The sequence below is a fragment of the Trachurus trachurus genome (genome assembly GCF_905171665.1).
Source record: "Trachurus trachurus genome assembly, chromosome: 11".
Taxonomy (NCBI): domain Eukaryota; kingdom Metazoa; phylum Chordata; class Actinopteri; order Carangiformes; family Carangidae; genus Trachurus; species Trachurus trachurus.
The window spans coordinates 8,692,705-8,836,883 of record NC_139904.1 but is presented as its reverse complement, the minus strand read 5'-3'; the positions used below and the strand labels follow the sequence as shown (position 1 = coordinate 8,836,883).

Genomic DNA, 144,179 nt, shown 5'->3' with positions numbered 1-144,179 from the left:
AGTTGCTTTACTGCTGCTGTTCTTCACAAGGAAGAGGAACAGGATGTTGGGTTCACGCTCAAAGGTGAACACAGATGACATTAAGATGGAGGTAACTTTCTTAAACATGTGATACGAGGCAAATCACTGGTTCATGTTGTATCAGCAAACATGATCTCAGCCACCTCTGTATTTCAGAAGTTACTTTTTCTAATGTGTTTCAAATATTATTTTCAGTTGTCTGACAGACATGAGGAGTTGAATCTGAACTACCAGCGCATCAATCCAGCCCACAGAGACCAGGACCACGTTTACTCCACAATCACACGCACTTAATCCAGGTTTAATGTGTGGAGTGTAGAGTTTAGTTACGTAGCAACAGTGGAGGAGACTGAGTTGTTTCTATGAAAAGCAATTAATGATGAAGCCAGAGATACAGTGTGGTTGACAGCTACAGCCAATCAGTAGATTTTCATTTGCTTATGTACTTTTTTTCAAATTGAGGGATACGTATGTGTTAATGTAGGTTTTCAATATATTCTGAGAGTTAACACTGTCCCATTTTCTGCTTTGTGTTTGCTTACTATTATTTTATATAATAATCTTGTTGGAGACACTTGTGTAACAGTGTGACTTCAATCTCTACATTTGATTGAAGTATGACAAAAGGACAACTGTGCTTTTGAACAGTAGGAGTAATTATTTAGTGTTTAGAGGATAAAACTGTATTGAAATGTAAAAAGTAAAAGATTTTAAAACGTACTGTCTTTATTGTAAAAAGTGACAGACTACACCTTCCCACCAAACCCTAGAAAGCAGTGAGTGAAAAAAATAGAAACTCTCTTTGTGAGTTTGTTTGGACTCAACTCTTATATCAGTATGTTAAAAAGGCCTGAACATGTTTGACATTGTGTTCAAAACAGCAATAACTGGCTGTAAATAAATGAGTTTTCCTTTCAGATTCATGTTTTGTTTTGCTTTCTTCCCTGCGGAGCCCCTAAAAAAAAAGAAAAGTGGGTGAAATTGCTGCTTAATTGAGTAAATAATAAAATGAGCAATGAAGAAAAGTAATTTCAAGTAAGTTTTCATTCTTTTTGTCATATTACTGGAGGTTTATGGGCCTACCTTACATTTAATGAGACGTTTCAGCCTGATTCAAAAAGAAAACAAAGCCCTTTACAGACACTTAAAGGTAAAATCAGGATTTTTACCAGGAGACTATTACCTTATATAAAAGGAGTATAGGGCCTTTTGCATGTCTGGCCCCCCGGGGCCCAGTGTCTCATAAACTGACTGTGGAGATGTTTATAAGTCAGTGAAGAAAGGACTTTATGTAATTTGTTTCAGTGTAATTACTATAGCCTACTGAAGCACAGACAATTTAAATGTGTTAATGACAGATTGTGATAAGTGTAAACTCCACTGTAACTTACAGGAATACAATGGGCCTCATTCACCAATATCTTCTTAAGAACCTTCTTAGATTCTTAAGTTGTTCTTAAGAGGTTCCTTAAGAAAACCCTACGTCAGATTCATCAACGCGTTCGTAAGCCTCAGAATTGTTCGCAGCTGTGTTCCTACTTGATGAATGCCATCTCCTCGTAAGTTGAGGGCGTGTGCCAGGTGAGTCTAATTAACATAGGATTAGCATAGGTAACCGCCCCCTCAATGCCCGTAAAAGGGCATGAGGCTGCAGGGCCGTGTGCACACAGAGACCACAGGCACTGAGCAGAGAAGGTGAAGTGAGAAAGAAAGTTGAAATGCGCAAATGAAAATCTGGGAGGGAGCACCAGACTCCAAACGTAAAAAGAACTTTAGTAGTGAAGTGAAGCTACTGCGGCAGGAATGAAACAAAGAAACAAACAAAGGCTTATATTTAGTTTATATTTTTGTATTTATATTTAGGCTATATTTAGTAGCGTCAGCAGTGGATGCAGCTCTTTGGGTTGTTATCAGAGAGACCACACTGTCACGTGTGCCATCATAAATTCATCATATTATAACATATTTAAAAAAAAACAGTTGTGTGTAGTGTGAACACTTACAGTAAGTGCACTGTTGCAGCCCGACAGCAGCCCCCCCCCCCCCCAAAAAAAAAGAGAAAAAAAAAAAGATATGAATTAAGTGTCTATAATGTTTTTTTTAAGAAACTGCAATGATTTGTCAATTATTATTATTATTATTAATATATGATTATTAAAAACATCATAAAAGATAAGAAAATAATTCTTATTCAAATCATATAATATCATACAACTGCAGAACAAAAGAAAACGCTATAATCGGTTATTTTTGCAGAAGTCTCAGCACTTAAAAGTGCGTAAGTATACTCCTGACTGTTCGTAGATTTTGTTCTTAGTTAAGAACAAATTCTGGATAAGAAAACATTCATGAATGCCACAATCTTAGTAAAAACTTCGTAAGTAGGACTTAAGAACAAATTGGTTCTTAAGAACGGTTCGTGAATGAGGCCCAATGTTCTTTCTTTGTGTCATCAAACTTCACCTGAGGGTAATATTGATATTGAAAATGAAATGTTATTTTAGAAAAATGTATTACTGTTAATCCTTTCCATTAAATATGTAGTGTTAAAAACTTCAAAGTGGATCATTGTTGACTGTTTTAGTTCAACTTGCTCAACATGCAAAAGGCCCTGTTGAGTCAGATCACCTCCACTGCAGCTGAGGGAGGTTTTTGTGCGACGCTTTTTCACAGTGTGAACAGTTCGCTGTGTCTCTGCTGACAGTAGTAAACTCCTGAGTCTTCAGCCTGAACTCCACTGATGGTCAGAGTGAAGTCAGACCCAGATCCACGTCCACTAAAACGACCTGAAACTCCAGACTGACGGGTTGTAGCAGCAGAAATCAGGACTTTAGGAGCTTCTCCAGGCATCTGAAGGTACCAACTGATGGAGTTACTGACATCTGAACTGGTTTGACATCTGATAGAAACAGTCTGACCTGGAACAACAGACTGAGATGCAGGAGTTTGAGTCACAGTGATTTGTCCTGATGAATGAAAAGCATGAAAACGAGGAGAAGAGTTAATGGGACAAATCCAAACAGAAGAGGATCATTTCTTCAACATGGAGAAAAGATGGAAGAAGGTCAATGCTGCTTGATTATCACAGGTAAGACACTCACTCAGAACTCGGAGCTTGATCTCTGCGGTCCTGGTGGTGCCGTCCTCTGTTATTATGTCGATGCTGTAATCCCCACTGTCCTCCAGCTTCACAGACATCAGGGTCAAGGCACCGGAGGTCGGGTCAACAGACGCTCTTCCTGCATGTTGCTCGCCCTCTTAGATTCCTTTGGGACCCAGGACGGCAACGTTCACCTGCTCGCCCTCGTGTATGAAATTCCAGACGATAAACACATACTCCGGCTTGTCGAGCAAGGTTTTTATTGTCACATTTCTCCCCACGATTGCGACCACGGGACCCTCCGGGAGAACGTCCTCCTGTCCCGCGCAGCATCCTGAGGGAAGACAGGTGAAGGACAGGTTAGACCTGAGGTGGAGGAGCTGGACACATCAACGACTACAGGGGGAAAAAATGAATGATAAAGATCCAAGAACCCCTTTCCATTTCCTCACTGTCTGCAGAGAAACTCTTGTTTGCTTTTATTATAATTATCACATTGGCAGGAAGTGAGATGGGCTACACCAAGCTTGATTGTCAGCAAGACAAGACCCCTAATAAATAAATGAGTAAGTAAATAGATAAATAAACAAAGAAATGAATAAAGGAACAGTGCAACAGTGATCTTACCGATTAGAGACAGAAGAAACAGAAGAAACTGAAAGGTGAGACGATCCATCTCGGGCGGTTGAAGTCTTCACAGACAGTGTAGAAAATGCTACAAGATGTGCTGCTTTATAAAGGGACACACACACACACACACACACACACACACACACACACATACACATACACACAAAGCCCAGCTTCCTCCACTCCACTGGTCTGCAGGGAGTCTCAGGGTGCTGGAGAAGGAAGGCCTCTATACAGCTGGAGCAGCTGGGCAGTTTCTCACTTCCCTTCCTCATCACAGTAACCATAGCAGCAGACATGCATCACTGCTGAACCGTGTCAAAAGACAAGTTTCAGTAGCTAGTACTGTTACGCTCCAGCTTTTGTTGGCCATAAGGGACATAACATCGGTAATGACCCACACGGAGACAATACTTAAAAATAGCAGCAAGTGAAATAATCAAGACACTAAACTAAAACAACATGACAAACTAGAAAATTTGGTTGCAGAAATATTGAGAGTGCCACTGGGACCGGGAATCAAACCCAACGACTTTAAGGTCAAGAAAAAGCTAATCGGACAGAGGATCATCTTTCTCTGAGAACTGACATTGAGGAGCTGTCAGAAGCTGTGATCACATAAAGTTACATGCATGTGCTAGTGTTGCGGTCAAGACCACTTAACACCAGACTGAGTCAAGACCAAGACCAAGACCAAACCAAACCAAACCAATGTGGAACCATCAAGATCTCCTGCAGTGGTTTCTCCCGCAAAAACACAAACTGTCTTTAAAAAGAAGAAAGAAAAAAGTTTCAGCTTGTTTAGGAATTAAACAAAAGTTATGAAGTAGTGTTTAATTAAGGAAAGCTTTTCTTTACTAGATGACCCTCACTCATGGTCCTCTTTCTAGCTTTTCTAACCACATTGTGTGTACTACTCAATGCTTTTTTTTTTTTTTTTTTCAAATTGATGGATAGGCTACACGTCGTGTGAATGTAAATGTTCAAATGTATTCTGAGTGTTGAGATAAAAGTGTGTGTCCAGTGCTTGTCACAAGAGGGCAGCACTGAACTGAGGAGAGAGGAGCTGAAATACTCAAGTTTCCGGCGGCGCTCAGGAAAAAAAAAAGAAGAGGAAAAAGCGCCGCCAACATTTGAACATTTGATTTGAATGAATGGATGAATGGATGACAGACAGAGTGACACTAGTTAGCGTTCATCGGCATAATGATCCAGCCTGGAGGGGAAATCTGCTTCAGTAGGCTACCTACAGGAAAATGCACAAAATCGCGCTGGAACTTTGATGTTATTGTGTAGCTAAAGACAGTTCGGTTCAGTTCGATAATCAATAATTGTCGCCTACTTTCCAACAGCAGCAGTTACAGTAAGAGGATGAAACAGCAATAAGAGGGAAATCTTCACGTAGCCTACCTCTTTAGTAGTGTGAGCCTCACTTTTCCTTTCAGACTCATAAGAAGAAAAATAATTTATAGTTATATAGTTTATCCTTTTTGTTAGATTAGTGGAGGTCAACCTACAATACCACATATTCTCAATCATTCACTTTTGTGCTGATCCTGTCTCTCATAAGAGCAGGTGTATGTTTTATGACTGCCTCAGATATCCACCAGGTGGCAGCAGCGTCTCACTGAAACTCAAGACGATTCAATGAGACGTCTCAGCCTCATTCAAAAGGAAAACAAAGCACCTAACAGAGTAAATTAATGTGAAAGATTCTGGGTTATTAAGTGAATATCATACATATAAAATGAGTAAATGCCTTTCATTATTCTGCTCTGTCTCATAATGTGACCATGCAGTTGTTGTTTCTTCTCGGGGGACTCAGTGCAGGATAAATAGGGGGGAAAAAGACTTGTAAATAGACTTTAAATGTTTGTAATTGTTTTACAGTGTATTTACTATAATGTAGTAAAATACAGACAATATTTACAACAGTTAAAATTTGTGAATGAGGGATTGCGTTGGTATGTAAAATCCACTATGACTTACAGGAACACAAATGATTCATCATGAGGGTGTGTGTGTGTGCGCGCGCGTGCGTGCATGCATGCTAAGAGATAGGGGGAGTGTGTGTGTGTGTGTGTGTCTTCACCTAGTCTGGGTGTGTCCCTCTAAAAAGCAGCAGGTACTGCCGGATTTTCGACACTGTCTCTGTCTCTGCTGTGAAGACTTGAACAATCCAGGATGGATCCTTTAACCTTTAAGTCTCTTCTGTTTCTTCTGTCTTTAATCGGTAAGAAAACATTCACACCATCACTGTTGCACACGAAGTTGGAATTTATATTTATTCTATTTATTTATTTATTTTCTTTCTTTTTTTTTCTTGCTGTCGCTCGTGCATGGATAATGTAGCCTATTTTACTTCCCTGGATGCAGCTTGTCTCAACACTAATAATTATAATAATACTGCAAAGAGTTTCTCTGTGGAAATGATCTGAGGCTGCTGAATCCCATTTCTTTAATTTATTTCCTTTAAGTCGTTGATGAGTCCAGCTCCTCCACCTCAGGTCTAACTTGTCCTTCACCTGTCTTCCCTCAGGATGCTGCGCGGGGCAGGACATTCTCCCGGAGGGTCCCGTGGATGTAGTCGTGGGGAAAAATGTGACAATAAAAACCTTGCTCGACAAGCCGCAGTATGTGTTTATCACCTGGAATTTCAACCACGAGGGCGAGCAGGTGAACGTCGCCACCCTGGGTCCCAAAGGAATCAAAGAGGGCGAGCACTCCGCGGGGAGAGTGGCGATTAACGCGACCACCGGCGCTTTGACCCTCACGTCCGTGAAGCCGGAGGACAGTGGGGATTACAGCATCAACATAATAGCGGAAGACGGCACCACCACGACCGCAGAGATCGAGCTCCGAGTTCTGGGTGAGTGTCTTACCTGTGTGTGACTCCGCAGGGCCACACCTGCTCTAAGTGCGCAACAATAGTTTTTGGGGGGGGGGGGTTCATAGACTTCTGCCGAATTCAAGAGTGTTTCATAATGACTCTTATGTAGAAGATAGTGTCGTTTTTAATTTTCATTCATTTATTTTTTTGAATTTTAATTCATGTTGTGTCTAATTACGCCTCCGTGAAGCTATTACACAAGGAGTTCGGTGTAGGTTGCACCGCGCGGAGGCCACACCTGTTTACCGGCGCAGAAGCGCACATAGGCCGCTACTGTATCCCTGCGCTAGTGAAAATCTTAAATAGGTTCCTGTGGCGCTTAGCAACCACACGTCGAGAGGACTATATTCCTTGGCGGAGGAAGGTTACAGTACTTGATTGCTCTGTGTTTACCAGTGTTGGCTAGTTAACGCCCCTGAGCTGCTCCTGTGTAGTAGTGCGGTAGTATCTCTTGTGGAAACTGTCACTCACCCAGGGACTTGTTTTAATGAATAGAAGTTCACTGTTAGAGAAGTTGTTGTGACCTTATTCAACTGGAAACACTACAAACAGCCGCAGGCCTTTTACACTAGGTGCAGCCTGAGGGCGTGGCTCTCCACAGTGTTTTTAGTGGAGTGTGTGTGTGTGTGTTGGCCTTTAGGATGTAATGTGTCGTTTTTAATGCCAGATTCACAAGCACTTTAACTTAAGACACGGTTTAATGCAGCTTTACATGTTTACAACACACTGTGATTGATAGTCTATTTATGGATTGACCTGTTGATTGAGTAATAACTGATTAATTGGCTAAGTGGTGCAGTTATTGATTGCCACTTATCTAAAAGGTTGCAGTCACCTCCATTAACATAAAATGTCTTCAAGTCCAACTTTGCCTTGTGTGGACCACATGATATCAGTTTGAGTCTTTGTTTATCCAAGGTTGGTTTTGCAGTGGGAGTGGACTCTTCCCACTCAGGGATCGATCAGTAAAACCACACATTTGGCGAATTACTCAGAACAAAACCACCAGTGTCTCCACATCTGATTTTTCTTTAAACTTGAAGGAGTGGATGCTTGATGTCCCCGAGGGTTCACTGTCAGGAGAAGACATGGATCTTAGAAAACATGTCTCCGAAGAGGTGTGAGCTGTCAGAACTGGTTGACACGCCTTCACATTGTTCCCACACACACACTCATTGTTGCCCAATCATCAATAAGGACACTGTTCATTTAGAATTCGAGCGCAGGGATTATTGAGAACAAGTCCGGCAGGTCCGCCTTCACTCACCCCCGTTCAAATGTTGATATCAGAGTACAGTTATGCATGTCTGCCACCCCCACAGTTAATCATGTCCGTATTTACATTGTTGTGAGATTTAATCACCCAAACTTCACTTGTTTCAGTTTCATTGGAAATAAGTCTAATGCAAAGACATTTGAAACTGCAGTTTACTTGGTGTTTTTTGTTGTTTGGTTTATTTTTTTGCTTTACAAACAATCAACAATAGACACAATGTCAACAAAATGGTGGGAGGTTGGACAAATAAGCTAAATACATGAACACTAACTGTATATGTTAGACTTTGGTGTTGGAAAATATCTTTTTTCTAGAGAGTAAGGAATTCAGGCTCACTACAAGTTCATTGTATGGCATGGGTTTTTGTATTGTTGCAAGAGGTGGGCAAAACTGACCCTGATTTCAAAGTGATTGAAGGTGCAAGTTATGTAACTAAATTGTGAAATTAAATGTAATGCAAACTCACAATTGGACATTTCTTACTGAAATCTATCTGAAAGTCTTAGTTGACCTCTCGTTCAACTTTAGTTAGTTAGTTAGTTAGTTAAATTTATTTGTCCCGTAGGAAATTTGTCTAGAACATGTATGCAAGCTGCTATATATACTGTATGTATACGTACAATGGTGCATGGTACATGAACAGGACATTAGTGCATGTACAGTTAAAGTACATACAATCACTGAAAGTGAGATGAAGGAGTTCCTGCATCTATTGGGGTAGCATTTTTTAAATTCTTAACTGGAAATCTATAGCGTCTGCCGGATGGGAGTAGTGCATATTCACTGTGTAGGACATGAGAGGTGTCGGTGGTGATATTCTTAGCCTGTCTGATAATGATTTTATCAAAAAAGCATCTGGAGGGAGGGGTATTCTTTCACCCCCATCACTTCCATTGCAAAATGAACCAGTCTGCTTATTTGAGATCTTAACTGAACTGATAAAGTACCAAACCAAGCAGAAATTCCATGACATAAAATGCTTTTACGTCGGCAAACTCTTGTATCTTTATCAAATAACCATGTCCATTAATGAACTCATCAAAAACCCTATTTGAGGAGAACATGAGTCTTGCTGCTTACAAAGCCCAACAACACTTGAATCTGCACAGAGTCACATTATTCTCCCAGAACAACTTTTTCCTACTTTGCTGTTTTTTAACCTGTAATAACATACTCCCAACAACACTCAACACTTTCTGCAGAAATCTTATGGAGGTTCACAATGAAGCTTTTAATGTGAAACATCACTACAGGACATGTTAGGTTTTGACTCACAGTGGCTTAATGGTGAAAATGGATACGGCACAATGTTCTTTTAAAATCCAGAAAAATTGCAAATAAAAGCCTCCACTGCTCTGATGAAGTTACAGTGGTCTCGTGGACATTTATATCTGCCTACCATCTTCTCTCTTCCTCTGGTTTCATTCCTGTTTGTCAAATCTCTATTCATCCAACGCTTCAGTCATACATCCATTTCAACAACCTCCCTGTGTCTCCGTACAGAGCCGGTGTCTCAGGTGGCCATCAAGTCCAACATGCCCGAGGCAATCGAACGCAACAGCACCGTGGTCCTGACCTGCTCTGCCAAAGGCTCCTTCCTCACCTTCACCTGGTTGAATGGCACCGCCCCTGTTGCGGTCGACGGCAAACGGATCTTAATTAAGCATGTCAGTCTATATGTTTGTTTGTTTTTTAATTGTTAAAACTATTGTTTGCTGAATCTTGAATGTCGACTGGTAAGTGAAGTATGCAGTAACTGACATGGTTCCTCCTTTGGTTCGTACCACAGGAGGAATCGTCCAGCACGCTGACGGTTGAAGACATCCTCAGGTCAGAGCTGAACGGTCCTATCATCTGCTCTGCCTATAACAAGATAGAGATGGAGAAGAGCGCCCCCTTCAACCTCACTGTCTACTGTAAGTACTGCACCCATGCTGCTCGTTTTTCTACGCCTACAACACAGGAAATGATGCGTTTGGACTCACTTTTTCTAGCTATGCCAGAACCTCCAGCATCACCCTCTAGACAAAAAATACATGTTAGTCAAATAACCTGTGGATGCAGTTCTTTCCATTTGATGTTACCTGACAGTGTCTGACTCCTAACTCCTCCTAGGTTATCCATAAATGGGCGTGTTGGCAACTCAGACTTTAGTTAATGCCAGTTTGTGGCAGGGACACAGTCATTCGTCTGTCACTCACCGGCAGCCGCGCCCTTAATTATTTTGAACAGCAAGGCTTACTAATATGTGTGCACAGATGACTTATATTTAAAATAAAACAAATCACCTCCTGCACAGTGATAATGAAGGAGGGCATTCGTAAACATGTTAACATATTAATTTCTGCATTTAAATTGGACATTTTAACATGAGAGTCAATGGGGATTGTCTCACTTTTAGAGCACAACTCTAGTGGTCATTTGAGGAACTGCAGTTTTTGAACTTGTTTTACGTTTTAACTCCTTTCTACTTAATTTATATATATAGACATGGACAAATAATACCTCCTCTTATATTTGATATGGCCGACACAAACTAATACAGATTTTGCAATGAGCTAATATCAACCGATACAGGAACCCGGCCTTTTCTTCTATTAGATAAATCTACCCCTATGGTAGTTTGACAGTTTGTCCATGTTTGCCCACATGATTTAATTAATATAAGGTTTTATTCTTGAATTATTTCAACTTCTGCACTTCTTTGAATGAGCGCCACACCCCATTTGGCAACAAAGACGGTCGCATATTAGTCAGCTGCTGTCTCTGTTTCACACCTCAGCAGGTCACTGGTCTTGATTCACACTGATTTCTGACCTTTCACTGTATTTCTTTGTCCACCAACAGTTGAGACTTGGATTCCTGAAACACTCTTGTAACCAGTGTGTGTGTGTGTGTTTGCAGGGCGCTCCCTCTCAGCCTTTACTCTCTGACTAAAACCACAGTGTGTACACAGTGGCTTGCACTTCCACTCCTTCCCCATGACTAACCTGAAAGGCAGTGAAACCGCACCGACCACTGGTTCACTCTGTCATTAATTAATCAAAGAGCTTGTGTCTGCATCTTAGGAGTGTTCATTCTGGTCAGGCTGTGTCTGGAAACCAAAGTTGTGTTTGAATCCAGGGAACACTGCAACATGAAGACCTGTATGAAACCAGATTGTAGATGTATTTTTACACCTGGTTGAATCTGTAGATGAATTTTAAAGTCTTCAGTTATAAGAAAAGGACAACATTTGTGAAACTTGTTTTAAATTTACATTCATAACATATACATAATATTAAAATGATACATCCAAATAAAGATTATGTTTAAGGAACTGAAATAATACAAGTATCACACAGAAATGACTACCGTTTTCTATTGAGTGTCTTTATAATGATGATTGTCATTATTCAGAGATGAATTATCTTTTAGTTGTCCATCATTCTTATTTGTATCTATCGATCACATAAATTCTGATGTTCTGGAAAGTTAAAATACAGAATACAGAATAAAAAAGGACCTTCAGATTGCAAAGATGTAATGGAAAAAAATAAAAGAGTTTTTGCAACTTAGAAATATGAAAACAAAATGCTGCAATATAGACACAACCACACTGGTATGAGATTGCTTTAACTGATTGGGACCACTCTGTACCTGACCTCATGAAAAGTACATGTGGTATTCAGATACTATGCTTTCTCAATGGAGACTTTGGAATAATATTACTTAACAGCTGATATCTGCCTGTTCTGTCTGGACTGGGATCAGGTCAGAATGAATTCTTGGGGAAGCTTTTGCGAAGGCAGAAACCATCCAATGTAAAAAAAAAAAAAAAAAAAAAAAAAACATGACCATGGTCAAACTCTCCTCTGTTTTTGTTATAACTCCACAGATGGACCAGATCCAGTCACCATCAGTCCTATGAAGCCCTCTGAGTTCGTCAAATCTGGCTCCGACTTCAACCTGACCTGCTCGGCGCCGTCCAGCCCGCCCGCCACCTTCACCTGGTATCATGACCAGAAGCCGATAGACGTGTCAGACGCCGTCCTCACTCTGAAAGTGATCGAGGCAAAAGGGCTTGGGAAGAAGAAGGGAGCGTACTCGTGCATAGCCCAGAACGCCAAGACCAAGCGCCTCTCCGCCTCTCCTGCAGTTTCCTTAGCGGTGATGGGTGAGTGTGGACTGTGGTCTGATGTTCTGAGTTGTTATGTGTGTGTGTGTGTGTGTGTGTGTGTGTGTGTGTGTGTGTGTGTGTGTGTGTGTGTGTGTGTGTGTGTGTGTGTGTGTGTGTGTGTGTGTGTGTGTTTGGTTTGTACGGGAAACAGCCTGGTGTCATTTGCATGTGATTTAATGGAGGGAAACACAACACAGCGACCAACTGTGTGTAATGTCACGACGAGCTTAGACGCAGCTCTCCGACCAATCAGAGGCTGCTGGGAGTTAATGAACTAAAGGAGCTCAGATGATTGACCACTGATGACTTAGACACATTACTGCTTTAAAAGCTCTAATGTTGATTTGAAAGTGAATGAATTTACAGTTTTAAACATTAATTCATTCACTCTTGTTGTTCATAGCAGCAGCGGAGGGACTCCTCGCAACATAGAGACACCTTTTACGCCGAAAATACCGACAGACAGTGCCAGTCTCGTACTTTCATTTGAATGTGTGTTCCTCTTTCCTCAAGGGTACACTCTGCACTAGACACCAAAATACCACAGTGAATTTCAAGGTCACAACAGGAAGATGTGGTGTTTCTGTGTCAGTTGCTAGCTGCTGTGTACAAATAGTAATCACCTGTCAGTTTTTAACAAGCTTTACTGTGCTGCTGAGCATTGCATTGTAATTACTTCTGCAATTAACCAGAGGAACAGAGACATTTAATTTCATGGCATCCTGCAGGGTTTAAACCGTTGACAGTGATGAAGGCAAGGAACAATAAAAAAAAATTCAAGAGGCTGACTGAAGCAGCCGTCAGATAATTATCTCATTATCCAAACTGGAATAAAATATCACTTTTAAGGGGCATTACATTTTATCAGCTTGACTGAAAGAGACAGACTACTGTACCAACAGTTCAGTTGAATGTGTGATCCTGTTTTCTCAGTGGTACACTCTGCACCAGGCACCAAAATACCACAGAGAGACAAAACAGTTTTGTTGTTCACACAGGCCGAAGTCGACTGAAACCCACCGAAAACAAAAAAACACAGAAACCTTTACAGCTTCTCAGTGTCGTACCTCCGAGGCACGAGACCGATGAATACTCGGGTTAGTCAGAGAAGCTGCCGGTGACGCGTCCTGTTCACAGTGCAGCACTGACCCACATCAGTTTTTTTCTTTTCTTTTTTTTTTTTTTTTTTACCTGGGAGGTGCTGAGAAGCTGTGAAACCGTGCCGTCTGTAATTACTGCCAAGGAATTTTCTCTTCTTGTTTTTTAGAGGACGTTGTGTTCGAGGCGACAAACCAACTTGAAAGTGCGCGCATGTGTGCGTGCGTTTGTGAGTGTGTGTGTGGTCCAGTGATTATTCAGGTTGTGGGGACCTAAGTCTATGGGAACAAAAAGCGAGTTCCCATAACATAAATCATCAAATTTTAAAGGTGATGACATTTTTTTTTAAGGTTCAGAGTAAGTCTCAAGGAAACTGTGTCGGTGTAAGTGTGTGTGTGTGTGTGTGAGAGAGAGAGAGAGAGAGAGAGAGAGAGAGGGAGAGAGAGAATAAAACCTGCTGGGTTGGAGGATGGTCTTACATTTTGCCCTGAAGAGTTTCTGTGTTTTCTCTCTGAATGATACGAGCGAGGGGGAGGGGGAGATGTTTTGCATTGTTGTGAAGCGCTTTGAGCCACGCCCCCTTAAAGAAAGGTGCTATATCAATATAGTATCTTCAGTGTAGCACCTGCAGAAGTATGGTGTATTATAATGTTGCTTTTGTCTGAAAACCTTGAGATTTCTCCACTTTTAACCACTGTCAGTGAAATAACACCTCCTCCTTTTCCCCTGGCTGTGTGCAGAGGCCATCACAGGCACCGCCATCACTGGTCCGACTGGGACCCTCATCGCCGGCAACGGCACGGCCAACATCAGCTGCCAGGCGAAGGCCGGCACCGTGGAGACCAGGAGCTGGATGAAAGATGGCAAAGCTCTGGTTGCCAGCTCCCGCGTGGTGTTCTCTGCCGACAAGAGCTTTGTGGTGATCAACCCTGTGCAGAAAGAGGACAACGGCGAATTCAAGTGTCAGTTCGAGAACGCCGTCAGCAAAGATGGAGCCTCCTACAAGATGCTGGTCAACTGTGAGTGTTGTTTTTTTATTATGAGGTGTTATGTTAGGTTAGTTTATTTAAGTTTATAATATGTTTTATTTGTCAGGGACATTGCACAATTGACAATTGCCCCAGAGATAGCTGACAGCTAATTTGCATCTGTAGCCCCTGGGCAGGCAAACAAAGAACAATGAAGACAGAACAAAAACATGATAATACATTACAAAACCAAACCAGAGTCACGGATACAATCCAATTCATTCAAAAACAGTACATAGAAGTAGCAATCTAACCCATAGCAATACAAAAATTATAAATAGAAACAGCAATCTGGCCTGTTCAGCATTAAAATATCACACAGCCTACAGTGGTGCCACACCTGGGCTGGTTCCAGCCAAAACCATGGGCTGTTCTCAATTACACCACATGAAAAGATCAAAGATATTCCCAAAACATTGGGAAAGATTGGGTGATTTATTCGTGGTTACACGTTTTTGCTGATTCTAGCCAAATTATCGCTCATGGAGCTGCATTAGTTTGTTTGGCTACATAAAGAAACTTCTTTTATTTCTAACTCGTGTCTAGATGGTCCTGAAACACCGATGGTGAAGGGTGAAACCGCTGTGGAGTTCGATGACCGTGTGGAGCTTACCTGCAGCGCGGTGTCCGTCCCAGCCGCCACCTACTCTTGGAAGTTTAACGGCACAGCTGTCGATATGAAAACGGCGCAGTACGTCATTGAGAAGGCTGTTTACAAAAACTCTGGAACATACACATGTGAGGCGCACAACGCTGTCACCGGCAAGACCACCATGCACACCCACACCCTGAGTGTCAAAGGTGAGATACACTGATGCCCGTATCACATGCACTGCAATGTCAGTACAGATCTAGTCTTTGGAGAGTAATATATTTTGGTGTATGTCTTCTTCTTCTTCTCAACTGACCCGAGTCAGGCAGCTCTGCTGACAGATGACTGAAATACTTATTTGCCTTATGTCATCTTATTGGTTAAAAGTGACTCAACCGGTTTGTGACTCAGCTGCAGCGTCCTGTGCTAGTTATCATGTGTTTATCACTTGATGTTATTTGCCATGGTAGCAAAGTATCGGGTGCCAAATCCAGGAAATTAACACTATGCTCATCAGTCTTTTATGTGTTGACATTAGCATGCTACCATGCTGAATAACATCAACATGCAGCCAATGGGATTTTTCCATCGTCTGCATTGTCTGACAGGTTTATGATGCTGACATTAGAAGCTTTTTGGTTTTCGTATGATGATGTTCAATGTCATTCTGTAGTCTCATTTAAAGACTTGGCAACCAGCCTTTTTTAAAAGACAGTAAAGCCCAAAGAAATTAGAGTAAGAATGGAAATGTCTTGAGCTTGCATAGTAGCTACCATTTAAAAAAGCGAACTAATTTCCAGGTTTTAGGTCTCATTCCTACAGAACTCTATTATACGTACATCTATGTTAGCATCCCATAGAGGTTAACTTACTCATGTTGAAAGGGCATAGGGCTAAAAATGTCTAAACATTGCTATGCGTCTTAGACTGTGGTTAGCGAAAGGCTAAACTATTACCAACATTTAACCACAAAAGCAAGTTCTCTCCACCTCTGAAATGCACACATTGGCAAGCATGCACATCTGCATTTGTTGGTTTACTTTCTGCCCCAGACGTAGTGTTGTCATGCTAACGTTAGCTAGCTACCACGGGCGTAAAGAGATTGAATCCTCCTGCTGAGGGGTAACTGTGTCTCTGTAACATTGCCCTTTAACACAGATATTCATCTTTATCACCACCATTAGTTTGTCCTCTGTTGAATCTTTACTGTGATGTCTCCTATAGGCTAGCCTGTCGTGTGGGTATGCACAGTATCAGCAGTTGATCTCTTACACAGAATTACTCACCAAGCCTCTTTCGCTTCAATCAGATTGAGTCATGTTTCATTTCCTCTCTGTGGTTTCTGTTCAGAGCTCAGTGAAACTAACCCCTAAAACCCTCCCACAGTGTTCTCAGGGTCCCATATAAGTATTTCAGTATCCAAACGGAATCTTTACTTTTTTTTATTTATGATTAAATTTGAATGCTTCTTCATACAATCACATTAAATTATGTTTGGTTTTGCTGTTTTTGCAGAGGAGGGATCATTGGAGGGTTTGTCAGACGGAGCCATCGCTGGAATCGTCATCGCCGTTATCGTCATTCTTGCCGCCGCCATCGGGCTGGTCATATACTGCCGACAGAAAGTACCGTAAGTACACTGCTATTTTGATATGTGTTTTTGATAGCTGGGCCTGATGAGGCAGACCGCAGACCACATCTCTCGACTGAGGCCGTCGTCTTGTTTCAGTGTCGTTTTTGGCTGAAATTCTACTTTAAGCCACAGGAAGGTGATCTTCCTGGTTTTTACTTTAAAGTTTCATTATTTTGTTGTTTAAAAAAAAAAAGAAAAACACACACACACAACCAGAACGTCCCCTCTCTGGCTCACAGCTCATCCCAAAGGTGTTGTCAGTAAGATTTCCACCAAATGAAACCCAAACCCAGACCTGATAACGTCCATATGTCTGAGAGAAAGTAGTTTTAGCCTCAGGGTGTGGGGGAGAAAGTTGGACCTTCTTGTTGTGAGTGAGGAATGCATGATTTACAAATTCTGAGTCGTTTCTCTACACCTGTTTAATTTGGTTTAATGCTTCAATGTTAAAATATTTATCCGTAGAGGACTGATACCGTGTGTGTGTGTGTGTGTAGCATATCTGTCATTTTCTGTCTGTTTGTATATCTGAGACATTTCTGCCCCATTATGACCAAGGAAATTCTCCTCATTCCTCTCGCGCCTCGGCGTCTTGCAACATGTTTAACTAATGTACACACACACACACACACACTGTAGTGCTGCCACACCCTCCAACACGGCTGCAGCAACTGTCAGGTTTGCGCCATAATTTCCCCTCTTCAGAAATTCTTTGTCCTGTAGAAAAAACCTCTCTGAACAGAAACCGGCTCTCGTCTCTACAGAGCGACTGCACTGCGAAGGCTTTTTCAACAAAATGCCAGCGCTAAAAGGAGGCAATCGCCGAGCGTCCCAACGGACGACCGTCAGACTTCCTCTATTGTAGTTCCACAAGATCGGGAGAGAGTCGTCTTTCTTTTTTATAACTCAAGTCATGAATACAATATCTCAGTGCACTCATTCATTTAGATTCAAAAGTCAAGGTGACTCATGTTTTTTGTCACATTTATTGAATTCAAACATTAATCAAGTCACAGTTAAAGGATAGAACGATGAGGTCAAAGGTCAACCTCACTGTGACACCTGTAAAACCCCTTCTGGTCATTATTTAATGCTGGACCTGAGATTGTGAGTACAAGTCCTTGTAACTTAATGGAGGCAAACGACTAGGAGGCTTTTTTTGTGTGTATAAAAACACACACACACATTTCCAAAGTTTTTCTAAATGAACGCACAAAATGCACTTGCTGGTGAAGACTTCAGCCTCCGCTCAGACTTCCCTCAACAGACATAAAAGCAGCATTAAGCAACGGAGCGTGACGAGCAGCGGCAGATTGCATCTCCTCACACCTGAACGCCACATTCTTCCTAAACGGCGGCGGCGATGTAATCCTTTCAGGCTATTTCGACACAATGTGCTGCCACAAACAGGAAGCTGCCTCTTGAAACAAAAGAGCAAACAGATGAAGCAGTGACACGCCTGGACCCTTCCTGACCCACTGAGGCAATCTGATACCACAAGTCCCAAAGCAGCTCTTGAAGCTCTGGTCACAGGACATTTGAGCCCCAAGAAGGTTTACCTGTTTACTTTTTCCTTCATCTTTGCTCTCATGTTACATCTACATCCTCCTCGTCTTCCTCTTTTACTGGGCCAGCAGTGAATATGAACATGGACCTGGTTTTCCAGGTGATGATGAAGATGAACTCAGCACATTTTTAGCATCATATCAGTATTAATTTATCTGCAGATATTGTTAATCATGCTGCATTCGATTGCACATAGAACGGTCCTTGAACTCGGGATTCCAACTCGGGAATTCGGGTAGGATCCAAGCAGCCCGAGTAGGTCGGAAATACGTGGAAAAACGTCAAAGCAAAATGGCGCCGCACACCGTGAGAGGTAAACAGTCACTTGTCTATGGCTTGCAGAAGTCATACTTACAGCATACAATGTTTCTCTTTCTCTCTCTCCCTTAAGTAGCTGATATACTTCCCCAGAATAATTTTTAAATGCTCGAAATACATCCAAACAAACATCAACTTGCTGTGGCCGGCAATGTTTTCCGAGGTTGTGCAATGAAACGCATTTACCTTGGAAGTCGAAATTTCGAGTGCTATCAAACACAGCATCATTTATCTTACTCTTAGAATCTCTCATAGAATGAAATGAAGCCTTCAAATGTCCAAAACCCAGATAAATGTAGTTTATGAAGCCGCAGCAGTGAATGGTCATCGGCGTTCATTTAGATGATAAGGTTATGATGATTCAGGGTTTTGTCTCTGTTTAAAAACGGCCCAGAAGAGTCTGTGTCTCTGAGGTTGTGACGGTTAAGAGGCCCCTCCCCCCTCCAGGTGTCAGGTAGAGCTGTAAAAGCCCCTTTCAAAGGGCCCCCGGGGGCCTCCAACTGTTAGACTCGTCCGCTCTCTGCGTCATTTTACCTTCATCGCCATCATCGTCACTGTCAGACGGTGTCAACACCGATGACAAGAGGCCTTTGTTCTGTGGTGGGCCTCCATGTTGGTGTTTGTTGGTGAGGGTCCAGACCCTGTGTGTGTGTGTGGCAGTGTGGCAGTGTGTGTGACGACTGACGTCAAACGTTTGGGTTCAGTTTTAGAGGTTTAGGTTGAATTGAGTGGATTTTTCTCTGACAGTGACGTGTCAAAGCGGGAAGTAGAGAGTATGAGGCTGAGATGGAAAGACAAAGAAAGCTCAACTTCCAATGTAATGTTAAGTACATTAAGATCTGTGTGTGCGATAACACATACACACACACACACACACACAGCCTGACAGGCATCCGGTTTTGCAGACGGGCACAAAGAAAAGCCGTCAGGACTGTTGACAGCAGAGATAAAGACACAGATACGAGCACAGAGAACCTGCACAGGTTGAGTTCTCGCTGCAGCCGTGGCTCAGGAGGTTCAGTGGGTTGTCAGAGGATCAGTGGTTCAATCCCCTGGAACCTCCAATCCACATTTCAACAAGACAATACTCTCTAAATTTCTCCCCACAGTGGATTTGATGCCTCGGCTTTATTGATTTGATGCCTTTTGTCTGTGACATTCACACACATCAGCAGCGTTTTGCTCACATACACAGAGGCATTTAGACACAAGAGTGACTGAATCTCCACCATTGAACGACTGCGTGGTTCATGTCTCACAACCGTGGCAAAGTAGTTAATCAAAGCAGATTATCTTGTTTACACCACGGTCACTTGGTGTATCTTGTTTATTCATGTTTGGAGGGAGTGAGTCCTGTGAGTCTAATCCAGGCCTATGTGTTGGTACTAAACAGGGGAACAGGGCACTGACATTAATCCTGTAACAAGCAGAGCAGAGTTCGACAGGTCCTAAATATCAGGACTTTCTCAGAAGAGTGAGCTCACTACACAACAATGTTCTTGTCCTGAAGGTTTCATGTGAAAACCGGTTTTCTTTAGGATACAGTAACGCACACATTCACACCTGTTGCAGTGCAGCATGGGAGAAAGGCACAGATATCTAAATAGAGATCTAGTCTGATAGTGAACCTATGGGTTTTAAATAAGGTGGAGGACTTAGCGGATCCTGCAGCAGCTGCAGCTGCAGATGGAAAAACTCAACATGCACAGGTGACTAAAACCACCTGACCCAGACGGATGAATCACGTCTGAGGGAACTCATCCAGTTCAAGTCAGGGGAGGATTTAACTGATAAAATCACAAGAACCTCATTTATCACAGATCCGGCAGTTACCCTGTGCTCTGAAGCACAGGTGCATTTACAGTGAAGGGTGGGAGTAACGTTACAAGCTGCTCAGAGTGAGGACAGGTTGTTTGGAAGGATGGATTTAAAGGTCCTAAATGGTATAAAGGTATATTTCTAAGTGTTTTTTTTTTTATCTTGGATCAGGTCTAGGTTGTTTATTAATACTGTGAAAGTATCAAAGCCTCCGTCTATAGAGAAAATCCACACAGCCTGCATTCAGCAACTGAGCCCCGGAGGTGAGCTGTCAGGATTTCTGCAACGTTGTGATGTCACTACACTACATTAAAGTCAGCAGGGTGAAACATCCAACCTGTTTTTTTTTTTAATCCCCCCTCCGAAGTAACAGGCTACTCTGAACCAATACACTCTGAAAACCAGAAAAATTATGGATAAATATATTTTATTCTCGTATGCAAGTGTGGAACCAGATGTAAGACAGATGTTCTCCTGGTTAAAGGAACAGTTTTAGATATTGTGGGAAATATTCCGGACTAAGGCGAGAAAATAGACACCATTCATGACTGGTACTGTGAATATGAGGCTATGGCTAGGAATCTGTTAGCTAAGATTAGCATAAAGACTGAGAAATGCGAAAGCAGTACATGTCATACAGTATGTTATTTGTTTAAAAAGGACAAGTTCAGTTTTAGAAGCAGTTGCAGAACTACTACAGTGAGATAACACACACACTTCCCCCCTCTTGTTGTTCATGGCCTTGTTACCCAAGATTAAGTCCAACTGTATGGCTCTTGGTATTTTGAAAACACAGTCTGACTGCATTCCTTCACTCTCTGAGCAAGGGAGGCTCCGCCCCCTCCTCATAGACAGGTTGGGGGTGGGGTCGGTAGCTGCCTTTAAGGTTTAATGTAGTCTTTCCATATGCTAATGCAATTTTGAATTACAAAACCATATTCAAAAATCATATAGCATGATCTTGTGGAAGTTTCGACACAGCTGCTGTTTTCAAAGGTTTCCCAGAGCTTTCAGCCACCTCTCATGGTCTTTATTCAGCAGACAGAGCAGCTCGGGTGTCATCGTGTGACCTCGGTAACAATGGACTTGACTCATATGATAACAGGTGGTTGTGTTCCTGATCGCTCTCTGACACCTGGTCTCATTTCAGTCTTATTCTAACATCTGAAATATGTCAGATTAAAAATAGAAAATAGATTTAGATTAACAGAGAATCCAGCTGTAACTATTTTGAGGATTGATATTTTGATGATTATCATCTTTTTCTAGGTCAAAATAACAGTTACTGGTTTGTGTCTCAAATGCTGACACATGGGATAGTTGGATATCTTTGGGTTTTAGGGAAGTTCGTTGAATAGATCAGACAATTAATCAACTGATTGATAAAATAATTGGGAGAATAGATAGAATTCAATTGTTCTTTTCAGCCGTGGGATGAATCCTGATTGTTACTTAACACAGTGGCTCCCAAGCCTTTTTTGTTGTTTCCTACTGTGCGTCATAGTTTCTGTCTTTATTATTTGAGGTTAAAGTTATTCACCCGTTGAAAAGAAAATAAACCCTCAGGTGGAGCATTACTGGCTGATTATACTTATCACACTGCTGCAATTATCTCAGCTGAACATCAGTAGAGAAACTGGTCGACCTACAGACTTGAGCTTCCTGTAGCTGCAGGGGAATCAGTCTGCAGCTCGGACAGACACTGTTGTGCATTGCATTGCTGTCTAAAAACACAATCTTAGTGTTTAATCTTGAAGAAAAAAAAACATGGCTTCTGGTTTTACCCTGTAATTTACACAATGTTTTCATTCTGTGGCTTTTATTTTGGTAATTTGACTTAGGAGATCATATACTGCTGAATGCATCATACTAATAAACGCTATTAGAAGTGTTGGAAAACAGTGAGCGGCAGTCAGACCTCCTCTGGTGAATTCATCCATTTGAACGTCTTTCTCTGTCTCCTGCTCTTCATGCTCCACCTGCCTTGTTGGAAATCCCGCTCACGTCACACCCCTCCGTGATAATTACAGGTTGGATATTGAGGAATTTTTGTTTGCAGGCTACATGTCCCCCACCGGCGTTATTAATCTCCAGAAAAACAGCCACTGAAAAGCTTTTATCCACACATCTGCTACTAGAAAAGCAACAAATTTCAAAAAGATAAAACATTTTAGTCCCCGTTAAAGTCATAAAGAATCACAGGCGCATCTTAACATGTGAGTTTTATTCCAACATCAACACAAAGCATCTTTTTTACCCTCCAAAACTCAAACTAAGCCAGAGCTTAAGGTGAGCTTAACATTAGCTTGGCGTAGCATCAGTATGGAGGTCGTTCTACTCTAGTGGGCGTATTTTTGTGTCCTAGAGTATGTTAGGTTTGGATTATGTCTGGGAAAAGGAACATAATCTGTGTTATGCAATAAAACGTGATGTAAAAAAAGTGACTTTTTATGTTTTAAATTGTGACTCAGAAGAAGCTGGATTAGTTTTTAGCTTGTCAACAGAGATGAGTGACTGTTTCAGTGCAGAGACCTTTCACCTGGTTCCTCCTGCTCAGTCTGGTTCACACTTCACAAACTGTTTTTGAATCAGACATCATTGGCCTTGACTTTTATGTTTTGCATCTGAGAACCAACGTCCTGTAATGGGAGGAGGAGTTTTTCTTTCGTTCTTTTTCCTAGAGCGGGCGAGGCCTGCGTTTCCCAGAATGGCAGGAATGTCACTGTCATGTCTGCACTCGTCTTCTTCAGCTCACGTCCGTGTCGCTGCTCGGCTCGACTGTAACCGTCTGCATTTTTTTTTTTTTTTTTATCTTCTCTGATTTTACCTTCACTTCTCACCTCAAACCACCTGCCACTCATTTTCACCTCTTTTCATACTTCTATGTTACATCAATGCTGCACCAAACAATAGGCAGTAATAATGCATTTGTGTATGTGTTTGTCAGGGCTCTGAAGTGGTTTCACAGACTAAAATGGGAACAATGAAGCACTTTAAGTTGTAAAATAAAAAGCTGAACAAGGCTTAAACTGTCAAATATTTCTATCCTTCAGTAATAAAAGAAATTAAAAGGCGACTGTGTTAGTTTGAGTGACGTTATGACTGAAACTTCCTGTTAAAGATAAAAGTCTTCTCAGTTTTGTTGCTTCAGGCTTCGGGAGCTGCCTGTGGTTAACGTTGGCAAACTTTACATACAGTAGACATTGCCGTGAGTTTCCCTTGATTCCAGGGTTTTGTCTTTACATGAAAAAATGCTAAATGATTAAAAGGACGGTAAAAATGCCTCAAGGGCGAAATATCGCTTTTTATGTTTTGCAGACGGACAATCATGTGTCTCCTCCCCCGCACTGTGTCAACTCCTTATGTTTTTGAGAACGTGTCGTAAAAGTGGACAAACGGCTGCAGGACAGTCTGTGAGGTCCAGACGTCTTTTGTAGCCGCCGCTGCCACCGTCTCCTCTCTCCGCACATGCGCTCTTGAAAAAAAAAAACATCCACTTCTCTGCCTCCTCTGACCTTTGACCTCTTACAGTGCTCTTTCCTTCCTTGCATCACCGGTGAACTTCTCCCTCCGGAGGGTCTGAAATCTGATGTTTTGTCTGCAGCTGCTCTTATCACTCACTCCTTAAAAAAAAAAAAAAAAAAAGGATCTCAGTTTCTGTGATAAGATTGAAGCGATTTAACAAAAAGCTATACAGCCGGTGTTGACTCAACTCAGTGCTGCTCTGAAGACACACAGGTGGTTTTGTGAAAAGCAAACGGAAAAACACGTCCGAGGAGCTCAAATATTTTTGCAATAGCTGAATCAGTCGGTGGCCGTGTGGATATGAGAATCTGTGGCTCTAAAAACCCTGTCATGGCTCCTTTAACCTCCTAGGGGTCCCTGTGGTCGGGCCCCTATATTCAGCCGCCACACTTGGAGCTGCCCTGTGATGGAGGAACACACACAACACATTAAAATCATTTGAGAAAACACGACGTTACAACTCAACAGACACTAGATCACAATAATAGGCTGTGAACGAGAGGCTGTTGGGGCCCCTGGATAGGTTCCTCAAATCCTTTAAAGCTCAGATGTGTTGCCTTTTTAACATTGTTGTGTGTTTGTAGCTGTTGGTCCAGTTGTGTGAGCGTGTGTCTCGCTGAACGTCAGTGTTTGGGTCGATTAGAGCAGTGGTTCTCAACGTGGGGTCCGGGGACCCCCACGGGTCCTCGAGAGATTTGAAGGGGGTCCCCGATTTTTTCTTGAAATTTTACCACTTTTTTCTAGAAGTTATTTTTTTTAATTTTACCACTTTTTCTAGTTTTTTTTTTTTTTTACTTTTTTTTGGAGAAATTTTACCACTTTTTTCAAGAAATGTTTTTGTTTTTTAATTTTTATTTTAAAAATGTTTTACGAGAAATTTTACCACTTTTTTCAAGAATTTTTTTTTTTTTTTTTACTTTTTTTTGAGAATTTTTACCACTTCTCTCTAGAAATGTTTAAATGTTTTTGGAGAAATTGGATCACTTTTTCCCAGAAATTTGGCCCTAACTTAAATGTATAAAAAAGTAATGTTCTTCAGTCTCAGAACAAATATTTGTGTATTTCTGGTGTTTACTTCTAAATTTGGTCCAATGGGGGTCCTTGATGCACAAAAGGTTGAGAATTAGAGCATCAGAGAGCTTTGTCTACTTCCTGTCTCCCCTTCTTCTGTGGCTTTAACTTCTATGTGTGTTTTGCGTGTACCGTATGTGTGTGTGTGCTGAGATGACATCATCCCATCCTGAAGTCGTATCAGGCCGTCACAGAGACAATTATCAAACCACAGAAGTTTGGATCCAAAATAAGACAATTTTTTTTTTTTAAACCAGTTTTCCACCAAACACGTGGAGGTCGTTTATAGTTTAAAGAAACGAAAAGCTCCACCTGCTCTTTGAGAATAACGTGTCATAGTGTTCATAAATTTATCAGCTTGAACGTAACCTATCTTGTTTGTTCTCAGCGTTTGTCACCGTCCTCACTGCTGATAAACACCAGAGCGGCGAGGTCACGTTGTGCTAATCACTGTTTTCTCTTTGTGCCTTTCAGGGTCGAGTCTCCGTACTAAAGACAACGTCTCTGCAAACCACTGGTGAGTCTCTTTATAATCTCACCTACAGTACATCATGGTTCTGTTTCTACTAACAATGTTGATAATGATACATTAGATTTAAAGTCTGTCCATGGAATTTAACATCAGAAGCAGCAAATAAAATACCGATTTGCAAAAAAAGCTGAAAAAGTGCTGATGCTTTCACATTAATTCATTATATTATATATAATAAATCATCACTGTAGGTTGTGACAAAATGCATTATGCAGTTCAGTTGGGAATTTAAAGTTTATATTTAGATTTCTTTTATTTTTTTAAACTCTTGTTACTGTAGTTGAGATCAAACAAACCAGAGGAAATAGTGCGTTTGCAGGGAATAAAGGAACATGTCACTCATCACCTGAAATTTAATGACACAAAGAAAAAGTTTGTATATCATGAGACATGAAAAGACAGTGTGTGTGTGTGTGTGTGTGTGTGTGTGTGTGTGTGTGTGTGTGTGTGTGTGTGTGTGTGTGTGTGTGTGTGTGTGTGTGTGTGTGTGTGTGTTTGGTCAAGTCAGGGCAGCCGGTGATGCTTTAAACAGAAGCCCTGTCTCCACTTGGTTGAGCAAACATAGCCTGGAGGGTGTGTGTGTGTGTGTGTGTAGCTTTGAGATAAGACTGTTGATTGAATGCGTGTGTGTGTGTGTGTGTAGTCAGAGAAACTATGTGATTTCCAACCAGTGATGGATCAAAGTGAAAAAGGAAACATTAGAGTGCAGTTCAATAAATTTGAATCAATCTGCCTCTTTGAAAGACAATGAGTGGTGTGTGTGTGTGTGTGTGTGTGTGTCTGTGTGTGTGTGTGTGTCTGTGTGTGTGTGTGTCTGTGTGTGTGTGTGTCTGTGTGTGTGGCCCTGCGGCAGCTTTTCACATGATCACTGACAAACTTTTTCTTTGAAGTCCCCGACACACGGTGAAAGACGAGCCTCCGATCACAAACTGAGCCAGACGACAAACAACACGCTGCTGACATGTTAAAGATGCTCAGAATAGCACACACACACACACACACACACCCACACACACACACACACTGTAAACACACAACATTACTACATGTTGTGCAGAAAAACAAATACAAACAGAATACAGGAAGATGCAGGAAACAAAAAGCATGAAACGTCAAAGCATCGATTACTATGGTGATAACAGTTCAGCTGAGGTCAAAGGTAGATATCAGGATTAATCAGGATATTTTAATCCTGATTCAAACTTCAACACTTTCAGCTCTGTTAACTTCTCCTTCTCTTTCTTTCCCCAGGAGATCCAACCATTTTGCTTCCCATGATCCATCAGTGCAGCTGGGAGGGGAGACCTGTAGGGGTCCAGCTGGTTTTCTGTGAAGCCAGACCAGCTTTTCCCATCATCCTCCACTCTCTCTCTCTCTCTCTCTCTCTCTCTCTCTCTCTCTCTCTCTCTCTCTCTCTCTCTCTCTCTCTCTCTCTGTGTCTCTGTCTGTCTGTGGCTGATGCAGACAGTAGCAACTTGATTTGAGCCAAACGATGAATTCTGTCAGCGTTTGGATTATTAGCTGGAATCTCCACTGTTAATCTGATTTTAATGTTAGTTTTTTTTTGTTTCACCTTCACCTTCCTCACAAACCATCACTGGATCATCCTCATCCTCATCCTCATCCCTCTCTTCTTGCTCTTCCGCTCGGCGTTAACAGACATCGTCTGTCACCTTTTGTCTGGATCACCGCTGAAACTCAGAGACATTTCCTCGGTTACGATGAGTGACTCTCTTTATCCTGCTGGAAACCTGAGGAGACACACACACTCACACACACACACACTCGGGCCACACACTAAGACAGGGGGCTCTGGGTTGAAATAGTACGATAAAAAAAAAGTCTCTGTGGTTTGATTTATCTCAGTGCCTGTGCCGGGTGGGTGGAGCTTACCTGATGGGAGGGGGTGGGGGGATGCACTGAAGGTTTTTCAAGTAAATGTTGTGATGCTTTGGATCCAGAAATACCTCAGTTTGCTTGGTGCTCGCCACTTTGTACGAAGTTTTTCTGACACACCTGTTGAACCGACTTCCTTAGAAACACGTCGGCAGTTTAGTTAGTTTTCTTTCTGCCTTTTCTCTGTCCCCCTTCATTTCACTGTTGTTTCACACTTTTTTAGTTCTTTTATGCCCATTTTTATCATCCGAACATTTTTGTGCAACAGCCCTTTAAAGCCCCTGATTGTTGCAACAGTAAAAAAAAACAAGATAGCCCAGTATAACATCCATCCATTCAATAATTGATGTCAATTATGATGTTTAATTAGCAATATAATATAACTATAGTCTTTAATTTAACAAAAGTGAGTGAAACTGTAAAATAAGAGTAAAAAAATAAATAGAACATTTTCTACTAATGATAATAAAATATGTTATGTATTATACATAGACACTAGAGATGTGAAAGTGCAGACTGAGGATGACAGGAAATAAATTATGACCTTGAATGCAGCACAATAGACAAATGTTTGGGGCCTGTCAAGAAGAAAGGGGCCCCCAATTTCCCCTGATATTGGTCCATTTTGCAGTGACTTCTACAAACCTCCCATAAAAACAAATTGTGCATGTGAGACGTTCAGGGGACGTCTGTAATTGCATTGTCACACTGTCACAGTCTCAGGTGTGTTCCAAGAGGGGGAGGGGACACAAAGTAAAAACAAAACATGTTAAATATATTTAAAATTAGTCAAATTTATTCATTAAAAGGGGAGTTTTTAAACTGAACAGACACCCCCCGCAGGAAGTCTTATGTTTTCTGTGATCCTGGCTTCTTTCTTCCAGTGTTTTTTTTCCTCTCTTTCTTTTACACTCCCCCCTTTTTCTTTATGGTCCATGCAGGGTCCTTCTTAGGTCTTTGTTTAAAATGGTCCCACGTCGTTCCTCGGTGGAGATCTGTGAGAGCGGGAGAAGAAAAATGTTTTAAGGCAGCACAGACAAGATCCAACATGCAGGGATGAATCAGTGCGATGAAGGTGGAGAGGGAAAAAAATGAAAGAAAAAAAAGCAGGAAGGTTTTTTTTTTCTTTTGTGGGCGGCGACATTCTTTGAATTTTGGAGGGAAATTTTGGTGGGCGGTGCTGCCGTGTTTTTTTAAAAATTGTATTTTATTCCTGCACCACAACTGGGCACATGATATTTTAGACTAAGTTATACATGTTTCAGGTTAATTATTCATTTGTTAATTAAAAGTAAAACCAACCAACGACCCATTTTCTGTATTATTATTATTTGAAGTCCAGCTTTAAGCCAGATCACATCTTTTCTTGAGTATTTTGCCATCAAACCTCAGGTGATTTCTCCTGCGCTTTGAGCTGATTGATGATTTTTCTTTTTTTTTGTCTTTGTGTGACTGTTTGTGATCTCAGACTTCAACATGCACTGCAGTCTCTGGTGAGAAAGTATTTATTGTGTTCAGTTAAGAAAGAAAAAATCAACTAAAAAAAAAAAAAAACCTAAATAACATAATAACCGGAGCTGAAGATCATAGCCAGTCTGCAGATCACACATTCAAGAAGCTTTTATTGTGTGTTTTTTAAGTTTGTGTTTTTGCTTGAAAACACTCACACTGAACCTTAAACAGCTTTTGAGTGTAATTTTCAGCTTATGTATGAGTCCAGTTTGGGGTGACACGCAGAACAGAACGTATTAGTTACAACAACATACAACAGATTTGTTGTCCGAAACGAGGCGCGTTCATATATTTGAAAATGACACGAGCAGCCTTAAACTTAAACTGCCCTCATTGTAAATAATAGTGATAGATGTTCTACACTGTAAAACACTTATTGTGACTTTTTTTTTGTTTTTGATTGTATGTGGGGTTTTATTTCTCATGATTAATGTTTTTGTTTTTTTGTTTTTCGTGTTTGTTTTTTTTTCATGTTTACACAAAATCTCCAGAGTTGAAATAAATATACTGTTGGTGAAAACTAATGCCCAGTTAAACAACAAATGTAAAGCCATAAAAGTTTTGGAAATATTTTCCTAATCTCTAAAGTCTGTTGTGTTTTTATTAGCTTCTTTTCCCTCCATTGTGATTCAAACAGGGAAACAGCCAATCAGAGACTGAACCTGTTTAAACTGTCCAATCACAGACAAACGTGACTTGTCTTTGAAACTATTCTATGGTTGTGTGTCACTGAGGTTTTTCTCTTTCCTCACCTAGCTGCCACGCCTTCGTCTCCTTGACTCTGAAGAAAACACACACACTGTTAGATGAATTTGTCTTAACAAGTCAAGCCGTCTCAGTTTCACCCTTTAAGACTTCCTCTTTGTCTTCACCATCAAGGATTTAAAGGTGAACAAGAACGAGGCTGCACCACAGTCACTCCTATAACTTGATGACAGGTGGTTGTTATTTTTAGTTTTTTTTTAACACACAGATTAACTCCTGACATTTAAAACAGTACAAGTCCTTCATGTTCTCTCAAGCTCATTTCGTTTTATACTGTTGGCTACAAGGTTGCAATTGTCATGCACAGACATATCTGCTTATTAGCACACTGCAGTGAACTCCATCACACTGTGACATCAGCGTATGTGTAGTTGTTTCACTTTTAACCGATGCCTCGTGGAAGTTACAACAATAGGCTGTATAGCTTCTTCACATTGAAGGAACTTGAAGGAGCTAGTATACATTTGCCATCGCTACACTGCTGAAGTTAGCATTACTACAGTTGCCAGTCTAGCCGTATAGCTTCATCCATAGTTACAATACGTTTACAATACAAGAGGTGTTGAATACAACTCTAAGCAGCTTGTTCTTCAGCCTGGACACTGCAATGCTGTAGCTAGCTAGTTAGCATGCTAACTTTGGTAGGAAAAATGAAATGGTAGAAATAAAGGCAAAACAAGGGTAAGGGTTGTTTTTCACCTCTGGTAAATAAACTCACAATGTTTCTTCTTAGCTACTGGCAATTGAGCGGCAATTTATGCTAACATCGGCTACAGAATGTAAACCTACATGTTGGCCGGGTGCATGACGTCTGTCCGACTACCTATTTCTTCGACTTCCCACTTCTCCGACCATACATTTCTTTATTTTTGCATCCATTACTCCAACCTCCCATTTCCCTGACTTAAGTAATCCTAACCCTAAACCTAACCGTAACACTGTAGAATAACTCAGATAAATGGGGTAGTTGGAGAAATGAGCGGTCGGACTTTTGGGCGGTCGGACTGACGTACGCTCCCCCATGTTGGCCTAGCTCTTTCACTGGAAAGCTCAAAGCTTCCTCTGACCTTCTGAACTTGTAAGGACATATCATTAAACTCAACCCAGTCTGTAGACATCAGATTTATGATCTGTTTGGCAGGTCCATCCGGTAATTACAGTTGTGGTTCAGACACAGGGCGAAGTTGCACTATTGTTGTTTTTCTTTTGTATTTGAATGAGGTGACCTTTACTGCTGATGTTTCTAAATCAAATCAAGCTTAAGTGAGATTGTTATTTTGTTCACTCGCTGGACTGGTCTAAACACGAAATCTCTCACGTGCTACAGGAGCATAATCGAGTGTTTGGTGTGTTGCAGTTGATTGCACAAGATCGTCTTCAGATTTATTTAGTCTCTTTCACTGGGCTTTTATCCACAAATTGTTTCACTTTTAGTCATACATGCACACATGTGTCATACAGTAGGCTACATATATCTTGAGACATTCTGCTATATTTATGCTGCCCCTCCTGTACAAATCCCAATTTCTCCAGCCCCAGACCTCAACCTAACCAGACATGGATACAGTTGGTTCAAGAAGGCACTAAATCTGCTGTGTTTGGTTGGTACAGTACACTGTCTTCCTGTGGGTCAGGTTAACCTCCTGATAATCCCTTTCTTCAAGATAAACTGAGAACACATGCAAACATCATCATCATTACCCCCTCATCCATCTCTGAAAACCAAGGAAGCAGCTAGCCCTAAGGAGATCAGAGTAGACATTATGGCCTGAAGTAAAGTTTATATGCAAACAAGGGTTCTCCTGAGAGACCTAATCCCCTTTCATTAGCATATGTGAGTCTCAGTCTTATGTTGAATCAACAACACAAAACCTCACAAGCACTGGAGGCTGGGCTATATGTTTATACTTCCTCAGTGTGCATCAACATACCTGTGGTAAATCGACAAGTAAAATATACAATAAGAGAGCGCTGGATGATTGCTGGAACATGCTGTGGTTGGTTGCTTCAAATAACGATTCACCACATCACATCCCAGAGAGAGAATTTAGTAATTTTGAAGAGATTAGAGAAGAAGGTGAAGAAACCTGATTTCCTGTTTTATTTCCTGTGTGTGTTCACTGTGACTTCATCACAGCTGCCCGTTAATCAGATGACGACACATGTCGGCCCATGTGGAAATGTATGTTACAGATACAACTGTGAAGCGCGGTGTGGTCGGATCAGTTTGGCATGACGGAGTTTTGTCAGTGAGTGAGTGACTTGTGTGATGTCTGTAAACACACGGCGGAGCGGCCACACTCGGCGCAAACACACGCACAAAGGCAGCGCCTGTTTGCACCAACACAGGGGAAAATAATGGTTATAGACATACACAGTTTTTAACCTTACAATTTTTCCATGTACAGTGGGATTTGATCCCCTGCTGATTTTGTAAGTTTGCTACCGGTCTATTGGACTGTCTATTGTTCTTATGGTGAGTATATTTTAACAGAGAGAGACAGAATATCAATGAAAAATCCAGAAATATAAAGGTTATAAATGAATTTGCATTTGATCAAATGAAATGAGGGCAAAAATCAGCAGGGGATCAAATACTTGTTTTCCCCACTGTATATAATTGATTAACTTAAAAAACTGAACTAATTTCATACAGTATCTCTTTTACCAACATCTCTGAAGGCCTTTACTTTTGCTCTGGCAGCACATGAACTGAAAAGAAAAAAAACATCTGGTTGAAACTTGACCTTTGACAAGAAATCAACCTGATGAATTGAACAACTGACCAGAGTTTCTTTGCACCTACAAACACATGCAGACTTTCAAGCACTCACTTTGAAGCCCTCACTTGATCCTATGTAACGTCCCTTAAGAGTAGAGCAGGTATGTTTCAGTGTTTTTTTTTCCATTTCAGCTTCGTCCTGGAGGCTGAGGGCAGAGAGCTGCACAGTTTGGCCACTGACATCACAGATAGATGGGTTTTCTGAGAAACTCCTGCACCTGCTTCCACTTATGGCCTACTCAAGTCAAAGATAGGAACTGAAACTGACATGCCGAGATTTACACCTGCAAATACAACTCAACATCTGGAGAATGGAGCTTTGGAATGACAGGGTGTTTCTGAGACCTGCTCCTGAGTTTGTGAATCATTCAGAATCAGAGTAGTGTCACTTTACACCTCAGCTGTGAACATGACATCCTGTTACTTAACACAGAGAAACAGGAATCTCCTGGGTAATGTAACATCTTACAGACATTGTACAAGTTCACACACAGGAGAAGTTCAAAGGTCAAGCACATTAAAATCAACTACTCACATTAAATTATGCAGCTGCATCTGTTTTTCCACAGAAACTAAGTCAGTCAATCAATCAATCAATCAATCAATCAATCAATCAATCAATCAATCAATCAATCAATCAATCAATCAATCAATCAATCAATCAATCAATCGGTCTTTATTCATATAGCACATGGTCATTGCAGTTCAAAGAGCTTTGAGGACAAATCACTGTTTGAAATATTTAAAGGGACAACGAGGAGTTTCTATTCGGTTATAAAAAAGTATCACGTTAATGTGGATGAATCTCCGCTACCCACACTTGTTAATGGGCCCATTTTCGATAAATATATCGTTCTGTCTCTATCGTTATTTTGTTATTATTAGTGGTGGCAGAGATGCTGGTCGAGCCGACCAGCGTTTTTTACTTTCGGTTTCGCAACGAGTCATGAGAATAACGCAGCTGAATCGCCGTTTATGGTCGGAACTCCGACGGTATGTGAACCTCTTTGAACCTCTGACTTTAATTCTTGATGAATGAAAACATGAGTCTGTCTTGCGCCGGTCAAAAGAATTTTACGGTGCGCGCGGAGGCTCATAAATGTAGTGTGAAAACGCTTCGCTTTTCCAAAACTCCTCGTTGTCCCTTTAAGCTTTCTTCTTTTTCATTTAGAATGACTACATTACCCATGATCCTCCTCCACCGTCAATATCGATTTAAACAAATTGGTTTTCTTTCTTCTCAAACACTGTCATATCATGTTCTTTTTTCTTAAGATTTCTAAATTTTCTGTGATTGGATGTGTCTTTCCTAAATGCATCATGGGAGTTAATGAAAGAACCAGGCTTCAGGAGAGTTTCAGTGATGTAACTGTGCAGACTTTTTTAGGCCCAGAACTCTGGACACATACAAATTACTCAATTCTAACAGGTTCATTTTGTGTGTCTTCAAGTTGAAAAGTTAAAGACCAATGGCAGCTCAGTCACAGGTGTGTTTATCCTATCAGGTGCAGGGGGAGGGCTCATGTTGACGTGCAAAAAGGGTGAGCCAGTCATCCATTGTACAACCCTGCTCACAGGCATCGGATCAACAATTGTGTTTTTCAGGGATGAAATTTCATTTAATCTGTTCACAGTCTGATGAAGGACAAACACACACACACACACATACACACACACAGACACACAGACACAGACACAGACACACACACACACACACACACTCGGAGCCTCTGAGTGTCAAACCTGCACAACACAGAAGTCACTTCAGGTCAAACCTTGAATAAACTGGGAATAAAACTGCAAGGTAAAACCCGTCTCCATGTCTCTGCACACTTAGTTTGTGTGTGTGTGTGTGAGAGAGAGAGAGTTTGTGTGTGTGTGTGTGTGTAGAATCAGGTATAGGTGACAGGACTGAACACGCCCGCAGCATTTAGTCAGGAATTTGTGTTAGCTCTTTGAGTCAACACTGATCCATGCAAAGAAAGAAGGAAGGAAGGAGGGAGGGGGGGTGATCCTCCCTCCTCCATGTTCAGTTTACTATAACTGTTGTATGACATCACACCTTTATCTAATATACAGTCATTTGTACCACAGTTTCTCTTAAAGCTGTGACCTTTGTCATATTTTGGGGAATTTTGCACTTGCAAGATGATAAAACGACCTGTTACAAACATGTGACGCATTTTCTGTGATGACCATTAAGTGTATTTCCATCCATGTGCAGATTTGAAGTTATCTATGAACAAATTAGCATGAAAATATTCCATCTGGATTTCAAATAGGGAGCTTTTAATATTGAAACATTCACAAGAAACATCTACGGTAGTGTTCTGTTTCTGATTTACAGTAATACATGATGTGTATGACATGTTGCTAAAAGATATCAATCATTTGGATTTTTTATGATAAACAAATCAATTTGTTTGGCTGCACTGTTAACAGATAAAACAGCAGCTCAACCTCATTTTCCGAGGTTTGCTCAGCTATAAAATTAAAATTATCAGTGGCTGTAACAACCACAGTCAAGGTGCACATTCACCATAAGAATTAAATTAGATTATATTCATTAGATTAAAATTTATACACAAAAGCAAAATTTCATGTTTTGGTCTACAGTACAATAGCCATTTTTACTGTAACATTGAGCATGTTCCAGTGTCTTTATCGCCCCCCAGTGGTGGAGCAGTTTATGACCTCAGACAGTGGAAGTGTGTTAGTTGAACGCTGTTTATGACTGAGTTACATCAACAGTCACGCTTATTTTACACTGCAGGAGGAGCAGCCTGTGGGCCAGTAACAGCAGGTCACACTACCTCTACCTGCATGAGTGTGTGTGTGGGAAAGAGAGATTACAGGGTAGAGTAATAACGGCCTTGCTGAGTGCAATGATAACTCTGAACTAAATCGCAGAGCATCTTCATATTTTTCCGCTTACTGTACCATGGAAGCTCACAGAGGACAAACATCACACACACATGTTCACATGCATGTGTGTACAGTCAGCACAAACATAACTGTCATTACGTTCAACTTCCGTTTTACTCTCATGTTTACCAGGAAAGAGTGTATGAGTGTTTCAGAATGAATGTTTGAGTCTGTTGTAATCAGTGGATAGATAGATAGATAGATAGATAGATAGATAGATAGATAGATAGATAGATAGATAGATAGATAGATAGATAGATAGATAGATAGATAGATAGATAGATAGATAGATAGATAGATAGATAGATAGATAGATAGATAGATAGATAGATAGATAAAATATGCACTGCAGTATTCTTATGTATAGTTTATGTATGTATGTATGAATGAATGGATGAATGAATGGATAAATGAATGAATACGTGTTCAATGCATGAATGCACTCACACCCACACATAATATAAATAGATAAACATTGATCCATAGATAAATAGATGGGCGTCTTTCTTACTGTAACTTGAACTGACTCACACTTTTTCCCACAACAGATGTAAGTTAATTCATCCACACATTTCTGGTTAAGTGTTTAAATTAAAACCACAACATGTTTCAACAATACAATTGTGCATGATACGCAAATACAAAAGCCCAGCAATGAAAAATTCCAGGAACGTATTGAATCTCCAGGGTGTGAGAGTCTCTCTCCTGGCACAGTGAGGTTTGTCCTGACTTGATAATGTTGTAACCTACAGGAGTAAACACTGACTGAATAATTAATGCAGGTACGTGTGCCAGCAGAAACATATTTACCTTCGGCTAAATGTCACATTTTTGGAAAAAGCCGGCTTGTCTCCGCAGCAGAGCTGACGTCCTCTGAAGGAGTCGGGATGTCTCCTGGAGGAGCTGATAGTGGGAAAGGAAAGGAAAGGAAAATGGAGATACTGCTGCCAGGTCTGGTCTAATTGCTGGAGATATTTGCGTGATGATTCATGTTCTGATTCAAATGTCAGTTATTGTGTCAAAGGGGGAAATGCATGGTTTGATTTTCCTCTGCTTTGTGTTTAGCTGCACAGTGATTAACGCAGTGAATCAACAGAGCAGGTTGAATCTAACGAAACCAATGATGATGTGTGACACTGAAACAGACATTTCATTCATCCAATGTTCTTAATTTCTCCATTGATCCTTAAACACAGAGGAGAGTGGAAAAATAAAACGCAAGATTCAAATGAAAAACAATTAAGCACGAAACTTTTAAGATAAACATCTCTTCCTTATGCAAACTGTACCCAGGCAACCTAAAGGTGTGTGTGTGTGAAAGCAGTGCACAGAGATCATTGCAATAGATATACAAGCACTGGCCTGTGTTGCATGAAGTCAGGATTGTGTCCTGTGCCAACTTTCTTTTTTTTTCTCTTTTGAAACGTCTCCTAACATCTACTAATAAGGCAACATGTCGATCACCTGTTTACACATGAAAACAAGCTAGTGTAACCAAGTAAGGTGTATGGAGGACCAAGGATGTCACAGGAAAAGTATTAAAGCATTTAAATTGAGGCATTGTAAATAAGGATCATTCTTATTAAGTACGACGGAGTATTAGGGCCACATTGACAAATAAAAAAATCACAAACTTATGACTTTTTTCTCGTAGGAAATGTACGACTTTATTCTCGTAAATCTATGACTTTATTCTCGAAGTCTGATTTACACAAACAGCATAAAACATGCATTTACAAACTCATGAATAAATAATAGATTTTGAAAAAAACAACAAAAGGCTTTTTAAAAATGTGAATAAATCACTGGATTTGATTTTCAAATTCAATTTCCTTTTCCACGCTGCATTTCTTTTGTATGAGCTAACTGATTTGCCTATAGGTTTTAGGCCTTTAATGCCAGTAAAAACAGGCTAAACAATCCCAGTTGGCTATGGGATGTAACAAGCTCTCTAATTGGTTGAACACCGGCACCGATAAGATAATATGAAGTTTTATGAAGTTGTAAATCCATGTTTAAATGTAAAGTACTTCCTTATCAATTTTTTTTTCTCATTCATTCCATTAAATTAAGGAAACACTTTTCCCATGACACCTCTGGTCCTATGTAGAGTGATCTCGTAGCCCCGCCCACCTTCATGCTGAGCAGAGGTCCAATCACAACGTCTCAAACTCACTGGTGCCTCTTCATTTTGACTATGACACTGTACCAGGAATTATGGGATGGAAACCTGCTCCATGTTCTCTCCTGGTTGCCTGTATAGGACAGTTTCTCATTATGGTTACTATAGCTTTATGTCCCTGTGTGTGTGTGTGTGTGTGTGTGTGTGTGTGTGTGTGTGTGTGTGTGTGTGTGTGTGTGTGTGTGTGTGTGTGTGTGTGTGTGTGTGTGTGTGTGTGTGTGTGTGTGTAGCTTCACTATGAGACAGAGAGGAGCCACACACACAATTTGCATCACTCTGTTATTTACATTCAAATAAGTGTTTCAGGCTGAAAGACAGGACAGACCAGATCTGTCAGCACACTGAGTGGGACTGTCAGAGACGTCAAACATTCATCACCTTCATGCTGGAGGTGTATGTATGATGTAAATGTATCTGCATCTTCAGGTCTCTGCAGCGCTACTCATTTGTTTTGTGTTGTTTGAATCTGAATAGGCTAATGTTAAAGAGGAACTATGCAGGATTTGTAGCTTAACTATGCTACATGTTGCCTTGATTAAACAGCTTTGGAGTAATTGTGACGGTTAATGGTTAATAAATGGCTTAACTTCTTAACGAGGGAGAATAGAGGCTCTCTGCCTTTCATGTGCGTGTGTTGCTTTAGTCCCCAAAAGTTTAATTAGGATAAAAATGTAGCATAATTAAACTACAAATCCTGCGTAGTTCCTCTTTAATATTATAAAATTGACAGATTTCATATTTTTTTTACATTCTCATGATTTGTAGTGAGCCAAATGTTTGGGTTTGTGTTCATATTTTTAACTAGTTAAAAAAAAACTAGTTAAAAAAAATAAATATCTATATATATATATATATAATATATATATATATAAATGTTTTTTATAAAAAAAATATATATATATAATTTTTTTTTTATATATATATAATTTTGACCTGAAAGATCAAAATCGTATTTATTAATCTATCTATTTTATCTAACCCTACTTTTTTCCAGAAGTGAACTTCCATAGACACGGAGCACATCACCACTTCTTTACCAAGAAGCTCATAACTGATGCAACGTTTATTTCTAGAAAAAGATTCAATGTCATAATGTCAGTCTGAGTTCTCCAGGATGTGAGCTCATCGAGGGAGTGTTTGTGCAATGAAATGTTGGACTTACTGAAACTGTTCCCACCTGCTCACAGCCTCACACACTGTCTTATGACCATGTGTCATTGTCTGTTTTTATCTAACTGATTTATGGTTCATTATTCTGTGCTTTTGTCTTCTGTTGCTTTTTTCATTTTCAATCAAGTTCTGATGTGTTTAATCCATCATGAGGACACAGGACAGTCTGTACCTGCGAGAGGCGGGTGGAGTCAGGTCTTAACTCACCTGACAGTTTCAGTTTGAGTATATACTGTAACTCTAACACAGGGATTCCCCAACTGTGCAACCTCTGAGGTGCGCAAGCTCCTACTATAGTAGGCCGGGGTGTGTGACATAAAATGGGTAATGGTGACGCTACGGTGTTTTATTCTACAAATAAATCAATAACTCATACATTATTTCAAATGGGGTTTTCACAGTGTAAGTAGTAACATTCAAGAAATTCATTTGTTAACCTGAATTAAAAACATTTAAATAAATGATAAATTTAAAACAAAAAAAAGTAGGCTACCCAATATGCAGCTGATAAATAGAATATTCCTTTTTTTATTTTTAAATGTGTCAAAGCATTGTTTGGAAACCGCTGCTCTAACATATAGATGAATTAAACCTATAAGTAATGTATAGATCTGTTTTAAAGGAGAAGTTACTAAAGAAAAATATGGAACTGTTTCACAACTTCCTTGTTTTCTCTTCAAGCACCGTTCATAAAAATGTAGTTGGAAAAGTGTGGAAGTAAAATGTAATTCAACTGTTTCTTTGGCTGATTTCACAATCTTATTTGAACCATATTTTACTTTTTCAATCCAAATATTGATCAACAAGATTTTTTTTTTCAATACATATTTCCCTTCATCCAGACGTCAATCAACTCTTTTCACTTCAATGCATTAATGTTAAATCTCAACATTTATTTTCCTCCATAGGCTATTAAACCTCAGTATATTGGCTGGATCACATTGCAAACAGCTATTGGCCCTGTGACCTTCAATTCAATCAAACTTTATTCAGAACTCGGATATTAACAAAGACAAACCAGGATTAGATAAAAACAAAATAAGAGAGACGAGCATTGTGACCAGTTCAGATAGCGTGTATCTCATCATGTGTTGCTTGTTTAAACACGTAGATGCTGATAAAACTCATGTTGTGAAACTCAGTGTCATGTCAAAATTAAAAAAAAAAATCCAGTGCGGCTGAGGTTCGGTGTGTTTGAACTCAAACACAATCTCCCACGTCGTGAGGATGTCACACTATCAATCACTGATAAAACCACACTAATAAGCAGCAGCAGCTTGTTTTTCACCTCCTCACACCCTGTATGGGTGGTGCATGATGCTTTTTTCAGACATGAACTCTTTCTTTAAATTATTCAGTCACAATATACACACACAGCAGAAAAAAAAAACTGTTAACTGTTTACTTGTGTGTTGAGCAATTAAACTCTGATTTGTCTGTGTCATAAAAATGTGTAAGATGTCACTTCTCTATTTATTTTTGTCTTAAAACCTTCATGTGGAAATCATCACTGACAGTTTGGCTGATGCTTCTTCCTAGAAAACACCCACCCACACATGCATGCATGCATGCATGCACACAGTACAATAAAAAAAGGATATGAATAAGGAGGAACGGCACAACCATTTAAAACCATTTAACCATTGTAAAGTAAACAATGCAGGATCAGAAAAAGAGAGTGGGTGAGAGAGGGAGAGGGAGTGGATGGATGGGATCAATCAGGACCAGCAGGACTCTGGGGGGTGGGGGGTTGGGGGGTGCTCTCTGACTCTCCAACCCCCATGCACTCTGCTGATCTTCTTCTTAAGAGCAGGAAACAGAACAGGATGAGTCATCACACTCCTCAACAGCTTCGTCCGAACAGAGACCAGTAATGTAAAGAGTTTTGTAAACAGGATAGTGAACCTGAAGCCAATAACACTAAATTATTGATCCAGCTCCTAATTTGTTCCCAATAACAAAGCTGAAAGATCAATGAAGAGTGGTGCTTTAAGTGGAAGAAAGGTTGGACAACTTTGCCCTCCCCTGTTCTCAGGTCAGTTTTGTACACAGACACACTCATGACTTGTGTGTTTGCTGAGCAGGGACCAGTTTTACCGCCTCGTCCAGACTCTGCTGCTTTTCATGTTTGGTAAAGATTCCTAAGATCCTGAAAACCTGCACCTGACCAAGTACCACCCCACACCCCCCACCCTCCTTATACAGTATGAAACACAGGAAGGATGTTGCTATGTTTGCCTTGCAAAAGACTTTATGTTAAATATGTGATTAACCAATGACTCATGGATGGACATGTAGAATTATTATCATATAATACATGAAAACACCAATACAGCAGGGAAAATAAATATTGAATATAATTGAGCTATTGACATTGAAGTTTTCACCAGATGTCGGTAAGAACCCAAGTAATACACCCATATAAAGAAATCCAAACATTTATGTCCATAAATTAAGTTATGTGTTATAAAGTAAAATGACACAGGGAGTAAGTATTATATAGAAAAGGAGGAGGTGCAAAAAAGGAATGGAAAGACAAGAATCCAGCTGGGATCTGTCAGTGTTAGGAAAGTAATCCTGTCTCCTATCAGTGCAAAGTACCAAATAGCAGCTAGTTTACTCCTCATTAATGGCTTATAATAAGGGTTGTCACCACCATAGTGTCATACAAGAAGCATCTCATGATGGGTAAGAGCAGAAAGCTCTCGCCATTGGTTACAGATGTGTCTGAATGCACCATTTTATCCGCTAGTGCCATTATCTGGAAGTGAAATGAACATCATTTCATCATTAACGGGTCATGACCGGGTGCTCTTCACAAGAAGTCTGACAGAGTCTAAAAAAAAATCAGAAGAGTTGTTCAAGAGCCAAGCAGCACTCACAGAGAGCTTTAGAGAGACCTGCAATTAGCAGGTAGAGTTAAAAGTTAAAAGAGTACTTGCACTCAACCACCAAGGCCTTTATGCATGCAAGTCTATTGACTCGTTCAATACTTGTTTTCCCCGCTGCATTTCTGTTACTTTGATGGAGCTAGGCAGTTTCCCCCTGCTTACAGTCTTTATGCTGAGCTAAGGCTAACCATGTTCTTCTTCTCATTTGATTCTGAGAACAAGAGCTCAAAATAAGTTTCCTATCTTAGTCCACTGTTCCTGAAACTCAGCCGTCATCAGTGATGTGTGTGTGTCAGTCACTCAGACGTGGCTCGGCCTTCAGTCAGATTTCCATGGTTCTCAGGCTCCACAGATTCATAATAATCGTGTTCAGATAAGTTCAGATAAAGGAGACGAGACGTGTGATGCAGCTTCTCACTGATACTCATGGACGTCATGTCCCTCTTGAAGACGTCACCTCATGTCAAATTCTCACGGTGAATCATGGGAACCGACATTAGAACAGGAAATATACTGAAATTTAACTAATGTCTCATTTCCTTATTCTCCTTATTCAGGAGGCTTCACATAAATAAAATAAATGAACTCAACTGTGATGCTGATGCAAATCATAAATGGATGTAATTATGAATGGAAAAATACTCTTTCCCACTTATCTCGGTGCCTCTTATTCACTTATTCATTGTTCATTAAATTTAATATCCTAATATTTATATCAGAGGATAACAAACTGTGCCACACAACTTCTGATAAGGACAGATATCATATTGAAAGTTAAGTTGACAGAATGAAATCAATGAAAATAGTTGTCCAAACTAGACACTTTACACCAATTTTTTTTTGTGACATTAAAGGGACAACGAGGAGTTTTGGAAAAGCGAAGCGTTTTCACACTACATTTATGAGCCTCCGCGCGCACCGTACATTTCTTTGACCGGGCGCAAGACGGACTCATGTTTTCATTCATCAATAATTAAAGTCAGAGGTTCAAAGAGGTTCACATACCACCGTAGTTCCGACCATAAACGGCGATGCGGCTGCGTTATTCTCATGATTCGCAACGAAGGAAACGCTGGTCGGCTCGACCAGCACTTCCGCCACCACTAATAATAACAAAATAACGATAGAGACAGAACGATATATTTATCGAAAATGGGCCCATTAACAAGTGTGGGTAGCGGAGATTCATCCACATTAACGTGAAACTTTTTTATAACCGAATAGAAACTCCTCGTTGTCCCTTTAAATTATAATAAATAACATTCATTTAAAAATCTTAATTTATTACAGTTACATAGGGTTTTGTTTTTACTCTAAATTGTTGCTGTGGTAATGTTAATAAATTTACTGAGTGTTTTTGTGTTTTCCCAGTTTCTTGCCTGTGGTGTTTTTACTCTGGCCTGCAGCGCCCTCTGCTGGTTGGTCCGTGCTGCTACATCTGGTCCCTCACTGAAAAACCTCCTGGTTTTGTGTTGAATGATGCTCTGAGATGAAAAAAACAAAACAAAACAAAAACAACAATTAACTCATTCACTGTGCCTAAATACATCAACCTAGCTGAAAAAAAATAAACAACAAAAGACAATGTAAAAGTAAACGATTAAGAAAAGTAGATCAAAAATACTTAATATCCAGCTACTAATAAAATAACTACAAACATGAAAAAACAAGACAAACAACCACAAAGAAAACGAAGAAAAATATACAAAAAAGCCAATGAAACACAAAATAATGAAATGACTAAAAACAAAGAAAAAAATGTAGGCTACAAACAATAAAAAAGAAGAAACAGGCAGCAACAAAGCACAGGAAAAAATAGCAACGATAATGATACCATATAAACAAATTAATAAAACTCAAAGTAACAAAGTGTGAGTTTCAAAAGAACCGAGTTGACACTTTCACCTTTTCTCACCTTTAACATTTCACATTACAACCTGTGTGATAAACTTAAGCTTCAATCAAAATTTGAAGTTTGTCCCTCTGGGCTCACCGTAGCTGCCGACACTGTTCAGCACGACAAACCTGTACATACCTGTGGACTCATCTCGGTTTGCACTCAGTGACCTCCATACATCTTGTTCCCACAGAACTGCAGATCCTATGTTGCAGCTGGATAGTAGCCAGCTATAGTAGCATGTTAGCTCATTAGCCTGCGGATAGACAGTAACTGCTGATTCCTTCAGATTTTAATTACTCACCTTTTGCTTTATACAATGTGCTTTTTGTCTCTGTACAGGTTAAAACATAAAACCCTTGCTGGAAATACTGACTATGGAAGCCCTAAGCAGCCATATGTTCAAACATTTGTATATATATTTTTCAAGAAAACTAAAGAATAAGCTATTCTGAAGGAAACATAAGTGTATAGTGATGTCAGATGGGCATAATATGATGACTGTGACTGTGAGATGGCATTCAGCATACTGCCGTCTACCGTGTGACAGAAATCTCAGGCCCATCTTTAATTAATTATGAAAAACAGATGGAGTGAAATCTATGAATACAGTATATGACCCCTTAAGGCAGTGGTTCCCAACCTTTTTTGGCTCGTGACCTCATTTTGACATTACAAATTTCTGGCGACCCGAGCAAGCCGTCAATCAAGATGCGCCAGCTCAGATATTTTTATATGCTGCTTTTTATTTGAACTATATTCGAGAAAGGGAAAGTATAGAATACAATTTTTTTAAGATTGTGTGTGGTGTTTTTAATCATAATTTTAAAAAGAATAATAAGTAGTTAAAATTTTATTTTTTTAATCAATTACTAGACGTTTCAGGCGACCCCATTTAAATAACAGGTGACCCCACGTAGGGTCCCGACCCCAAGGTTGAAAAACAGTGCCTTAAGGCTTCCGTACAGTTTCCGGTTCAGATTTTGGTTAAAATAAAAACATGACGCTGTTTTTGGTACATGGAGTGTTTTTTTTTTTCATCTTTTGTAGTTTTTTTATTCCAAACGTGTGTCTATATATTGAACATCAGAGGGCCGCTCCCCTCCTACAGTCACCCCACATGTCAATATCAATAATAATAATAATAATAATAATAATAATGATAACAACAGAATCATCAGAATAATAATCATCTGTGGTCTCCGTCCTGCTGATCAGCTGAGCACTGCTGGTACAAATCTGAGAGGAGGAGCAGGAAAAACATCAACAGCTGACGACATGATGAAACGCACAACAGGATTCACACGCTCTCTCTTTCACACACACTCTCGCACACATACACTGAAATCACCCATTTAAAGTCACATTTAACATTCCTGTGCGTTTTTTTTTTTTAATCATGTTCATAAACAACTTTGTCGTCTCGGCTGCTGCTGAATCAGTTTCTAAACAGTTTCTATGCAAGAAGATGGAAAAGAAATCAATAAAACAAACAAACTACAGGCACTGCGCTTCAACAAAACAAGTGTATCATTGAAAAAAAAATGTGTAGGAGTTGATTAATATTTGGCTCCTTTGTGTTTGTACATTGCAACCAGGCGACTGTAAAGCAATTACACGTGGGATTGACAATCAATATCAGCACTTATGTCGTGTAATCAGTCGATGTGATGTCTTGATGTATGTGTGTGTGTGTCTGTGTATGCGTATGGATCTGGGAGATTGCCAGCACTTGAAAGTGGTGAATGAATCATCATTACATCAACTAAAAGACTCAAGGTTCTTGTGAAAAAGAAAAAGAAAATAAAAAAGTAAAGAAAACCAGCAATAATCAGGTCGGACACAGGAAGGAAATTACAATCACAATTTCATTTTTTTTTTCTTTTCCAGTTTGGCCTCCAATGTTTACGTATATATATGTGTGCGTGTGTGTGTGTGTTTGCATGTCTCAGCTCCACTGAATCACTTGATCAAAACAGCCTCAATACTCACCTGAAATATACAAACTCTACTAAAGGTAATTCTTCTTTTAGGGACTGTATGAAAATTACTGGATTTGGAGGAGCAGCCAAAGCTTTATGTTTCATTATTGGTATTTATATTAAAAAAAACAACCTCCCCAAATCTGAAAATAATATTTATATGAATGGATTTGTGCAGTTATTTCTACACTGATGCGTAATTCATAACATAACCCTTTTAATTAGTGAACTTCACTTTAAAGACACACAAGGCATAAAACAAGTGACCAATCAAGTCAACTTATGGGGACTCTGGGGGGCGGGGCTGAATACACCTGAAACCTTGTAAGAGTAACACGGCCGCTAACGCTGTGTCAGCCACTGCCAGTTACAAGCTAATAATGGTATGATCCAGGTTTTCTCAATAAGGAATGCAAATGTTGATTTCTGTGTCGAAAAACCTTGACAAACAAAAAATATAACTAATATAATAACAGATTTTAAAACATGACAAGAAAGGAACTTTTTACCCTCACAAACCTGGCCAGGAAAAGTAAATAAAACATTAATTTTCCATAATATAGTCAAAAGAGCTTCCTCCCCGTTATCATTTTCATACAATCCCTATGGTCAGCGTCTGTGACAGTTTTTCAAATCTGAAACTGTAGTGTGTTATTATCAATTAGCTGGACTGGGTATGGCTGCCAGATTTTTGTCTGAGTTTGGGGTAACTCTAATTGCCAACAGCTGTGCCAGCTTTGGGGCGGAAGCAGCCGGTGCTTGACCAGCACTTTGGCTGTTCTGTTTGTGGCACAACTTTTGGAAATGATACTGATTCAGAGTCAGACATAACTGGCTACACAGGATTCTTAGGACTTCTACTTTGAAAAGCAAAAGAAAGTAGATCCTTCCTGGCTCTTTGGCGGCAGTGTACAGTTTGCTCTGTTCAAAAACCTTTAAAGGAACAGCTCAGCTAAACAGAGAGAGAGAGAGATATTTCAAATGGGCATTATTAGTGTCATGTCAGGATGTTGTTAGCCTAGCTTAGCATAAAGACCAGGGGGCAGAGCGGAAGAGACAGGAGCCTGTCCCTCGTCCACAGGTCAAAAAACACATGCTGATCATCCTGTTATTTGGAGAACGGGACGCTACATGTAAAAGAAGAGTTACCCCAGCTCAGCTTGGTACACTTGTGGTGAGTCTGTTCTTCACAGCAGGAGTCTGTAGGAGACAGCGACAGCGTTAAGAGCTACATCCTCCACAGACGTCCACATGATTGACAGATGACCATGAAAACTGTACAGCTGCTCTGCTACTCTGTGTGTGTAGTGTGTGTATGTGTGTGTGTGTGTGTGTACGTGTGTCCCTCTGTACAAACACCTGGTCCAGTATTCAAACAGTAAAACTTGAGAGTCTGTGTTTCCTCCTCTTGCTCTGCAACCGAGCGTGACGGCGGCCTGAGGCAGGAGGTGGAGGACTCAGAGCGGGCGCCGTGCACTTCCTGTTTGTCCGTCCTCTGCAGCCTTGCGATCAAAAAAAGCTGCAAACCTGCCTCAGCTGGTTTCATCCAAATCGTCAACATGTGTCTCACTCCTCCTGCGAACAGGTGGGAGTGGTTCGATCCGTTCGCCCCCCTGTGTGGGGGAAGTTTCTGGTATACGACCCTCTGAGCCAAAATGGCGTTGTTTGAGTGAAAGACCCCAAAAATGGGTCAAAATGGTTCCTCCCCTCCTCCCCCACCGCCCCCTCGCTGACAGGCCCGTTTGGACCGATCCAGCTGTGTCATCGGGGTGTAAAGTTCACTGACCCTTCTGAAAAGCGTTCCCTCGGCTCAGTCGTGCCCCCCGTGTAGGTCCGTTGGCGGGTGTGTGGGCGTCTTGGCGGGGGGCAGCGGTCTGGGCGGAGGAGCCGGTTTGGTTTTGCCCCACTGAGGGCTCACCGCCGGCCCGCCGCCACCTCCACCGCCGCCTCCCCCTCCCCCTCCTCCCCCGTCGCTCTCAGCTCTGTCCGTCGACAGCGGGGGCGGCGGCGGCGGGAGGCGGGGCAGCGACATGGAGCCGTGGTGGTAGTGGAGGTGGTGCAGGTTGTGGCGGTGGGGGTGGTGGTGGTGGTGGTGGTGACCCGGCGTCACCGCCAGGGGGGGGATCCGGGTGCAGGAGGAGGTGGAGGAGGACGAGGAGGGGGGCGGGGGCGGCGGGGGCGTGAGCGTGGCCGGCCGCAGGCTCTGGATCCGCCGGCACTCCTGGCAGATCCGCACGTGGCTGCAGCTCTGCAGGAAGCTGCGCGGCGGGGCGGGCGGAGCCACAAGGGTCGCCGTAGGAGGAGGGGGAGGCGTGCTGCTGCTGGCGGTGATGTTGGCGCCCAGCGGGTCCTCCAGGAGCCTCTGCGGCCCCGGGCCCAAATCGGGGGGGCCTCCTGCCATGCCGCCGCTGCCGCCTCCTCCTCCTCCCAGCCCGGCCAGCCCGCCCGTCAGCGGGCCGGAGCCGCTGTACAGTTTGCCGTTGCTGAGACGCATCTCGCGGACCAGGCGGATGGGGCGCGGCGCCGCCAGAGCGAGGCGGGACGGGTGACGCAGGACTCCGCCCCCGGCGCTGCTCAGAGGCCGGCGACGACGAGAGCGGGAGCTTTTCTTACAGGAGACGGCGTTACGAAACTCGGTCAACATCTCCTGACAGACGGACACCTGAGAGAGAGAGAGAGAGAGAAAGAGAGAGAGACTACATCTTATTATTATTGTCAACATAATATTTAAAGGGATAGTTCAACATTTTGGCAAATTGGCCCATTGCCATAATCCCTATAATCTTAGCAGTAGGTTTGTTACCTTTAATTGTCGGTGCAAGTTATTTTTAGAACGGTGCAGCAGAGCCATGAGCTGCTCAGAGCTACGCTATGGAGGCCAATGGGATTTCTTGGTTTCCCTCATCAAACTCATCAAATACACAACACAACAACTCCAAAACGCTCTGGTGGACAAGTTGTGACCTGCACATTCACCACGCTATGAGATAATAACGGAACGTAATGAGACAGAGTTGTTTTAGAGGCAAATGCAGAGACTGCTTGCTGAAAAACTGTCCCTGAAGACAAAATGTTGAACTATCCCTTTAAATCAAATTTTCTGACATGTTAAATGACACATAGATCTTTCTTTTGTCCTTGATTTGAAAAAATCTGCATCTGGATTAATGATGGTGATAAAGCTGAGAGAAAAATGTGAGTCTGTGTGTGTGTTCATATATGATGAGTATGTGTGTGTGTGTGTGTGTGTGTGTGTGTGTGTGTGTGTGTGTGTGTGTGTGTGTGTGTGTGTGTGTGTGTGTGTGTGTGAGGAAGATGTGTGTGTGCTCACACATCGACACATTATGCTCCGGGTGTTTTTATCTGAGCCAGTGTTAATGCTCTGCAGCTTCTTGCCTCAAACCAATGTTATCTGTAAATATGGCTTTGTGTGTAATTGTGTGTGTGTGTGTGTGTGTAATTGTGTGCGTGTCTGTGTGTGCCTGCCCTATAATCTGTACTATAAAAAAACAGCTGTGGCAGAAAGTCAAATAAATGACAGATAAAATAAAGAGCGAATGAAAGTCAGAAACAAACTGCATCTGCAGAGGACGAATGAAGGAACAACAGACTGACGGCTGGAATACAGATAGATAGAGAGAGAGAGTGAGAAAGAGAGAGAGAAACGTCCCTGATTTCTGTTTCCTGAATGCAAATTCTTTTCTCTGCTCTGATGTGTCTTTCAGGTTCATATCAAGTTTCACTTTCAGGCCACACTGCAGATTTTCACATACTGACTTTTGAATTTTTTACATAACAGGAAAACTGGCACACATTAAAGGTGGATTGATATTAAATATGAGGCAACCTGTTGTTTTGACTAAAGTCGTACAATGTATTCAAATGTATTTTCATATCATAGAAGCAGCACTGTCTCCCCTCAACAAGTCTGTTTCTGTCTTGATGTTCATTATCAAAATAAAAAATGAGTTATATTATCATAGTTAGTAGTCTTATCTTTAGTCTTGTGTAAAAAGTGATGCAGACAACATTAATGATATAAAGTTGAAGGGGGACTGGACACAAGGAAAATTATTTCAAAATAAAACAGGAAATCATGACATGAATACAAAGTCCAAACACATGAGTAATATTTCACCCTAATAAACTGATGTTAGAGAATTAGCTTTTAAATTATAGGAACAATAAAAGGTTAAAATTGAACTTAAAACATTTGTTTATAATATAACAGGTCTGGATATGGTGATGGTAATGAAACCTTGGCAATAAATGAAGCAACTTGTAAACAAATGAGTGTTTTTCCTGCTTTGTGAAACCTGTGCTTTGTGCGACACTGCCCTCGTGTGGCCAAGAAATCAACTGCAACAAAGTAACACAGGTTAAATATGTTGGTGCATCACTCAGCTGGAGAGTCTTCAGAAGCAAGTAGATTTTGATTACACCATCAAATGTGTTGTATCATCATTTCATCTACACAACACACAACAACAACAACCACAACAAGTTAATGGAGCCATTCAGCAGAATGGACGAGGTTAATGTGTGACTCTGGATGAAGCTCATTCACACAGGTGAACAGGCGGGCGACCTACTGAGGTGTTTGAGTTGAGGTTGAGGCCGGGGGCGGGGCAGGAGGAGGAGGACGAGAGAGGAAGAGGAGTAGGAGGAGGAGGAGGATGGTGAAGGTTTACCTCGTCCGTCTCAGCGCTTCGACGCGTCGACCACACAAACTCCATGATGGCCACGAAGACGGCGATGATGAGGCCGCAGATCAGGACCACGAAGATCCCACCGATGTTCTCCATCCCGAGACCTGAGACACACAGAGAGTGACGGTAACATGGATTTACACGGTAAGTCTCATTCTCATATTAGTTTCTCATAGTCACTTAAAGCTGTACAGAAAAGAAAATTGAATTTGAGCCCACTGTGGGTCCTAACATTAGTGTAATAATAACTAATCTATCAGACAATGTAGGCCAAACTTTGTGCAAAATTCTATTTTCAAGTAAATCCGGGATGAAAGTGTGGTATTTTTTTCCGCATTGGATAATGCAGGCGCACAAATTATGCGTCAGCCTGCGCACGATTCATCAGCCACTGATATTGGATCCGTCATCCGTCAATCAAACGTCTGTACACACAAACACACACGGAGCTCGGTCTCGCCCCAAACACTGAATATCCCGCCCGCTCGATGACAACTCGGCAACCCGTGGAAACTCGGCGCGACAAACAGGACAAACGGCCATTTCTGAACACCTTTAAAGGTTCCCAGAGTTAAAACACACTCAAACAACAAAATAATGTCCATTGAGAAATTAAATGTATGAGACCAATTTATTGATCACTATCAAATAAAAACACAGACACTAGGAGGATCTACGTTGTTTACGAAGTTCACCATCTTAGTTTTAGCAAATTTATAAGCATGTATTATTATGCAACTTAATTAATTAATTAATTAGCTTTCAACAGAGCCTACAGCAGCCCCACAGGCTCTGTTAATCTCTACTAGGCATATTAGCCAGCATGTTAGCATGCTCACACTTAGCAGTTCACCATCTTAGTTTTGTTTGTTAGCGTTTAGCATGCTAATGTTTAATAATTAGCTGGAAATAGAGCCTACAGCCATTAGCAAATATATTATAATACAATGTTTCCAAGTTTTCCATGAGTTTGGTGTGCTAGAAAGCTAACATTAGCTGTGAAACCAACTGAAGCTGATAATTATATAAAAAAAAAACACAAAAAATACAATAGTACAAAAAAAAACTGCTGTAAGGAGAATTTTCCTCACAGTTTCTTCCTAAAATTGTATAAAGGAACAGTGACACACACCTACTGTACACTGTGCAATAAGGAGACATTTTATTAGTCTTAATAGGTCTGTATAGCATCACAATAGCTTCACACACACAAACACACACATACACCGCTCTGGGATTGAAGACAGCTGTAGAACAGACGACAGAGAGCAGTGGATCAATACTCAGAGACGACTCACGTTCCTGTTACAATCGACCGATAAAAACATGATCAGAGAGAGAAAATCGATGAAGAGAAACTTGTCTCATCTTGTTACAATAACACACATCAGGGGAAAAAAAATGTTAGTGATAGAAAGTCGTCATAATCGAAGAAAAATTGACCGACGCAGAGACACAAGACACTGGTTGATAATTGTCTGTCTCATGAAGACAAGCAGGGCATCAGGACATGATCTAGCCTCATCACTCCCTGGATGTTTTGTTCACCTTGTTGAGCAGCAAGGTGGATAAAGTACCTGTTCAATAACTTTTGTTCAATAAAAAATAAAAAAAACCTCCAAAAAGTGTCTCCACAAACACACTGCAGCTGTTTTTCCTGCTCAACATCTGGCCGCATCCACCTTCCTTGAGTGTGCTGACTCTGTGTGTTACATGTACACTCACACAAGTAAACAGTTAATTGTTGTGCCTCTTACAATGATTGCACCATCTGCTGCTGGAGCTCGTCTTGTGTGTGTTTGCTTTTTTTTCTGTGTGTGTTTTTTGTTTTTTTGAGACCGGCTGGGTGTTCGGTTTCACATCTGAAGAGAGTCAACAGATTCATCCACGGCAAATTTTTAATAATCTGCTAATCTATACGTTCTATATGCAGAATTTCCATTGTCGTCCTCTTGTCATTAATACAAACCTGCAACTTTAGTGCCACATCTCACTGAAATTCCAAAATAAGGAACAATTGTCACTTTTTTTTATTTTGAATGGAAGCAGCAGGTATCTCCAGCATCTGCTGCTTCCAATTGATATACTCAAAACTGCATCGCTCCACAAAAAAGTCAACTTTACCAACTACCCATAAATGAGAAAAAAACAAAACCTGATTTTTTTTTCTTTTCGCAAGGTTCACTGCACAGCTGCACAAGTCAATGGATGCAGCTGTTACTCCTTCATTGTCCAGCTGTGATCTGTGTTTTGTCTTGATTGAGGCGACGGCAGTCAAACCCGAGCTCTCTCACACAGGTAGAGGAGGAAGAGAAAGGAAAGGAAGGAAGTCGTGTGGTTTTCCAGTGTGACCCTCTCTGCTTCAATCCAAACTGCAGCCACAGATGAGCTGGAGAAAATCACTGAGTTTCTGAAACAAGACTCATTCGCACAGAAACACAGAAGTCAACACACCCACCTTTGGCTCGGTGGTCCTCCTCTTTGGGACACTGTCCTCCCTCCCACCAGCGTCTCTTCAGGATCTCCAGCCTGTTGCTCTCCTGCATCTGTAAAATCCCCAGAGTGATCTCGTCTCTGTACGGAGAGCCTGAGGTGGAACCACAGAGGAGAGAAGACACAGGTTAAAGTGTTGGATTCACACGACTACAGACAGAAATCAATCTCATTTACCTGCTGCTGTTTTTTTATTCTGTATTCTGGTTCTAATTTATGAACAGGCCATGTTAGTCCAGTTTAATTTTGCATTCACTTGTTCGATCCAGTTCCTCTGTTGTCTTTTATTTCCGATCCTTCAGTGGTCATATGACCTGACAGCTCAGTCACTCATTGGACAGATCATAAGATCATTATGATCATGGGGCGACAAACAACACAGCATGTTTTGTGTCTCTTTGTGATTGTTTTACATCTTTTTCTTCTGTTTTGTGTCCCTTTTTTTGTAACTTTGTGTCTCCTTGTGACAAACGTGGTTCTCTCACCTTTGCTTTAACTCCTGCAAAACAGCTGGACCAGTAAAAACTGTCATTAGAGTGTATTTAAAATTAAAATTCAAACAAAAAAAAGGAAAGCAACCAGAACAAAGTATTAAGCTGTGATTTAAAAGCAGTGACAGACTCAGGAGACCAAACAAGGACGGTAAATTGTTCTGGAGTTTGGGGGCTGAGGCTGCAAATGTCCTTGATTTGTTTTGGGGCTTCATGATTGGTCATAATGTCTATTACCGAGACATCCTGTAGTTCCTCTGCTGTGATTCCACACCCTAAACACACACACACACAAGGGTCTACTTGGCAGCAGACCAAGACCCTCGTTGTCAAGTGGTTTGGGTCTGTGTGTTTAGTTTAGTAGCTGTGTGTGCCACAACAAAGCACATAAACTGGGTCTATACACAGTTTGTTTGCACGGGAGGAAGGTCGGAAAAACGAACTAGGTGATGTGAAGTTAAACAGTGTAGGTCTGAGTTTTACATCTAATTATATTAAACTATAGAGTTTGTGTGTGAATCCACAGAGGCAGGTGTGACACCGTGCAGCAGCTTCAGCTCTTTAATTCAGGCGGTAACAGCCTCAGTTCACCTGCTTCACCTCTGCTTTGTTAAACGTGTGTTGAGCCGCACTAACAAGCTCAGCGGGCTGACATGTTAAGAAACGGAGGTGAAGCAGCAGCTGCATCTTTTATCCAAATCAAACATGTCCTCGCTCTGCACCTGAGCTCAGTGTTCATGTGTTCATGTGCAGCCGCCTGTTAAAACTCAGACCTCTGCAGCAGCAGCAGCAGCAGCAAACACGACTCTGAATCCTAGAGTTTATTCTCAGATCACTAATGTTCAACAGCAAATATGCTCTGGTCTGTTAGAGACACATGTTGCACATCCTCCTGCTGCTGTTTAAAGGTCATGATGTTGACACTCCTCTTGTGTTTAATCTGAGGTGTTGATCCATAAGAAGATATATTTGTGGGTGTGTAGTGTAGTTTTACATCTCCTCTCTCAGGTTTCTCTCTGGTAACAACAGGTCAATGAGCCAATCAGAGGAGAGGAGGCCCTGAGTCTCTTTTCTGATTGGCCGGCTGACAGTGATTTGTTGAGTGGTCAAATATGAATAAAGCACATTTCATAAGAAACACTCATAGAAATCAAACCCTGCAAGACTGGATGGTGGGTCCAGGTAGGCGGGGCTTGGTGTATGGCTGAAAGCCGCTGTGTTGTGACATCACAAAGTTACAGAAGTCCTAACAGCTGGTTTTAAGGCTCCGTTTCTGAATATAGGCTGTGTGCATTTTAATCTATTTGCTTTATAATTATTAAAAAAAACAACTCTGAAATTTATGTTTATACAATATGGGACCTTTAAAGGGATAGTTCACCATTTTGGCAAATACAGAGACTGCTTGATGAAAAACTGTCCCTGAAGGCAACGTGCATCAGCGGTTTTGCATGATTTTATCTCTAAAACAACTTTGTCTGGTAACGTTCTGTTATTATCTCATAGTGTGGTGAATGTGTAGGTCACAACTTGTCCACCAGAGCGTTGTGGAGTTGGATTGTGTATTTGATGAGTTTGATGAGGGAAACCAAGAAATCCCATTAGCTTCCGTAGCATAGCTCTGAGCAGCTCGCGGCTCTGCTCCACCGTTCTAAAAATAGCTTGCACCGACAATTAAAGGTAACAAACCTACTGCTACGACTACAGCGATTATGGCAATGGGCCAATTTGCCAAAATGTTGAACTATCCCTTTAAATAAAATTGGATGGTGTAACACAGCTAAATTGAATACTAACTTCCTGACAACACCAGCTACACACAGTTACTGGTTGCTACCCCTCTTTGTTAAAGCTACATTTCCGTTTCTTTGTGTTAATCTCCATCACATTGTGCTGAAACTACTGGCTTTGTGTTGACTTGCAATTTTCCCTGTTGGATGTAGCGCAGCAGTGACAGGTGAACTTGCCTTCATGGCCGTTGGATAAAATCAAGACTGTAAAAAAAAAAGAGTCTGTCCTGCAGTGTTGACTATTGAGAACTGGAGCCAATCTTCTCCCTTTCATGACAAACAGTTTGTGGCTTTAGTTCGATATTGTGAAGGGAGTCAATGACCTGAGGCACCTGATATGATTGAACTGAAACCACCATCTCTCTCACAGTGATTCTGTTGCCAGCTCCAAACCCAAAGGACTCAACCCCTGAAACCTGCATGTAAAAAAATCTGCCTATTTAGTTCAGGATTCATATGAAGTGAAGCAGCCGTGCACGTCTATCTCTCTCTCTCTCTAGACACTGTTACAGAAAAGTGTTGACTCAGCTTCACGCTGATATAAATCATCCTGGTCCCTGTCATTAACAGCTGTAAATTAGCCAACCTTCATCCCTCCTCCTCCTCTCTCGCCCATTCATCTTCTTTTTTCACTCCGTCTAAATGTGACACTGACTTTCACGGCGGTGACTGACGGCAGGAAGCGTGCGTTTCAAAGTAAAAGACAAGTGAAGTCCCGGAGACAGTGATGGCACTTTAACTGGTTCGATGCTCCATATTTCACAAACACAGATTGATTCATTCTTTCCCTCCTGACTTCCTTTTCTTTTTCGTTCTTAACAGAACTGATGTATTCCTCTTTTATGGGGGGGATTGGAGACTTAATTGAAGTCTTAAAGCCAAGTACCTCATTTGACAAGTTTCCAATACAGATGGATATCACTTCAGACATGAACTCCTCTTTTTTTCCCCCCTGTTTCCCTTGTTCTTCCCTCTGCTCAGTCTCAGTCTGATCTCAGGCTCTTTCACAACTTCTCTCTCCCCCTTTATGTTGCATATTTTAAGTTTTCAATTTCTAGAAAGTTTTAGTTCTCAAGACACTTTAATGTTTAATACTACTAAGGGCATTTGGATAAGAATACACATATTTTAAGTAACACTTAAATCAGCCACAAGACTCATCTGAGGCACTCAAGGAAAAAAATGTTAACCCTCCTTTTGTCCTCCTGGGTCAAGGAAGGAAGGAAGGAAGGAAGGAAGGAAGGAAGGAAGGAAGGAAGGAAGGAAGGAAGGAAGGAAGGACACAGGGAAAGATGGGAGGAGAGAAGGAAGGAAAAAGGAAGGAAAGATAGAAGCAGGGAGGAAACAGATTGGGTCAATTGGGTCAAATAGGAAGGAAGAAGTAAGGACGAAGGGAAGGAAGGGAGGGGAAAAGGATTGTGGAAAGAAGGAAGGGAAAAAGGAAGGAAAGAAAGATGGAGGGAGGGAATAGATTCGTTCAAGGAAGGAAGAAGGGAGGAAAGAAGGAAGGGAAAGGGGAGGAAAGAAAGATCGAGGGATAGGGAACTGATCAGGTCAATTGGATCAAAAGAGGAAGGAAGAAGTAAGGACGAAGCGAAGGAAGGAAGGAAGGATTGTGGAAAGAAGGAAGGATGGAAAAACAGAACAGATTGGGTCAATTTGACCCAGAAGGACAACAAAAGGGTTAAAGCAAATTACATTTAGTTGGTTTTAACTTTTAACCTGAAACCCAAACTATCACTTGGCCACTAATCTAAGAAATCCTATGATTAAAAGATGAGAAAACTCACATACAGCTTATTGTAGGGCTTCATGTTCTGGGTTATTCTGTTGAATGACCTGTTGTACTGGAATCGGATTTATTTAGGACAAATCCTAGGCACTTCCTCCTTAGAGAGTTTATGACAAGTCCAACTGAGAGGTGACCTTGACTGGACAGAGAAAACCTCCCAGGCCAAGAAGTGGATTGAATCCACCAAAACTTTATCCCTAAGAATGAGCTGGAAAGAAGTAGCTTGGTCCCAGAGCACAGGAGCCACAATTTACCTCCAAAGTATTAGCGGCTGAGTTCTCCATGTTTTTAATAGCAATCAGCGGAGTCGGTGTGTGAGACGACCACCCAACCGGAGCACCTGGTGACTCTGCTGCTTTTATTTACATCACTTAACATGTGGGCTGACTGACAGGCCGGTCGCGCTCAAAAAACCCTCCTGCTGTTCCCTTCCCTCTCTCCACATCTGCTCGTCCTTCCTCCATTAACTATGCTAATCTATGCACTAATACTTATCACTGGGAACAAGTCTGTGGCAGACGACAAGGTGAGGGGCCAGGAGCCGGCGAAAGGCAGCGAGGGCGCCAAACTGGAGTCAGGATGGGTTGAATTTGCCAAGAACAGCAGCTGCACAAAGAATATGACCCGGTTAACGGCTGCAAACTGAACCGACACACAAGGTGACGGGAGCGCAGGAAACACAGCCTCAATGTATTACACACAAGATGTGATGTGACAGCTGACTAAACACATCCAGGATAATGTTTCCACTTCTTCTCCGTGAGGAATTACAGCACTCAACTCTGGGATATACAGTTTTTGAGTCATTCTTAATTTATGTGAAAGGTCCCATATTGTATAAAAGAAGATTTGCACGTCTCTATTGATTATGAATCAGGTCCAGGTTGAAAGTATTAGAGTCTCAGTTCACAGGGGAATGCACACAGACAGTATTAAGAAAATAAGCCTTAAAATGAGCTGTCAGGACTTCCTGTAACTTTGTGATGTCACAAAGCAGTCACCACTCAGCCATGCTCCAAGCCCCGCCCACCTGAGTGTTTGCCTAAAAATCGTGTATGCTTTCACTCAAAAAAAAAAAAGTCAAGCCAATCAGAAGAGAGACTCAGATCCTTCTCTTTCCCGATTGGCTCCGTGATCTGTTGTTAATTGAGGCCAAGGGAAGAGCTGTAAAACTACCCTGTGATGGTTTTTGGTTATTAAAACCACAAATATCTTTTTTATGGATCGACACTCCAAAACAAAATCCAAGAAAAGTGGAATATCTGGCACCTTAATGTTTGTACTGTTGTTCTCTTTAACTCTCTGATTTTCACAAGCTCGGAGTTCAACATCAGATTTACGTCTTGACAACAAACAGTGTTTCCCAGACGAGCAGGGAGCTGTAAGAGCTTTTTACACCTCTCTCTAACACATATGCAAGTAAAAAAATACCTTCAGGCTTTGTGGTGGTTTTCAAAAAGCAGCAAAAAAAAAAAGACAAAGAGACAAACAACCAAGACTCTTGCCCAGAAGTCTTCAGGATAAAAGTCACATCTCTATAAAAGTTAAGTAAAAAATGTCTTTATGAGTAAAGCACTCCAGTGGATCACGTCTCTAAATAGCAACATTATTTGGATTTTGTTGCTCAAAGCTATAGAAGCTCTAAAAGCCAAGTGAAATATATACGTATATTTTTTGACTGAATCGTTCAAAGTTTTTATTTTCTCTGGAAAGAAATAGAAAATAAACTTAATTTGCTCGTCAGGGCTTCTGTACAAACCCAATCTGCTCCGACTCCTGAGATGAATCCTATACAGGCCTGATCACTCTGCAGGAAGCTCTTTCTTTACACACCGCCGACAATCCAGGTAAAGAATCCAAACGCATCACATTGTGTAGACAGAGCAAAGACTGTGTGTGTGTGTGTGTGTGTGTGTGTTTGTTACAGCAAAGTAAAAAGACAGAAACATCACTCGGCTCTGGCTTTGTGTCGGGCCTTTGATGTCGGTCAAATAACGGCTGAAGTGCGCTCTCGCCTGAGGCTGGAAATCAGCCGGTGTTGAGAATGACTCTTTACTCGTGGCTGATTTATCTTTGCAAAAAAATATTTCAAAGATCTCCTGTCACTTGTACATTTTTGTGAAATAAAACAGGCCGTGTAGCTTTGGTGGATCTGTTTTCAGCCTCCTGACTGCCGGTCTGACTCTCGTTAATCAGGGTCGGGCTCGTCCGTCCGTCGGTCCACTCACCCAGAGGCATGCCGATGCCGTAGCCTTTGGTGTCCAGCAGACCTCCGATCTGCGTGAGGTTGCAGTTGAGGCTGCGGTAGTACTCGTTCATGGTGCTCTCCATCAGGAAGGCGTACTTGGAGTTGAGGACGCGGGCGATGCCCTCTTCCGTGCTCTTCACGAACACGCTGGGCTGCTTGGAGTACATGTAGTTCCACATCCGCTGGTACGTCTGGTACCTCGAGTTCTGGAGGACGAGACGCAGGAAAAATAACGCACAAACAGCGTCAAGCAAGACAGAGTTTCTCAACCAGGGTACTTGGACCCCTAGCGGTACTTGGTGTGTAAAATATTATTTTATTGAGTGACCTTTACGGACATTTTTCATTTTACGGAGCCATCATTATTGCCTAAACTGCAGGAGCTAAGCTAAGGCATTTTTCCCAATCCCATCTGTTTTAATGGGAAACTGGTCATATTTTAATAAGAAACCACATTTTGATGGCTTTGATTCACTCTCTCTTGTCTTTTTAAATTTACTGCATTACACTGTAAAGTCTAGACTTCCTGTTCACATATGAGCCCCAACCCTTCCATAGCGTTTCAGGAGATAGTCTCCATTACTTTTTTAATTGGGCTTTTATTTTGAAATATCACACAGAAAGATGGCGTGCAGCATTGAAATCATCTATTTGACTTCCTAACCATTAAAGAGATACTTCAATCGGATACTTAAATCGATAATTCACCAATTGTCTACTCACTGTCATGCCAAGGAAGGTTTTGGGGAACTTTATCAAAACGCTTTTGGAGTTCCGGGGAGGTTCGGCTGGCAACGGATTTTCATATAATGGCAACAGATTGTGGTCACTTTTGAATCGTCCAAAACACACACACTATGAAACATCCAAATACCTCCATACTGCTCGTCTGTACTGACCCAAGTGTCCTGAAGCCGTGACATGAAAAAGTTTTTTGGGAAAAAAATAATTTGATCTCTGTTTTTAGCCTTGTTGTAGTAGTAGCTCCCAGTGGCTGCGCGAGATTTGCTGTGAGATGTTCTTCCGTGTTTACATCATACATCCAATGGTTTACAACGACGAATGCACATCTTGCAGTAAATCAAACATGCACAAACATCAACAGAGCCACTGGGAGCTACTACTACAACAAGGATAAAAAACAGAGATAAAATTATTTTCTGAACAACTTTTTCATGACACTTGGGTCAGTATGGACGAGCAGTATAGAGGTCGTATTTGGAGGTATTTGGATATTTCATAGAGAATTGGTGAATTATCGATTTCGGGTGAAGTATCCCTTTAACAAATATGCAAGGATGCAATTAAAATGACTTTTTCTACTGTATTTCTGTCAAATTGGTAGTGGTGGGGGGCAAGCGGGGTTCTTAGAGTTGCGAAAAAATAAGCACAGTGCCCCGAAAAGGTTGAGAGCCACTCACGTAAGAAATAGTTTGTTTAAAGTCAGAAGAAAAGGACTGAGGGTCTCACCATGAAGAAGGTCATGGTGGAGCCCCCGTGGATGGTGCCATACTGGATGTTGGTTTGGTCGGCCAGGTCGTCGGCAGACTCGATGGGGACCTCCATCCTCTGGACGGTGAGGAACGCCGCCAGGTTGGCCGTGTAGGACGAGATGATGATGAGGGTGAAGGCCCACCTGAGAGGAGAGGAGCGGAGAGGAAGAGCGGCGTTAACCTTTATTTACCCCGGCAAACTTCCACACACTCTCTCTCTCTCTCTCTCTCTCTCTCTTATTTATTATTTTCCCCTCTCCCTTTCTGTTCATTAAGAGCTGTGAGCGGAAAAAAGCGAGGGAGTGAGAGAGAAGGAGAGAGAGAGAGACAGATGGAGAGCTCGGCAGGAAACGTCAGGAGTTTTAGGTAAAAATCATCAACCTAAAGATGAACTCGCTGCTGCAGAGACGAACAGGATGTCTCCGCTGCAGAGGAAATGAGACGGAAGTGATGAGCAAGGGAATTAGGAGGAGAGGAGGGGATGGAGGCAAACAGAGAGAGAGAGAGAGAGGTGAAGAGAGGAGCTCCCCTCAATGTCGTTGAATAAATGAAACGTACTGTACACCACATACAGAGTCTCTGCTCATCACTGTGATGTCTAATGAAAACAGATCAGTCACCACAGTCGCGTGCCTGCAGCCTACGACCTCAGTCAGTCAGTCAGTCAGTCAGTCAGTCAGTCAGTCAGTCAGTCAGTCAGTCAGTCAGTCAGTCAGTCAGTCAGTCAGTCAGTCAGTCAGTCAGTCTCTTACAGTTTGCGCCACGGCCATCATGACTTTTAACGGGGCTAAGTGCCCGATGAGGCCGAGAGCTGTCGGAGAAAAGATGCTGATGGCCTCTCCAGTCCCTCCAGTGTCACTCCACCATCTGTCTCACTGCAGCTACTGGGACTGAGGGAGGAAGGGAGGGAGGGAGGGAGGGAGGACGAGAGGGAGGGAGTGGGGAGGACAGGACGGGATGGGACGGGAGTGGAGGGGAAAGAGAGAGAGAGGAGACGGGTTTTGGGAAAGAAATGGTGGTTTTCATCTCCACGGACAGGAAGAGGACGGAGGGAAATATTTGTAGATGGTTTATGTTCAAATATGAGAAAGGAGGTGAGGAGGTGAGAGGGAGAGAGGACATGAGGAGGAGAGAGGAATTGAGGAGGAAATAGGAGGTGAGGAAAGAGAAGGAGAGAGGAGGTAAGAGGGAGAGAGGACATGAGGAGGACAGAGGAGGTGAGGAGGAATAAGGAGGCGAGGAAAGAGAAGGAGAGAGGAAGTGAGGAGGAAAGAGGAGGTGAGGAGGAGAGAGGAATGAGGAGGTGAGGAGGAAAGAGGAAATAGGAGGCAAGGAAAGAGAAGGAGAGAGGAAGTGAGGAGGAATGAGGAGGTGAGAAGGAAAGAGGAGGTAAGGAGGAAATAGGAGTTGAGAGGGAGAGAGGACATGAGGAGGAGAGAGGAGGAATGAGGAGGTGACGTGGAAAGAGGATGCAAGGAGGAGACAGGATGTGAGGAGGAATGAGGAGGTGAGGAGGATGCAAGGAGGAGAGAGGATGTGAGGAGAGAGGACACGAGGAGGTGAGGAGGTTCAATGAACATAAAACAAGAAGAGAAAGCGACATCATCATTTTCACACAAGAGCCTCTTTACCATCTGTTCACCTTCAGCTGATTCTCCTGAGGGAGTGAGAGGAGGAGGGAGGAGGGGAGGAGGGACACACACACACACACACACACACACTTTTTCTCCACAATGCGGCGAGCGGCGGCCATGTGAGCATCACTCACCTCAACACTTCAGTCACTGTATCTGTGCAACCGGAGGATATTTAAGCATCTGCATGTACTGAAGACGAGGTCAGATCAGCTTCCTGTCTCATTCAGAAAATCCTCCCTTGAGAAGTTGTGAATTTTATTTTATTTTTGTATTCCTTACTATACATTTTGATTTGTACCAGTTTGTTCTGAAGCCGGTCGAAAGACGGTTGTTGCCTTGGTCACTATAAAAATAAGTGTGTGATGCTACAGTACCACACAGCAGGAATACCTCATCTCCAACTCTAAATCCCAAACAGCCAACCAAACAAATCACTCCATTTATCAACCGCCGGTGTCTTTTATTTATTGGACGAGAGCGTCTCATCGCTTCGAGGTGGACGGAGGCCAAACCTGCCCAAAGGTGATCAAACCTCAGCCTAGCTCCTATCTGACAAAGAGAGGGAAAAGTGACCAGTAAAGAAAATGAAAGCTCTAGCCTTTACTAACTCTCAAACTATCAAACTGTCAAACTGTGGCTCGGAGCCATCTTGTCTTTTTAAGTCTTTGATAGACATCTGATCGGGCCAATCAGCTGCATAACATGCGCTCTATTTCCTGCCAAGATAAACAGGTGCAATTATTATTTTTTCAATGCTGATAAAAGAGGTGATTGACTCACAGAAACATAATTTCTTGGACGCAGGGAATCCAAGTGTGACGCCCACACGCTGATAGACTTATAAAAGCTTTTACAGGAAGTGGATTTTGATTATATTGTCCTTTTATTCTGACTTCACAAAAGGAAATGACAAAATGACCTGAGGGAGCAGAGGGATTTGCTTTTAATTATGAGCTTTTGTTTAGTATTGCTGTTGTTTAGTTTGTTCTTTTATCCTGTGTTCAAAAATAGCCTACCGTAAATTCTCAAATAGAAGCCCAGGCTACTTCAACCGACCCGGCTTACAGTATATGTGATACAGGCGTCTACATGGCTTTTATTTAAATTTGAACAAATCTTATGCTCTGCAAAGATGGAAAATATTCTCATATCGTTCTGTTCTTACTAAAGAGTAGGAAAAGAGTAAGAATAGAAGGAAAGAGAAAAGGAAAGAGCTGGATCTGGAGCACACATTCATTTAGAAGTTGGCACTGATTAAACTTCTTACAAATAAATGTGTGCCCCAGCCATAGACTGTATTCAGGCCAAAAATTAGCCTAATGCTAAATGTAATACATTATATATGTTTTATTCTATTCTGAAAGCCCTGCTCGGTGACTTTTGGTTGTTTTTTTTGGTTGGTCCCTCCCTGAAGAATTAATAAGGAAAGTTGTATCGTATTGTATTGTATTGTATTGTATCGTATCGTATCGAATCGAATCGTACCGAATCGAATCGTACCATGCCGTATCGCATCGCATCATACCACACCGTATCGCATCGTACCGTATCGCATCGCATCGTACCGTATCGTGTCATGTTGTATCGTATCGTATCGTGTCGTATCGTATCGTATCGTACCGCACTGTATCGTACCGCATCGTATCGTATCGTATCGTATCGTATTGTATCGTATCGTATCGCACCGTATCGTATCGTAACCTTTTACCTGTTTTACCTTTCGCACAAGTAAAGAAAGACAACTAGTCAGAGGTCTGGAACAAAACAAAAAAAAACCCTGAGTGATTCTGTTTCCTCCTCCTTCACACCCTCCACCTCAGTCCTGCTGGATACCAACCAAAACCTTAGTGTGAGAGTGAGTGAGCTGCAGTGTTGTATCTTCATCTTCAGCTCTGTTTTTTGTTTTTTTTTGTTTTTTTTTTACTGACAAATGACTGTAAACACGTGTCTGGCTGTGAAACCTGTCACCACAGACAGGCTTGTTAGTTTTTCTTCCAAACTTTCACTCCCTCCGCGACGTGGTGCGTTCACACTCTGCCGCTGACCTTGCTTCACTTCACACCCACACTTCATCTGCTTAATTGCGTTTTTTGCTGATTAATTGCTGAACTTGAGCAGCGACCGACGACTCTGCAGGGAGCGCAGGCGAGTCGGAGGCAGGTATAGCTACATGTACGACCAACCACGTAGGATTAGATCCTGTCTACGCTGGAGGAGGAGGAAGAGGAGGAGGGGAAGCGTCATGAGAAGATGTGGCAGCTAAAACAAGACAATGATAAACTTTTGGGTACCAACCAGACTCCGCTGACGCAGCGTGTGGACAGAGCCCGGGGCATGATCTCTGAGCCCTGCTGCATGAAGCCGCCCACTGGGAACCACAGGCTGTTCCCCAGCGTGTACTGGTTCTCCAGGATGTCCCGCCGCTCCCGCAGGCACGGGTGAGGGTTGTACCATTCATAGGGGCTGAGCCTTGAGAGAGAGAGAGGAGAGGTCACAGTGAGTTCCTTCATCCAACATCACCAGACTCCATTATCACTAACACTTAAATTCATCTTTTACAGTTCAAATACAAGCTAACAGCATTTTTATTTTGCCTTTACAAAGTGCTCTCTCCCCGACAGCGAATGCACCTTTTCTCACACACAGTTAAAGTGTAGAGGCAGGAAACAGGCAGAGATTCATTCAGACATCCAACACAAAAGGAAACAACATAATGACTGTGTTTACAGTTTTAAACCGTTCGACTGAATCATTTTAATGTTCATTTTAACATTATGGGCAGAGAGAGAGCAAAGTGGCCGACAGAGCTTCACTCACTGAGATAGAAACGCAAGCAACAACAAACCACAGCAGCAGATGACATGTCATTTTGCCGTCAAAACACATTATCAGCTATAACTTTTATCAAAGCCACAGCCAAATGTTTATAAACCAAACACTCTGATTTTCTGGTATTTTACGCTTTAGTCACACACACAAAGACAGGTGTGTTACCTGGCGGCGAGGAAGAGGACGCAGCTGACGGCGAGGTAAGCCAACAGCATGAAGAGCCAGACAGCCGGGGAGAAGGGATCCAGGAAGGAGAAGTAACCTGGTTTACGACCCTGAGAAACACACACACACACACACACACACACACACAAAAAAAATATTAAAGTTTAACAGCAGACTTGAATGTTTTTATTTCGTACCATTACAACGATACTCTATTTATCTTGTTGTTTTTCCTTTGGTGAGATCGTTTTCTTGTCTCCATGAAAATGAGAGCGGGTGGTTTTTCTTCTTCTTTCAGACAAACAACACAATTTCAGATCAGAAAATGCTCATGAGTCATTTTTAAATGCTTATAAATGACTGACTTGTTATTTATTTATGTGTAAAACTAATGTGCCTAACCCTAAAGTGGGCCCCTCCCCCCTGACTTTTCCACTTTTTTTTCTAAGACTACGTATGTATTATCATTTTTTATTTAACCTACTTTGTTTTGATGCTAATGCAGCATTACTATGAGTATTAGTCAGGGTCTTACGCAGAATAATTCAGTCATACAAAGATTAGACTATACTGGGGTTTTTGTGGGCCCCTAGAATTATCATCACCTTTCTCCCCTGTACAACGGCCCTGGCCTGAGCCACAACGTTGTGTTTTAATGGATAAGGATGAATCATTTCTCTATTTCCCAGCATCAACACAGAGGAAAAGTAGTTTCTTTAACAATTTCACAGGATTTGGTTGTAATTACAACATAAACCATGACCGGAGTTTATCCCCTCTCACTGCTGAAGCCCAGTTTGGTGGATCTTGATTTCTGCCGAGCCAGCAGACAGCAGCCAGGGTGGGGACGGGGTAGGTGACAGATTTTTTATTTTTTTTTACGCACAATTCTGCACTCTGTCATGTGTATTTACTGATTAGCGCTGCTTCTGAACTTTGAATTTAAGTGGAAAAACATGAAGTTTAACATCAGTGGAAGTTCTCATGTCTGCAGCTGGCAGTGGTGAATTGTGATAATAACCATCTGTCAGTCACTGCTGCGCACACACAACTGTCAACGTCTCAGGCTTAGAAACACAACCCTGTCTCTCAGATTGACAGCCATGTATTTTGGAAAATTACAGTGTCGGAATTGGATCATTTCCTTTTCTTTCTTTTTTTTTCTCCCCCCCCATCTTCAGCTTGTCACATTTTCTCAGCACGTAAACCTGCAATTGGAATAAAAACAACAAAAACACGATAAACCAGTAAACTGCAGTTACAAGCTTTTCAAGTGTTAATGTCTGTAAGCTGATGTTCCCCGGTGAGTGGCTTCCCATCGACCCATTTCATCACCTCCCCTCCCTGCTGTTTATGATGCCTCCTTCTCCCCCCGTCGTCCCCTGGAAAAAAGGATTTGGCAGCGAAGAGAGTTGAGGAAACTCCCAGATTGGACCCAATTAAAGCAGATGACTGGAGCTGTAATGGAGGCAATCAACTCTGTTCCTGTGTTTTTCTTTTTTTTTTCTCCACTTTGGCTCATTTAAAAGAACACCATGTGAGGTTTGGCAAAGGGCGGAGGAGATTATCTGATGTGAGGTTGCTTTTGTTCCTCGGCGCCCCACGTAGTTAAAGCTGGATCACACGTTAAAGGAGAGGGTGGCAGGTGCCAGCAGGTGCATCCCATCGACTCCCATCAGCCCTGTTTTGAATCTATAAAGCTTTTTCTTTCACATGCTACAGTGTGTTTTCGTTCTTGTTTTTGCTTTCTCCCCATGCAGCCTCCAGTCATTTCAAAATGCTCTTAAAGGAGACGATAAACACAACTATTCACATTTTTCCCTGCCAATGTCAGTCTCATAGAGCTGAAGTTGCAGTTGAAAAATACACTTAGGAAAAGGGTTTTTACACTTTAATCTACTGTGCACATTAAAAAGATAAGGAATGTTTAAAGGGGAGTTATGTGTTGTGATGTTGAGGCTAGTATACGTGTATTTTGGTTGCTATAATTTAAAGCAGAAGTAAGTGATATATTTGTGTTAATATAAGTCTTAAATAGTTATATCTTCCGACAGCAATCACTTACATAGAGTGTTTGGACCGAAACACGGGTCTGTCAGTCACTCTGCTCTGCTCTGAGCCGAGGAGAAAACATTTATCGTATCCTACAGTTTTTATCCAATGAGGAGAGAGAACGGCATGCAGGGCTGTGTGTGCAGCCAAGGGACGCCGTGAATGTGGTGACGTAGGGACGAGGACTGTTATGGTGCGTTCAAGGCAGCCCGTAACTCGTGTTTTTCCGACCTGTGAAGTCGTACCAGTTCGATCTGGTACGAGTTCACGGGTCGGAAGTTACGAGTGGCCGTTATAGTGACTTTCACCAGTAAAAAAACAGGTCGGAAAAACACGAGTGGGTTGCCTGGAACGCTACAAAGTCGTAAGTTGTGAAGCTGAAGCTGTAATTTACGGTTTCAAAAGCCTGCCTGGAACGCAGCATTAGCCGAAACGACCGGATCGCTTACTTCTGCTTTAAGCTAACATGCTAAATATTGCAAACATTAAAAACAATGCTTTGTCTAATATTAGCCAACTGTTAGCTATAGCTGTAAAGGTACCTTAGCATTGTGAATATTACTATCCTACTCCAATAGACAATTAAAGACTTAGTTGTGACTTTAAAAATTAGAATTACTTTGTTAACCTCTACACACACACAATCATCTACTATATAAACTCAATAGAGCACCAAATGTGGATTAATCCGCCGCTGTAAATAGTTCCTGACAAATCACAAGTGGCTCTACCTAAAGAATACTACCAGCCTTATATTTTCAACATACGGTAACTACAAGCAAATAGACAAAAAAAAGTTTCTTTATGTCCGATTCACTTGCTCTGTTTCTTTGAAACTGTACAGAAAAGTATAAAAGCAACATCACACAGCTGAAAGACTGTGGAGGATTTCCTTTGACCCGACAGCCGAAGGTAATCTCTTCACAAACCCTGAACCACCTGCTACGCCTGGTCGTTGTGTTTTGGATGTTTTTGTCCTTAAAGCTGCTGCAGATTCTCCATCTACATTAGTGTCCTACACGAAGAGTAACAGATGCAGGTCCGACGGCCACAGTCAACAGAGCTTCTTTTGACCTGACGCTGACTCATGAAGGTGAGTTTGCTGCAGCGGGACACCTCGGCTGTGTAGCCCATCAGGTACCAGTCAATCACCAAAACTCACAACGCTCTCTTTGAATAACTTTCCCTGTAGTTCTCTGAGCTTTAAGGTTCTTGCTACAGGATCCTGAAGCCAACCGAGACGGACCAAAGAGAGAAAAAGAAACAATATCAGCAATAACGTGTTCACTTTTACTCATAAAAACAAACTTTAAAATGTCCTAAAGTGATGGAGATGCATCAACAAAACCTGGTCCTGGAAGTAAAAACTTTTTACGTAGACTCACTGGACTGGGAAAATCACAGGTCTTTTGTGACTTAAAACTTAAAGAACCCCCCTGAGTTAAATACAACTCCCAATGCATTTCACTAAGAAACAGCCAATAACAAAACTGAAGCTTCATGTTGTGATGTTTTCTTCACAAATTAGACTGCAGTGAGTCAAGGGGTTCTTTTTCTTTGTATATTTTTGGGGCTTTTTGCCTTTAATTGATAGGATAGTTGAGAGAGACAGGAAATGGGAATGACATGAGAAGAGGGCCACCAGATTTGTTAGTTATACGGCGCCCCAGAGTCAATGGGTTCTTCTTCAACACCTGGTGCCGCACAACCCAGGTGTCTTTAGCTCGTTTCAAAGTGACTATTATTTAAATAGCAGAAGCGCCCATCTGAGCGCCAGTGGGTGTGTTGGTCTGAAATTGAGGGTTAGGGATTGCGCGACTAACCGTACCACTTTCACCACTGTGCGGCTGTTCCACAGCAGGTCGCAGTGTCATTAAACCACCTGAAAATAGCACCAAGCTAAACTGCAACCACACACACCTGTACAATTTGATATAACATGGCCGTTGCACATTGGGGTTTTCCAACTTCGCATTGATCATCCAAATTTCAACAGGGGGACGTCTGGTTTGAACCCTTTTGCTAATGTTTTATCTCAAGCTAATGTGAGCTTTAACCCCTAGAAGTTCAGACAGGAACTTCAAAAGGTTCTGTTTCTTGATTGAAACTACTGTATGTGATATGAAAAATAAATAAGACCAGTGCAGTAAATCAGTCAGACTAATATGACCGTGGGCCACGGCACCACACATGAGCAACAAAAAAGCACATTCAGCTTTGCATTTTTATCAAAACAATTTCTTAAATTAGCCTTTGATTATGTTCTGGCGTAGCATCTAATGAATCAGAAAATTAAAAAAAAGCACTGGCTCACAGCCCTGGTCTGCACCCAAAACACAGCCATGATTAATTAAATGACTAAGTACAACCCTTTTGAACCATGCTCTTGGTGCTGAGATACATTTTTCAACCATTAAAAAGGTGAAGGTCGACACACCCTGAACGCACCTCCTGCTTGTACCTGACCTGTTTACACACACTGAATGAAAACAACACTGTGTTTTTACAGTTTTCATACAACTACTCCTTAAAAGGTGACATAATATGGAAATATCACTTTTTGAAGGCTCTTTAACATATATCTGGGTGTTTGTCTTGCCTTCCGGCCCCCAAAATGTGAGACGTCACAAAAAAAAATCTGTAATGTGCAGACTCCCTAGGTTGAAATCCATGTGGTTTTACGAGCTGTTCCCTCAGTTGTCTTCCAGTGATGTAATTAGCTTTCCAATTTGCATAACCCCACCCCTACCTGGTACCGGTAGAAGGGGCGGGGCGAGCAGTGGTTCATTTGCATTTAAAGGGACTGTGATGTTTGATTCTTGGGGTATTTTGACCACAGCATGTCACAGATATGTCTTTAAGACACCTGTGAACTATTTTAATTTGTGGAAAATTGGCATAATATGTCTCCTTTAAAGAGCCGTCAAAAAGTGAAATTTCCATAATATATCCCCTTTAAGTCCAGCAGTTGAATTCAAAACAGTTGTGATGACAGAAATATTAATACACAAGGATCCCTGCAATAAAAGACTAAACAGCATCAATCAATAACTGTGAAACCTGAATGACCCCTTGTGTCTGTTTTAATCTGTCAGTCTAATTACCCTCAGTGAGTAACATCATGTTTCGCTTCTTAAAAAAAAAAAAAAAAAACCTCCACAGATTCTTCCAAAAACAATGACGCTGTCACCGTTGAGGGAGCAACAATGACGGCGCTGTCACAGCTGTCACAGCTGGCATCTCCACGGTGATGATGTCAGAGCTCCTCGTACTTGGCTGTAATAAATTGTTGTGCTGCAGATGCGGTGAATAGCAAAGTGATAATACATTGAGCACTAATGAATTGGGAGCAGCAGCAGACATAAATTTACACCGTTCAGCACCGGGGGGCAAGAACACTGATAAACACGATGGCACTTCACTAATGTGTGTACATAAGTCAACAGCTTGAGCAATTAAATAGATTACCATCTTTAAGTCTGCTCGCAAGCTATTTAGATACATGCTGCATGCAAGTGTGTAAGTGTGTGTGTGTGTTTTTATAATGTGCATAAAGCTCTTTATACTTCCATACACAATCCTATTGTTTATTCAGTTGCTTTGGGAGTCACAGAGTAGTTAGGAGATTTAATGTGTTGGTTTGCGTGGTGCATTCAGGAGCTTGTACTGTATGCGCTTCAGATATGCAGAGCGTTGCCACGGGACGAGGCCCAGACCGCGAGGGGCCCCTAAAGGCCCCCCTGGTTCTCCATATGGCAAATTCATTAATGAGCGTTTTGTAATAAACACGACTGAAGGGAACGCTGTCTCTGTGAGTTAGGCTTTTAAAGCGTAACAGTGAATATGTTATATAGGTAACGTCACCTGCAGCTGCATCTGGTCCACAGGAAACGGGTTTATGTTTCTTTTTAATTAATGAAGTTACAATCATTAACAGCAACTGAGTCACCAAGGATGGTCCTGATGCTGCTCCATGAATGTGACTGTTAGTGGCGTGTAGCATACATAAGAGTCCTTTCTGAGGAAATCTAGGTTATTTATCTCCATTAATATATTGTATTTTAAGAGGAGGCCAGAGCATATTCAGTTCATTTCATTGCACTTGTTGTACAATGTACTATTATGGAAATGAAAAATAAACTTGAACTTGAACATGAATGTGGCAGGTGGCCTCTAGTGACTGGAGTGGTCGATTAGACTAGAAAAGTCTGGAATAAGTGCCGTTCATTGGACCTCATGATGGTTAGGTCGCTGGGGCTTTGTTGTTTGAGTTTGTCATTATATAACAAATCTATTATATACGTAGTTTTCAATTTTGATCACTGCTTTAGTTTAGATATTTTGATTAATTTGATTTGCCCGGCGGCTTGATGGCTTGTCTCATTTCAGGTAGCTCCTCCCTGCACCAATCTGTTGAAATAATGTTTACAATAAAAGATGGAGGCTCAGGTTAAATGTAAATACATAGGTTGTAAACTTCTTCAGTATGATCAGTTGAAAAACAAACATGTGTGAGAACCTTTTACTTTAAATTCACAACATTTCCTCATTATTTTCAAGTATATGTTTTTGTAGCACTTCTGTTAAATAGAGCTGTAATTTCTAGGAGACAGGATGTGTGTGTGTGTGTGTGTGTGTGTGTGTGTGTGTGTGTGTGTGTGTGTGTGTGTGTGTGTGTGTGTGTGTGTGTGTGTGTGTGTGTGTGTGTGTACCATCATCAGCAATGGCCTGTTAGTCAGTCTATCTACTGTGCATAATGGTCACTGGTGCTGCACTTGATAGCAGCAGCCTGGTGTTTAGTGGAGTGAATTAATGAGGCCTCGGTTCAGACCGGATCAGGAGACTCAAGTCCCGGTCTGGACCTGCGGCTGCTCCGGGGTTCGGCGGTGGTGTGAGAGTCTGAACCATCTGCAGGCATGGTGAGTAACAAAAAAAAAAAAAAAAAAAAGTGCTCTCTGACGACTAAATCCTTAAATAAACAGCAGTGACAAAGTTGAAACGCCGCCGGACACACACACACACACACACTGAACAGCTGACTGAGCGCTGAGTCAATACGCCGAGGTTCTGACAGTGGACTGGATCAAACATGGAGGACAGATGGCGGAGGTGAATGCTGATGAGCTGCAGATGTACAGTGTCTGCGGCTCAGCATCACTCTGTCCTCCACGGACACACATCATTACGTCTTAATGGCAACGACAAACAAATGAATGTCCCATTGACATTTACTGAGATTTGGAGGCGTCTCAAATCCTCTTCTAATGGGAAACAGCAACAATAATAATAATATAATCTCATTAAAATCTTGCCAATTCCAGATTATCACTGTAACAATAACAATAATACAGTGTATATGTCCAGGTTTCAGGTTTACAGATGTCTCCTGTACCATCCAGGTCTCCAGGGATCTGCTTTATGGGCGACGGGGGATTTTTATTTTTGTTGAGCTTTTTTTGGACTGACAGCATGACTGACTTTGCCACAACATACCCTGCTCTATTAATACATCCCCTGTGGGGGGGCAATGCTGCTCCTCTGGGCCAATCCACCATGTCTTAGTGCCCCCACAATTCAGTGCTTTAAACCGTCACAGCCCAGGCATCATTTATCTTCATGTATTAATAGAAGATGTGGATCCTGGGTTAAATCAGACAGAGACTCCTGTAGGTGTCAGTAGTTTGTCACGGTGCAAACGGAACTGTCTGTGGTGCTGAAACTACAGCTGAGCTACATCAGAGTTAAACTGCATCCTAAAGAGGCAAATAAGAGATTTACAGTTAATTAAAGGGAGTTAATAGAATAAATAGAAGAGATTAAATATTATAGAAAGCTGATTTAAAGACTAAATTACATGTTTTACATAGCAAAGCATAGTTGAGGTCTCTTTTCCTTGTGTTCGTGTTACTTCAGCTGGTGTTCTTAATTCTTATTCTCATTTTTATCAATCTGCTTGTCTGTATCTGCTTTCATTGTCAGTTGTTATTCTACAGTGTTATATCGTGTGTGTGTGTGTCATTTCCTAAAAGCCTGACCGGGGGACAATGACTGCAAATTAGCTACAGCTATAACTGCTACACACAGTAAATAAATGACTTGTTCTTTATTTAGATTTAACAGCGCCTTCATGTATTGTCCCTGACAGATAAACTGAGAGATAAATAAAGGGAGGATAAAGCCCAATAAATTAAATCCTGGACTTCATTCAGACAATTAGTGTAAAACAATCCAGCGCTCAGTGTAGCAGATGTTGTTCCAGTCGAGTTATATCTCTAGACAAATATAATACCAATATACATTTTTGTGACATAAGAGCTCAATCGTTTTGTTTTTTGTGATACAACTGATCATTTTAAGTCGGGTTGAAAACCTGTCTCAGGTCCAGGTCTGACAAACTGAGGCTGACAAACATCAATGAACAATTAAAAACCTTCCAACCAGTCCACGCAGCAGAGAATCAAATATAAATCATATCATAAATCAAATATAAAAGTTTCACGATTCACGACGAGAAACGTCGGCAAATCCGATATCTTGTCGTTCCGCAGATGCTTCCAAAACTGTAAGAAAAAGTTTCCCCTCCTCGGTTCATTAAAATCCCTGCGGCACCTGAAGGCGGCGGGACACGTATGTTTTTAAATTCCGCATCCTCAGATTTTGACAAAAAAAAGTCCCTTGTGACTTTTATTCCTGCTTTCATGTGAAGAACCTGCAGAGATTACGAGACTCAAAGCGATACAGCAGCTTCTTGCAGCACTATTGTTTTTTATTGCATCACTTTCGCAGGTATTTATTCTTCATATTTGTCCATCACCTCTATGTTTTGTTTTGGGTTTTTTTTCTCTCCACATGATACACAGGAGTCTATATTATACTGTATTTAAACGGATCCCGGCAGCAGTATGTGAAACTTCTTTACAGGTGAATTTCAAAACTTTTTTCCTCTGGTTGTATAAATATACGAAAGAACCTGAGCACGAACAGGAAGTGGAGAGTCATGGAGTGGAGGTTTCATATTCCAGTCAGGGCGGTGGTCACCGATCCTCCCCCAGAGGCTAAAAAACTCATATTTTTCGAGCAGCAGCTCCTCTCCCCTCCCTCCCCAAGTGAATCATATCCCCCTCTCTGCAGAGGAAGAAGAAGAGGAAGAAACATGCCCTCCATCTGTGTCCTCAGCTCTGCTTTTATCAGCCCCCCCCCCCACTCCCCCTCTCCTCTCCTCTCCTCTCCCTGCGTGATCTCTCCGGTCGCAGGGATATTTGCTGTTGCTTGGTCCTGAACTCACAGTTTGACTGAGCGACCCGAGCGGCCGGGGCGCTGCTTTAGCCTCCAGCAGCGTCGCTCCTGCTGAGGAGGCGGCCGCTGCTGCTGAGACTGAAGCAGCTTCTCTCCCAGTCCGCGGACCCGACGGCCCGGATGGAGAGAGAGAAGAGAGAGAAAGAGAGAGAGAGGAAATGTCAACAGGTGCAAGCGGCCTGTTGTTGGGTTTGTTAGTGTCGGCTCTGCAGGCTGCAGCGACACGTAAACTGCATCTTCAAACACTGACTGATTCATTCATAAGTTCTGCTTTAAAAGGGTCAGTTCACCCAAATAACAACAAACACTGGCAGCAGAGGTCGATGTGCTTCACTATTTCTTTCTCTTAACAAAAACAGAACTGCAATTCTTTTGCCTTTACTCGCATTTTCATCTGATGAAATTAAAGATCTTAGACTTTACACATGCACACATTGGAGTGGAGTGAGCCTTTTTTACTAAAATCAAAGCATAACTGTTGTTCCATATATTTGTTTTTGTCAACAAACCCCATGAAGAGACCAAAAGTGCCTCCTACTAATAAGATCTGTGGGAGTATCACAGTCTGATGTATCTGGTTCCTCTGAGCCTCATTAAAAAACATCAGTGAGTCTCATTGTGTCAGTGACATTTTCCTGCATCACCATAAACACACACACTGTAGTTCATTCTCACTCAGTCACACACACACACACACACACACACACACACACACACACACACACACACACACACACACACACACACACCATCCTGCAGCTGCTGCAAACAGTCACTAAAATGAATCCACCACTGAAAATAGTCCCAAACATGTGAACCACCGCCTGTTTGTTTCTTGGAAATTAATTTTTTTCATGAAACCATATGAAACCATATATATATATATATATATATATATATATATATATCTGTCTGTAACAACATCTATTGCACGTCTGTCCTTCCTGGGTGAGGGATCCCTCCTCTGTTGCTCACCCTGAGGTTTCTCCGATTTGTCCCTGTTAAAAGGGTTTTCCATGGAGTTTTTCCTCAGTCGATGTGAGGGTCTAAGGACAGAGGATGTTGTTACGATGCCATGTAAAGCCCTTTGAGACAAACTGTTTGTAAAAACGGGCTATACAAATAAAATTGCCTTGCCTTGCCTTGCCTTGCCTTGCCTATATATATATATATATATATACGAGGCGTTTGTAATGACTTGGCTCAATGGGGAGAGCCACAGAGAGAGGAGAGACGAGAGGAGAGACGGATTCACACATTTCTGCTTTGTATGTCTCCATGAGGCCTGTTTCAGTCGTTTTGATTCAATCCTCATAACAGAGGCCTGGGTTCGAATTCAACATCATAATAAACCCCCAAAATGTCCAAAAAGAAAAACAATATATGATTCATCAATACATTTCACTGGAACCTGGATCTATGGTGCACTAGAGTCGTCTTAGTCTAGCTGGAGATCCTTACACCTGATAGAGCCATTAACAGGTGAACATTTGAGCTTTTCAAACTTTAAAGACTTCCTTCTATTACGTCTTTCAAAATAACCCATGTCAAGATGGCATGGTGTAGGACGCTACCACACTCATGTAAAACCAGCTTCCTGTTGAAAAGTTTTTGAAAAATGCTGTAAAAGTGAGTTTACCAGGTGAACTCTGTAGAGGATGCTGATCCCAAGAGTCATGAAGGGTTTGGAGAAATCGATCACCTTCTCTCTCTCCGAGGTGATGGTGAAGCCGGCCACCGCCAGGTCTGCTTTCTACACAGAGAGGGAGAGAGAGAGATAGTAAATGTTTATATTTTCAGCATCAAATGTCACCTTGCCACGACCTGCAGAGGTGAGGAGAAGAAGAAGAGATTTAAAATTGAACTGTTTGAACTGATAAATGATAAAGGAGGATAAAAAAACATACTGTAGGGAGGAGTGGGAGTGAAAGAGGAAGAAGAGGAGACGACAGAGGATTAGGAGTAAACAAGTTCAAATGAGAAAGAGAGAGAAAGAGAGAGGATACAGACAGAGGAGGCAGCGTGAGAAAAACAAGGCGAGTCTGAGATGAAGGAGAGAGGCAGAAACAACAATGGAAGGAAAAAAGAAAGAATCAACATCAAAGATGAGAAAACAGGAGGTGTGGAGGAGGAGACGGTCAGTGGAGGTCTGAGAGGAGAGAAGCAGCGGCGGAGGAGGATGAGGAGGAGGAGGAGGAGGAACGAAGAAAAGGACGGGGTCAAGTGGGGTCGGACGTTGAGGACATAAAAGAGGAGCTGATGCACAGGTGGGGAGAACAAAAGAGAAAGTGAAATATTAATCAGGCATATCTGAGACGAGAGAGTGTGTGTGTGTGTGTGTGTGTGTGTGTGTGTGTGTGTGTGTGTGTGTGTGTGTGTGTGTGTGTGTGTGTGTGTGTGTGTGTGTGGTCTGAACGTGAGCTGGTATTCAGGATGAACTGATTAAACAGCACAGATGTGAATACAGAGAGCAAACAGAGATCACAGAGGGAGAGAGATTCACTCCTCTCTCCGTCTAATGGCTCCTCATTTACTCTGTAATGAGCTCAACAACCTCCAGTGAATTAACACTCATGTTTCCACTGTTTTACATAAACAGGGAAAAAAAACAAAAAAAAATACATATTTTTTGGGGGAAACATAGTGTTTGTCTGTGATCACTGCAAAACTGTGTCAAGATTCAAAAACATCAGCAGTGAGAGTTGAATTCATTTAGACATCACACTGGAAGTATCTTGTGGAAACGCTCAAGACAACATTACACATTTACCCCCCTCCTCCTTCTTGTGTAAAGTGGCTCGGAGCTGTTTGCAGCTCGGTCCCTGGAGGATTCAAATGTAACTCAGCTCTAAAACGAAGAAACTAGGAACTTTTCAAACATTCTCCACTCCTTCTTCATTCTCCATCCGTCTTTCTCAATCCGACCCACGGGAGTTTTGTCTGTCATAAACTACGATGGCTACAATATCACTTGTTATTACCACTGTTTTCACAATGCCATCTAGCATTCTAGCCCCCTAACTTCCTTCTTGCCCCTCTCAAACTCAACCGGTCGAGGCGGATGGCCCCTCCCATCTTTAACCTGGTTCTGCTGGATGTTTCATATTTAAACTTGCGAGTCAGACTTTCCAAGTTCCCAGTTGGTTACATCACCAGAAGTTGTAACTCCGACTCAGACACCTGGAAGAACTGAAGTGACCCTGAGCTCGCAATCCAAAATGGCCGCTCCGTGCATCTACACTACACAGCCTAGCTACTCTATAAGTTGTACATTGCATTGTTCATGAGCCACTTAGTCTTGTTTTTCTGTAGTTAAATTGGATGCAACTTCACTACAGTGTACAGTAGCTTCTACCTGTAAACTATCATAGTAGTGAGGTTTTATCAGCTAGTGTCATGCTAACAATAACAGTTAACAAAGGGGTTAATTTTTGCCTTGTTATCAATTCATAATGGTTTTCTCTCTAAGATAAACTCAGGTCATGACCTCAACCTGTAAAGTGCCTTGAGATTATGAATTAGCACTGTATAAGTGAAACTGAATTGAAGTGAATGGAAACAGCGCCCCCTTTGGTAACGGACATAGGCATACCGGACCTTGGTTATCATGATTAGCCTAATAAACTCAGAGACTGTACTGATAATGGTGGACTATGGTTGCTATATAAATAATAGCTTGGAAAAATAGGAAATAAGCACTTCCTCAACATTGGAAATCTTTGTTGTCATGGTTAGGAGTCTGCAACAGGGTTAAAAGTTATTAAAAGTCATGAATAATAAAAACAACACGCTGTATCTTTTTTTATATATTATCCACCCAAACCTTTGATGTCCAATAACTATGAACACTACAGTAGATGTTGTCTAGTAACAAATTGGGTTATCAAAACATGTATAGGACAGTCTTGTACAATCATCATGTTCAATACATTCATTGTTTTTCTAGACGATGGCTAAACTGAACACATATTTAAAAGTATCCAGTTTTGTTAGCTCTAAGTGTGGCCTGATGTGCTCACTGATGGATGTAACTTTGTCACCCCCATACTGTATATTTCTGATGGGTTTGTGGGCTGCTGCTGCACCATCCCGTCGCCACCTTGCCTGACACTAATCCAATAATGGTCAAAGCAGTGCCGTGCCATCAGGGTAAGCAGTGCTGGCTCAGGTAGAGCTAAAAATAGACACCAATTACAATGATACAGGAGTGAAAGTGATCGGTGTCCCTACATCTGATCTCAGAACAGTACCGTCCTCCTCCTTAAACATGGGCATTTCCTTCGAGCATCCAAAGTCCTTTAAAGAGATAGTTCAACATTTTGGCAAATTGGTTCATTGCCATAATCCCTATAGTCTTAGGAGTAGGTTCGTTACCTTTAATTGTCGGTGCAAGCTATTTTTAGAGCCGCGAGCTGCTCAGAGCTACGCTACGGAGGCTAATTGGATTTCTTGGTTTCCCTCATCAAACTCATCAAATACACAATCCAACAACTCCAAAACGCTCTGGTGGACAAGTTGTGACCTGCACATTCCCCACGCTATGAAATAATAACAGAACAATACGAGACAGAGTTGTTTTCGAGGTAAATTCATGCACAACCGCTGATGTGCGTTCCTGTTGGGGGCAGTTTTTCAGCAAGCAGTCTCTGAATTTACCTCTAAAACAACTCCGTCTCGTAACGTTCTGTTATTATCTCATAGTGTGGTGAATGTGCAGGTCACAACTTGTCCACCAGAGCGTTTTGGAGTTGTTGGATTGTGTATTTGATGAGTCTGATGAGGAAAGCCAAGAAATCCCATTAGCCTCCATAGCATAGCTCTGAGCAGCTTGCGGCTCTGCTCCGCCGTTCTAAAAATAGCTTGGACTGACAAATAAAGGTAACAAATCTACTGCTATGATTATAGGGATTGTGGCAATGGACCAATTGGCCAACAATGTTGAAGTATCCCTTTAAACTCTGGTCCAGGCCTAAAGTATAACGTCCACCCTCAAAGACTTAAGAGGTAGCCTACATCACTGGTAAATTTTGTTGCGTCTCTTTGCTGCAGTGTGAGACGATGATTACTGTCTGTTCTGATTCACGCTGTGATGTGTTGAACCGACTGTGAGACTCTGATTAAACAGCCATCTCTTATTATAAGGCTGAACTCCTGATTTTCCAACCTCGGAGGCCACAATTAAAGGCAGCACCTTTGTTCGAAATGCTTGAACCTTCTTTTTTTTTTTGCAGAGATTCAGAAGCTTTAATGAAATATTGATTTTTATTGTGCAGAAGTCATTGTGGAGGGCACGGCTGCTGCTGAATGCATTACAAGTTAGCAGTGAATTGTTACTGTGCAGCTCCTGGGGGACAGATAAAAGCTTTTGTTTCTGGTGCTGCTCTTTGGGCAAATCACCGGGCTCACGCTGTTCCCATTTCAAGCTGAGATGCACTTTAATTTAGTCCACACCTTCCTGGTTCTGACAGGGACTTCTTCTAATTGTTTCCCTTTGAATAACACATTCAGTGATGTGATAAGTGACCACATTTTTTATCTCCTGCTGTGCACCTGGACTACCTTCAGACCACAGCGGACTTCATGTCCAGGAGAAGATCTCTGCATCTTTCTGTTGTATTTAAGTGTTTACCCAATCAGTACATGAGCTCTGCAAGTCTACAGTGACCTAAACATTAGTTTGATGTACTACTTTAATAAAAGTGTGAATGCAAGAGCAACAGAAAACAACAAAGAACAACAAATAGCTAGATACTCAGAATCAAATTCAGGGAGACTTCTGGGTCTGGTCCCATCTACTTCATTCAGCCCTTACAGCCACTATGTCTCTTGAAGGAATGTCATCTGGCATCACCGTCCCTGCAATCTAGTGCAAACTGTTCTGATCTCTGGTTCAAGCTACTGAATGCTATCTGTCTTCAAGGATCTCTTGAAGGTAGATAAATCATCTCGTCTGTGAGAGCACCTCTTGTCCTTACACCTCCAACTTCTTTACCTGCTCTCCTTCACTTATCAAATAGATTACACCAAGGTTTGCGACAGCACACAAGCTTTCATGTCCCTCACAGGGTGAAAGCATCTGATAAATGAGTCAATGTAAGGGCGCACTCACACTAGGCAAGCACATTTGCCCCCTAAAGTCCGGATTAGTTGGCTAGTGTGAGCGCAAGTGTACTGTGCTTGGTCACGCATGTGCACAAGCAGGGTTACCTATGCAATGCTCGAAATAAAGTCATGATGTAAACTCAACCGTTTTAAGAATTCTTTTGTTCCAATTTCCATCAAATTTCTCAAACAATACTGCTTGAGTTTGTGCAATAATTCTTATAGTGCTCTTACTATGGTGAATTTATGAGGTGTATGTGCTATGTTATGGCAGTGTTTTTCAACCTTTGGGTGGGGACCCCACGTGGGGTCGCCTGGAATATCTAGTAATTAATAAAAATAAAAAAAAGACTGATAAAAATATTTTTTTAACAACTTATTGTTCTTTTTAAAATTATGATTAAAAACCCCAACAACTGTATACTTTCACTTTCTTGAATATTAATCGAGTTAAAATAAAATGTAGCATATAAAATCTGAGCTGGAGCATCTTGATTGACGCGGGTCGCCAGAAATTTGTGATGTCAGAATGGGGTCACAAGCCAAAAAAGGTTGGAAACCACTGTGTTATGGGATATGTGCAATGCTGTTATGTTTTGTGTTTGCTGGGTTGCTATGGCTGAGGTTGTATTGTTTTTTTTGTCATTGTGGCCATCAAGGAATTTATGGCGCAGCTACAGAGTCCAAGACAAATTTCCCTGAGCAGGACAATAAAGTTTATCGTATCGTATCATAAACCATGCGTATGTTTTTGGGTTTGTTCTCCACTGTGTTGCTGCAACCGCATATAATCAAATCAATCAACCATGCTTGAGTTCACTTGGGCTTGGGGAAATGTAAGTGAGCGCCGGGGCATTCATGCTTCAGCGAGGTATGGAACAACTGCCCCTAGGGTGAGTGCACCCTAAATTCACTACATGCAATCATCCTCTTTACTCTGGGTTAATTTAAGTGACGGAAAAAAACAACGACGAGAGTTAGAGGTTCGGCTTCTGCTCGATCACGTCACGCTGCAGCACCGAGCACTCGTTCTTATCATCACCAAATCCTTCAGCTTTGTTGTGCATTTTTTAGTGAAGATATTGTCATAATGCAGATCATAATGTCGCCTTGATTTCCCCCGACGGTGCAGGGCTCCACCGCCGAAACGCGCTCAGAGGATCTGGGTGTGTTTTTTTTTCCATTATCCGTGCAGCAGCTGCAGGAGGGAACACTCTGCGCTGCTGTTTATACAGTTTTCAAACTAAGAAAACAGCGTCACGGTTGCATTTCGCGAACGTGAGTGATGGAGGCTCGCGTCTGAGTGTGGGTTTAACCTTGCTGCGTAAACACGCCGGAGCGGAATTAAAGTTGAAAGATAATCTCATTAAGGTTAAAGTCAACAGAGACGCAGAGTGGATCCATAGTGGAGCGTTTATCTGGACCCCAGACACCTCTCTGCTCCTTAATTAACATTTAATTGATTAACGAGTAGACACTTGTTAAACGAATTTCACCCACTTTCATCAGACTCCTGGGCGTCGTAGCTGTGCGTGTGTATGTGTACACATGTGTGTGTGCATGTGTGTGTTTGAAAAGCAGTCGTTTTAAGAGCTTCCACCTCTGAAATTTTCCAATGAAAAAAATGGCGTTGAGCGAGATAGGTTCACACAGAGAGGGAGAGAGAGAGATGAAGAGCATTTGTGACTTTCAACACATTTATATAAAAGGGTGTGAATACCTGCTGTGTGTGTGCGTGCGTGCGGGTGCGTGCGTGTTCGTGCTGTGGGATCCCGCAGTGTAATTGAAACAGCTCTGTATAATTAGTAAGAAAAAAAGCCAGTTGATTAGTCTCTTAATGGTCTGCTTGTGTTTCCCATTTTCTCTTCCTGACACACACACACACACAGTCTCACACAGACACAGACACACACACAATCCTCAGCCACCATCACCATTACCATCACCATTATGTGTGTGTGTATATGTGTGTGTGTTATTAGCTGTATTACTGTAGACACTGGAGCCGCCATCATGACAAACAACAGTGCAAACACACACACACGTTGGATTCTTCTACACCTGTGAGGACTGAACCTTTATTCTCCAGAACCAGAACCAGAACCAGAACCAGAACCAGAACCAGAACCAGGTCTGAGGCTTCAAACAGGTTTAGAGCAGATGTAAGGACACATCTGGTCACAATATGCTGCTTCATACATGAAAATCTGTATTTTATGAGAATCAGTTAAACCGTTAAAAACCAAATGTTGTTAATTAGATTTATACATTCTACTGTAAAGTCTACAATAAATCTAAAGAAGAGGTTTCAGATAAAAATAAATAACACTTATGAATTGTGTCTTCATTCTGGTCCAGTTTGTGTGCATTTGTTTATGTTTTCATCCACACAATCTTATGCACATTAAGTTATTTCTAATAAAAAAATGCCGTATGGAAACATTAATTATAATGAATGTCGACAAAAAGTTTGTACTGTCGATCTCATTGGATTTACTCTTGACTGGTAAAAGGCTTATGCGATAAATGGTGATGGAAACAGTTTTTTCTCCAGATAAATGTGGATTACGATCATGTTTTACATCAGTTCTGCTATGGATTTCCACCATTTCAAAGACATAGCAGGTATAAACAAGGAAAGAAGACAGAAGAGTGGACAGACGGACAGAGTGCTGCTGTTCCCAAACCACATGCCGTGTAGCATTCAGCTAACGTGCATCTGTATCAAAATGGTGTTTACACGCCGCCGTCTACTGATAGACTGATGATCGCTTGGTGAGTTGGCAAATAAGCAAATGTATAACTTGTGCAGTGTTTGTTGGTAGATGCGACCCATGGCTGGCGCTCGTATCGATAAGTGGTTTTCCGTGGCAACGACTGCAGCTGCTCGTCACACTTGTGGCTTCTGTGCATTTGGTTTTGCGATATCAGTGCAAAAATGAATGGAAACACCTTAAAATGCAAGAAATCTATTCGATTTTATCGCTCTTAGATGAAAACACACTGTCACTGGCTTTATTATTAGCGACCTAAAGAAAATTTGACTGACAAGTAGATGGAACCATAGCTACTGATGTTTCAGAAATAAACCAGTAGTGAATGAGGTCGTGTGTGATTGTTTCGTTTCAGCGACTGGCATCTCACATCATTGGGATCACGTGGGGAAACCAAATCGCAGCAGTTTCAGGAGCTCCTTCTTTGTTATGGATCATAATCACTGATAAATAACTGACTATTAACTGTATTGTTAGAAGAGAAACGAGCATCATGTGCCTCAGTAATGAGGACGTGTTACTGTGGGATCACTGTGTGAACTGTCAAAGTACACACAAAAGGATGCGTTGCACAACAGACTGCAGATTTACGAGCCCTGTTATTTTACACTGTTCCTTTGTTTTGTGTGAAGTGTTGATCCTCAGGAAGATTTATTTTGTGGTTTAAAGAAGCAAACACCATCTAAGTGTAACAACGGGTCAATTATCAATTATTATTATTATTATTATACCACATAGTCAAGTCAAGTGAAGTCTCATTTGTATAGCATCAAAACACAACAGAAATTATAGGCTCTTTTCAAAAGGCCGCCGCCAGCTCTCAGGGGGCCCGGGCCACTTCCAAACCCACAGCCCCACTAAAGACTGAACACCTGGGACTTCTCATCAGTCTTTAGAGCTGACAAAACCGTTTGTGATGAGAGGATGAGATGAAATGTCCTCAAGAACCTAAAAGAGGTCCAGATGTCTTCAACTCAAGATGCCAGCTCTTCAGGCTTCCTGATAAGAGGCAAAAAGCCTTGATCAGAACCCAGACTCAAAGTGGGAGGCTCAAGCAGACAGAAAGAGAGACGCTGTGCAACTGGAGAGAGAGAATAAGAGAGAGAGAGAAAATGAGAGCACAGAGGAAAAGACCAGAAAGCCGTAGAGTGATGTTAAAAATAGTGATGTAATGATGTAGTAATTGTAGTGCTTCTACTAATCATAACAAAAGCTAATAAATATAGGAATCCTTTCTTTCTTTCTTTCTTTCTTTCTTTCTTTCTTTCTTTCTTTCTTTCTATAGTGCAACCACTGCAGATCCTTTACTGTTTTACAACTAACTGCCAGAACTAATGATGTAGTTGTAGTGCTTCTACTAATTATAACAAAAGCTTACAACTATAGGAATAATTTCTTTCCTTTTATTCTTTCTTTCTTTCTTTCTTTCTTTCTTTCTTTCTTTCTTTCTTTCTTTCTTTCTTTCTTTTCTTCCTTCTTGCCTTCCTTCCATCCATCCTTCCTTCGATCTTTCTCTCTTTCTTTCTTTCTTTTTAGTTTAGTTAGTTTAGTTAATTTGTCATATACATTAAATTTCTTTCTTTCGTTCTTTCGTTCTTTCTTTCTTTCTTTCTTTCACTCACTTAATAGTGCAACCTCAACCTCTGCAGATCCTTTACTGTTTTACAACTAACTGCTTGCAGGTGATGTGAGGTTGAAAAAACCCTAAACTCACCCGGTTTCAGTTTAAACTCAGATTATGTCAGAATATTTCATTTCATCTTCACTTTAACCTTTAAACCTCCAAAGTTGAAACAACAACAACAAAAACAACAACTCCCATGTGTCACCAACATGCAGCGACATTTACGCCTCGACCACTGAACCCTGATGTGACACAGACCGGCAGAGGATGCTCACAATTTTGTTCATTGTAATCAAGTTCAAGTGGCCAAACACACACACACACACACACACACACACACACACACACACACACACACACACACACACATCCATGATTGCACCCGCACCGACACTGGTTCCATGTTGGTTGTTATGGCAACAGGCGGCGGTGGGCAGGCATGAGGGGCGCGAGACGTGGGCTCGGAGCCGCCGACAGTGATGGCGCCCCTTAACTGCAACACGAGAATCAGCCAATTATACAAGTGGCGGAGCGTTAGAGAGCTGCTCGGCCCAGAGCGGCGCACACACACACACGCACACACAACACACACACGATACACACACACAGATGCTGAGGATGTATTAAGTGGCTCAGCTGAGGCCCAATTTCCCCCCGTTAGTTGTTTTCTCAGGGAAAGTGGCTCATTTTAAGTCAAGTTGAGTCTAATTAAAGCTGCGCAGAGAATTGCCTGCGACAAGACTGCGAGAGACAGTAGAGACGATAAGCAGGGGTATCGGCAAATATGTGTGTGTGTCTGTCCATGTCCATGTCCGTGTGTGTATGTGCAGAATACCAATTTTGCTTTTTAGAGCTGAAAACTTATCCAACAATTGTTTTCTGGCTTCAAACTTGTGTTTATACACCTGTGAGAGGAGGACGTCGTTTGCTAAGTGGCTCACCCTGTTGATCAGCTCTCCCACCATGCCGGTCCAGCTGCCGTTGGGCTCCGGCGCTCCGTACAGGCCGTCGTCCACCAGCTTGATCTTGAAGGAGAACTTGAGGATGTCGGCCAGCTCCCGCAGCATGTCCACGCAGAAACCCTTGTACTGGTCGTTGCCCTGGAAGTCCTGGTAGTTGGACTTACGCATCACGTACGGGTTTTCCTGTCAGAACGAAAGAGAGCGTACACAGCAGCTGATTCAGAGAGCCAGAGACACCAAAAAATGATATTTGACACATTTATTTATATATTTATTTATTTATCTTAATCACCAGTATCGTTGTGACAATTAGCGTCTTGTTAGCCAGAGTCTCTGATGCGTTGAGGTCCAGGGAAGTGGAGTTCATGGCCAACGTGTTGTTGGAGAACCAGATACCGATCTGTTCAACCAGGAGGAAAGAGACGAGTTAGTAGTAGTAGTAGTAGTAGTTAATTCGATCTTTTACACAGAATTATTTACAGTTGAGCATCAATCACAGTCAGTGAACCCCATCATTCGTTCAGTGCATAAATAGATCGAAAAGGTGTAGGCTGAAGCTATCTATCTTATAGATGCCTACCCTTTAATTCAATTTTCCATTATATCCATTAGAGCTCTTCATGATTTCAGAGTCATAGAAAGAAACAAGTATCCAATAATTACCAAGTGTAGCCAAAAAAATACAAGAAATAACTAATTTAACAGCATTACAGTTGCAAACAACACCCAATTATTCAATCCTGTTTATAGCTTTCTATCATACTATGTTTTAATCTATTTTTAAATTGTGTTATGTTTTTGCATTGTTTGAGATCCTCTGACAAGCTATTCCACAGTTTTACTCCCGCCACAGAAATACACATGCTTTTTAATGTAGTATTTATTCTTGGTTGTTTTAAGTTAAGTTTCTCTCTTAGCTCATATCTCCCCTCTCCTCTCGTTAGGAGACTGAAAGAAGAGAAGAAGGAGACAGATAAAAAAGAAAAAATTTAAAAAAAAGTCTACTCCAAGTTTTGTGACTCAGACTGTGTTTCATAAAGTCAAAAAGTCAGGAAACAGTGCACAACGCTCTGTGTCCCACTTTCTCTGTGGTTGTTCAGGTGGTCATGGGTCACAGGTACACTCCTGACACGGGGTGGGGCAGAAGAAAAAAGGAGAGAGAGGTCAAAGGAGAACAAAAAAAAGTGTGTAATAAAAAAGCAAACACACACACACACACACACACACACACACACACACACACACACACACACACAGACACACAGTGAGACGGACGGACAGAGGAAGCTGCTGAATCGATGCAGGGATCGATGAGGGAGGATCCCGCTCCTCCCGACTCATTCAGCGGGTTAAATAAGGGTCGTAAATACAAACTGAAGCATGATAACGCGAATCTGCTGACCCGATCCTGACCCAACCCCCCCACCACCTCGCTGCTCCTGACCTCCTGACCTCACCTGGCCTCTGGGCTTGTTGTTATTGCTGTGTTTTATTGGCTGTGCCGACGCCCAGGGGACAGGCTGATGAAGCGAGGGGCCACTCCCTCCACAAACCACTGCCGCCACCGCTGTGATGCGAGACGATGCCGCCGCTCTTCGCTCGCTTAAAGGGATAGTTTAACATTTTGGCAAATTGGCCCATTGCCATAATCGCTATAGTCATAGCAGTAGGTTTGTTACCTTTATTTGTCAGTGTAAGCTACTTTTAGAACGGCGGAGCAGAGCCGTGAGCTGCTCAGAGCTACGCTATGGAGGCTAAGGGAATTTCTTGGTTTCCCTCATCAAACTCATCAAATACACAATCCAACAACTCCAAAACGCTCTGGTGGACAAGTTGTGAGCTGCACATTCACCACGCTATGAGATAATAACAGAACGTTACCAGACAGAGTTGTTTTAGAGGTAAATTCATGCAAAACCGCTGATGCGCGTTGCCTTCAGGGACAGTTTTTCAGCAAGCAGTCTCTGTATTTACCTCGAAAACGGTTCCGTTTCGTAACGTTCCATTATTATCTCATAGCGTGGTGAATGTGCAGGTCAGAACTTGTCCACGAAAGCATTTTTGAGTTGTTGGATTGTGTATTTGATGAGTTTGATGAGGGAAACCAAGAAATCCCATTAGCCTCCATAGAGTAGCTCTGAGCAGCTCTGAGCAGCTCGCCGCTCTGCTCCACCGTTCTAAAAGTAGCTTGCACCAACAATTAAAGGTAACAAACCTACTGCTAAGACTATAGCAATTATGGCAATGGGCCAATTTGCCAAAATGTTGAGCTATCCCTTTAAATCACTCCCACCGATCTCCAGTCTGATTTATTATGCTCGGACGCCTCTAATGTTTTCAGTTTGTGAACGACTAAAAAAAATAGCAGAAGACAAAACTTCCTCCTCTGGAGACGGTGAATTTATTCTGATTTTCCTCCCTGATGTTAATTCTTGTCTGTAATACGTGTTAAAATCGACACGGGAACCACAACTGAGAGTCCACCTGACCCCCCGCTGATCTCCGTTGACCTCTGACCTTCTAACGTTAATCTGAGGTCATAAACCAACCTGAACCAAATCTGCTGCTATTGATTTTATTGACGGACTGATGAGGGAGGGAGCTGCATTATGGTGGGAAACATGACCCTGAACATTAAAGAACAAGGAGCATTAATAATATGTGTGACCACTGAGTCCTGGTCTGAGTCAGTTGGTTAATGGGAACATGAATAAAGCATATATTCTTTCTATTTCTTTCCTACTTTGCCTTCGGGCCACCGCCGCTGCTGAACGCTTAACTCAACTTAACCCGTCTTCCCTACTTGACCCCTTTTGACCTCTGACCTCTTTATGGCCCCCCGGGTGCTTCTCCAGGATCTTCAGAGTGTAATTGGTCCTCTGGCCTTTGCTGTTGAACTCAATGTGACCCGTCAGACCGTCGTACTCCACCTGGAAACAAACAGACAGAGAGAAAGAGAGAGAGAGACCAGGAAACGCTGTTACTTAGCTTGAAGTGATTTATAATGAGTTATTTATTAAGAAAGCTTCAGGAGGCAGTGATAGCGATGTTTTCCTGGAATAGGTTGACCTTAACCTCAATGAAAGCAGTCACAGTTCAGAGAATAACGGCTTGGACAGAGAATAACAGAGTATAACACAAAGATACCAGACAGAGCTGAGGTTTGAGGCTGAGGCTGGAGAGAGACATCACAGCTCATTAGCCGTGGACTCCCCCTCTGTCACCGTGCTCCGACTTTGTGGGGGATGCTTGGTTAAACTTCACTGAGCTGCTCTCTCTTTAAAAAAATAAAAAAAAAAAAAAATAGAGTCTGACCCACAGGAGTAGACAGAAACTGTTTCTAGCTGCTGCATCAGAAACGTTGAGCCGAGTTCAGTTTAACACGACACAAACAGAAAGAGACGAGTGTTGAGGAAGGAGAAGCTGGGCAGACTGATGCTGTGTCTGTATTCATAGACTTCCATACTGGTTTTTTTGTTTTGTTTTTTGGGGGTTTTTTTGTGAGTGTGGAAGTGCATTCGTGTTGACAAGAAGTCACCTCATCCTCAGCAGTGGCCATCTCGGCTACGTAGCTCGAGGGGAGGGACGACAGCTCAGACTCGTAGGAGGACACATCACATCACCGTAGAGGAGGGTGATGGATTGTGAGTTTCACTTTAACTTGAGTGATGCCAAGTCGAGGTTTCTCTTCAGACACAGGTGAAACATCAACATAAGTCGTGTTTTTAAAGCTTTGGAATTTTTGCAATAAGTAAGACACACTTAACCCTCCTGTTGTCCTTCTGGGTCAAATTGACCCAATCTGTTCCCTTCCTCCATCCTTCCTTCTTTCCTTTATCTCTACCTTCTTTCCACAATCCTTTTTCCCTTCCTTCCTTCCTTCCTTCCTTCCTTCCTTCCTTCCTTCCTTCCTTCCTTCCTTCCTTCCTTCCTTCCTTCCTTCCTTCCTTCCTTCCTTCCTTCCTTCCTTCCTTCCTTCATCCTTACTTCTTCTTCCTTCCTCTTTTGAGAATTGACCCTCCATCTTTCTTTCCTTCCTTTTTCCATTCCTTCTTTCCACAATCCTTTTTCTCTCCCTACCATCTGTTTGTTCCCTCCATCTATCTTTCCTTTCCTTTTCCCTTCCTTCTTTCCTCCCATATTTCCCTTTTCCCTTCCTTCTTTCCTCCCATATTTCCCTTTGTCCTTCCTTCCTTCCTTCCTTCCTTCCTTCCTTCCTTCCTTCCTTCCTTCCTTCCTTCCTTCCTTCCTTCCTTCCTTCCTTCCTTCCTTCCTTCCTTCCTTCCTTCCTTCCTTCCTTCCTTCCTTCCTTCCTTCCTTCCCTTTGTCCTTCCTTCCTGCCTTCCTTCCTTCCTTGACCCAGGTGGACAGCAGCAGGGTTAATTATTGCAAAAATTCCAAAGCTTTAAAACATTAGCCTTGTGTCATGCATTTGACTTATGATCTATTGTCTTTTCTTTGTTTGTTTTTAATCATTATTATTTATTTTATCTTTAATTTAATTTATTTCTTTTTTTTCTCTCTGTCGCTCTCTTTATGTGACTCCTGCATGATTATGCATTACCTTGAGCATACCTTGTTTGCATTGACAGTTGCCTTGTACACTACTTAGTGTAAATAAAGTTTATATATTAAAAAAAGGTGAAACATCAACATGTCAGCACAAGCTGATAAAAGTTGAGAGACAGTTTACCAAAAAAATGGGACTTGGACTTGCATTTATACAGAGCTTTTCCAGTCTGTCAGACCGCTCAAAGCAGTTTACACAGTTCCATTCTCCCATTCACACACTCACTCATTATACAGCGTGCTTCTGTTTTCTGAATGAACCAACCACTCGCACACAACATGCACACTTTGACATATGGACTGGAGAAGCCGGGGATCGAACTTCAAGCTCCTTCCGCTCTACAGTACCTCCTGAGCTGCAGTCGTCCAAAAAAAAAGGCAGCCGTCTGGAGGCAGTCTGTCTGGTTTTTTAATGTCAAATCATGAGCAAAATCTCTGTCGGTTGCTACTGTAACAAGCAGGTAACATTAACAGAAGAGACACTGGATGATGGAAAGACGTTCCAGATGTGGTGGTGTTTCAGATCAATAAAGATGAAGATCAATGATGCCTGGATTTGCAGCCGGGAGAGCCCGTCTTCTGTTGTTTGTTTTTCATTAGGGGGAAAAAAGCTGATAAAATTGTAATTCTGGTGTTGTGTGAAAAAGACAATTTCTCCCTGCTCTGCTTTATCAGTAATGATCGCAACCTCATTTCAATGTTTCATATTAAATAAAAAAATTTAAAAAACATGGTCACGTGATTCAGGACAAACCACCTCCTTGTTTAAATCCACACACTCCACCAGTGAGCGTGTTGCGTGCTACACGGCAGACAGATGATCAGATCAGTGACGGAGTGGCTGGTTTTCTGTGTGTGTGTGTGTGTGTAGGAATGTGCAAATGAGTGTGAGACTTGTGTGATGCATGTGCAGTCGAGCATGCATATTTCTTGCCTGAGTTTATGTGAGTAATGTGTAAGTGAGTGAGCGTACAGTATGAAAGCGTGTGTGTGTGTGTGTGTGTGTGTGTGTGTGTGTGCGCCTCAAGATGAATTACATCCCAAAAAGTCTGTGGCAAGAGACACTGAGAGGGAGGGAGTGAGAGAGGTTTCTAGCTGCTGCCAAAAACAGTGTAGAGATGATGAAGTGATGCACTGAGAGCAACAAAAACAATATGGAGAGAGAGAAGAGGAGGAGGATGGAGGGAGGGAGGGAGGGAGGGAGAGAGGGGGAGGTGTCCTCAGTGGATGGCAAAAACAAGAGGTGGCAGACAGACAGAAACACAGAGAACAGGACGAGAATAAATTAAATGAGCATGGAAATGAAAGGAGGGAGAGAGGGAACTGAGCCAGAGGAAAAAAAGACAATAACACTCTCTCTCTCTCTCTCTCTCTCTCTCTCTCTCTCTGTGGCTGTAGATCTGAACTGATCTGTGACTTCACTGCGTCATGTCAGAAATCAACAAGTGTCCACAATTAAACTACAAAATATAACGTGTGGTTTTTCTTTTTTTTTTTTTGCTATTAAACTTTTGGTAACACTTTAGATTAGGGAACACATATTCACCATTAACTGGGTGCTTATTCATTGTAAATTAATGCATTAATGTTATACTAATTCAGAGTGATAAAGGAATAATTACTGTTCTTGTGCTACTGCCCATGTACAAGGCCCCAATAACCCACTGGTTATTCACATCATTATTCAGAAACAACAATGCATTCATTTGCAATGAATAAGTGATAATTAGGAGTTAATATCAGGAAAAATCTTTCATGGTGTAATAGAGGTAGAATAAGGCTATGTAGAATAACGTGTTAATAATTACTAATAGGGAGCTAGTAAGCTACTTATATGCATAATTTTTAATAAGCACCTAGTTAATGGTGAATATGTGTTCCCTAATCTAAAGTGTTACCACTTACTTTTTATTTGAAGAAACAGCTCATACATGTACCATACCATGTCTTATCATCAGAGCATACAGAAAGAAAATAGGTTAAAAAAGAAAAGAAAAGGAAAGAAAAAAAAATTCTAAATTCAATCATTACAAAAGCACCTACACTCTCTAACACAGCACTCCTAAACAGGTATATTACCTAAATTTATAGGTAACTTGAGCATCCGAAAAATGAGAAATGATAGTTACAAAATAACTTATAATAACCGTAATAATAGTGAGTTTATCTTGTGTGGTTTTTTCTGAGGTGTATTTCATGTGACCCCCCACCCCTCCTCCAGTCGGCAGCTGAGGTGGTCACCGTCAGGGTCTTTGCTCCGCCCCCTCGTCTGAGGCTCAGGTTTGTTTAAATTCAGGCAGGAAAACTAGTTGATGGGACGTGAGCAGCAGCGCCACATGTCACAGTCGCTTTGTTGAACCATTCATCCGCCTTAACTCCACAGCCTCCACGGCAACGACGACGACGACGTCTCCACCAGACATCATGCCACCCGCTAGAGGTCTTACAGTGGTCATACAGTGTGTGTGTGTGTGTGTGTGTTTACCATGCGTAGGTAGTTCATGAGGCTGGTCCCGTGCTGCCAGATGAGCGGCGAGGTGCAGCTCAGCGGCTTCACTCCGATCTCCTGACTGCGGTTCAGCTCCTGCACGGCGCTCACCACCACGTGGACGGCATCGAACATCAGGGCCGACGACAGCTGCAAAAAACAACAACAGTGAGGAAGTCAGGTTTTTGGAAAATCATCACATGTTAAAGGAGCTATATGTAAGAAATGTATAGAAAGAAATCATAAAATCACTCAATATGTCACCAGAACTAAGGAATCATGTTAATTTGAAAATACGGATCAACTGACAACAATAGTACAGCCATAATATTCACATTTAAAAATTGTATTTGCAGCGCACAAATCATGTTTTGATTATGTGTTTTGGCCTGTTGCTCAATCTCAAATCACAAAGGTTGCCAGTTACCACGGAGCTGCAGCTACAAGCATTGTGGATTATGTCTGAAGTCACTAACGTTAAAAAACCTCGCAAAAACGTATTGACAAAGCAGAAACAAAACCAGGATCTGCATCGGAGATGAGTTTGAAAGATGGAGACGACTGAAAGCGGAGAAGAATTTAAAGGAGACTTATTATGCCACTTTTTCAAAAATTTAAATAGTTCCCAGGTGTGTTAAAGACATGTCTGTGACATGCTTTCGTCAAAATAACCCAAGGATCAAACATCACAGCTCTTTTCATCCTCTCAAAACAGCCCTGTTCAGAACGGCTGGTTTCAGTGCCTGTCCCTTTAAATGCAAATGAACCACTGCTTGCCCCGCCCCTTCTACTGGTCCCAGGTAGGGGTGGGGTTATGCAAATTCAAAAACTAGTTACATCACTGGAAGACAACTGAGGGACCTACATGGATTTCAACCTAGGGAGTCTGCACATTACAGATTTTGTTGTCAATTCTCACATTTTAGGGGCCGGAAGCCAAGACAAACACCCAAATATATGTTGAAGAGCCTTCAAAAAGTGATATTTCCATAATATGTCCCCTTGAAGGACAGATGCCGAAGTGGCTCATTTCTCTTAGACACACACCAAGCTTTTTACACAATAATCCATTTTTTCCCAGTGCATGTAGTATACAGCTCTATCCGCTTTATTTCCTTCTATTACTACATTGTCGCAGTTCCAGTGGCATATAGACTGTGTGAGTGAGTCTCTGCAGCAACAGTTTTGGCCACAGTCTTACTGTACGTATCGCTCCTTTATAAAAAAAAAAAAAAAAGGAGAAGCAAATCGACAGGTAACAGTTGTGTGACCGAAACAAGGAGCTAAACGACGTTAAAAAGCCGCGAGGAGGTGACGACTTCACCTGAGCCGCCCGATTACATCACATCACATCGTTGCAGACACTGTGTCGTAACCAGACAATAGTAAACAGTCTGTGTTTTTGTTGTTGCTCCTACAGATGGAGGACGTCGGGGAGCGATAGCAGAGGAAAAAGAAGACGAGAAAAGAAAAAAAAAGCGCTCCGTGCTATCAGCGGCGTTCAGCGCAGCAGCTCGAACGCCTCATTGATACTATCAGCGTGTTGACGTTCTGGTCTGTTTGGTCAGTTGTCAGTCAGAGGGAGGGGAAATCAGAGAAATCGTACGGCGGCTGAGCTGCACAGTCTGTCGACGGCTGATAAAAGAAAGATGGATGTACGGCCGCGTGCGATCGGAGGCGTCTCCGAGCGGATGATGGTTTTGGGGCTGGATGACGATAACTAATTACAGCAGGAGGAGAGACAGAGAGAGGACGAGGACAAAAGAGGGAGGAAGTGAAGAAGAATCGTTGTCTCTGTTTATTAAAGAGGGTGAAGCCTTCATTTATTATGAAGTAAACAACAGTCAATTAAAAAAAACACAGAGACATGATTGATAAATTATGTAATGACAAGAATCGATTAATAGAGGCACTAACAGAGATTAAAACCTTAGAGATGAAGAATCTAAAATGATCACAGATGAGTTCCAGGTGGACGGAGCAAAGAGGACAAACAGCACTTGAGCATAATTCCTGTGAAAGACACTGTATGGAGGCAGTTTTCGATAAGAGACTTGTAAATAAACAAATATGAATGCAAATGATGAGACAGAGAGGAACAGAAAGAGAGAGAGAGTGAAACGACCAGCGAACCCTTTTTGCACAGGATGCAGTGATGAGTGGTGAAATGAACCTGAGAGCAGCATCAAGGGGCTGCAGAGCTGCAGCTGAGGCTCGTCTCCACTCGATGCCATCATGATCTAAAAACCTGATGAAACACTTCAGTGTGTTTGCAGCTGCTTCCTCTCGGTTCTCGTTCCGTACGAACCAGCTCCACTGTTACTGTGTGGGGATTAAGACCTCAGCGTTCATGTGGCGGGATCAAATCTGAGAGACGGCATTTTAATATTCTACCTGCTGAAGTCTGTGTTGATTATTGTCGAACGACTCTGAACATGATGTCACCGCATGGATTTTAAAGGGATAGTTCAACATGTTGGCAAATTGGCCCATTCCCATAATCCCTATAGCCTTAGTAGTAGGTTCGTCAACTTTATTTGTTGGTGCAAGCTATTGTTAGAACGGCGGAGCAGAGCCGTGAGCTGCTCACAGCTACGCTACGGAGGCTAATGGGATTTCTTGGTTTTCCTCATCAAACTCATCAAATACACAATCCAACAACTCCAAAACGCTCTCATGGACAAGTTGTGACCTGCACATTCACCACGCTATTAGATAATAACGGAAGGGAATAGTATGATTATGTTTCCAATGGTTTCAGTAGTTGTCATAGTTGCGGTAAACGCATCGATCTATTAATCCTAGCTTTTAACAGTGAATGTCCATTTGTGTGATATCCACTGTATTTAAATAAAAAAAACATATAATTCCACTGGAAGAGCAAAACCGGCTTACGTTTTTGACATTCAGAAAAAGGTGGATATGTAGAATGTGAACCCGAGTCTCCGGTGTCCAAGTCGACCCTGAACGCCTCTTTGTGACACCTGTTCAGTCCATGATTTGTGGAGCAGATTGCGGAGTCAGAGTTTCCTCCTTCATGTGCTTTCAGTGTTGTACGACATCTTTTATTGTTTTAACTAATGACTTTTTAATTAACAGTAGTCTCTTTAAGAGGAAGCTTCAGGGCTAAAAGGTTGGAAATGTTTTGTCACATCAGTAAGTCATTTCAGACCGATGCTCCTCCGATAATGACCATAATCACCGCAAACATAAAGCTCATTACATTCAAAAGCAGCGTTTTATTTATGGGTCGTTTCCACTCCTTTGAGCACCTTAAGTGAATAACTATGAGTAATAAACCCTGAGAGGATGCTCCTCTGCAGCGATGATAGCGTCTTCAGTGACTGAGATGAACATTGCTATTATCTGCATTAAAGCCATCTGCTCAGGTGTTATTACTCTGCTGATAATAGAGCTGTGATTGTGAAGAAAGCTCTGAAGAGATTGATTTGTCCTGATGGGTCTTTTCATTATGGAGGAGGAGAGAGGCACAGAGAGACAGTTAAAGATGAGACGGAAGGAAATAAGGCGACGCTGCTGCTGCTGCACGACGTGCAATCAAACCTGGATGTGCAGACGAGGGATGAGGGATCTGTTTTCACACATTGTCTCATGATTTTAAACCATTTCATCGAGAATATGACCTAATTACTGTGACAATGAAAATAATATAACTTTTTTTTGGTCAAACTGATCACAATCAATACACAATAAACTCCCAAAAAGAGGCAAAATAAAAGTTCAGAATTAGTTATGAAACGGTGAAGTGTAAATATAACAATTTATCTCACATGCTCATGTCTTGAAAATATCATACCCCCTAAAGTGGACTCTGCCATTTCTAATGTATAGCTAACCATCTAACTAGTTTAAAGGGATAGTTCAACATTTTGGCAAATTGGCCCATTGCCATAATCCCTATAGTCATAGCAGTAGGTTCGTTACCTTTATTTGTCGGTGTAAGCTATTTTTAGAACGGAGGAGCGGAGCGGCAGGCTGTTCAGAGCTACACTATGGAGGCTAATGGAATTTCTTGGTTTCCCTCATCAAACTCATCAAATACAAAATCCCAAAACTCCAAAACGCTTTCGTGGACAAGTTGTGACCTGCACAATCACCACGCTATGAGATAATAATGGAACGTTACGAAACGGAGCCGTTTTCGAGGTAAATACAGAGTCTGCTTGCTGAAAAACTGTCCCTGAACACAACGCGCATCAGCGGTTTTGCATGAATTTACCTCTAAAACAACTCTGTCTCGTAACGTTCTATTATTATCTCATAGCGTGGTGATTGTGCAGCTCACAACTTGTCCACGAAAGCGTTTTGGAGTTTTGGGATTTTGTATTTGATGAGTTTGATGAGGGAAACCAAGAAATTCCATTAGCCTCCATAGTGTAGCTCTGAACAGCCTGCCGCTCCGCTCCTCCGTTCTAAAAATAGCTTACACCGACAAATAAAGGTAACGAACCTACTACTATGACTATAGGGATTATGGCAATGGGCCAATTTGCCAAAATGTTGAACTATCCCTTTAATACATTTTACTTTCTTATCTTAAAGGGATAGTTCAACATTTTTGAAAATTGGCCCATCGCCATGATCCCCCTAGTAATAGCAGTAGGTTCGTTACCTTTAATTGTTGGTCCAAGCTGCTTTTAGATCGGGGGAGAAGAATACCGAGCGGCGCAGCTACACTACGGAGGCTAATGGAATTTCTTGGTTTTGCTCATCAAACTCAGCAAATACACAACCAAAAAACTCAAAAACGCTGTGGTGGACAAGTTGTGACCTGCACATTCACCACGCTATGAGATAATAGCGGAAAGTTAAGAGAAGTGAAGCAAATACTCGGAACTACTTTCTTCAGTGAACCACTGGTCGGAGGGACACAGTGTGCGCACCTCAGCCAGTGCCGTAGTATACGGACGTATCTGCAGTAAACAGGCGCTTTTGAAATCACTCCGCCGAGCAGCCGTCTAGAGTGTAAAGTCCGACTTTGCCTCTAAAACAACTCCATCTCGCAACTTTCCGCTATTATCTCATAGCGTGGTGAATGTGCAGGTCACAACTTGTCCACCACAGCGGTTTTGAGTTTTTTGGTTGTGTATTTGCTGAGTTTGATGAGCAAAACCAAGAAATTCCATTAGCCTCCGTAGTGTAGCTGCGCCGCTCGGTATTCTTCTCCCCCGATCTAAAAGCAGCTTGGACCAACAATTAAAGGTAACGAACCTACTGCTATTACTAGGGGGATCATGGCGATGGGCCAATTTTCAAAAATGTTGAACTATCCCTTTAAGAGTTTTCTAAATTATATTGTGCCACACAACTACTGTACAGGTGTGAATGATTAATGTTAGCCAGCTTCTAACTTTAACTTTGAGTTACTACAGGCTACAGTTCATCTTAGTAAATATAAGCTAGTTTCTTCTTTGTCTTTAGTTATAGTTTAGCTTGTATCTAACCCAAGCCTTAAAGGGATAGTTCAACATTTTGGCAAATTGGTCCATAATCCCTATAGTCGTAGCAGTAGGTTTGTTACCTTTAATTGTCAGTGCAAGCTATTTTTAGAACGGCAGAGCAGAGCCGCGAGCTGCTCAGAGCTACACTATGGAGGCTAAGGGAATTTCTTGGTTTCCCTCATCAAACTCATCAAATACACAATCCAACAACTCCAAAACGCTCTGGTGGACAAGTTGTGACCTGCACATTCACCACGCTATGAGATAATAACAGAACGTTACCAGACAGAGTTGTTTTCGAGGTAAATTCATGCAAAACGGCTGATGCGCGTTCCTGTCTAGGGCAGTTTTTTGGCAAGCAGTCTCTGTATTTGCCTGTATATCCCTTTAAGTTGTGCTACAGTTCAGCTGGTAGAGTCGGTCGTCCAATAACAAGTGCATCAACTTACCCACCTTGCCTCGAGTGAATGCATAGAAATGTGTAAGAATGTTTGATGGTGGTCAGAGTGGCCGTTTGGCAGCACATCGGCAGCTGCCCCAGGGCAGCTGTGGCTACAGACGTAGCTTACCACCTCTGGAGTGAATGTAGTATGAATGAATAATGGTTTCTGTTAAGCACTTTGAGTGCATAGAAAAGTACTGTATAAATCCAAGCCATTATGATTATTAATGTTAGCTAGTTTCTATTTGGCCTTAAGTTACAGTGAAGCGAACTAATAAAATGTCAGATATCATCTAATTTCATCAAACCCTTGTCATGAGCATTGAGACCACTGAGGATTTAGCCGTTGTAGAAATATGTTAAATCATCAGTACAAGGTTGATTTATTATTTTTTTGTTGTAGTAGTTCAGTCTTTTACTCTGTGTAGTGTCTGTGCTATTCTTAATCATCCAGGTCATGGTGGTTATTAGTGCTGGAGTTGAAGAAAACTGAAAAGAAGTCAAGTTTCCTTCAACTTCAGCACTTTGACAAATTTTATAAACTGTGTAAATAATGTAATTGAGATGTCAGGATATCTCCATCTTCACTGACTGTCTTCATTTTTATTTCATCAGGATTTAAATGTATATTAGGTAAAGGAATAAGTTATGTAAAATCATTAAGCATTAAGAGTTCGCAACTGGACTTCTTTTCAGTTCTTAAAGACATTTGACCTCTCATTTGAAAGGCTGATGGAAAAGCATTCAACCACCACCATGACCTGGACCTGCACAGACGTTGTGTAAAGTCGACCCTCAGTGTGTATCAGTGTTTGGACCCGTCTCTCACCGCCGGGCCGGGGTACGGGCTGATGTCGCAGCCCTCCCTCCACGACAGGTTGAGGCTCCGGATGAACTCCAGGTAGAAGGGATGGCTGGTGTTGAGCATGGAGAAGCCCAGGATGTTGGACTGATCGTCCACCACGTCGTCCAGCCGGAGCAGAGGGAAGTCCTGGAGACAGAGAGGAAGACAGAGAGAGAGAGAGAAAGAAAGAAAGAAAGAAAGAAAGAAAGAAAGAAAGAAAGAAAGAAAGAAAGAAAGAAAGGAAAAGGGGAAGTCATATCTTCTGGCTGTCAGCTGTGATGTGTGTTAACAGTTTGTTCAAAAAGCAGGAGTTGTCAGCGGCAGATACAACGGCCACTTAAGATCACAGCCTAAACGAGTGAAGGATGAAAGAAAGGCAGGAGGAGGAGGAGGAGGAGGAGGAAGAGAGGAACAAGCGAAGAGCTTGATTGGAGTTTTCTTTTGCAGGCTGCACAACGTCAAGTTGAATTTCTAAATTCAGAGCAGGGCAGCAGAGAGAAAAAAGGCTTTGGAGAAAAAAAAAGGAAAAAAAGATGGACATCAAACGCTGGGGAATTTCAAAGAACTTCAAATAGTCCTTGAAGGCGAGTCGGTGTCACACTGAGCGCTGCTGCTGAAACAAACCAGAATCAAACCGGCGCTCGGCGCTCGGCCCTCGGCCCCGTGTGTTTGCTCTGCGACAGACGATGTGACAATGAAACATTTAGCTTCAGCTGTTAAGTGTTGACAGACCGGGGCAGGTCTGGGTTTAAAAACCAGATGCCGAGTGGTGGACAGTAACAGAGTACATTTACTTGAGTACTGTAGTATTAGATTTCTTTGGTACTTATTACTCTTACTTGAATACATTTCCACTTAGAGTTAATTTCTAGGAAGGATGAAAAGTACTCGTTACTTTCAGGTCTGCTCTTTTTTTTTTTAAATATCATTGAACACAAGCTGTGTTTGTCAAAGAAGGAAACCCTAACCCCTAAAAGCAGCACATCAGTGCAGGTGGTTTCAAAGAGTTCATTCTCAGAAACAAGAGTTAAAAGGTCCTTAAATTCATTTAGAAAAAATTATAGTAATTCATTGATGTGGAAAAATAAGAAATTTACTCTTACTCTTACTTAAAGTAAATTTAAAAGCATTTACTTTTGGATACTTTAAAAACAAGTACTTTTTTACTCTTACTCGAGTAACATGTTGACTGAGCTACTTTTACTAGTAACAAATTAAATTTTGACCAGTAGTATTTGTACTCTTACTCAAATACTGGGGTTGAGTACTCTGTCCATCTCCGCAGACGCCACAGGTTCAGATTTGGTTCCTCCTCTCCAGGTGAAGCTGGAGGAGAATCATGATGCTCCACTGTCCCGCTCCGGTTTCAATTCACGGTTATTATTTCCTTTTGTCCAGTCGCCGTCAGCGCTGGACAGACGGAGCGTAATCATCGTTGTTTGGCGGAGGTTGGGCTTGAAATAAAAAAAAATCTTCTGGCTCTCAATCTGTCCCCCGTCTGCAGAATGGGTGTCTGCCGAGGGTAAGAGGCCTGGAGAGTCCAGACCACCGAGCTTCAATCAGACGCCCTGAGGACACTCCTGGCTCCTGGAACCAGCTGCTAAACCTGCGTGTGAGGTTCATTCCTCTCTCTCTCTCTCCAACACTTATTTACTTAGCCAGGTTTCCGGCCGGTCGGGAAGCTGCTGCTGCTGCTGCTGCTGCTGCTGCTGCTGCTGCTGTCGTTGTTGTCGTTGTTGTTGTTGTTGTTGCTGCTGCTGGTGCGGTTGCCAGTTGCCAAATCAATTTCAGCTACAGCCAAGTCTGCTGTCAGACTGTAGGCCCTGCCAGCCGTGACAAAGAGCTGTTGGCTGCAGGAAGCGGCAGCGACAGTGACTGTGTGTGTGTGTGTGTGTGTGGGGGGGGGGGGGGGGTTAACGCTGCGGCACCGTCCCAGAAGGACGCCGGCGACGGTGCGGCTGCAGCAGGACGTTCATATTTTAGACAGAAGCGGGTTCTCCAGAGCCGAGGAGGAGCCGCGGCAAGGTCAAGTCCAACCGGGCTGAGACGCGGCGTGAGCAATAAGTGAGATTTAGATTTAGCTTCCTGCTCCTCCAGAACAGGACCGTCATACAGTATATCTGCAGGGGATTGATAAGGATATTGATCAAAAACCTGTGACTGATTACTTCACCGGGGAGTGAGAGGGAGAGTTCTGGTTTTTTGAAACTTTCTCCTCGGCTTGAAGTCGTTCAGGGACACGCTATAATGAAGATATATTCATGGTCTTAAGTTAACCACATGCTTTAGGAGCAACAGGCCAGCAGTGGTGGACAGTGATGGAGTAAATTTACTTGAGTACTGTACTTAAGTACATGTCCAGAGGATTTGTACTTTATTTGAGTATTAGATTTCTTTGGTACTTATTACTCTTACTTGAATACATTTCCAAGACAAATATTTTTATTTTTACTTTTACTCAAGTTAAAGCAGAAGTAAGCGATATTTTTGTGTTAATATAAGTCTTAAATAGGTATATCTTCCGACAGCAATCACCCTACATAGAGTGTTTGGACCGAAACACGGGTCTGTCAGTCACTCTGCTCTGCTCTGAGCCGAGGAGAAAACTTTTCTCGTATCCTACAAGTTTTATCCAATGAGGAGAGAGAACGGCATGAAGGGCTGTGTGTGCAGCCAAGGGATGCGCCTGAATGTGGTGACGTAGGGACGAGGACCAATAGATCCATGACGAGGGCGGGGGCTGCTAACTCCATCGGCTGACAGGACGTTATGGTGCGTTCAAGGCAACTCGAAACTCGTGTTTTTCCGACCTGTGAAGTGGTACCAGTTCGATCTGGTACGAGTTCACGGGTCGGAAGTTACGAGTGGCCGTTATAGTGACTTTCACCGGTAAAACAGGTCGGAAAAATACGAGTGGGTTGCCTGGAACGCTACAAAGTCGTAAGTTGTGACTTGAAGCTGTAATTTACGGTTTCAAAAGCCTGCCTGGAACGCAGCATTAGCCAAAACGACCGGATCGCTTACTTCTGCTTTAATTTCTAGGAAGGCTGAAAAGTACTTGTTACTTTCAGGTCTGCTCTTTTTTTTCTAATACTATTGGACACAAGCTGTGTTTGTCAAAGAAGGAAACCCTAACCTCTAAAAGCAGCACATCAGTGCAGGTGGTTTCAAAGAGTTAATTCTCAGAAACAAGAGTTAAAAGGTCCTTAAATTCATTTAGAAAAAAAATATAGCAATTCATTGATGTGAAAAATAAGAAATTTACTCTTACTCTTACTTTTACTTAAAGTAAATTTAAAAGCATGTCCTTTTGGATACTTAAGTACCTGTAAAAGCAAGTACGTTTTTACTCTTACTCGAGTAACATGTCGACTGAGCTACTTTTACTTGTAAAGTAAATTTTGACCAGTAGTATTTGTACTCTAACTCAAGTACTGGGGTCGAGTACTCTGTCCATCTCTGCAGGTCAGTGAGCCAATCAGAGGGGAGAGGCTGGCTGTTTTTCTGAATGATGAAATAAAAACATAGCAGGTTTCAGGTCAGAGAAACCCATTCCTTCAAGGTTGGTGGGTCCATATGGACGGGGATTCAAAAAGGACTGCGGTTAAATCGGCCTTTTCTACAGCAGCAGCAGCATCGTCCACTCAAACCACTTTACATTCACCCAGTCAAACACATCTATACGGCGCCTTTCTACCACTTCTACACTCACTGACACGTATTGGATGATACATCAGGGAGGAGGGGGTGTAAGGCGTGGGGGTCAGGAGGTTTCTGGAGCTGTCTGATCGTCTGAAGTCTACTGCTGCATAAGAGCAGCCGTGTGAGGGTGAAGTCGGTGCTCTCAACATAACGATCCATGGTGGATGAAGTTAAAGTCATTCAAATTCATCCTGGGGAGGGTGGTTGGGTGGGGGAGATGATGGATTATTTTCACGTGGATCCGTCCAGTTCTTGTCGGGACATTTCAGTCCGGTCCAACACCGGACTCGCCGCCGCGCTGCCAACGCGCAGATGGCGTCACTCTGGAGATAACGAGTGATCCTGCAGTAGATTAGATGGAGTTTAATGAACTTTGTCTAATGTTTGGTTTGACCCTCCTTACACACGGCTCAGGGCTGAACTCGCAGCACGTTTATGACTCAGTGTTTGGCGCCGGTGTCGGCTCCGTGTCCAGCAGCAGCTGCGGATGAGACTGATGAAACACACAGGAGGAGGAGCAGTGAATCCAAAACAAGGAGCTAAAACAGACTCCAGATTCGTTTTGCTATTATTCTATTAGGCTGAGATTTTTTTATTTATTTATTTATTTATTTTTAGTTTTTTAGTATGTTTTTATTTGAACTTTTATTCTAAGTTTTTTAAACTATTTATTGCACTCTCTGCACATTCTTTTGGATATGTTACGATGCCACTTGCCCAAGACAAATTTCCCTTCCGGGACAAATAAAGTTTATTTGATTGATATTTTTTGATTTTGATGAGTTTCCTTTTTCCCTGTTTCATTTCTTCCATCCTCACTAAAACGGGACGTCTGGTGGCATCCGTCACCTGAAACCTGCCTCTGCCTTTTCGCCGTCAGCAGAGCGTGTTTAAAACAAAGTTACAGGTAGGTCAAACACAGCAATGCAATGCAGGTTGGTCCCTATCCAGCCTCCAGAGCGGTGGCGGGGGGAGGAGGAGGAGGGGTTTCGCCCTTGGTTCTGCGACCACTGCGTGAAGCGCCCTTGCGAACGGCTCCGTTAACGTCTGTGGCACATCGAGAGGCGGGGATCGAGACGAGTTATTATCCACGCAAAGTCCGCTCGCACAAGGGCACAATGCCGGACAGGGAAATTATAAAGATGACAAACGGCGACGGGCACCAGCGTGCATCTCTGATGAGAGGAGAGAGGGAGGAAGAGGAGGAAGAGGAGGAAGAGGGGAGGGAAAGTTAAGGGTAAAGATTCGATACACCTAAAAACATATCAGGGGGAACAAACAGAGGTGAGGATGGTAGGATGGAGAGAGTGAGGAAAGGGTAATAGGAGAAGATATAAAAAGTGAAAAAGCAGAGGAAAGAAGGAAAGAAAAGAAAGAAATGGACAAAATTAGTGAAAATGAAAGAAAGGAAGAAGGAAAGAAATAGGAAACAAAAACAAGAGCGATGGAAAACAGAAGGAAGAAGGACGTGCGAAATGAAACAGAAAAAGAGGGAGGGAGGATTGGAAAAAAAAGAACAGAAAAGAAAAGCAATAAAGAAGAGGATGATGGAAGAGGGGGATAAAAAGGAAAGGAGGAGATAAGAGAAACGGATTAGGTTTAGAGAAAGAAAAACATCAGACGGACTGAAAGAGGAAATAAGGTTATAAGAGAAGGTTTAGAGGGTTTAGGAGAGGAATGGAAAAAGGATGAAACCAGCACTTGTACAGAAAAAGACGAGGATCATTGTCTTTATGAGGACGAATGGAAGAGAAGAAAAGAAGTGGATCTTAATGGAGGATGAGTGAGCCAGCGAGGGAAGGGAGGGAGGGGGCTGGAGGTGTAGAAGGACCCGGGCGAGTGCTTTGTTCTGGATGTAGAGACGAGGCGCGAAGCTCTTACCATGGTGGTGAGGATGTACTTGTAGAAGGCTGACGTCATCCCCAGCTCGTTGGCCTACAGGTCAGCAGAGGAGAGGAGGAAGAAGAAGGAGAAGAAGTAGAAAAGAGCTCAGTTAGCGCAGCGAGAGCAGAAAAATAAACATCCCCAAACTCTCTCTGAACCATCTGCTCCATATTTTTCCACGCCGCACACTCCCGTTCGTCCTAAATTGGAGACAATTATGTTTCACCCCGACAGACTGTGTCAGCGTTCCTGCGTGTTGAGTAACATGAAACAACCTTGAAACGGCGGTTCTGTCTCTGGATTCAGCGACAGACAGGATGTGTCAGTGATGAAGAGCTGGAGGACAGCAGCTGGAAACAGCTCAATGGGCTCTGATTGGCTGATTTACAGCTTTAATCTGGGATGAACTGACAAATCAAATTAAAACCGCTTGAGGGGTTTTGTGACTTAGACATTTTAAAAAGTTTTAAATGACGTCCAGATGAGTTTTAACTGAGATGTCAATGTGTCTTTTCACCTGCAAATCCAAAACTCACTCAGAGCTGCATGAGAGCAGGTTCAACCCCCTGCTCGGTGGCGCTCCAACCAGACCTTCATTAAACCTTCACCAGACCTTCATTAGACCTTCACTGGACCTTTGCTGCAGCCAGTAATGATCCTGGACTCTGGGGGGGCTTCGGGCCTCAGAGGCCCACTGAAGACATGTTGAGAATTAGACGATGTGCAGTTTACAGAATGTCCCCTAAACGCCTCACACAGGCTATTAGATGATGCTACAATTTACAGATGTCCCCTTAAAAGGATAGTTCAACATTTTGGCAAATTGGCCCATTGCTATAATCCCTAGTGAAAGCAGTAGGTTCATAACCTTTAATTGTCGGTGCAAGCTATTTTTAGAACGGCGGAGCAGAGCCGCGAGCTGCTCAGAGCTACGCTACGGAGGCTAATGGCATTTCTTGGTTTCCGACATCAAACTCATCAAATCCCAATCCAACAACTCCAAAACGCGCTCATGGACAAGTTGTGGCCTGCACATTCACCACTATGAAATAATAACAGAACAAGCAGTCTCTGAATTTACCTCGAAAACAACTCTGTCTCGTAACGTTCCATTATTATCTCATAGCGTGGTGAAGGTGCAGGTCACAACTTGTCCACCAGAGCATTTTGGAGTTGTTGGATTGTGTATTTGATGAGTTTGATGATTTTAATCCCTCACATGCAGGCAGTCAAGAAACACGACACTTACAGGTGCTGCCTCCTCCCATGCAGACCACCAATGGATGCTATACTTTACAGAGGTCCTTAAACACCTCATATGCTACGTTTTACAATATGCTACAATTAATATGTTGCATGCATTGACTGGCGGGGGATATTATTTACAGATGTCCCCTGAACACCTCCATTGCAGACTATCGGGAGATAGCACTAAAGCTGTACTTTACCAGATGCCTCACATGCAGGCAGGTCATTAGATGCCAAACCCGGTCCAGCCTTTGTTTTTTCACACACAGGTGAACGTGTTTCCTCACAGTGCAGCAGCAGGTGATTGTGAGTCTGTGTAGTTATTTGCCATCTCTCTCATCAGCTGCAGCTTGAGGATCACTGTGTTGTTCAGGCTGCAGCCCCCGTCGGCCCACGGTTTGTATGCATCAGGCGATTTTACAGTGAAACAACAAGGTGTTAGGTATCGTTAGCTAACACTTCTTCACTCATTATTTCAGTCCTGCATCAAATCAGAGCTCGGGTCTGGACGTGATGTGAGTGCAGAATCCGTGTTTAAACCTGCTGAACCGACTCCGCTCCTCTTTAATGTGCTGCTGTTTCAGCCTCAGCCTGTTGAACAACACAGCACCTCTGATGGGATTTCAACCGGCAACCTCGCAGCCTAGAGCCCGCAGACTGTCTGTGATATTAAACCATTAACCTTCCACACACTGCGAGCTTCACGCCACCACATCCCCGCAGGTTACTGAGCGCTGTTATTTTGTATTCTGAACTTCTCAGGCCTTCAAGGTTACTGAGCAGAGAGCGAAATTACAACCTGCCAAAAGCTGCTGGATTTAGTTTGGGGGCTGTAAAGTCTGTCGACTCCACCGGCCAGGTTTGGCACGAGACCAATCTGCACTGTGAAGGTCCCGTTCAACGTACGCGGTATAAACACCGCAGAGGAAGAAACACACAAATAAAGCAGGAAATAAAGAGGCATTGAACAGACGAGAGGAGCAGGACTTGTTCGTATAGTCCCAGCTGAGGTTCTCTAAAAGCCTCAGGATATTCCAGGTCTGCCGTTAAGTGCATTAAACAGCTGCGTCTGCTGAGTAAAAACAAGTTCATGTTTGCACTGGGACACTCATCGGTCCCCACAGGAGCTCCCACAGCACAATGGGCTGCAAACTCTGCAGCTCGATAATCAGACTGAAACGCTGCAGGATCCTGGCGGGACCGAAACATCAAACATTATATATCCAGATGTCGCTCTGCAGATCTTAACCCTTTGGCACAGTCGCCGTCTCAGTCAGAGAAGGTTGATCATCTGAGCTGCTTCCTTAAAATCAGATCATCGGACTTACTGATGCTGAGTCTGTTTCACCCTCCTTATGATTTACATCCAGGAGGGTTAGTGCTAATGCAGGGAGCAGTGTAACGCACCGAGGCAGAATGTAAATGTGTGGAGGCCGAGGCAGGTTTGATGCAGCACACGTCCCGCGTTTCTCCATCTGTAGTTTGGACTGTGGGAAGTCAGAGCGTAGTTTGTCCCACACTGATACTCAAACTGATACAGGTTGACATTTGCCTCAGCCTGTCCTGTATGGGAGAGATGACTGTCCTGCTTAAAGGGATAGTTCAACATTTTGGCAAATTGGCCCATTGCCATAATCCCTATAGTCATAGCAGTAGGTTTGTTACCTTTAATTGCCGGTGCAAGCTGTTTTTAGAACGGTGGAGCAGAGCCGTGAGCTGCTCAGAGCTACACTACGGAAGCTAATGGGATTTCTTGGTTTCCCCTCACAAACTCATGAAATACACAATCCAACAACTCCAAAACACTCTGGTGGACAAGTTGTGACCTGCACATTCACCACGCTATGAGATAATAACAGAACGTTACGAGACAGAGTAATGTTGAACTATCCCTTTAAGCATCAATCCCAAAAGCTGAAACATGAAGCTAACACTCGTGTGCCACCAAAAACTGCAGTTCCTCTAACGGCCACTAGAGGCTGGATCCGAAAATGAGTCAACCGCCACAGACTCCGATGTTAGCAAAAACAAACATGTTAAAGTCTGGTACAAGGAACTGTTTTGCCCCCTTTATGGTGATGTTGGGAGGTTTGATTGCTAACTTGGAGTTAGGGGGCAGAGTCAGGCTCTGCCATGATGACAACTGCAGAGCAGCCCACTCTCAGCTCCACCACTACTCTGTGGGTTGCACCCATCTTTATTTACAGTCTACGGCTCAGCTCTGATCACTTATCATAAACACTAATACAACACGACTGATCGATCTGTCATCAGCACCTGCTTATAAACGAGTCAGACAGTTGCTAAACCATCGCGCGGTCGCTAGCAGTTGAAACAGGCACTCCAGTCAGTAACTACTCTGCCTCCTCTGTGTGAATTAGCATTAGCTCATGTCGCCTTAAGCCCCATGTTATATTTCATAAAAGTGCATTAATTTCTTCTGACAGAAGTGGAGCTGCTTTAACAAGCAGAAAGAAACCTTGTATCTGAGTCTGAGTGGATAAAAGTGTGTTTCAGACACTTTATATATACCCATGTTGATGAGGCAGCTGTGCCTCAGTAAATATCATCACTCTTTATCTTTATTGAGATTTTTTGTGTTTTATGTGTTTTGTACAGAGGAAGTGCAGTCATGTTGCCTTGAAGGAAGTGTCTGATTGGAGCAGAAAAATCTCTGACCTTCCTGAGGATGTGGTAGGAGATGGAGGCGTTGGCGTCGATGATGATGGTGGCCACTTTGTCGTCACGGATCTCCTTCAGCAGGGGGGTGGGGTCCAGACTATCGTCCAGCATCCGCACCGACAGGGTCTCCCTGGAAATAAGGAAGCGGCGGACCAGCTCCTCCAACCGCAGCAGGCCTACAGGGCGGGAAAAGGAGCGTGTTACTGAGTTACCACGACCTCATCAACCGCATCAGTAAATAAGTATGAGTGTTTCCCAAATATGGGATAGTTGAATCTCTCAGAGAAAGCAGTAGGCTAAAGAGACGACTCGCTGATGCTGTGAAAAGAGGCAAATAAACACAGAAAAACAAATTGTGACAGTTGAGGTCCTTAATTTCCCCCTCAGAGAACAAACCCAGTCCCGTCTGTCCACCCAGACCAGACTGGATTCACTTAAACTGATGATTATTGCAAATGTATAGATTGTAAAATTCAAAAGTCTTACAAAATTCATCTCACTCACGAAACATTTCTACTTGATGTTACTGTCAGTGCTATAATCTAATAATCAGTATGTGTCTCTATATCAAGACTCCTGTGGTTTCACTTCTATTTTATGGATCCTCTATATATATGATTATAACATTATGACTTTTGTTGCAGCCATGTAAATCATTGTGATTAAAGTTAATTAAAAAACACAAATAAGTTTTTGTTATTTATTTTTCATTAATTTTAAACATGTCCAGTAACAGTGGTCTCAGACTTTTAGACACTACTGATCACAATATCAAATCAAAGGCTAGAGATAATATACAGTATGTCTACAATATCAGTATACCTACATAAACATTCATTTGTATGGACTAGACACATACGTATATGGATTCCTAATCGGCTCCATGAATTTTATTAATATGCTTTTATTTAATCTCGTTTGCATATGTTACATTTATGTATGCTTCCCCTCGAGTAAGAATTTTTAAAATATTGAATCTGGTGCTGAAACTACTGATTGGTTGATCAACAACAACAATAACAGCAGCTACGACGATGGATTACTGGGTTAATGCATCTTTCAGGGTTTCCGTTGCTCAGATTTGTTTTGTATCAGGACTCTGGGCTCTGTGGACTCTGTGGCTGCTAATTTCTCATTTATTTAGGAACTAAAACAGTAATGAATCTGTGGCTGCAGTAATCAGATCTTCGGCAGGAAAACAAACATTATCCAGCTGTGAAGCCTTGACGGCTCACAGTTTAATACAATTCTGTTTTAATTGTCTATTTTTGCCACGACAGCAGATGTCAGAGCCACAGGACTGTAACGACGGTGTTTTATTTAGTTTGTGCTAATGTGACTAATTATATATAAATAGAGAGGAAGTTTCATCATTGACATATTTCTTGAGGAACTTTCAGAGGAGGCCGCTGCTGCTGCAGTGTTAGCATTCAGAGCCGGCGCCCAGCCCCACCAATTCATTCCCCGCCTCCGTCCCTGACAGCGAGCAGCGGCCGTGTCTCGGCTAATCGACGCCATAAAAGCGTTCATCACGGTCAGGCTGCGTTTAACTGGGCTGACAGTTCCGTTCACCGCAACAATACGGGCCCGTTAAACGCTGTTGTTAAGGGGCCGAGGATACGGCTGAAGACTTGAGAGACAGTCAGAGGGTGCGTTTAAACAGCCAGCCGGGGCAGCCCCAGTCAGGTGGAGGCACGGGAGGGGGATCGATAAAACAGGAGAGATGGAGGAGGAGGAGGAGGAGAAAGGAAGGGAGCAAGGGGGCAGAGATAAGGAAGGAAGAACAGAAGGAGGAGGAGACGAGAGCGTCGAGGAGATAAATAAATAAATCAGAGCATCTTTCCGCAATCGACCGACAACGATCCAGCTCATCAGAGAGACGCTAATCCAGTCTGAGGACTCTGCTAATCCACAAACTGACTCAATGACACACATTATGACTGAATGAATGTTTGGTTCTGCTGACCAGCTGACTGCATGATGATGGGGTGGGGACTGAGGGGTGGAGGGGAGGGGAGGGGAGGAGGCTGCCAGCTCATTCATAAACAGTCGTTTTAAGCCTCACTTGCCTGGCTTTTTGCTCCATTTCAGTGGATGCAACCGTCTCTGAGAAGATAATTCGATTTTCATATTCAACATGATCATTTTGTAGCTAAATCAGGCAGCAAATCACAAACCAGGACCAAAAAAGCTGAAATCACACAAGAGGTTTTATAACAGTACTGAAAGATTATAAATATCCAATACTGGTGCTCTCTTTTCCCCACCATTTGAAACAAGTGGCCTTTACTACATGGGTCATTTTACATCTAATGCTGATTGATTATGTCTGACTCATATATATTGCAATACTTACCTTCTCAATAATAAATACCAACAGCATATTGGTTTATGTTGCTTCCCCTTTTCATCCAGTTATGAGCTGGGTTGTAATACAATGTGTTGCCATAGTAAATTCAACATGGAAATCCTTCAATGTCATGTCTCCTCATTAGATTTAATATTTACAGTCAAGTCCAAACACCACGTCCTTCATCCTGAGCAGAGCACTTTACCCAACACACCTACAGTAACAAATCAAAGTGTAATATTACTGGAATAAACTGATTATCATATTTCTTCTTTAAAGGGATAGTTCAACATTTTGGCAAATTGACCCATTGCCATAAGTCATAGTCATAGCAGTAGGTTTGTTACCTTTTTTTGTCGGTGTAACCTATTTTTAGAACACCGGTGCGCAGCCGTGAGCTGCTCAGAGCAACGCTATGGAGGGTAGTGGAATTTCTTGGTTTCCCTCATCAATCTCATCAAATACACAATCCAACAACTCCAAAACACTCTGGTGGACAAGTTGTGACCTGCACATTCACCACACTATGAGATAATAACTGAACGTTACGAGACAGAGTTGTTTTAGAGGTAAATTCATGCAGCCTGCATCTCCGCTCCGCCATTCTAAAAATAGCTTGCACCGACAATTAAAGGTAACGAACCTACTGCTATGACTATAGCGATTATGGCAATGGGCCAATTTGTTCAAATGTTGAACTATCCCTTTAAGCTTCTCAGGGCTGGTTCATTTTGTTTCCATAAGTGCAAATTAACTTTATCCTCGAGCCGCAGGAGACAAACTTTTGGTCATCACAACCAAGTCTGCAGCGACGTCTTGCTTCTTAATGAACCCAAACTGTCCCTGGTACAGCCACATTCAGCCACTCAGCACTTCCACGAGTATCTAAAACACCGCGCAGAGTCGAGTTGAGCTGATAAACATGAATAGTTGGACAGGAGCTCATAAAGTTCCCAGAGCAGCAGAGCAGCTACACTACAGGCTCTAAAAATCAAATGGTTTCAACCTTGGGACAGGCGAGGCAGAGCTGAAACCATCAGGCAGAGGAAGAGGAAATGAAGAGACGGCGGGAAAGACTCACACTCTGCTTTGGCGCAGATGAGGCTGGCCGTCGGGTAGCCGAAGGAGCGCAGGATGGATCCGATGGCCAGGCTCAGGTCCTCGTTGCTTGGGTACAGGGTCACCGAGGCGAAGCGAAGGTACGGCAGCTTTGGGGTTTCTTCAGGACCGATCTTCACATGAGGGATCTGAAGGGAGCGAGGGAGGGAGAGGAAGAATTATTAGGGTGAAAAGGAAACAGTGGCAGCTTCGGGGGGGTTTCCTTCATGTGAGCGGCAAAGGGGAAAATTGAGAAAAATGATTGACCAGAGAAGGAAAGAAGGGAAAGTCGGAGTGATGGGGAAAAATGGGGGCTGAAAATAGAAATTAATATATAACAAAAAAAAAAAGAATAAAAAGATTGAAAAGGAGAAAGGGGAGAGAGCGGGAGGTGATGACATCAAGGGAGCAAATATTTCAAAAGCTTTAGGGGGAGTTGAGATAACAGATGTGGAAGCTTTAATCAGTCTAACTCTCGCTGATAATCGACTCTTTGTTCCGTCTGAAAAGGAGAATCTGAAAATAGAGTAAAGCGCCGATCGTCAGCGATATTTCATGCAGAAATCACAGAGAGAGTTTGAAGTTCACCTCCACACAGAGGACACGTTCATATCAGGATCGATGGGGAGGATCACAGTGGAGAAGAAGAACGAAAAGAACTGTCCATAAGGAGAGGGTTCATCCTGTGGGGAGCATGAATGCCGACCCTAGATTTCACAACTTTCCGTCCGTTGGATTCTTGTGTTTAAGAGAAAACTGTGGCCTGATAAAAGAAACATCAACCTCGTTATGTCCACCAATAACTTTAATCCTACAGTGCGTTTTGTGACCTTTATGACCTTTTCTTTGTTTTACCCACACAGATTTTCGTCTTTAGTTTAGGAAAATACTGATTCAACACATTTTGTTGTTTCAATTAAATTCCAATCATCACAGATACTTTCCCACATGCCTAGGAATTATGAATCTGTTTTGGGGTCTGGAGGAACTTGTAAAAGTTCTCTGTAAAAGAACTCTATAGCCATATTTGCACGGGATTAGTATTACCTGGGGACGTCTGGGGATTTGTAAATTACCCCCCCATGTCTGCGTTTCTTGCGGTGCATTCGCACGGGATAAGTGAAGTCTGTATTTTACTTGAATTTACTGACATTAAGGCTCCGATATGACGTCAAAGCTGTGCACGTCGTAACATCCGCTGCTGTCACATCCATTTGCAAGGCAAATGTAAATAAAATGTCAAAGCAGCAACGTAATTTCGCAACAGTGCAGTTGTTGTCGCAATAACGGGCCGTCATGGCATGTGTTAAAAAGCCGCATGTCAATATCCTCTGAAATTTTGCTTTTTTTTATGGATCTGCGCTGTTTGTACCGAGACAAGACTGTATTTGCACCTCAAATGGTGTCAAAATTGCCGCTCATAATTTCCACAGCAGCCTCCATGTTTCAACCGGGAAAGAAGTAGAAAAAGGCGCACAATAAAAACAACAAAAACAAAAAATGCCCCTCAATTACTGAGATGCAGATTCGCACAGGACTAGTTTTACCACGGGATGTCGGTCTTTGGTGAAATATAGTAGGTAATTTGCGGGGGAATTTTTACTTACAAATTACTGACATGGCGCATTCGCACGGGATTAAGATCACAGACATCCTCCGCAATTATTACAAATTACCAGAGGTCCCCAGGTAATACTAATCCCGTGCGAATAGGGCTTATGAGTCTCAGATCAGCTTTGGGCAACCTTGGTGTGTAGAGCTTTGGACTTTGGTTGGGTTCAAACTGATTATGAAATCGTCTGTGTGAGACCCTCTTCCCAAACAGCTTTGAATTCTGGGTAGTAAAAAACAGTTCCTCTGTTGAGTGTGTGGTTTAAAGGGGAACTATATGCACGTCAGTCGCTTTTTTTTCTGTTTTGGTTGCCCCCCCCTCCCTTTGGTTTTCAACCAAGCCGGCGAGAAGGCAACCCGTGGAGCGATGTCTACTGAGGTGGATAACCTCGGTAACACAATGTTTGTGTTGTAGTGCCATGAAGCAGTCCATGATTCTCACGAGACGACATCTGGGACACCGGGTTGGAGGCGCTGATCTTGCATGGTTGGTTTTCATCCAAGAGACGCCAGGTGGAAGGCAGAGAGCCTCTATTCTCCCCGTAACAAGTCATATAACCATCACAATTACTCTGAAGCTGTTTAATTAAGGGGCAAATCAGTGTGGAAGATCAGTTGGAGTAGTTGGGAGCTGGCTGCCTTTCTTTAGAGGATTTCTAGGCACATCTAACTGGGGTCGACCCAACACTCCTGGGTCTTGAGATCCCTCAGGAGGAGGAGCTGGAAAACATTGCTGGGAAGACGGATAACAGGAATAACCTGGCTGTCTCTGTGACCCAACCTCAGATAAGTGGTAGGAAATGGAGTTTTGTGAGACACCAAACACAAGACAGGCAGAACCCGGCTCCAAATGAACTTGCATTCAACCTTAGTTCCTGGTATATAATGTATCAGTAGCTCCTTTGCTCCTTTTTTGGGTAAACAGTAAATCTGCAATGTAAAATAATATTACAGAGGTTGTTAAAGCCGAGGTCCAGTGACTGAAACTGTCTGAATTAGGCTGAAAAATTAATAACACATTGAAAAATTAATCATATCAATGAATGAATGAGGGATGGGGTCAGAGGCCAAGTGTCCTGTGTGATCTGGCGCTGGGTGATTTAGACTCAGTTCACACCTGCAAAGGTTTAAATGTTAAACTGTAATTAGCTCAACGGGGCTTCGCTCTGATCTGCACAGCTTATTTTAAATCCAAGCTGAGAATTCGATAATATGAGACCTGTCAGGCAAAAGGAAAAAGGATATGAGGACGGTTAGAGGCTTAGAGGCAGATGGAGACGGACTCCAGGAGATTCACTGAGGCAGGAAAACGGTTCAACTCGAGTTAAAGCCTTCAGAAAATCCTTACAGACACCTGCTGCCTGACAGGTGAAGGGTTTTTCTCTCTCGGCACTGTTTCAGTGTCACTGCAGGAAAATCCACTCCTAAACATTCGTTCTGAGTATCATCAGATTTTTTATAACATCAGACACGAGCCCGGAGCAAAGCTGGAGCTGTTCATGGATTTTTTTAAAAACCGAAAACAGAAAAGTCTTCATGGGAGAACTGGAAGCACAGGTGCAACAGGTGCGTTTCAAACTATTGCACCTGGAACTGTGAGTTGATTGTGGAAATCAAAGGTTTATTTCAAGGTTTTTGTTTTCTCCTAGAAATAAAAAGGACGAATGTTGCCCTTGCCATACACTTTCTTCTAGGACTCTGATCTAAAACCAGTCTTGAATCACAACTAAAGAGTTGGTTTGAAGCTGCGGGATTTTAAACATGGCCGGTAAAATAAAATACAAGTACTCTGCCAATCAGAAATGTCCATTACTACAAAGTGAAGTGTTCCTGAGCCATTGGGACAGTAAGTAACAACCTTTGACTTTTTCGGGGGTTAGATGAATAACCACAGAAATAAGTCAGAGCCTGGTTCTTGTGGTTGTAATGCACAAACATCCTCAATGGTTCCTAAAGTTCAAGTTGAAGGGCAACAGGTAACACAGCACAGGTGTAATGGAGGGAAACTACACGACAGAGGTAACTATGGTACATGGACCTGTTGAATGTAACTGTGTGAGAGTGTGTGTGAGGTTGTGTAAAGACAATAAGTCATGTGGGGACAGAGGGGGCAATAACAGGAAGGTATGAGCACTTGAGAAAGTAAATAACAGGAAGCCTGGGGGGGTTCAACAGGAAATCAAGAAAAAGTCCAAACATTAAAAAAAAAAAAAAAAGTCCAAAAGAAAGAATCGCCTCAGAGCCGACCACGACATGACCAACAGAAACCAACCTAGCTTTGACTCACCTCCTTCTCTCCACAGATGTGACTGATGGTGGACCCGGATGCCGGGCTGGAGGCTGGGCCAATCACAGCGACCACGCCCTTTGGCAGAATCTGACACACTGAGAGGAAAGAAAAACACAAAACGACAAAGGTTTGTTTTGAAGCTGAAGTGGAAGTGCTGAGCCTGTGATCATAGAGACAGAGAACATACTGAGTCTTCTCCTACAATATGGATTGTAATGATCTACCGTGTTTTACTGTGTGTATTATGTATCACTGGATGCGTAGCGAGTCATCTAATGATTTGTTTCTGGTGAAATCTAAGAACTCGTGAGAAAATCATTGTGAGCTGAAGTGTAGGCAAAGACCTCTGAACACCGACATACACAATGAATGTTCCCGTCGTCATTAATTCAGCGACTGGATTTTTCTTTTGAACAAAAGTTCTGGTTTCCTCTTTCTCTGCTTCGTAGAGATGAGAGGGGCTGAGGAGGAAAAATCCAAAAACCAACACATCGACTCACTCAGAAGGTAAGAACCAAGAAGAATAATATTTTAGGAAACAGAACTGAGATTCAGTCGCATCCGGAATAGAACATGAGCTCGAATCTGATCTCCTTCTTTTTTTTTTTGGGAAACAACCAGGAAAAGAAACTGAATGTTTTTTATGATCAGGTTTTTGTCCTTTAAAATCGACACAATGAGCAGAAATTTTTCTCAATTGTGATCCTCAGACATCAAGACTCCTCCCCCCCATCACACTAACACATACACACACTGCAAAAACTCAAAATCTTTCCAAGAATATTTGTCTTATTTCTTGTCAAAATGTCTCATTTCTAGTCAAAACTAATCTCTTTCCACTTAAAATAAGACTCATCACCTAAAAATTAACTTGTTTTTCATTTGTTTCAAACTAATTTTCACTTGAAATAAGTAGAAAAATCTGCCAGTGAACGCAAGTTTTTTTGTGCTTGTAATAAGAAAGAAAAACTTGCTCCACTATCAGATTTTTCTACTTATTTCAAGTGAAAATATGCTTGAAAGAAGTAAAAAGTGTCGAAAAACAAGCTACTTTTTATGTGATGAGTCTTATTTTAAGTGGAAAGAGTTACGTTTTGACTAGAAATAAGACATTTTGACAAGAAATAAGACAATTATTCTTGGAAAGATTTTGAGTTTTTGCAGTGCACACACACACACACACACACACACACACACACCACCACCACCAATTCCCAAACTTGTGTTTCCCACAGTTTGGGAATCGACCGGTGCTGGTGGGCGGTGCAGCGTGTGACCGATGCACCTGCGGGGACTCATGCCGTCTGGAGGGAGTTGTGTGAGTGTAAAACCAGGTTATTTTCTGCAGCTACAATTTACAGATGTTCACTAAACGCCTCACATGGAGAGGCCTCCGGTAGCTCACCCGCTCAGTAGAATAAAGACTTTGCTGTTAGATCTACCTCAGTGATTTTACCCCCAGCTATCCCTCCTGAGGACACACACTTCATCAGGGGTCTTTTGTGGCGCCAGCAGTGCCGTGCAGAGTTAAAACAGGGGCCCATTCACTCACATTTATCCTGGAGGGGCCCGGACATTATTAGCCTGATCTCCCTCTGCTGTTGATGTTTTTATTATTGAACTGCGGTTTTGTTATTTACTGTTTGTCTACTCGCATAACGCAATGTTTATACTGTATAATTTGTGCCGGGATCCTTCGAGTATATGTGTGTGTGTGTTGTTTGTGTGTGTTGATCTGACGGGAAACATTAGCTGCCTCTCCATCGGGGAGTCTCTTTCTGCGCTGCTGGCAGTTCATAATCGATAAACGTCCTCAGCAGCTGCTCTTGCAGAACGCCGCTATGAGCTCTCCGGTCACCGTGACCCTGCCACACATGCAAACACACACACACACACACACACACAAACACACGCTCCTCTCTGTAGGTGTGTAATCTGTAAAACACCACAACACGTCTGTCCTTCTGTCTGTCAGTCTGCTGACCTCGTGTCTGAGCTGTGGTTTTAAATCTTTCAGATACTTCAGGTTCTGTTTGTCCAGCTGAGAGCATTTCTCTTAAACCACGCCCACTTTTTTGCATCAGTGCTTTCTTCATACAGAAGTGGGCGTGGTTTCACTTCCTCTGGGTTAACGACAGACGTATCCAGATGTTTCGCTATCTTTCCCTTAAACCAGTGGTTCCCTACCTCCCACCCCCACCCCCCCCCCCCCCCCCCCCCCCCCCCTTTTAAATTTTTTTTTTTTTTTGAGTCTGAGTCGGTCCTGTATGTGTGTGGGGAAAAAATATATTTTTATATACTGCATTTTATTTGAACTCGATTTATATTTGAGAAGGTGAAAGTATATAATACAGTTGTTTAAGATTGTGTGTGGTGTTTTAATCATAATTTTAAAAAGAATAATAATTAGTTATTTTTATCAGTAATTTTTTTTTTATCAATTACTAGACATTTCAGGCGACCCCATTTGAATTCCAGGCGACCCCACGTGGGGTCCCGACCCCAAGGTTGAAAAACACTGTCTTAAACCGATCAAACGAGGCATTTCACAGCTTCCACTATCGTAGTTTGTTATCAGCGAGGTGCTGGTTCAGATTTAAGGATCATTAGCTCACCGGCAGACTTTACTCGTCTTACGGCCTGTTTGCCGTGTAGCTCTGCTGAACACGTGTGGTATTTTAAAGTGCAGGTTCACCGAGTGTAGAACAGCCATTTGCACCTGCTGCACTATTGACCCGGCTTGTTAAATAAAGGTTGCAGCTTTATTGCTGCGCTCCGCTTCCTCACAGAGACGCTTTACTGAAGTTTAGTCCTCGCTGCAAATGTCAAGGGAGCGGAGGCTGAGCTGGAGGGGAGTGGGGAGAGGCTCGGGGCACCGCACTGTCAGCCGGGGAGTAGGGGGGGGGGTTAGGACACACACACACACACACACACACACACGGAGGGCTTACTGGTCTCAGTGGTGTCGTACTGGGAGTCCTTCAGCAGCTCGTAGACGTCCACCTCCACCTTCGCCTGGGAGGAGTCCTGCATCAGACTGTTGATGTTCTCCCTCGCCAGAGCCAGCGCCAGACGCTCGCCACGACCACACGCTGACTGGTCATCCAAGATGGCCGCTGCAAAAAGAGAGGAAAAATGTAGTCATTTGAAAATAAAAAAAATTGAGACTTTTTCGTTGTACAAATGCTTGATTTTATCCCCCACACAAGTGGACCACACAAAGTCAAATGCCAATGTCGCCCATTCAGCAATAGCAAAATAAAGGGAGACCGTTTAAAGGAGAATTCCGGCCATTTTTGACCCCTAAATCGTTGTCCTGATGGTCACCCAGTGTTGGGGGGAGAAAAAACGCGACTAAAATTGATGCAGGCAAACCAGAGTTACACCATGGCTACCCGGCGCTAGGGATAGCGACAACGCTAACCCATGGGGGCAATTCTTTCAACCACCACAAACACTCAAAAAACAATGAAATATCTATGGTAGGCTACATGACTCAAATCCTTATGACACACCACTGAACTCATATAGTGTACAGTATAAACAGTCGCTATAAACTTTGTGTTTTTGCATATAATCACTCACCTCAGATAGCCTAACTCTGAAACATCCTGGAAAGACATTAGCTACTAACCGATCACAGAGCGCCTGCTCTCCCCGCCACAGAAACAAACACTTTTTCCTTGTTGTGATGATTTTTCTTTACAAAAATAAACAGTCGAGCAGTGCAGTGGTAATGTCCAAAATATCTCTGACCGTTTATTTTTGTAAAGAAATCATCACAACAAGGAAAAAGTGCTTGTTTCTGTGGCGGGGAGAGCAGGTGCTTTTTGAAAACCATGATATTTTTGCTAAATCTTATCATCATACCGTCAGAATCTCATACCAGCCCATGTCTAGACCACAAGCGTTTTTTTGACCTTTGAAAGGATTATCATTTTATACTTCATCTTCTCCAAAATATAAATGATTGTTCAATAATTTTTTTAAGCTACACGTAGGCTACGTTTATCTCATTGAAATATGTTAAAACCAGAAGAACCACAAAAACATTCTTCTCATATTCATATTTGTGCTTTTGTGTCACTCTTTTTTTTTTTATAAATTGTGGTAATTGCAGCACCAGGCGCCCTCATTTTCATTCCTGCAATTTCACAGAAATGGATGCAGGTATGACCTGAATCAAATTTTTTTTAATATCGACCAACATTAATCAGACCTGTTACTGAGAGGAACAGCGTCCGCAACGACCATCACACATGTCTGAGGCAGTTTAACGTGGGCTGCAGCTCAAATTCATCACATGTAGCTATGAACCATAATTGTCGGTGATGTGGCAATGATGATAATTACATGTCAGAGGGATGATCAATGATAGAGACAATTTTACATGAAATGAATCATTACGGCAAAACAAAGATGTAATTATTAATCCTTCCTGCAGACACAAACACATGGCTTCCATCTGTCTCTGTCAACACATCCCTCCTGTATAAATACCAGGTTATGTGTGGGGAAAATGCACGCATGGAGACACTAACTGCCTCCTATAAGGTGTAAATGGGGCAATGATGATTGGATCTCAGTCAGGTGAAACACAACCAGTGCGCAGAGAGAGGAGGATACATCACCAGAACCCAAAATAGATTTTTTTAAAAACTCCTACTAGGATTCAAACAGGAAGCAGAGCAGAGTTTCTCAAAAGCAGCTGCAGCAAATGAAAACGACTCGTCATCGCTTTTATTTCCCACGTAGTAGTAGATGTTGAGGAAATAGTACCCGGTGGTTGTGTACAGTAACACCTGCCATGTTATTTTTTTTTCTGCTCTCCCCCCCGCCCCTCGCCTGCTGATTTGTCTGCTCTGCATATATCGAGCAGCACGCTGGAAAATGCCACGATCGCAGAGCCGGCAGAATGCAAACGACTGGAGAGCGCTCGGAGACAGCAGATAGGGAGTGTGATCAGGTTATTATATGGAGAGTGTATCCACGGGCCGATCAGACTTTAATACCAGGAGGTAAATAAAGTCGTGCTGCTGCGACCTGAACTGAATTCCAGATGAAAACAGCACTTTTTTAAATTTGAATTTACAGATTAACAGAAGACGATAGAAAGTAAGAAAGAATGCTAGGCTCAGGATTTGATTATGAGCCCTTAAATGGATTTTTTTTTTTTTTTTTGCAGTGTAATTCATCCTTCCTTATTTCCCCGTTTCAGTGGACACCGAGCTATAACGCCGCAGAGCAAAGACACCACACAACAAGACTAGAAATCAAAGTGAATGTGCTGCCGAGACTCAATAACAAGCAGAAAGTCTGCTGCTGCTGCCAGGGTTTGTTCTGGATTTGATTTGTGTTTCTTAAATAATTAACGCCTCTCGGGGCGAACGAGTAGGCGATTTATCGTGTCCTTCCTGAAAAAGACTGTTGTGGTTTTTTTTTTTTATCCTTTTGCAGTTTAGAAAACCACAAAGAGAGCCAGATGGTTTGTGTTGAGATATCTGATGCTCTCTGCATCACTGTGGTGCGTCGAGCTCCTCAGGAAAACGACGCCAAGAAGCATAAGAACACAAAGAATTGCTTTCAGGAACTGACACAAGATCAGAGTCTTTTCAGACATTTATAATTCTTTTTGTTAACTGGAGGCTTTCATCAGTACAAGTCTAATATGTATATATGTAAACCCTTACTTATGTAGAAGTAGCATGACCCCGGTGCAATTAAGCTACTGCAGTCATTTAATGAGATGTAATGCTTCAGCAGTTAAGTATAAAATTGTTAAGAAGAATAAAATGGGAAACTCAACATCCTCAAAAGCAAGAAGGAAATGAAATAAAGAACGAAAGAAAGTTGTTCTTGTATTTGAGTCAGTAAACCTTGGGTTCAACTCAGGTCCAAGTCGATGGACGATTCAGAGATGAGTTAGCGTTGAGTCCAAGTCAAGTGCGAGTCACTAAAGAAGAGTCGAGTTGAAGTGACCAAAAACGAGTCCAAGGGTGAATTCCAATTCCTCGCTTAACCCTCAATCTTAACCCTCAATCTCAAAAATGCGCGCTCCAGTTAGTGCTAGTGCTAGTGCTGTCCCGATTCTCAGAAAAATTAAGTTGAGGGGCAAGTTTTAGGGCTGTATAGCCCTCAATATTGAGATTTTCCGACATCACCCTTGGGAGCAAGAGCTACCCAGAATGCATTGCATATTTTCACCTAACCCAAATTGCAAGTTACTTAAAGCAGAAGTAAGCGGAATTTTTGTGTTAATATAAGTCTTAAATAGTTATATCTTCCGACATCAATCACTTATATAGAGTGTTTGGTCTGAAACACGGGTCTGTCAGTCACTCTGCTCTGCTGTGAGAAGAAAAAAAAACTTTCCTTGTATCCTACAACCTTTATCCAATGAGGAGAGAGAACGGCATAAAGGGGCGGTCCTCTCTGTGTGTGCAGCCAAGGGATGCGCGTGAATGTGGTGACGTAGAGACGAGGGCGGGGACTGCTAACTCCATCGGCTGGAAGTTAGCCAAAACGACCGGATCGCTTACTTCTGCTTTAAAATGTCAAAGTCTTCATGCAGATAGAAAAGGTCAACATTAGTCCATTTCTGAGTTGAGTCCTCTACAACACTCATTCTAAGACACATGTGCTAGACTCATGAGACTGAAAGTTGTAACAACTGTGACTGATGTGTTCATCTGTCACTGTATTATTGATCACCAGGTAAGACGGAGGAAAACACTGTTGGCATTTCAAAGTCATCCTACAAGAATGATGGCTGCTTGTATGTAATTGGCCTCGGTGGATGAAGTCATCGGAGCATTGGTTGTGTTGCCGGGGGCCCCTGCTACTCTGATGGTCCTCCTCCATTGAAAAGAATGAGAGGCTGCGTTTTGTCATAAAAAACTAAAGCTACAGTCGGTCAAAGAAAAAAAAAAAAAACACAATGTTCCCTCTTTATCTCTTTATTTGGAAAACTCCACATGATGTTTTTCGGTGTCACAATGCAGCTCTGTGTTCTCCCAGAATGCCCTGCACTTGTAAGGGGACGGAGGGGGAGGATGAAGATGAGAGCACAGATAAGGAGTCTTCTTCAGCAGCCTCAGAAGTGTTCAGACACTATCTCTGTTTACACAATATCTGGTTCTCTGGGTCACTGCGACCACACACACACACTCACTGCTAGGGAGAGAGGAGGACGATGAAGAAGAGTAATCACAGAGGGTTCAAACACTTGAACCGAGTTCTTAAAGTTTGTGTAGCGGAGCGACTCTCTGGTCTCACGGTGTGTTGTGTAATGTGAGAAGCTGTGAGCTGCCACCTCTGCGGCCCGGCCCAGGGCTCATTAACATTTATCCGTCAGGAGACGAGAGGAGCCGAGACACGTCAGGAGAAGAACGAAACAAAGCCCTGAATCATTACCATCCATTAAAAATAAAGCAGTGCAGGGACTCCTCGGACATTTCACCTGAACTTTTCAGACTATTATTTCTCTGAAGATGTTAACTTTCCCACACTGTTTCACACAGTCCAACCGAGTCTGGTGAAGATCAAAGATTAAAGAGCCAAATCTGCACAAGAGAAGGATTAATCAAACCAAAAGAACCAGAACCTGAAAATGAAGACACCAGAATTTTCTTTCACACCATCCTGCCTGTTCATCATTAAATATAAAAAGTCGTGCCGACCTTCACTCTGAAGCTTTTTGCTTTATTTGTCTTACAGCATCGAGACTGTAAATCATTTTTCATGTTGGTTTTCAGAACGTGAATGGAATTTTAAAATCTGTGCTCGTTTTGGGAGATTTACAACTTCAGGAACATGAGACGTGGGGAAGAAACCTACATTACGGTGGCCTGGAGAGGTCATAGAGAGGGCAAATTCTGCTACAAAGTCCTGTAAGATGGGTCTGATACGTCTAACATTTCCTAAACACTTGAAAAATATCCCTTTAAGGCCATTTATTTGTGATTAGTCATTATTAAAGTAACACAATGTAAGATTTAGTACTCTGGTTGAGAAGGTGCTGTATCATCGGAGAAGCACAGTTGCCTACGTGAATTTGAATTTAAATGAGTTTGGAAACATTATTTTAAGGTAAAAAAAACTACATAGTATTGCTTTAAGTAAGGGCACTCACTTGATTAAATGTTTAAGGTCTTGATCAACTGATAGCCTAGCGATAAATACATATATTGCAATTTTTTTTGACAATTAAACAGCTCTAGATTCTCTATCAATACTGTGAAAGTATCAAAGTGTCAGTCCACAGAGAAAGAGACACAGTCTGTATTCAGAAACTGAGCCTTTAAAGGAGACATATAATGCCCCCTTTCCATAAATTAAAATAGTTCCCAAGTGTCTTTAAGACATATCTGTGACATGCTTTGGTCAAAATACCCCAAGGATCAAACATCACAACACTTTTCATGTTCTCAAAACAGCCCTGTTCAGAACGTCTGGTTTCAGTGCCTGTCCCTTTAAATGCAAATGAACCACTGCTTGCCCCGCCCTTCTACCGGTCCCAGGTAGGGGTGGTATTATGCAAACATGAATCCTAGTTACATCACTGGAAGACAACTGAGAGAACAACTCGTAAAACCACATGGATTTCAACCTAGGGAGTCTGCACATTACGGATTTCTTTGTCAATTGTCACATTTTGGGGGCCGGAAGGCAAGACAAACACCCAAATATATGTTACAGAGCTTTCAAAAAGTTATATTTCCATAATATGTCCCTTTTAAACAAGCCGTCAGTACTTCCCGTAACTTTGTGATGTCAGAGACCCTTGGTTCTGATTGGCTGACACTGCCCTGTTGTTGTTAGAGCTCCAAAGAGAAGGAGACATAAAACTACAGAGATGATATTTGGTTCTCTAAACCACAAATACTGTATATCTTCTCATGGATCTTCACTTCAAATAAAACACATGAAAAGTGTAAAATATGGGACCTTTAAAACTCAAAAAAAAAAAAAAAAGTTCAAATCCAAACATCAAGGTCTTTGGTAGAGACTGATTCATCTGGAACATGGAGAGAAAACACCAGAGAGACGATTCACAGCGAGCGCGTGCAGCTACAGAGGTGAGTCAACGTGATATCAGGCTTCGAGCTCATTATAAAACTGGATGTATCAGCTAGAGGCAGCTGGTTCGTGTTAGTCGACATACAAATCCTAATTCTTTTATTCCTCTTTACCTTCACTACAGTCAGACCGACCCTGGTCCTGTCGCCTCTGCTCGTGTAGTCCACTTCCACCGTGTCATGTAACATCCTCACAACCCTCCTGCTCTGACCTCGTTTCCCCCGGCTCGCTCTTCCTCTTGTGTTTGCGTTTCCCTCTGTTTGCTGTGAATTACCTCCTGACAGCTCCGTTTACCGACACCGAGCTGTGAAACAAGCTCCGCTCAAATTTAATATCAAATTATGTTGTTTCAACTTCCCTCTTTACCCTGGTGGTGAGACGTCTTCCTGCCCGCCGGTGCAGAAACGCCATCTCGTATTTATGTAAAGATGCTGCAGAAACGAGTCCAACCTCGACCGCGAACCGACGCCAGCGTTTTTTTGTGTGTGGATTTAACCTGAGACACGACGATAGAAACTCCTTTTTATCGAAGCAGAGGGAGCTCTGCAGACTGATTTCACTTCGTCCCTGGAGACGGTGTAACTCCACCAAAAAACTGACTAACAGGTTTTCTTGTCACTTCCCACCTCCGAGCTCCGCGCGTTTGACATCCTCTGATATGAGTGTGGAAGTCTGGACTCTGGGGGGGCTGCGCGGAGGTCGACAGATTCGACGAGACAAGACGAAAAGCAGAGTAAAAACAACAAAACCGCTCTGCTGGCTGCTTCGTGGAAGCACGGAGCGGCAATCCTCCTGCGACCGCTGTTCTTTCAGAGGCAAACAAGACGCCTCCGTGGACACAAGGGTATACAAATGTGTGTCCATGTTACCGGGCATATTGATTTTCTTTTTTTTTTTCCTGAGCAGGTCCACTGTGGTGATATGAAAGTTTGTTTAGGTGAAGTGTGAAGCAGCGTGGAAACAAGTCCCTGAAGAATCCAGAGGTGAGAGTGGTGTGTTATTTCTGCGTCTGTGTCTTTGTCTTCTTGTGTCAGAGTCCGTCACCTTCGTGTTCAATCTGGAATCGTTTTCTTCCAACGCTGTGGTCCAGACCCAAATATCAATTGTTGGATGGACTGGGATGAAACGTGGTTCAGACGTTCCTGTTCCCCTGAGGATGAGCTGTAACAACTCTGATCGTCCTCTGGCTTTTCATCATGAAGGGAGCATCATGTGGTGCTGTTGGACATCGTCAGGCTGTTTCCTCCTCTTTCTAGTCTTTACATTGAGTTGAGCTAAGCTAAGCTAACCCAACTAGCTGCTGGCTGTAGTTTCAGTCCACACAAGCATCATCTGAACCGGGTAATGTAAATACACAGCAAAAAACTGTGTATGCAACAACAGCAAGTACGTGCACTGCAAAAACTCAAAATCAAGTCAAAAAGTCTTATTTCTAATCAAAACTAATCACTTTCCATTTAAAATGAGACTCATCACATAATTTTCACTTGAAATAAGTAGAAAATCTGCCAGTGAAAGCAAGTTTTTTGTGCTTATACTGTAATAAGAAAAAAAAATTGCCCCACTATTAGATTTTTCTAAGTGAAAATATGCTTGAAAGAAGTTAAAAAGTGTCTAAAAACAAGTTACTTTTTCAATGTGAGAAGTCTTATTTTAAGTATAATGAGATTTGTTTTGACTGGAAATAAAACAAATATTCTTAGTAAGATTTTGAGTTTTTACAGTGTAAGCATTTTCGAGATCCTTAGTTTCTCATTGGTTTCCAGTCGAATCTGTATCTGTCAAATATAATGTTGAAAATGCATTCTAATGAAGCATCTGTTGGTGTTTGCTCTCAATCTTCAATAAATTAGGGTGAGAAACAGTCTGCTCTGATATATACCAAACAAGTGATGAGTTTAAAAGCCACGAGAAAACACCGAGTTCTGTCAGACGAAGCCTGTGGTGTTAGTCTCAGAGTCATTTAGCTGAGATACTTTGTTAAAGTCGAGCCACAGGGCGTGTTGGTAAAACCGTGGAAGAGAAAACTCCTTCAGATTAAAGCTGCGGGCCAACGACGGAGCTGTTTACTTCTCCGTCCTCGGGTGGATTTTCTCCGTCTCTGCCTTCACTCACAGCGTCGTCTTTTACATCTGTTGTGTCTTTATGTTCCGGGTGTGTGAGCCGGTGGCTTCTACACACACACACTTCGTAAAATGTATATATGCTTTCAGTTGAGATATTGAGATACTTTCCTTTTGGGATGAAACCTGATATCTTCACTTCCAAAATGACAAATGTTAAAAATGTTTTAAATTGTTGCTTTGAGTTAAACGTAGCTCTTCCAGCCGTCCTGTGGTGACAAACTACCTTTAATGCAGCAGTCCTGTGTAGTTTGCAGATATTTAATGACGAACATGGTCTAATGATTCCTTCAGAGTGACTGATAGCGCAGCTTGGAATAATTCATGGAGGTTTTTAGCTGCAGCTGAAGGACACTGATGCTCCTGAATTGTTAAAATCCTTCTCTACAATATTTATGTGCTTGACTTGATTTTCAGTGCTGCCAGGGGGAGGAAGTATCTGCATGATGATGTCACTTAAACATTTATTTCATGCTCCTTTGATTTTCAGTGGTATAACAGCGCAGAGGGGTGGACATAATAACACGAACAGCTGTGTGGTGTAATGCAATCCCCAGTAAAAAAGATGACGCTGATCCAAAGGGCTCTGTCTATTTCAGGGAGGCACGATAACAATATATACATATATTGGTACAGATAATTAACGGCCCGATATTGGCTGATAATTATTGGCCAAAATACTCATTTAAGTCCAATAATGACATTACTGGAGCCAATTATAGTTAGTCAACATTTCCTTGATTTCAATCATTTTATGTCCGTTTGCGCACTAAGTTGATTTAAAACAATAATAAATATTGATTTTTGAAGAGCCATTACTGTTGTTTATGATCACAGTCGTGTTGTCGGTTACATTATTCAGTTAAGTCAGAGGCAGAGCTATAAATTCATCTTTACTTACTACAACTTACAGTAGCTTTTCTTAACCTCAGGTCTGTATATTAACTATAAAAACTGTTATCAATATTGGCATTGGTTAGGAGAAGCAGGACGTTATCAATTATCAGTATTGGAAAAAAAAGGGCTATCATGCATCACTGGTCTATTTCCCACCTCAGTGAGTTTCTAGATATTTCCAGGAGGTTGAAGATAAACAAATCTGAAGGTACGGAGTTAAAAAAAAAATGTCCTCTGTGGCCCTCCACTGAATAAAAAAGAGGAAATGTCTGGTTATGTTGTATCACTCCTGATACTGGGACAGGACAGTCATCCAATTAAATGTCCTGGCTGAGCTATGTTCATGTCAGTCAGGGTTTGGGTTTCCTTCAGTGTCAGAGTTTCAGCAGCTGGATCATCCACAGACGGAGCCTTCCTTCCAGACCACAACCAGGGAAAACACTGGATAAATCAGTTTGACATTTAAAATCTGTTATTCTAAGCTGTAAATCAGCTTCAAACTCCAGGCATCTGACAACTTACATCCTGCATTCTGTGAAAATACAAATATGAAATCAAGAAAGGTGTAAAATGTGAATAATAATGATTTGGAGGGACCAGTCCTAGCCTGGTCAGATGCAAACATGAACTGATGAAGCCTCTTGGATGAGAGGTGAAACGTCTTCCTTGAGAAATAACCAATTCCAGTTGCATTCGATTTAAATTTCCTTGAGACTATAACTATGACCTGGACAAATGAGAATATTCACAGGTGATTTGGAGGTAAACACATTCAGTAATTTATTTGTGATGGATAAAATCAGTTCATTTTTAAGCTCAGTACTTGAATGTGGAATGAGTATTTTTGTATTCTTTTTTCACACATTTTCATGTATTGATAACTGTTCCTTTAATTTTTTTTATCATTTATATCCTCCAATAATGGTCCAAGGTTGAAATGTGTGCTCTATAAAGGGTAAAAACTGGATTAAGAAAAAGTGTTTCTTTAACTTCTGGCTTGCAACTACAACAATGACACATGCTCATTGGGGATGATGTCACTGACTGACAACAAAAATGAATGGAAACATTTGGGATAATGTGAGAACATATATAACACAGGTCCTGTTGTTTTTGAATTTGTATTTGAATGTGGACAAGTTACATGTTATACCTTTAAAGCACCGGTTGCATAACAAGCATATTAGCATTGTGACATTAGCATTCAGCACAGCTTCACAGAGCTGCCTGTACAGCTGAGGACTCAGAGACATTTCAGGGACCTTCCAGTCAATAGGTGACTTTCATTTTTGTGTAAGTTATCACCGTCTGAATCTTAGTAATTGGCAGAGAAGCCGGTGTTGTATTGACCTGGGGGGCGTGGCCACAGAGCTGCAGCACAGACACACAAAGCTCCTCGAACTGCAGTCGACAGTCGACTCTGATCTCGTCTGGCTCGTACAGTATCTCAGCGTGTCTCTCAGCGACGAGATCGGCTCATTGAAAGGTACGTGTGGGATAATTACAGCTCAGTCGCTCCTGTTTGGTGATTTGACTGCTGTTCATGTGAAGTGCGGGTTATAATTACAGGTTTCAGGTAGAGTAAGTGAGTCTAATCCAATAGACTTTGATCAGATTCAGTGAATATCTCCTCATGGTCCACTACATGTGTGAGTTCCTACACAGCCCAGGCTCTGTGAACACAACACAACATCAATGGGATTTCATTATTTACACTATGAGACTTCCCCCCCCCCCCCCCCCCCCTTTGGCTGATTTTAAATTCCTATACAATTGTTTTGTGTGTTTATTGATCAGAAAGGTTTTATATGTTAGAATGTAAAATTAAAAGTGTTTCCTGTTCCACATGCTTCTGCTTTATTGCTTTTTCATCTTACTATGACTCTTGTATTGAACCAGAACATCAAAGCAAATTCCTTGTACTGTATGTGTAAACCTACTTGGCAAATAAGCTGATTGGGATTCACTCATATACTTAAAAAGAGAAACATTACATGTGTCTAAATTGAGGCTGAAAGAAAAAGAAACAAAAATTGCCAAAACCTGTCAGTCAAAACCGCTGACAAAAAAAGATTTGTATAAAACATCAAGGTAACATTTGAACAGCAGGACTCAGGTCTTCATGAACATAAACTCACTCAGGTAAAAGGTTCTGTGGGTCTTCATTTCTCCCAAAGATCCGAAACCTTCCTATCGTAACGTCAAGAGAATAAAACAACCTGAGAAGACTGAATTTAGCTAATTTTATGAGGAAACTAGTTTGTTTATATGAGACCAAAACAGAACGACCTTCACTTTGGCAGTGAGGAAATAATTTTAAGAACCATTGTTAATTCTCTGCTTATTCACTGAAGCTTGTTAAAGTGCAACTCCATTTCTCTGCGTCTTCTTTTGTGGAGCCTCGGGCTTTACAGTTGGATTAAAGCTGCCTGGCTGTATTTGCTTATTTATTTGAAGAGTATATTGATTTAATTTTCTATTGTTGCCTCTTCATCTGCCCTTGGAGATGACAAGTAAAAACACAGACAGTGCAACCTTACCGTTGCAGGCCGAATTGTGGTGGAAGAGTCGAACTGCACCTTTAATAGCTGGAAATAAAGCCCCACCCCTTTTATATTCTGTTACAGTGGTTGCAAAGAGTCTGCCATGTACTTGCGGTGCACATATCTCCATGGTTCTTGAGATATGCTGGGAAAGTCTCACAGATCCAGGACCCCAATGGTGCAGAACAAAATAACTGGAGCCGACTCCAGTATCCGTACAGCTCACCGTAGTACATACGGCCCTTTTTATTTCCCAGTCACTGAATATGAACCGTGAAAATCTGGTTATAGCCGAGTGTGTTGGATGGGAAACTAAATGAGATTTTCCAGCACTTGACGAGAGAAAACGCAGCTGAAAGGAAACATTCATGCACCTGAACATAAACGCTTCATCTGACTGAATTTAAACAGACAGTATGTTGATGTGTATGTTGCTGTTTTTTTTTTTCTTTTTTCTAACACAACCAATTTCTTGCAAGAGGTTTAAATCGACCTTCATTTAAGGGAGGCCAGCTGTGAACGGCTGGTTCACACTGCTACACCAACGCCTGCACACAAACAGCTCAATATGAGAAGACCTCTCATTTATCTACAGTCACAGAAATACATGAGTTTGTGTACATACAAAACTGATTGGAGAAAAGTTTAAATTTAAGGATAAATCCGTCTTGATTTAGCTTGATTTCATTGAAGCTGCTGCACAACCTAATGTTAATTTTTCTTTTTGAATTTGAATTTGAATTTAATCCTATAATGTAAAAATATCCATCTGTTCACGTTTGACTTCACATACAATATTAATCTGATTGATGACAGATATGGGGTAAAGAGTTTTCTTTCAAACAGAAAGAATTGAGGGAATATATGATGCATTTAATTTCATACACGATACAACATGAAACGTGAGTGCAGGTGTCAGTTTTCAGAAATTTGGCTTTACAATTTTTTTTTGCTTTTTGTCGCTGCTCGTTTTCTATTATTTCCTCACTTAAAGGGGATTTTTTTTTTCCTTATGTGATTTCTGATATCAATTGTGTGTCTACAGTGAAGGCAGATGGTTTCTGGATGCTGTGCAACATTGACACTAACACCTGTGTTTTGGCCTCATGTATTATTTTCCTCATCTGGCTTGACTCTGTTTTCTAATGGGACATGTTTAATATTTAACTTTAACTAAACTTCCAGAATGATCTTGTCTCATCATACATGATTCACAACAAAACACACACACACACCACAAACACTCCCTACAGCATCAAATATGGATTAATCTGCTGCTGAAAACAGTCCCCTAACACATGTTTTCTATTTCCTCCAACAACTTTCTTTAAATAAAAGCTTTACAGTAACATTTGTGAGGTTTTTTAAAGGATTCATGAGTTCAGCAGGAAACAGTGGGCTCAGAGCACAGAGAAGTCAGAAAGTGCTGAGAGTTGGATTAAGATGGTCGAGATTTGCTGGAAATGAGAGAAACACAGTGGAGTGCAGGGTCAGGTTTGAATAAGTGGATAAACTGTATTTAATTTCCAACCTTCATAAATAAATAGTGGCAGTGGAGCTCTCTTTCTCTTTCTATCGTTCTCTAAATTCACTCTTTCTTCAACCTGTGACGTCTCTCGTTTCCCACGACTCCACTTCTCAGACCTAAAAGAAACACGTGTGTCACCATGTGTCTTCGCATGTGTCAAATCTACGTAAGTGTGTGTGTCTTTGTGTGGCTCAGTCAGATGTTATTAATGGGAGAGTGAAAGGTGAGTCATTACACATCAGCATTCGACCCTGTTGCCATGGCAGCGTGGGTGTAAGTGCCTGCTGATTTCTTTTTTTTTTTTTTTTCTCTCCCAAATCCCACGTGATGAAAGCAACAGGGATTTGAACTGCGGGGCCGTCGGCGTCGGAGGATGAGCAGGACGAAAAAGCCTTATCTGCTGCGAGGAGAGAGCTGACCTTTCGCTTTGCAAAGTTAAGTCTCCGCTGTTATTGGAGTTAATCTTCCTCCGCGGGGCGTGATGAGGAGCTGATAGCGGGGCCGGCGGCGCTCGGGCCTTCGCCGTGAGCCGGGGAGTGGAAGCGGTGCAAACTCTACATGATGGAGTTTATTTGGCCGCGCAAATGATGCAAACTGAGACGGAGACAAAACGAGGACGGAGGAGGGAGAGAAATGGAGACACAGAGCTGGCGAGTGAGGAGGATGAAGTGAGGTAGAGTGAGAGTAGGGCTGTGGTGAGGAAACTTTTGTTGACGATTAATTGCCATACAAATGATTGCGAATAACGATTTAATTGTCTTTTTCTGACCATTTTATGTTACTATAACATAGTTTAATAATAAACATACACCTTATGTAGAAGAAGAAGAATTTCCATATTCTATATCCATGATGCTCATGTCAAATGGAAAACAACGAGGAAACAGTGATGGAAATATGACATTTCTGTTAGTTTCATCTGTTTCAGCTGTTTTTATACAGATGTATGGAAACCATTTTAACGATTCTGAAAAATAATTGTGGTCTGCTCAAATAATTGCAATCAGGCGATTGTGTAATAATTGTGACAGGCCTTAGTGAGAGAAATCAAGATGGCAAATAGAGACAGAAGTGAGAGGAGAAATAAACTGATGTGAAGGGAATAAGAGGAGTTAGGGAGGAGGTTTTGTCTGTTCATGTAGTAGAAAGAGGCGGAGGAGGGTCTGGAGCAGGGGTTCAAGGTTGTGCATATTTTTCTTTCGCATTTCAAAAACAACAATCAGACAATATGACACGCTGGCGGCTCAGGTCTGTGGAGGTGAGACACTTTGAGGACACTTTACTCTTTTTGTTGGTCTCCAGTCAAGACCAAAAAGTCCTGAGATAAGTCAAATGCAAAAACCAAACGAGTTTCAGTTTAAGTCCCAAAAGCAAAAAGTCACAAAGTCAACGACAACAGGACTCAAATCAAGTCCAACAAGCCCATATCAAGTCAAGGCCAGTCAGACCAGTCAAGTCCTGAACTTTATAATGGATACAAATCCAGAGTTTTCACTAAACTCCCTCCCTCTACTGTATGCAGCTGTTTTTTAACCTTCAGTGGCCCTAATACATCGTCATAGTGATGTATCCATTCTCATCTAATCTTGTAGTTTGATAAAGTGATTTGTGGTTTGAAGTTGGAGCAGTTTGCAGTGTGCAGACAGGGGAGGAGGAGCTGGTGGCGACAGTGATGAAACACGATGCAGCTGATGGAGGGAAGGTCGGGAGGATCACAGCGAACAGAGGGAATCGATTCCTGACTTTTCCAAACCATCCAGGGACGTGAGTTTGTTAAAAAAAACGCAAAAACATCAAAAATCATGGATCAATAACCACACATCAGTGTGTGGTTAATGGACGACTGTACCTTCTGTGGAGACAGACATGACAGTCCATCCAACAACTGTTGGGATGTCTCAGTCTGCTGCTCCGACCAGCTGTCAGCCATTAGCATGGGAATCAGTTAGCACGGCGGCTTCACGGTTAGCACAAACACAAGAAGGTCACACAATCTGCACAGCTCTCCTCTGTGATCATTGGAAATCCATTAATATGTTACTCTCGGGTCATTTTAATACTTTAGCTTGAAGTATTATTCTTATTTTTTAACTTGTGGGGATAAAAATAACCTGTTGCAGCCTCACATCATTTTCATTTGGACAAAATTGTATCATCAGCAAAGTGTTTGAAAATTAAAGCGCATCACAGAGGAAAATATATTTTCTTCAGCATGACATGGTTCAATGATTTAGAGTTAAAAAAAACTGCTCAAGTGCTGAAACATTGTCAGATAAGATTTATTATCACACTTGTGACCTATATTAAAATACATTTGTACTTCCTTTTGACCTTTCTTTCTTTTTAAAACTTGTGATCCTTTCTTATTTTAAACCATAAATCATTCTTTTCTTAGACCAAAAATAAACGTATTAAAAGAAAGATAATGAATTCATGCATCATTATTCAAACAGGAAGTGGTAGATAACCAGGTAAAATGTAGTATGTGTATGTGTTATACCCTATGTGGTACAATATTTTATTCCATTATTGTTCTTTTAAAGGTTGCCTTGTACAATCTGGGACAGTCGATGAAAACTAGCTTTTTAATCTAATTTGGGTGCATTTACATGTGTTTTTTTCTACAATGTTTATTAATGTGCGTTGTCCCTTTTCAAATAAACTAAACTAAAAGCTGAGAGACTTTCAGGTATCACCAGAGAGACTGTGTAGGATTCAAACCCAGCGGTGGGACTCACCCATCCGGACGGCAGAGAGGGTGTTGGCCTGGCTGAAGGAGAGCGGTGCCATGGTCAGCAGCGGGACGGCGACGTAAATCGACAGCAGCAGTGCTGGCAGAGCCGGCATCTTCCACTGCTCCTCATGGAGAATGGTCTGCTGGCTGCCTGTACCGCCACCTGCAGGACGGGAGGAGGAAAAGGAGGCGCCGTTAGTTAGCACACGGAGCTAACCACTGATTTTTATGGCTGGATTTAACTGCTGCCATTCTGCACGTCTGCACAGCTGATCATTTATTACCGGCACAGCCTGTAACCAAACATTCAGACATGCAGTCGACATGCGGCATCTGCTCCATAAACACACACAACTTGGCACAACACAACACGGTGAACCTCTCCGTGTGTGCGCGCAGCGTGTTGTCGCTTTATTTATTAGCCACAGTAGCAGGCGGAGACGGCAGCGTTATCGGCTGTGAGGAGTTTAAAGAGAAAAATCTGGCTCGTTATTCACATTTCACAGTAAATTAGATTAGTTTAAGCACTCACATGACGCTCGCTGTCAAGATAAGAGTCACGCAAGGAGGAGAAAACAGAGTCTAAAACAACAACCAGAACCAAAGGCAGAAAGCAGGTGATTAATGAATTATTGCTAAATCTGAATCATCGAGATCATCCACACTGCTCACACACACACACACACACAACTACAGAAGAGACTGATACTCCAAAAGTGTAACATAAGAACTAGGTATATCAAACATTCATTGCGATTCCACCCGCCTGTTGCTGCATGTCATTCCCCCTCTTTGTCTCTCTACTGTCCTATCAATTAAAGGCCTGAAAAGACCAAAAAATATACTCAAAAAAAAAAATAAAAAACAGGAAGAAAAAAACAATACCCCCTGGAAAAGCTCATTCTTGGCCTTTAAGGTAGTGAACCATGTGACACATCTCAGCCAATCAGCAGCTGTGTAGGGAAAGGTATGGTTTTGGTGATTGTGTCCTATCAGCTACAGCTTTAAAAAAAACTTGGACGTGACTGCAGGTGGTGTAGATGGGCGGGGTTATGGTTTAGTATTAAAGGGGACATATTATGGAAATATCTCTTTTTGAAGGCTCTTTAACATATATTTGGGTGTTTGTCTTGGCTTCTGACCCCCAAAATGTGAGAATTGACAAACATATCTGTAATGTGCAGGCTCCCTAGGTTGAAATCCACATGGTTTTACGAGCTGTTCCCTCAGTTGTCTTCCAGTGATGTAACTAGGACTCGAATTTGCATAACCCCATCCCTACCTGGGACCGGTAGAAGGGGCGGGGCTATCAGTGGCTCATTTGCATTTAAAGGGACAGGCACTGAAACCAGTCGTTCTGAACAGGGCTGTTTTGAGAGGATGAAAAGAGCTGTGATGTTTGATCCTTGGGGTATTTTGACCAAAGCATGTCACAGACATGTCTTTAAGACACCTGGGGAGTATTTTAAGTTGTGGAAAGGGGGCAGAATATGTCTCCTTTAAAGCTATTTCACACTTGTTCCATTGTCTGACATCAAAGATAGAAAAAATATGTGAATGAGAGCAGCTTCATAGGAATTCAGTTGTATTCAGCCACTGAGCTGAGAGAGAGCGGGGAAATGTGAGAAGCTGGCATTTGACTGACATTAAAGAGCGCAAATGCGACATGATGATGTCACGTCATGAATATGCTAATTAGCATGTGATGTCATTTAGCGATATTTAGCGACATTTACTGTAGATCATCGCTGATAATGTCCTTGAAAAGTCCTGGAAAATGAAATGAATGAAGAAAAGAGTGGGAACCCTGCTGGTGTATCTCATGGTTCATCTCCCCAATGTGTGTGTGTGTGTGTCTTACCAACTCAGGTCGCTCTGATTGGCTGAGCCTTGTCACATGAGCAGTGTTGTAAAGGCCAGAAAAGCTGCACTGGTTAAAATAGAAACGCTCCGTCAAAATTTAATAATTCTCATTAATTTATAGGTTATAATTCAGGGTGTGGAGAGGACGGAGTCTGGGTCTGGACCTGGACCATGGTCTGACTATTAATGACCTCAGATCCAGAGTAAGTCAGAGAGATGTGCACGTCACACTGGTGAAAACAGGATGATTAAAAAAGAGGAAAAAAAGAAGAGATGTAGTGTTGCTGTTGTTTTTTAATGGATGCAGACTGTTTGAAACTCCCAGCTCGATATGAACGTGGTCTCAGAGAAGAGCAGAGAGCTGGAAACAGAGAGGATGGACACGAGAAAGAGTGAGTGAAAAAAAGAAGGGGGGAGAGAAAGAGAGAAAATAAATATGAAGGAGAGAGAAAAAGATGAGAGAGGGCAAAGACAGAAAAAAGAGGGAGGAGGAGGAAGGCCAGACGAAGAGAGCTAGACAGGGGAAAGGGAGGGAAAGGGGGAAAGAAGGGGGGAATTGGTGGTGGTGGTGGAGGGGTGACAGAAAATATTAGAGAACAAAAGTGAGCGTGAGAGAAGAAGAGGCGATCACATGTTGCAGAAAGAGAGGGGAGAGAGATTTAAAATGGCAGAGTGAGGGAGCATGACGAAACCAGTCCAAATCTTCAAAGTAGATTAGAGACACTGAAGCGAGGGGCTTTTTTCATTCCCTCCTGTCTCTCTGTGTGTGTGTGTGTGTGTTTTGCATGTTTGCATTGAAGTTCTCCGAGCAACAACGACAACAACACTGAAGCGCCAGAATCCCCCTCCTCCTCCTCCCCCCCGACCGCCGCCGCCGCCGCTGTTCAATCCCATCATGCAACTGCTTCATCTTTTCATCTCTGTGTGGACAGTTCTGTTCCTCCTCCTCCTCCTCCTCCTCCTCCGCCCCTCCCCTCCCCTCCTCTCCCCGGGGCGCCACTTCTGCCGCCGCCGCTGCGTGCCGTTGCCGTTCTGCGTTTCTGTGGGTTTGTTTAACCCGCCCCTCGCTAAATGTTTATCACCGCCTCGCCAATGAGGCGTCCCACATGAATTTCAATGAGATTCCCAAATGGATTTTAAATTGCGGCTCGAGTCGATCGGGGGGGGACGAGCTTCGGTGGCAGAGAGCGAGACACGACCTGCCGATCGCCGCCGAGAGATGAAGTCAAAGATAAAAAGCCGCTGATGAGGGAGGGCAGGAGAGGGAGAGTTCCTCTGATAAGTCATACAGATGATGGCGATAATGAGGATCTATCTGTTTTCAAGCTAATATAATATATGCTGATTGTGATCTGTTGCCGTGAGCTGTGTGTGTTTTGTCTCTCCGCAGCGTCGGCGTGGAGGCTGATTGCTGGCAAACACATAGCGACGTGTTGGAGGAGCAGAAATAACTGCACTTGATGGAGCCAAAGAGTCACGGCTTCCAGCTCAGGGGGCGGACACACGGCGGCGGACACATTGGTAGACTAACTAACGTGGCGTTTTTAACGCGGGTGGCGGTGCGTTTATGTGTGCAATTCATGAGCCCATGCAGGGCTGCACCTCTTACAGGCAGTCACCCAGGCGCCCCAGGTTTCCTTGGCTGCAGGGGAGACGACGAGGAGCGCTTCCAATCCACCGAGCCGCCAAATCAACTGCTTTCATCACATGTATCACTAGTACGACTAAAAGAGGCAGAGGAATAACTAAACTAAACTTTAGATGCACTGAGCAGCAAAGAGCAGGAGAGAGGGAGGAAAGTCACGACTGCTAGGTCTACAACTACACTAACAGGAAATGAGACAATGGCCCAGTCCCATTTCTCATTTCTAACCCTTTACCCGCCTCTACCGCTTGAAGGGAAGGCTAGAAATATTCCCCTACAATATAAGACACTACTAATGCACTAACTCTGCTGGACTTTGATTAAAGTTTGGACATGGGGCGCCGGGTGGCACAGTGGGTAGAGCAGGCGCCCCATATGCACAGGCTACACAGTCCTCCTGCTTCGGGCCGCCCTTTACTGCATATAACATGTCATTCCCCCTCTCTCTGCCTCCCCATTTCCTGTCCGTCTCAATTGTACTGTCAGATAAAGGCAAAAAAATGAATACTAATGAAACATAAAATGGTTGTTGTAATCTTAAAATCCTTATCACTGGCAAAATAAGAAAATGTATTTGCCTGGTTGGTTGGTTGGTTGGTTGGTTGTGAATCCAGTGTATTCTGGGAAATTTGTGGACTTGACAAATCTTCCTTTAAAGGGCTGTTACCCTCCTCCTGCCGTACACCTTTATCCAAAAGTGAATCAGAATACCCCAGCACCCCTGCAAGACGGACTGCTAGAACTAAGTGGTAGAAATGGGAACCTTTACTGCAATAAAGCACCGCAATAAAAGCTCTGATAATAAGTTACAGTCTTCTCCAGGTTCAGGTTCCTTTATTGTACCCATAGGTAGATTTGTTTTGCAGTCAGAAGGTCAGATGATGACATCCTTTTGGAACACAAAACACAAAGAAATGTAACACAAAACCAACACATACGAGCTGGCTATAAACATGATGGTAAAAATGCTCCAGGCTCCACCAATCAGGACATAAAAGAGAGAGGGGGGTCAGTAAAAAGAGTGACTCTGGTAAAAGGTAACATAATAAAATAATAGTGGTAAAACCTGTTACACTTATAAAACACAGGGAACTGGAGAGAAAAGTCATTGTGTTCTGCAGCTGAGCTAAATAAAGTTTCAATGACTGTGACTGAGTCATGTGGTATTCAGCTGACCAGTGGTGGAACTTGATCACTCAGTCACTCACAAACATTTGCATTTATAGGGCTCTGGACAATAACATCATGTGGTAAATAGGTGCACTTGCTGTAGTGGTCACCAGACACATAATCCAAATGAAACAAGATTAATAGAGATATTGGCTCCCTGTACTGGCTGCAGTAAACATCCCATCCTGAGGTCATTTTGCTTCAAGCTGCAACAAATTGAGCAGGTAGCTTCAGAGGTTCAAGTCTTTTCATACAGGATTAGCTCTTTGTGTGTGGCCCTGCAGCAGCTCAGTGAGGAAACACTGTAGTTTTTTTGTGTTGTTGTTGTATTTGAGAACACACAACCAGGACTTTAGATTTTGTCCTCCATCTCTTACACTGAAATTGCTTCAGGAAGGTGCAGCTCTCCAAACGGCAGACATTTACAGCCATTTTTGTATTTATGAACCTAAAGCCTGCAACAGCATTCCTGCTGATCTGAGACCTGCTCCAACTCTGCATTACTTTGAACTAAAGATTTAATCTCCCATCGAGCTTTTCTCCCCCCACACCATATGCATGTGTTCATTTATTTGTATGGGTTTTTACTGTTGTTTTCTTATGTAAAGCAGTGTGAACTGCTTTTCTCTGAGACGGCGCTCTATAAATACATTAGAATGTGAATGACTTGGGTTCTGGCTGCGATGTGCCCATACATACAGATGAATGCAAATTCCAGATCCCATTTTCCTTGGGACTGTCTGCATGAAAGTAAAGGTGGATGTATGAGTCTCTGTTAAACAGTGTATATCTAATGTTCCTGCATGTGCACCTCTGCTAACATGAATCTGTATGAAGCGTCTGATCCCTGAGGAGAGAGAGGGCTCAGTTCTCTTTCTTCCTAGCAACAATCATCACTGCAGAACAAGTAGCTGCAAAATGAAGTAAAAGGGGAACAATGCAAGTCTGGCTGCCTTTTTCCTCTACAGAGCTCTCCCTACAGTTTCTGATTGCATATTTTCACTGCTGATCTGCAAGGTTGGTGCTTCGGCCGAGAGATGCAAGGTGGAAAGCTGAGAGTCTCCATTCTCCCCATAACAAGTCATATATATCACAATTACTCTGAAGCTGTTTAAACCAAGGTAAAAATCTTGCATAGTTCCTCTTTAAAGGTATATTTCAACATTTTGGCAAATTCGCCTATTGCCATAATCCCTATAGTTTAAGGAGCAGGTCCATACCTTTAATTGTTGGTGCAAGCAGTTAAGAGATAGGCAGGGGATACACACAAGGTGCATGGTATTTCCACATTTCCCAAATTCAACTAAATACACAATCCAACAACTCCAAAACACGCTCGTGGACAAGTTGCGACCTGCACATTCCGCACACTAATAATAACGTATAATTATGGAAAATTACAACACATGAAGCGAATATTCAGCTATGCAACTACGTACTTTTGAAATCACTCCGCCCAGCAGCCGTGTCTGAAATGTAGTTTTGGTTACCTCGAAAACAACTCACTTATTTCATAGCATGATGAATGTGCAGGTCACAACTTGTCCATGAGAGTGTTTTGGAGTTGTTGGATTGTGTATTTGATGAGTTTGATGAGGGAAAACTGGAAATACCATGCACCTCGCGTCTATCCCCTGCCGATCTCTTAACTGCTTGCACTGACAATTAAAGGTAATGAACCTGCTCCTAAAACTATAGGGATTATGGCAATAGGCAAATTTGCCAAAAAGTTGAAATATCCCTATAACATGGAATTACCTGCAGTTCCTCGAATGACCACTAGGTGCTGACCAAAAAATGTGAGTCAATCCCCATAAAATTCCATGGTAAAAAGCCCAACTTTACTGTTATATAAACATGTTTACAGACTGGGATAAAAACTGGATAGGGGGAATTTTTATAGTCAATGTAAATGTTAGAATAAATATAAAATATAAAGAATATAAAAAAGCTTTAATATGGGGGGGGGCAGGAAACAACTTGGTCATGTGCAGCACATCCATGCGGTGCTGCAGCTTTTGTTGCCTTGTAGATTGATGCTACAGGGAAAATAAACACTTATTTGCATTCTTGTGGCGAGAGAGAGGAGAGTAAACTGATATTGATCTCCTCGTCTCTCGAGAAGAAATCATTAGCTCCAAAATGTGGAATTTTTCCTTTAACCTTGCGCTTAAAGTAAATCTATCCCAAGTTGCATATAAGAAACCGAGCTAATGGACTAACAGAGATCTTAAACCGGGGTTGAGTGAAATTAGATTTTTTTTTTCCCATCATGTTTTCAAAGCCTGCTACTTTCCGAGAGTTTATTCCTCTAAAATGAAGACATGCTGTTTTCCAACAATCACGACGACAACAGAGCAAACAAAATCAGCAGAGAGAGGAGGAAAATGATGGAGAGCAGAGGAGAAAGTGTGACAGAAAACAAAAGACACTGAGGGGAGAGGAGAAAGTGAGGCAGAAAAACTGAAACTGAGATTAAAGAGCGACAGAGGCGGGGAGAGACGGTTGTAAAACCCGGAGAGTGACAAAGGGAAAGAAGAAGGCAGCGATCTGAGTGACAGAAAATTGGGCAGAAAGAGACGTGATGTTGAGCGAAGACAGGAAATGAGAGATGGCTGCAGGTGGAAATAAACAACCGATGATAACAATTAATTAGGGCCTTTCCTGCAGGAAGTGCTCTCATGTCAGCTAGCGAGCAGAGCCGACGGGACCCCGCTGATACCAACCGCCGCCGCAGTTCACTGCAGCAGCTCCGAGGGCTAATCACAGCCGCAACTCCATTAACTCCCTTCAATCCCATCTCATTTTACATTGGAGGCATTTAGCTGACACTCATTCATGGCGACTTACAGCAAGGAGCGGCAGCGGAGCGCGAGGCTTTAAAGTCCCGCTTCATCAGCTTCACGAGTGAAGACAGCGGCGGTCAGAGCGCCGGCAAAACAAACGAATATTCCTGAAGACGTGCGAGGCCGCGTTTTGAAAGAGGTTGAAAGAGACGGAGGAGAGGAAGTCTGAGAGGTGCAAAAGCTCCAACATAAACAACAATATAGAGCTCTCCGAGGGAAGAGATGGTTTTAATATCACTGCAGTCTATTTAAACCCTGCAGGAAAGGGTGAGGGGGTTAAAGGTGCCCTATGTACTGTCTACAGGTTACATATAAAGGTTATTGATTATAAATCAGGTCTAGGTCCTATAGTATTACTGTGGAAGTGTCAATGCCTCAGTCCAGAGAGCAATGCACACAGTCTGGATTCAGAAACTGAGCCTTCAAATGAGGTGTTAGGACCTCCTGTAACTTTGTGATGTCACAACTCACAACAGCCATTGTCAGGGCCCGTAAAGTTTGACATGTTGTTTTGTGTTTCCTGTTTGTCTTTTATTTTCTCTCCCTGCATGTATTCCTCATTTCCTGTCTAGTTCTCCCTTGATTACTGATTGTCAGCACCTGTGTCTCATCACTCTTGTGCTTGAATACCCCTCTCTCCCCATGTGTCTTTGTCAGTTCGTCTGCGTCTGTGACTGTAGTGTTCCGGCCCTGTTCCTCGTGGATTTTCCCTAGTGAAGTATTCTGTATTGCCTGTTTTGGTATCCGACCCTCGCCTGTTTCTCGACCTGCCTCTGCCTCACGTTTTTGTACTGTAGCCCTGTGGACTGACTTCCCGTGTATCGACTCTCGCCTGGTAATAAACTCCGTCTATTGAACCCGTTCATCTCAGATCTGCTCTGTGGGTCCTGTCCAGTCCGTCTGGTCCTGACAGGCATCTTCCAAGCCTTGTCCACCACAACCCATCCAATAGGCTGGTTTGCAGGATTTGGTTTCTCCAAATGTTTTACTGCTATAGAACGAATCGCCGTGTTGTTTACAACTTCTTCTGGGTAGAAAACCATGAGAACAATAGTGACGGACGAGAGTTTTGCTATATATATCTCATTTCTCATGTTACTATATCGCCGTTTAGACTAATCTAATGTTTGTAAAGTCTATAAAGCCAATGATTGGACAAACATTACTATTTATGTGTGCACATATTTGTAATTACTCATGGTTAACATAGATTAGCAGAGCTAACGGTTACCTGTTTAACTTTAGTAACTCAGTGACTCAATAAACGGTCCATGAAAAAAACATTTTTTCCAGCAGATATCTTAGTTACAACATGACTGAGCTAACTGGAGTAGTTTCATGTTGTGTCCGACAACGGGAGGGTTTT

General features: G+C 42.2%; 2 protein-coding genes across 2 annotated transcripts; one reads left to right on the top strand and one right to left on the bottom strand.

The window, feature by feature from the left end:
- Positions 1-5,856: 5,856 nt before the first annotated feature.
- On the top strand, positions 5,857-26,627 carry LOC310993456 (cell adhesion molecule CEACAM5). The gene is made up of 10 exons (XM_083981809.1): positions 5,857-5,984; positions 6,291-6,620; positions 9,421-9,584; positions 9,707-9,833; positions 11,795-12,073; positions 13,915-14,193; positions 14,749-15,003; positions 16,310-16,424; positions 25,200-25,242; positions 26,509-26,627. The coding sequence occupies exons 1-9, from the start codon at positions 5,936-5,938 to the stop codon at positions 25,216-25,218; spliced, it is 1,617 nt and encodes a 538-aa protein (XP_083837935.1). The 5' UTR covers positions 5,857-5,935; the 3' UTR covers positions 25,219-25,242; positions 26,509-26,627.
- Positions 26,628-47,069: 20,442 nt separating this feature from the next.
- LOC310993913 (glutamate receptor ionotropic, kainate 5-like) lies at positions 47,070-135,447 on the bottom strand (the record flags this gene model as incomplete). The annotated part of the gene is made up of 19 exons (XM_083982391.1): positions 135,294-135,447; positions 119,338-119,502; positions 116,384-116,481; positions 112,469-112,634; positions 109,035-109,213; positions 105,105-105,158; positions 99,507-99,668; positions 92,771-92,923; positions 88,542-88,646; positions 86,009-86,116; positions 85,696-85,899; positions 75,894-76,007; positions 64,907-65,016; positions 64,208-64,381; positions 60,253-60,418; positions 58,763-58,988; positions 52,427-52,555; positions 49,951-50,072; positions 47,070-47,921 (listed from the first exon to the last, which is right to left on the bottom strand). Exons 1-19 carry the CDS (start codon positions 135,400-135,402, stop codon positions 47,070-47,072), a joined length of 3,396 nt encoding a protein of 1,131 aa, XP_083838517.1. The 5' UTR covers positions 135,403-135,447.
- Between the last annotated feature and the right edge of the window lie 8,732 nt (positions 135,448-144,179).

Excerpts from the sequence above, each read along its gene's own strand:
- LOC310993456 (XM_083981809.1), top strand. The coding sequence starts at position 5,936 with ATGGATCCTTTAACCTTTAAGTCTCTTCTGTTTCTTCTGTCTTTAATC. Across the intron at positions 9,585-9,706 it reads AACGGATCTTAATTAAGCAT|GAGGAATCGTCCAGCACGCT; the intron begins GTCAGTCTATAT and ends TTCGTACCACAG. Across the intron at positions 9,834-11,794 it reads CTTCAACCTCACTGTCTACT|ATGGACCAGATCCAGTCACC; the intron begins GTAAGTACTGCA and ends ATAACTCCACAG.